The sequence below is a fragment of the Haliotis asinina genome, chromosome 1, assembly GCF_037392515.1.
Source record: "Haliotis asinina isolate JCU_RB_2024 chromosome 1, JCU_Hal_asi_v2, whole genome shotgun sequence".
NCBI lineage: Eukaryota > Metazoa > Mollusca > Gastropoda > Lepetellida > Haliotidae > Haliotis > Haliotis asinina.
The window spans coordinates 6,274,653-6,391,133 of record NC_090280.1 but is presented as its reverse complement, the minus strand read 5'-3'; the positions used below and the strand labels follow the sequence as shown (position 1 = coordinate 6,391,133).

The 116,481-nt window shown below is 41.3% G+C and overlaps 5 protein-coding genes, 1 long non-coding RNA gene and 1 pseudogene across 6 annotated transcripts; all 7 read right to left on the bottom strand.

Annotated features, from left to right (window-relative positions):
* Nucleotides 1–3,295: 3,295 nt before the first annotated feature.
* On the bottom strand, nt 3,296–4,930 carry LOC137280974 (iduronate 2-sulfatase-like). Its single transcript, XM_067812171.1, has one exon. It carries the CDS (start codon nt 4,915–4,917, stop codon nt 3,385–3,387), a length of 1,533 nt encoding a protein of 510 aa, XP_067668272.1. The 5' UTR covers nt 4,918–4,930; the 3' UTR covers nt 3,296–3,384.
* Nucleotides 4,931–9,299: 4,369 nt separating this feature from the next.
* On the bottom strand, nt 9,300–10,815 carry LOC137285749 (iduronate 2-sulfatase-like; annotated as a pseudogene).
* Nucleotides 10,816–14,834: 4,019 nt separating this feature from the next.
* Nucleotides 14,835–51,034, bottom strand: LOC137286596 (neural cell adhesion molecule 2-like). The gene is made up of 17 exons (XM_067818546.1): nt 50,900–51,034; nt 49,364–49,687; nt 37,483–37,755; nt 36,460–36,741; nt 35,171–35,446; nt 26,701–26,976; nt 26,218–26,505; nt 24,105–24,395; nt 23,442–23,729; nt 23,022–23,126; nt 22,837–22,864; nt 22,246–22,265; nt 21,874–21,990; nt 21,357–21,437; nt 21,101–21,169; nt 18,768–18,817; nt 14,835–17,538 (listed from the first exon to the last, which is right to left on the bottom strand). Exons 1-17 carry the CDS (start codon nt 50,961–50,963, stop codon nt 17,386–17,388), a joined length of 2,985 nt encoding a protein of 994 aa, XP_067674647.1. The 5' UTR covers nt 50,964–51,034; the 3' UTR covers nt 14,835–17,385.
* Nucleotides 51,035–56,961: 5,927 nt separating this feature from the next.
* LOC137280875 (uncharacterized) lies at nt 56,962–61,490 on the bottom strand. The gene is made up of 4 exons (XM_067812093.1): nt 61,382–61,490; nt 61,043–61,111; nt 60,515–60,592; nt 56,962–59,560 (listed from the first exon to the last, which is right to left on the bottom strand). Exons 1-4 carry the CDS (start codon nt 61,485–61,487, stop codon nt 59,496–59,498), a joined length of 318 nt encoding a protein of 105 aa, XP_067668194.1. The 5' UTR covers nt 61,488–61,490; the 3' UTR covers nt 56,962–59,495.
* Nucleotides 61,491–63,836: 2,346 nt separating this feature from the next.
* Nucleotides 63,837–84,404, bottom strand: LOC137285430 (neural cell adhesion molecule 1-like). The gene is made up of 10 exons (XM_067817738.1): nt 84,222–84,404; nt 76,513–76,836; nt 69,955–70,221; nt 68,171–68,452; nt 67,457–67,729; nt 66,584–66,874; nt 65,168–65,458; nt 64,651–64,761; nt 64,253–64,271; nt 63,837–63,870 (listed from the first exon to the last, which is right to left on the bottom strand). The coding sequence occupies exons 1-10, from the start codon at nt 84,391–84,393 to the stop codon at nt 63,837–63,839; spliced, it is 2,064 nt and encodes a 687-aa protein (XP_067673839.1). The 5' UTR covers nt 84,394–84,404.
* A 2,276-nt stretch (nt 84,405–86,680) lies between these two features.
* LOC137280707 (uncharacterized) lies at nt 86,681–88,695 on the bottom strand. Its single transcript, XR_010956712.1, has 3 exons — nt 88,606–88,695; nt 87,980–88,060; nt 86,681–87,483 (listed from the first exon to the last, which is right to left on the bottom strand). It is a non-coding gene; the product is annotated as an uncharacterized lncRNA (long non-coding RNA).
* A 963-nt stretch (nt 88,696–89,658) lies between these two features.
* On the bottom strand, nt 89,659–95,908 carry LOC137280777 (uncharacterized). The gene is made up of 6 exons (XM_067812013.1): nt 95,573–95,908; nt 94,286–94,354; nt 93,566–93,619; nt 93,142–93,237; nt 92,552–92,632; nt 89,659–92,055 (listed from the first exon to the last, which is right to left on the bottom strand). The coding sequence occupies exons 1-6, from the start codon at nt 95,793–95,795 to the stop codon at nt 91,886–91,888; spliced, it is 693 nt and encodes a 230-aa protein (XP_067668114.1). The 5' UTR covers nt 95,796–95,908; the 3' UTR covers nt 89,659–91,885.
* Nucleotides 95,909–116,481: the final 20,573 nt, after the last annotated feature.

Genomic DNA, 116,481 nt, shown 5'->3' with positions numbered 1-116,481 from the left:
ATTTTATGCTGGTGTTGACACCATTCCGGGTTGGACAGACGCCGGTTTTGACAGATTCTACTGTATTTCTAAGGAGGTTAGTGGCGATTTCGACACTTTGAGGCACGTCTGGACCAATGGGAGCATTGTGGATGGGTCTCACGTCATCTGAAAATACAACAGTTTTTTTGCCAGTGCAGACAGTATCTGTTGTAACACTTCTGCCCTCACTCTTCACGTCAGGAATGACGAATCTAATTACATTTGTGAAATATTTAGCCGGTGTTTTGACCATATCGTAAACACCAAGGAAAGAGATGTCATCTTGCAGTGTAATCTGGAGGAATCCATTATTGATGAAAGCAGCGTAAACCAAACTCACTCACTCACTGTCAAGGACTGGGGGTGGGGGTGGGGGGTGGGGTGGGGGTGGGGGATTGACAGAAGAGAGGTATCGTGACTTCTTGTCACTGAACCAGACTCGTGGCCGGTGTCTCACAGGCCATGCCTGTACTGTAGTGTTTCGCCAAATCGTTGTCGCCCACGCACACAATGTGACATGTCGGGCACATCAACTATTACCAGATATAGGGCAGTGTCAAATCTCGGGGAAGGACAGTGTCGATGACGGAGATGAAAAGGAAGTAGCGACGTTGTGACGAAGTTTTATTCTTGGATGGTGGGGTTCGCTGACTTGGTTGTCATTTTTCATGTCATCGTATCCTGAAGGCGAAGATGCTGCTGCTGTTGAACACTGGCCTGTTTAGTCAAGACTTGATAATTTACAGACCGCCGTCATATAGGAGGAATATTGCAGAGTACAGCGTTTTCAATAATAACAAAATCAAATCATTGTGTTCGGACGTTCTGGCCTTTTGGCATAGCACACGTATTTTAGTTAGAGTTTATCGTTTTCAGATTTATTGCTTCTTCTTCCGATTAAACGTTCACATGACAGGAAACCAAGGTATTCACAAATCGAAAAAAACTATAATGTTTAACGGAATTATTCGGGATGGAATTCAATATAACCTACATATTTCCAAACAAATATCTGGAAGGAATTTGATTCTTCTGTTTGAACCCAACCAAACTCCCGTACCAAATTCGATTGATTCCTTGTGGATTCTGTGAAGCCTTTTCAGAATCCTTTGAAGTCATGCCTTGATGTCGTGCTGTCGTGCTCTGATGCCGTGTGGTCATGCTTTATTGTCACGTTGGCATGCCCATATAGCCTGAAGTCGTGTCATCATGCACTATCATCATGTTACCACGCCGAAGCAACGTGTCATTGTGTCCTGATGGCGTGTAGTACTGTCGTGACGTATCGTCATGCCCTGACAACGTCACGGTATTAGATAGAGGCTGAATAACTGACCTGAATTTGACCTTTAAGAACATTCACATAACCACTCAGTTGATCGATCGGGACGTGAACGTTCTGCTGACTCGGTGACCTGCACCACTTTTTAGTGCTGACGGTATCTTTTTAAGGTGTTCGAGCATGCTGTATCCTTGTCACATGAACCTGTACAATCCCTCCAATTCGTTGAAAGGTATACCATTCCATGTCAGCTCCCATCGGTGAGTCATCATTACGTGCTGCTTGACCAATCCACTCTGTTCTGTTGATTGACAGTTATTCCATATTTTCTATCCTTTAATATATTACCCAGCAGTACTAGCTATGATGCTAAGACGAGCTAACAATGGATTTGAAGTATGTTTCTAGAATAACGGATGCTATTTTCACCTTATTACACTTGCTACACTTGAACAAACAATTTTCCTCAACTCCTTTAATTTGTAACCAGTGTGTGGTGCTCTCGCTGAACTCCCGGTGTCACCGTACTTACTGTTGCCACCGATTGAATATGCTGATGGGCTTGTTCGAACCTGACGGCTGTCTGACTGTTAAATTCCTGTTTTTATATCAGTTTCTTAAGACTTATCACACAGTGACGCAACGTCTTTATTCTACACGGTAATCTATCACGTGGATTTTTACAAAATGATTTTAGTTCTGATCAATTTAAAACCCTCGTGCTCGGACAAGCTGCCGCATCTTGAACAAGGCGCAAAAACGCATCCCATTTTAGAAATGTCAGTATCTTTATGACAGATTGAATCTCGCTCTGACATGACGCGAACCAATGGAACTTATTCAAATTTCAGGTTAAAGATTAGATCTACCGCAAATTAGGCTTACATTTTATCGAATATCTTACCTGAATCATTTCCGCCAAGTACCAGCTAACGTGGTGTGTCTCTAAACAAACCTGTAGAAACATTGACTCACTCCCACAAGAAATATCGTCAGTGTTTGTGGATAGAGGGTTCAGTTGACCGACACAGTGAGATTTCTTAGTGAAGTTGTCAATGAGATTTAAACGAAAGATTTTCTTTTATTTAGTTCAACAACTCTGTTCCTGATTAAGATGCCTGTGAGGTCGCCCTGACTCCGTTTCAAGCAATGACATTACCATGCATATTTTACCCCAGGGTGCTGGGGTAGTGTAGTGGTTAAAACGTTCGCTCCTCGCGCCTAAGGCTCGGGTTCCATTCCCTCAGGGGTACACTTTGTGAGGCCCGTTTCTGTCCCTCGCTATATTTCTGGAACATTGCTACCAGCGGCGTATAACCATCTCACTCACCCATTCCATACGTCAAGCCATGGTGATGCAAGGGGGATTCACTTTTATACATTGGTGGAATTGGAACTACAAGGAAGAATATAACAAAACAATAATTGAACCAGTCTCACTACACATACGCACAACGATTTGTTTATACTTTTCTCTCAGCGTCCTCAGAGGTGAAACCAGAGTACATTGCTATACTATAGCCTTGTATCTTACGCCCGTGAAGATCCGTGTTGGAAGTGGTCTTCGGTGACCAATAATTGCCCTTAGAGGTGACTAACGGATCGTGTAGTCAGGCTTGATGACTTGATTGACACGTGTCATCGCATCACAGTTCCCACGGATCATGCTCATGCTGTTGATCACTTGATTGTCTGGTCCAGACTCGATTACTTACTAGCCCCTGCCATATAGCTTGAATGTTGCTGAGTGCGGCAAACACCAACCCAAAGCGGATCTAACCTGGTGTCTTACTCTCACGCTAACGCCACCAATACCTCAGACAAGGTTAAAGGTTCCGACGCTATGTTCATGGACATATATAGCACTTTTCTGTATATTCTATACTCAATGTCCAATATTCTTACTACCTTTGGCTACTGCCTGTTAGTTCATTTATGGAAATGACACTTTTATGGAACCAGGAATCTAACAACATGGACAACAGGACAACATTCAACTAACGGACAAGTCATTCAGTGACACTGACCATCTTTATCACAAAACATCGCAAGAAAACAAGATACAGCTAATGCTGGCGATCTCAGAAGCGTTTGTCAGGCAAAGCTCCCCTCCAGCCAATCTTCAGTTTCCTGGACAGGTCGGTCCTAATGTCTTTGTAGGATGGATCATCGGCTCTGTTCCAATTCTCTTCTGGGTCTTTCACATGATCGTAGAGTTCAGCTGCCTTCAGCTCGTCCCACATGGGTTTATAGATAGGTCTGCCTTTGAAGTTGATCCACTCTGTGTAGCGATACTGGTCTGTCCTCATGGTGTAACCCATGATTACATCACCATGGAGACCGTTTCCTCCTCGAGGGTACTGGGAGAAGGCAGCAGTTTTCCAGTTTTCTATTGTTGGATTTGTCATAAGTGGGACCATGCTCGTACCTTCTGTGCACAGAGTGATGTTCTGTGAGTTTGGTGGACACGTTGGAAGCTTAGGAAGTTCTGCAGCATCAACGAGAGTCGGGTAGAGATCGACAAATTCCGTCAGGTGCTCTGTCACCACACCTTCATCTGTGACTCCAGGTACGTGTATCATCATGGGGGCATGGGTGGCGTCTTCAAAGTTTGTGTGCTTCTCCCACTCTGAATGTTCTCCCAGCTGCCACCCATGATCACCCCAGAAGGATATGATTGTATTGTTAGAAAGTCCTAAGTTGTCAAGCTCCTGAATAACTCTCCCCAGCTCGTAGTCAGTATAGCTGATACAGCTGTAGTAAGCCTGTCTAAGTTCAAGGGTCAGTGTAGGTGGAAATGTGAGGTTTATGTAGCCAATATTGTTTAAGTGAAAAGATTTAACATCTTTAAAGAGGCCAAAGTTCGTAAAATTATGCCAGGCAACAGCTGGCATTCCAACTGGAGCATAATAGTTTGGTGCAGGGCGAAGACTCTCCAGGGGATAGAAGGTATTGAAACGAGCAGGATAGTTCCATGGTATGTGCGGTTTATGGAACCCTACTGCTACAAAGAACGGCTGCTCACCTGACTTTGCTCTAGGTGCGACTTCCTGCAGAATCTTTATGGCATGGTCCGCAATCATCTCATCCTGAAGTGGTTGTGCTTTCTCTCTTTCCTCTGATACTGCGTCACATAAAAGGTCGTCATTTGCGCCATATTTGTCTTCTGCGTGAAAATATGGATCCATCCAGGATACGGGATCATCTCCTCCCGAGGAACTGCCAGGATGAAAGATCTTCCCCATTCCAATAGTTCGATAGCCATTACGTTTGAAGTATTCCGGCAGTGTAGTAAAGTTACCACCAACCTGTCTGAAGTAAGGTCCAATGTCCCATATGTGACTTGTGTCAGGCCGCCTGCTGGTAAGGAGGGCTGTTCTGCTAGGGCTGCACAAAGCCTGAGACACGTAGGTTCTCTTCAGCACAAGGGATCTGCTAGCTAAGGCATCGAGAGTCGGGGTGTGCATCTTGGGGTGGACAGGAGATGGCATGTCTGGACCCAAGTAGGCATTGAGGTTTGGCCTCATGTCATCTGAAACCAGAAACAAAACATTTTTCTTTGCCCCCGCTAATGCAATCAGCATCAGCTGTAACGCGGCTGCCTTCAACATCATGGTGCAATGCACGATTGACAAATTTAATGACGCTCGTGAAATATTTATACAAATGAGCATATCTATATAGAACACGCCTTTATCTATGTGTCCTTGACTTGTAATGTCAATGTGGTTCTCAGCCACTTGCAGTTGACAGATACGAAATATCGAGAGAACCTTAAACAATATTTAGTGTAATGTATTCTTATGTGCATACGTTATATTGAGGAACTGATGTTCCTGTTGACAGGAATGATTTGAGATTTTGTAGATTTTTAGAGTTTGCCAGTTTATTCGATTCTCTGTTTTCTGGTGAGAGTTTGTTACGCCATGTTGAATTGGTTTGTCACCATATGGTTTAGTATATGACGAAGAAATAGTGTCAGCTGCTGTAGACTTTTTATGTGGAGTGAGATTAGTCATTGAACATGGCCTGGTTGGCGTCATGACCATTTATCTGCAGGGCATGCCCGACACGTATGTAAACGTGACACATCTGTCGTTTTCAATAAGTATGGGCTGAAGAAAGGTGAGAGACATTAAGCTAACAAACCGATACTAAAGTTGAAAACGAGAGAGAAAAATGGCAAGAGAAAAGAGAGTTTCAGATTGAATGAAATGCATGTCCATCATGACCTGTTTCTCCTTCTGACTATGTTATGTTGGGAGGTATTTTTCACATCTGATTAAAATCAGTCTAGAGTGGCCTGAGGAATGCTGCACCATGTTGTTAAGCGGTGTAGTGTAGGGTACAATACATACAATTAACTCCGCCTTACTAGTTGACAAGAGTTCTCATTCCAAGGCTGTCTGGACGGTAGTCTTGAAACCTTATGCATTGTTCACGGAGCTTATGGGAAAAGCGTAGTGCTCTAAGAAACCGCTTCTACTGCATATTTTATCATGTACAGTGGAAGCTGTCTAAACCGGCACTCATCGGGACTGAAGAAATAATCAAGTTTAGACAACGTGCCGAACTGAACAGCTGATGATAAATGTTCAGGCCAGAGGTGGAGATTTTATGCTGGTGTTGACACCATTCCGGGTTGGACAGACGCCGGTTTTGACAGATTCTACTGTATTTCTAAGGAGGTTAGTGGCGATTTCGACACTTTGAGGCACGTCTGGACCAATGGGAGCATTGTGGATGGGTCTCACGTCATCTGAAAATACAACAGTTTTTTTGCCAGTGCAGACAGTATCTGTTGTAACACTTCTGCCCTCACTCTTCACGTCAGGAATGACGAATCTAATTACATTTGTGAAATATTTAGCCGGTGTTTTGACCATATCGTAAACACCAAGGAAAGAGATGTCATCTTGCAGTGTAATCTGGAGGAATCCATTATTGATGAAAGCAGCGTAAACCAAACTCACTCACTCACTGTCAAGGACTGGGGGTGGGGGTGGGGGGTGGGGTGGGGGTGGGGGATTGACAGAAGAGAGGTATCGTGACTTCTTGTCACTGAACCAGACTCGTGGCCGGTGTCTCACAGGCCATGCCTGTACTGTAGTGTTTCGCCAAATCGTTGTCGCCCACGCACACAATGTGACATGTCGGGCACATCAACTATTACCAGATATAGGGCAGTGTCAAATCTCGGGGAAGGACAGTGTCGATGACGGAGATGAAAAGGAAATAGCGACGTTGTGACGAAGTTTTATTCTTGGATGGTGGGGTTCGCTGACTTGGTTGTCATTTTTCATGTCATCGTATCCTGAAGGCGAAGATGCTGCTGCTGTTGAACACTGGCCTGTTTAGTCAAGACTTGATAATTTACAGACCGCCGTCATATAGGAGGAATATTGCAGAGTACAGCGTTTTCAATAATAACAAAATCAAATCATTGTGTTCGGACGTTCTGGCCTTTTGGCATAGCACACGTATTTTAGTTAGAGTTTATCGTTTTCAGATTTATTGCTTCTTCTTCCGATTAAACGTTCACATGGCAGGAAACCAAGGTATTCACAAATCGAAAAAAACTATAATGTTTAACGGAATTATTCGGGATGGAATTCAATATAACCTACATATTTCCAAACAAATATCTGGAAGGAATTTGATTCTTCTGTTTGAACCCAACCAAACTCCCGTACCAAATTCGATTGATTCCTTGTGGATTCTGTGAAGCCTTTTCAGAATCCTTTGAAGTCATGCCTTGATGTCGTGCTGTCGTGCTCTGATGCCGTGTGGTCATGCTTTATTGTCACGTTGGCATGCCCATATAGCCTGAAGTCGTGTCATCATGCACTATCATCATGTTACCACGCCGAAGCAACGTGTCATTGTGTCCTGATGACGTGTAGTACTGTCGTGACGTATCGTCATGCCCTGACAACGTCACGGTATTAGATAGAGGCTGAATAACTGACCTGAATTTGACCTTTAAGAACATTCACATAACCACTCAGTTGATCGATCGGGACGTGAACGTTCTGCTGACTCGGTGACCTGCACCACTTTTTAGTGCTGACGGTATCTTTTTAAGGTGTTCGAGCATGCTGTATCCTTGTCACATGAACCTGTACAATCCCTCCAATTCGTTGAAAGGTATACCATTCCATGTCAGCTCCCATCGGTGAGTCATCATTACGTGCTGCTTGACCAATCCACTCTGTTCTGTTGATTGACAGTTATTCCATATTTTCTATCCTTTAATATATTACCCAGCAGTACTAGCTATGATGCTAAGACGAGCTAACAATGGATTTGAAATATGTTTCTAGAATAACGGATGCTATTTTCACCTTATTACACTTGCTACACTTGAACAAACAATTTTCCTCAACTCCTTTAATTTGTAACCAGTGTGTGGTGCTCTCGCTGAACTCCCGGTGTCACCGTTCTCACTGTTGCCACCGATTGAATATGCTGATGGGCTTGTTCGAACCTGACGGCTGTCTGACTGTTAAATTCCTGTTTTTATATCAGTTTCTTAAGACTTATCACACAGTGACGCAACGTCTTTATTCTACACGGTAATCTATCACGTGGATTTTTACAAAATGATTTTAGTTCTGATCAATTTAAAACCCTCGTGCTCGGACAAGCTGCCGCATCTTGAACAAGGCGCAAAAACGCATCCCATTTTAGAAATGTCAGTATCTTTATGACAGATTGAATCTCGCTCTGACATGACACGAACCAATGGAACTTATTCAAATTTCAGGTTAAAGATTAGATCTACCGCAAATTAGGCTTACATTTTATCGAATATCTTACCTGAATCATTTCCGCCAAGTACCAGCTAACGGGGTGTGTCTCTAAACAAACCTGTAGAAACATTGACTCACTCCCACAAGAAATATCGTCAGTGTTTGTGGATAGAGGGTTCAGTTGACCGACACAGTGAGATTTCTTAGTGAAGTTGTCAATGAGATTTAAACGAAAGATTTTCTTTTATTTAGTTCAACAACTATGTTCCTGATTAAGATGCCTGTGAGGTCGCCCTGACTCCGTTTCAAGCAATGACATTACCATGCATATTTTACCCCAGGGTGCTGGGGTAGTGTAGTGGTTAAAACGTTCGCTCCTCGCGCCTAAGGCTCGGGTTCCATTCCCTCAAGGGTACACTTTGTGAGGCCCGTTTCTGTCCCTCGCTATATTTCTGGAACATTGCTACCAGCGGCGTATAACCATCTCACTCACCCATTCCATACGTCAAGCCATGGTGATGCAAGGGGGATTCACTTTTATACATTGGTGGAATTGGAACTACAAGGAAGAATATAACAAAACAATAATTGAACCAGTCTCACTACACATACGCACAACGATTTGTTTATACTTTTCTCTCAGCGTCCTCAGAGGTGAAACCAGAGTACATTGCTATACTATAGCCTTGTATCTTACGCCCGTGAAGATCCGTGTTGGAAGTGGTCTTCGGTGACCAATAATTGCCCTTAGAGGTGACTAACGGATCGTGTGGTCAGGCTTGATGACTTGATTGACACGTGTCATCGCATCACAGTTCCCACGGATCATGCTCATGCTGTTGATCACTTGATTGTCTGGTCCAGACTCGATTACTTACTAGCCCCTGCCATATAGCTTGAATGTTGCTGAGTGCGGCAAACACCAACCCAAAGCGGATCTAACCTGGTGTCTTACTCTCACGCTAACGCCACCAATACCTCAGACAAGGTTAAAGGTTCCGACGCTATGTTCATGGACATATATAGCACTTTTCTGTATATTCTATACTCAATGTCCAATATTCTTACTACCTTTGGCTACTGCCTGTTAGTTCATTTATGGAAATGACACTTTTATGGAACCAGGAATCTAACAACATGGACAACAGGACAACATTCAACTAACGGACAAGTCATTCAGTGACACTGACCATCTTTATCACAAAACATCGCAAGAAAACAAGATACAGCTAATGCTGGCGATCTCAGAAGCGTTTGTCAGGCAAAGCTCCCCTCCAGCCAATCTTCAGTTTCCTGGACAGGTCGGTCCTAATGTCTTTGTAGGATGGATCATCGGCTCTGTTCCAATTCTCTTCTGGGTCTTTCACATGATCGTAGAGTTCAGCTGCCTTCAGCTCGTCCCACATGGGTTTATAGATGGGTCTGCCTATGAAGTTGATCCACTCTGTGTAGCGATACTGGTCTGTCCTCATGGTGTAACCCATGATTACATCACCATGGAAACCGTTTCCTCCTCGAGGGTACTGGGAGAAGGCAGCAGGTTTCCAGTTTTCTATTGTTGGATTTGTCATAAGTGGGACCATGCTCGTACCTTCTGTGCACAGAGTGATGTTCTGTGAGTTTGGTGGACACGTTGGAAGCTTAGGAAGTTCTGCAGCATCAACGAGAGTCGGGTAGAGATCGACAAATTCTGTCAGGTGCTCTGTCACCACACCTTCATCTGTGACTCCAGGTACGTGTATCATCATGGGGGCATGGGTGGCGTCTTCAAAGTTTGTGTGCTTCTCCCACTCTGAATGTTCTCCCAGCCACCCATGATCACCCCAGAAGGATATGATTGTATTGTTAGAAAGTCCTAAGTTGTCAAGCTCCTGAATAACTCTCCCCAGCTCGTAGTCAGTATAGCTGATACAGCTGTAGTAAGCCTGTCTAAGTTCAAGGGTCAGTGTAGGTGGAAATGTGAGGTTTATGTAGCCGATATTGTTTAAGTGAAAAGATTTAACATCTTTAAAGAGGCCAAAGTTCGTAAAATTATGCCAGGCAACAGCTGGCATTCCAACTGGAGCATAATAGTTTGGTGCAGGGCGAAGACTCTCCAGGGGATAGAAGGTATTGAAACGAGCAGGATAGATCCATGGCATGTGCGGTTTATGGAACCCTACTGCCACAAAGAACGGCTGCTCACCTGACTTTGCTCTAGGTGCGACTTCCTGCAGAATCTTTATGGCATGGTCCGCAATCATCTCATCCTGAAGTGGTTGAGCTTTCTCTTTTTCCTCTGATACTGCGTCACATAAGAGGTCATTTCGTCTATATTTGTCTTCTGCGTGAAAATATGGATACGGGATCATCTCCTCCCGAGGAACTGCCAGGATGAAAGATCTTCCCCATTCCAATAGTTCGATAGCCATTACGTTTGAAGTATTCCGGCAGTGTAGTAAAGTTACCACCAACCTGTCTGAAGTAAGGTCTATTGTCCCATATGTGACTTGTGTCAGGCCGCCTGCTGGTAAGGAGGGCTGTTCTGCTAGGGCTGCACAGAGCCTGAGACACGTAGGCTCTCTTCAGCACAAGGGATCTGCTAGCTAAGGCATCGAGAGTCGGGGTGTGCATCTTGGGGTGGACAGGAGATGGCATGTCTGGACCCAAGTAGGCATTGAGGTTTGGCCTCATGTCATCTGAAACCAGAAACAAAACATTTTTCTTTGCCCCCGCTAATGCAATCAGCATCAGCTGTAACACGGCTGCCTTCAACATCATGGTGCAATGCATGATTGACAAATTTAATGACGCTCGTGAAATATTTATACAAATGAGCATATCTATATAGAACACGCCTTTATCTATGTGTCCTTGACTTGTAATGTCAATGTGGTTCTCAGGAATTTGCAGTTGGTAGATAAGAAATATCGAGAGAACCTTGAACATGTATTCTGATGTTCATATGTTATATTGAGGAACTGATGTTCCTGTTGACAGGAATGATTTGAGATTTTGTAGATTTTTAGAGTTTGCCAGTTTATTCAATTCTCTGTTTTCTGGTGAGAGTTTGTTACGCCATGTTGAATTGGTTTGTCACCATATGGTTTAGCATGTCAGCTGCTGTAGACTTTTTGGTTGGAGTGACCATTTATCTGCAAGGTATGCCCAACATGTATGTAAACGTGACACATCTGTCGTTTTCAATAAGTATGGACTGAAGAAAGGTGAGAGACATTAAGCTAACACACCGATACTTTAGTTGAAAACGAGAGAAAAAAATCGCAAGAGAAAAGAGATTGAATGAAACATATGCCCATCATGACCTGTTTCTCTTTCTGACTATGTTATGTTGGGAGGTATTTCTCACACCGCTTCTGCTGCTTATTTTATCATGTATTTCTAAGTAGGTTAGTAGCGAGTTCGACACTTTGAGGCATGACTGGACTAACATGAGCATTATGGTTTGGTCTCAAGTCATCTGAATCTACAATGGTTTACTTCGCCAGTGCAGGCAATAGCTGCTGTAACACTTCTGCCCTCACTCTTCACGTCAGGAATGACGAATCTAATTACGTTTGTGAAATATTTACCCGGTGTTTTGAACATATCGTAAACACCATGAAAAGAGATGTCATCTTGCAGTGTAATCTGGAGGAATCCACCACACGGTATGTCCACGCTCTAGAGGTGTTGGTGATCAAGATAGCCAACATGTCAGTAGATATAGGGAAGCCTTTGGCTCCATGTAAATGGGTTTTATCTACTGGACATTCATTTTGCATCTGTGATTGTACAACTGTAATTGTTTGCGCTTTCATTGTAAGAAGCCTTTACTATCTTAAGGAGGAATATTTATCTACGTTGTCTAAGCAATGAAACCAAAAGATTCTAACCGTCAAGGTGTAAATGGATCCATGTTGCATGGCTTGTAATAAAGTGCAGGTATAACAGATTCTATGCAATACCTGTATTCAGATAAGATAGTGCGGAGAAATACCTGCGCAGAGTTAAAATCCAGTATTCATAAGACAGATAAGAGTGGATTGCAAGTAACTGAAACATGAGTCTATGTATTAGAGGTTTTAAACGGATCATATAAGCGTCTACATTGTACTGATAGCTCGATATTCGTATTTGTGTAGGTATAACCTATGAGTATATTGTCGTCACTTGTCGTCAATAGCGTGTGAAATATGTCAGTGTTCCTCGAAAAGTGTTGATGATCACGCTGCATCTTTTCGTAGGGACGTAGGCCAAGATCAGCATTCCTTCGTTGAGGACTTTCATGAGGTAGCTATGTGTGATGTTGATGAACCAGTCGATTTGAAAGGGTAACAGCACCCATTTGTTGTCATCGTGATGGTGATGGCCATGCGCTTCACGTCGCCACTCGTCTTTATCGTTGCAGATGAGGTTATACTGTGTGTTGGTGGCCGCACCGTTGGTGTCGATAAATGCTTCCACCATTCCCGGACCTTCGGCTTGAGTTATGACGATGGTCTGACTTGCTGCATAATGCTCAGGTACCTGATACTGATGGGATGATGGTGAGTATCTAAAGCAGAAACGGTCCATACCGCAATGGTACCTCGCGTCAATGCCTTGTACTGTGGTGACGAAAACGTTTTGGTTCGACCATTGTTGCACTTTTGCGTTTTTACTGGTATGGCTGTAAGCAGGGTTGAAGGGCCTTGGCCATGAATGTTGTCGGTCATGCTCAGCTGATGGAGATGGACGAACACCTGATGATGGACGAGGATGGGAAAGTGTGAACCCAGTGTTCTTGCAAATATTTTACCGAGTCTGATGGCTTAATCCCCGGTCTACAACGTTTGAGGCTGGCTCTGATAGGCATGAAAATGTCGTCGTTCAGCATGGCACATGCTCTAGATGTCGCTGAGCGCGACTTCCAGCCAACCCATCGCGTTGCTGATCGCTTGTATCAGCACGGGTTTGCTGTATGTGATTCCAGACAGTGTGATGTACATGCTACACATATGCAAAAAGCTATCGAAACAAAAAAGGAGTGTTTTACTATAAAATCAATATCGATCTCACTCAGGCGAAGATCTTGGTGAATGCCGAGGATGGTTCCTTCTTCCTAGCTTGGTTTCTTGGCATCCTTGAAAAGTATAGGCTTTCAGTCACGAAGGTCGGGATGGTGCATGCTTGAGAATGAAGATTTTATGGATATCAACTTAGCTCTGTACCCCATTCTCAATCACCTGATGAAGGAGTAAGCATTAACTCCGAAACGTTGTGTTCTCATATAAAGAAGTTGATATCCATAAAATCTTCATTCTTATGCATTTCACTTCTAAATGCCCTTCAAAGACTTGGTGCATGCTTGGTTCTGCAGCCCGATGCAGTTTTGGCAGAATCAGCTCAATTTCACCATGTGGTGCGTGACCATCAGACATAACGGCATGACAATGACCGTTATGCGTCGTGGTGAGCTGAGTCGGTCCGTGTCTGTGTTTCATATGTACTACCAGGACAAAGCATGGACCGTGGTGAATAATCCGTACGACTCACGTGCGTATAAACGCATTGCCGAGAATTTAACCTCGATCTGAATGCAGTCGTTTTGGCATTTGCCTGATCCCAACCACGGTTTAGGAATTCTTATTGAAGATGCCATTGCAGCTCCGGTCAATCTGCCGCGTGCCATCAAGTGATACGGGGACGTGTTGGAAAATGCGAGGTTGAAAGTCGACCATGTATTCAGCGTGGGACTGTACATGACCCTAAGTGACAAATGTTTAGACTAAAACATGTTTAAGTATGTATGTATAAAGGTAATGGGACCATGAGCGCCTTTCAACTGCAAGTACCTGCTGCTCAGGAAAACCGAAACCTGCTGCAAGAAATGCAAAGCCGAATACTGCGGCGTGCACATGTCCATTTGAAAAGGTTTCATCAGATTTCACTTTGCTTCTGAACACAGTGAAACTCTATTAGAGATTTCTCTTTGCGTGCAAACATATCACACACTTGACCATATCAAAACCCTATTCGAGATTTGACTTGTGGAAACTCGAACCTGAGTAGTTATTTTGCACGAGAACATATCAACAATGCGACTGTCAAAGAACTGAGACCAACTGCCAAGCAGTGCAGAGTGATCTATTACTCCCACATGAAAAGTCCAACTGTTGGAGCTGCTCGGTATTCCTCGTGACAACGGGTCACCACAACCTACATGAAAGAACTCTGGCTCCGAGCAATTGAGCGTAGGATCAGGGGGTACTCGCACACGGTGAAAGCCGAGCTGCTTGAGCTGCTGGACGAAGCCCGACTGGTGGAAACCCCGAACAGCAAACAATCGCGGCTCAAGTCTTTCAGTTCCTACATTGACTACACACCCCAAGGACACTTCCCGCTGGAGCGTCCGGATGAAATCGGCTTTCCTGACTTCTTACTGAATATAGATTTCTTTATCAACAACACCATCCCGTTGCTCTTTCGGCATATGCTCCTCAGCAACGTACTGGCATGCATGCGCAGGCAGTTGTTCATGCATTACGATTGAGTTTCTTTTTCAAAGTTTAGCTGAAAAACATTGCCTTCAATTCATGACAAGCGAAATCTTCCTCCTCATTCGACCTCATGCTCACTTTCATGCAAATCTCTCATGCTACACACTAGCAATATTGCTGAAATGGACGTAAAACCATGCTCACTATCCAAAATGAATAAGCACGCAACACTGAACCGATATGTCGCCAAGATGTTTGTGCAAATACCATTCACATTATGGAGTCTCGTCGTAGATGCTTAAGCAAAACACCAATACATACATCAACGAGATTTATTTTTAGCCACTTTGGGCATTGCGGTTCATAAGCACAATGCCGTTTCATGACCTTGGACCTTGGATGAGTTAAGTTGAAGATGCTAGGAAAATACGTTAAACAACAGCTCTTTATAAAAGTCAGAAAACGTTCAACAATTGACACAGTACATGGTACATTTTGTATAAATGGTGTAGGATTAAATCAAAACATTAGCAGACACCAATTTTTAAACATGTACTAAATGTAACTGTTGTGTAAAATATATGAACAGTTGTGCACTACATACATTGTCACAGTGATTTAGAAATACTAAAGCTTCCAATTAAAGGGTAACATACTTATAAATGCGTATTTACATATTTCAGACATCAGACAGCTAGGTGGCAACAAGGCACCAATACGTTTACTTCAAAATGCATGGGAAAGAAGAGTTCCTAACGGGACCTGTGGCCCTTGCCCTTACACATACTGGTTAAGTCAAGACGTGAGTGGAAATCTTTTGAGCACATATACGCATTGTTTATACATATCTTAGAACAGACATGGACTAAGTGGAATGAGCACTTCAGAACCTTACATGAAGAGCAATGTGGTGTACGTTTGAAACGACGATGGATAGAATAATAATTTCAATGATTTGGCTTACAATTCTCATTTCAGACAGTTCATACAATAACATGAATATGTGGAAACTCTCATTTTCATTCGGTATTATATACACAAAAGAATAACAGTATGAAATTTATGAATCACACAAGTGAGTGAGTTCCACGATATGCTCCATAGCGTTAATATTGCAATGTTGAAAGGACATGCATGATTTCAACAAAACCGGAACAATGTAAGATTCACTTAACATAAAACATGACCATATGCTTCACAGTGACCATTGTACCCTTACATTAGAGAATATGTTAAAACGTATTATAATACGTCAGTATTAAACGTATATGAAAATCATATAAATACAGTAGCACAAGGAAACACCAATAAATGTATATATATGTATACTGAGTCAAAAAAGAAACTTTACAAAATGTAATTTTGAAAAATAATGAATAATCTCTCTCTGATGATACATCTATGTATCCGAAATGGGATCCCTATCTTTCGACTCTAGAAAAAACGCTAGCAAAACCCACTCAAACCCATGCATTCGTCGTGCAAATGACGTTCGTGCCAAATCAGGTTTTGCACGTTCACGTGATCTTCGCATCGAAGTTTTCTTCATTTGCACGTGTTAGCAGTGGCCTCAAGAATTGAAACAAAAAGTTAAACCACAGTTCTAACGGTACTTTAAATGGGACGATTGTCAAATGTGGAACGTGAACGTGTCGTTGACATGTTGCAAGCGGGAAGATCAGTTATTGACGTCACAAGGGCAATGGGATGCAGTCGGCCCACTGTGTATGACTTGCGAGATCGTCTACAACAAACTGGCACCATTTCTGATCGCCCAAGGTCGGATTGTCCACGTGTGACGTCACGAACAGAAACCCGTCAAATCGTCATACGTCACCTACGTGACAAATGTCTGCCGGCTACACGAACCGTGGCTGAGGTGTTTAGAGGTCGACTGTTCTCACAGATCTTCATTCTCGACGACCATATTGTGACTTGACATTCTGTGTACCCATGTTTTGGAACGGTGGTGTAGCCTAATGGAACTGATTGTGGCACTGTCAGTGTATCGAGTACATCACACAGATATCAGCAATGAAATAATAACAATTTAACCATAGTGCCCTGAAGAAAGAATGTAAAGTTTCTCTTTTGACACAGTATGTTATTAACACTCATTACACAATTAACAATTTGCACTATAGAGGGTTATATCAATTAAAACATGTCCTATTTATGAAACGACCACGGATAAAAGGATTAAAACCAATTTCGTATAACATGACTTACATTTCTCATTTCAAACCGTTCTTACAATAAAATAAATATAGTGAAACTTTCAGGTACGTTAGATATGCTGTACACAAATGGTGAACAGAGTAACAAGTGCCACATCTATGATCACTTACACAAGTGAGTGAGTTTACCGATAAGGTGTAATCCTTACTACATTCTTTATACTCTGATGCTGCATAGCCTTATTATTGTAACGTCGAGAGGACACGCCTGAATATATCAGAACAGTGTTGGATTCACTCAAAATGAAATAGAAAAGAACATGTTAACTCACAATAATCTCATATACATGAACTCATAAATCAGAATATAGGGAAATACTTAATATCAAAAAGTTTATGAAGAACATAAATATACTGTAGCACGAAAAATAATAAACAATAAACTGAAAACAATCGGACAAATCAATAAATATATATCTATTGAATATCAACAATCAGGCTGTCTTGCCATTGGCAATTTTTGCAAAGTAATAAAATGGAAATCGGGAGAAAAGATCTGTCATAAACCAATAAAAATAACAAAAGAACCGCATAATCTAATGGAAAAGCCTTAGCGCTGTAACAAACATTGAAACAGGTCTTGCAAAACACTACTAGCGAATGTTCCCCTATTCGCCTCTTTCAATGGGACGTTATTCTTCCTTGACTGCAGATGCTGTAAAGTCAATACCAACATATTGTGTTTCTTCTTCCGACCGTTTGATAGTATCGGATGCGGGAGGCAGCCCGCTGAAATCGACGCTGACGTACAGCAAACCATCCTCATCAATTCCGGTTTTCTGTCCCTGTACCAGATAAATAATTACACGAACATGTAATTTTCATTATACAAGTTTAGTTCTGTCATGTATTGGTGTGACGAGACTTTCAAATACCTCTGAACACTTAAAAGGATGCAGAGGTTCATTCATCCACTTCGACTTATGACCGTTCAAGTCTCTGTTCGTTACGGCTGAACTATGCACAAAGTAAGTAATTAAACAGTCCCAGTAGACGTTCAATGATAGGTTGGAACACGGTGAAAAAACATGAGTTTTTCTGACCCAAGTGATCCCGTGACTCATAAAAAGACTACATTATTGGAATCTTTGCTCATTTTACGATGATAGATGTTCATTAAAAAAACCGAAAACAAACAACAGCAACAGAAAAAAACACTGATTTTCATACAAACCAATGTCTGTACACGTATGACCCTGTAATTGTTTACATTGAATTTATTGCAGTACGTCAACATTCCAAATGTCATTTTGCGTGTCTTTCACGATTAAACCTCAATACCGAGTATATCCTCCATGTGACCGGATGACAGCCAGCACTGTCCTTCTCATACGCCCTGTGAATTTTCTGTTTCTCTGAAAGGGCATTCCTCGTGCATAACAGCTTCCAAATGGGCCAGTTTCTGCACAGGCAGATCCTTTTGTAGCACACGACGACCAAAAATGTCCCTGATATGCTCCAAAGGGTTACGGCCAGGGCTCATTCAGTCGTGAGATATGTCAGAGAGTGTTTAAATAACTTCTTTGAGTATATATGTTGGCGTAAACTCTCGGTTGCAACACACAGCTATAGCCTTATCTGTCTGCCTTGTAAACACAGAGAACCTGTCAACACCCGTATCTGCTATTGCACCCATGCTAATGTACCTGAACCCTTGAAGATCCGGGTCAGAAGTGACCCATGCTTGTCGTGAGAGGCGACACACAATATCGTGCTGTCAGACTCGCTGACGTGGTTGACATAATTATGTCGTTGTATGCCAGCTGCGTAGATCGATGCTCATGCTGTTAATCACTGGATTATCAGTTATAGACTCACATATTTAAAGACGCAGACATATAGCTGAAAACTCCCTCCTCATGTACAGCAATGTCCTAAATAGACTAGGACTAACAGTTAGGCTAGACCCTTGGACAGAACTCTATACAACCAGTAGAGGCCAGTTCATGAAGCGAGTGCAGCTTTCTTTCACAACATTACATGTACTTAGTTTGTGAAAAAGTTTCAATCGTACCTCTTTCCTTTCATCACCGACCCCTCCTCCAGAGTGCTCAGCACCAAGACCTGGGGACGAGACATCACGTAAAAGTAACACAGTGTATTGGTGAGCGATACACAGGCTTGTTGTGTCCGACAGTAGCAAGCATTAGACCAAACTATGCACTAAAGCCTTGTGTACATATCTAAACTAACAGGCAAAAGAAAGGTTTCACCCAATTCTCGAGTCAATAAAATAAAAAAACAAACACAAATATGAGAATTCTGACAATTGGTTTATAAACAGAATCATTTTCCAATATTCTGTTGAAATAACCATCAAAATATCGGCACTCTGATGGCCACAAAAGACAATTTAAGAGAGAGAGGGCAAAATAAAAAAAATGCACAAATATAGAGTCAACTGGCATGTCCACGGAAAGTCACAATAACCCCAGAAATGACAGAGTAGAGTCTTTAATAGCGCGTGTGACCACCCTGGGCATCAATGCACGCAAGAACACGCCTCCGTATTGATGTCGTCAGGCGCCGGATGACGTCAGCAGGGATCCCGTTCCAAATGTTGATCAGAGCTTGTTCAAGTTCCTGCTGGCTACCTGGAGGTGGCACCAGCTGTCTCAAATGGCGGTCAAGGTGATCCAAAGGTATCCAATGGGGTTCATGTCTGGAGAGTTGGCTGGCCATGGCAAAGACAGTGACGTTAGCGTTCTCGGGGTAGTCTCTTGTAAGTCTGGCAACATTGTCATGTTGCAATATCGATCCTCTTGGCTGTCGTTGGAGGAAAGGAACGACGACTGGTCTCAGTACCTCATCAATGTATCGCTGGGCAGTCAGATTACCTCGCAATACGATCTGCTGGGTCGTTGTTTGACCACAGATCCCGCCCCAAACCATGATACCTCCGCTTCCAAACGGATGAACCTCTCTAATGCAGTTTGGCGCGTTACGTTCGCCTCTTCGTCGATAAACTCGCACTCGGCCATCATTCCTGAAGAGACAAAACCTACTCTCGTCTGTGAACAGCACTCTCGACCAATCACGTCGCTGCCACCGACGTACTGTACGTGCCCATCGCACTCTGCGTTGACAGTGTAAAAGGGTCAGGGCCAATCCATGGAAGGGGCGGTAAGCTCGTAAACCAGCTGCACTGATGACATGGCCGAATGCCGTCGCCGCTGTTGACGTCGCCGTGACGAATCGGTTCCGGAGATGTATCTGCCGGATGTAGCGACCTTCAGGCGCAGTGGTAACCCTCGGTCTTCCTGATCTTGGTCTGTCTTTTGTCTGGCCTGTCTGCTGGTACCGTATCAGCAAGTTCTTGATGGTGGTTTGGCTGCAGTTGAAGGTTCTGGCAATTTGGTGTTGAGAAGCGCCCATAGTGGCCATACCGATGGCTTGGTCACGTTGCTCTTGTCTAAGTCTTGGCATACAGTTGATGTTTTTTTTTATCTACTGAATGTCGGCTCTTTCCAACAGGAGTATTTATGCATCCGTACTGCACGTGCATCACTAGCAATGCCTCAAAAGGTCGTTTTGCACGTGCTTGCATATGCATAATTCAATTTGCTGCGTTTGAGGCAATGTTTTCTGTTTACGAAAGCTGTGCTATAGTCCAATAATTCCTGCTAAGAATCAAACCCGGATCAGCCCTTATAACATTTTTTGTTCGGAAAAATTAGGTTGAAACCTTTCTTTTGCCCGACAGTTTATGTTTTCGCATCTTGGCCAAGAACACCGATACTATAGGAAGATCAATCCTCCCTGTTATCGACAAAAAACAGCAAACAATGTGTCAGGTCACAATAGTTGACGTCTCCCCCTCCCCATCCCCCTTTTACACACACAAACACCCACCACCCCATTTCCCCCTACCCTTACCTCCTTGTGAGACAACAACGGGGAACAACATCTGACAGCTCTGATCTGGCTATGAGGGGGGTTAATGATAAAAAGAAGCTGATATCTATTAAGCCATGTACACTTTGTGCATACAGAACTGATGAGGATTACATGAAACTTTATAACAACTCGATAAAAAAAGTCCTAATTAAGAAATCAATTAATTAAAAGTGTATTTACACAATGACCCTACTAACAGCGGAGCTGCCCTCCAACCCCTTCTCTCACCCTCCTCCCGCCTGCCCCTCTCTAGTAAAAGGATATCATTATGTTTTGTCGCTCGAAATGTTCATTGTGATTCAATTCCGTCAATGCTATTGTACTCCCTTCATATCAAAAACTTTACACTACAATAGGGTAAACGATCGGTGGCAATTTATTTTGAAAAGGCATCAACTACTACAAGAAGGTAGCTTTATCTCTCAAGTCAAAGACAATATTATACCATACCCTTTTTCGTCTTCTTCCCCTTCTTATTTCCCTTCTTTTCGGGTTGAGCATAGATATCCTCAGTTTGACCTGAGCAGAGGAAACGAAAATATACATCACTTCTACTTGGACCATTGCAGATACAATGGAATATAACTATAAAGAGCACACCATGCTAATATTACCAATTTAACATGAAATCATGATACCGAATTAACCGAAGTGCTAAGAGTCTACATAAATGCATATAATATTATTCTGTAATTTGGAAAGGTACCTTCCAACTTCTTCCTCGTTTTTCCTCTATTCTTCTTCTTTTTCTCCTTCTGAGGCATCGCATACAGGTCTTCTACTGTATCTGTCGCGATCATTTATCAAAATGACAGCTGTATATGATAATGTCGTTTATATACATGCATAAAACTCTCTGATATGTAGCATTTTACACCAGTCACGTGATACCATAAGTAATATTTGTCCCAACACGATCCTAACACGACTTAATGACGCAGTCTCTCATACTGAAGTGTAACGTTCTGTGTAGCACGAGAAATGCGAATATATTCTGTTTTGGTACTAATATTCAAGTTACGAGAGAAGATATTTTCATTTAACTGTTTCTGTTAACTGATATTTTCACGTATCATCTTCTCGTCAACGCTCCACCACTATGCCGTGTCAATGCCAGTGTATTATCCAGTGTTAAAGGACATGCCATGGCAGTACTGTACGTGTTCGTTGCGTCACACTAGCAATGGAACCAATGGGGCGTTGTTGTTGATCATGCAGCTTACCGCTTTTCTTAACTGGCTTGTTCACAACAGCGTACACGTCGTTGTTGCCAACTCCACCCCCTGAAGGGGTTACATTCACGTCAGCCGATGTCTCATACATGTCGTTTTCTGCCACCACTGCACCAAAGACAAGGACAACATTTTTAAGAAATATTCTCACATAATGGAAGTCATCGTGGCTACCCTGTATTGTAAGCAGTTCTAAGTACTTTCTCATGTTCAACTGTATCATTGGTGATGGAATCTAATTATGCAGATAAGTAAAACATGCAATAAGAAAAAAAAACTTTATACCATTCACATGATTTTAAGATGCGACAAAAATAAGAAAAATTAACACTCTATCTCTGAAGATGTGAATATTAGTTATACCTCGGTCTTCCTCCCCTTCCCTGAAATGACATTTGGGGAGAATCGTTATCCTGGGAAAATATTTCCAGCAGAGACAAAACATTAATTAAATAAGATGTTAAGCAATTCACAAATTTAGCATCAGAAGGAATATTACTGTTAATGATTACTCAGCGTATGTGTCAAAGACAGACCTTTACCTATAATGATTACTCAGCGTATGTGTCAAAGACAGATCTTTACCTATAATGATTACTCAGCGTATGTGTCAAAGACAGATCTTTACTGATAATGATTACTCAGCGTATGTGTCAAAGACAGATCTTTACTATTAATGATTAATCAGTGTATGTGTCAAAGATAGATCTTTACTGATAATGATTACTCAGCGTATGTGTCAAAGACAGATCTTAACTATTAATGATTACCCAGCGTATGCGTCAAAGACAGATCTTTACTATTAATGATTAATCAGCGTATGTGTCAGAGACAGATGCATCCATCTCAGCTCAAACAACAACCACTAAAAGTCTTTTTTCCAGTGATGATGTAAACAAAACATCTTCAGAGAAGTTGTGGAATAGAGATTCCATAACATAGCCAGATACAAACCCACGATGCGCCATCGAGGAGCCTTGACCTGAAGAAAACATTTGGCATGAGGTAGAATATTGTATACATGTTCCGGAAATTAACGACAGTGAGCGATGCCCTTATTAGGCATAGTTCATGCTGAAAATTAGCAAGTTTTCTTTAAGTATAGCGGCTGCCAGGTGACAATGTAGGCACTGTCTTACCTTTCTCTTTTTTCCTCCACTTCATCAAGACGACGACAGTGAGGACTATTACACCAACTAAAACTACACTCACTGCACATGCGATTATTCTGAGGTTGGTAGGGTCTGCACAAAACGAAAAGAAACAAACACACTTTACCAATGTAAACATTTTATGGACAACAAAACATCATGTCTTATTTTGAAATCTGAAAACACATGGGCGATTTCTCTATACATGCAAATATATCATTACTGAGGTATTGCATTTCAAACAATTCTATTACGACATCAGTACTTCATTTGTAAGTGTTTTCATCGTTTAGCTAACATCTAATGTTTGAAAAACAGTCTGTAGAACGGATGTCTATGTTACTTGAGATCTCAGCGAGACATTTTAATGAAAGACACAGTGAGACCTATTGTTTCTGTATGTCATACCTGTGTCTGTGGTTACACTGGTGGAGGTATAGTTGCTCTCGCCGTGTTCATTCTGTGCATTGATCCGAAATTCGTAGACTGTTCCAGGCTCCAGGCCATCAATGTCCAGTTGGAGGGTGTCGTCCTCTGTTGGCCGTGCTGGATGTGTGGTCCACTGTCCGCCAGATTGCCTGTATTGTATGGTGAAGCTCTGTGTGGCGCCACCGTTGAAACCCTTCTCCCATCTCAGGGTGACTAAGCGTGGACGGATGTTCACTGCCGTCAGGTTGCTTGGTAGGTGCGGCCTGGCTGTGAAACAAAGTTTATGTCTAAACAGTGTCATCACTCTCGATTAGATACTGATATATCCTCTGCTCAGTATGATAACAAATATAACTCTCATACACCCTTGGGGGTGATACAGCATTATCGAAATTCCGACGTGGTGTGGTTGTCATTATCTCGTGGTTATAAAACTACCTATTACCACATTTGTTTAATCTCAACCTGCAGATTTCGTTTTGATATCAGACACTTTGTATGTTTAATCAAATATCTGCTAAAATGTAAAACTTACTAATTTTCCCACAAGCTGTGTGACAGTTCATGTTCAATTCTGATGCTAAAATGATAGACATACATTTCTCTGTCGAAAATAGTGCAGTTCTGAGAAAGGTAACTAACATTTAGAAAGCAGTGGTATCTCCAGATCCAGTGTGCCTTCTGCATTGTTAACACGGACAGTGTAATTAATATAGTCCTCTTGTTTGACATCAACTATGGTCACACTTCCTGTAACACGGACACCGTCAGTGATGGCCTCAGTAGTACTGATTGGTCTTCCATTTGGCTTTTTTCTCCACGTGAAGGTTGGCTGCGGGAAAGCTATGACAGTCAAACTAAGAGTCACATTTTCGTGTAGATTCGACGTGAACACCAGTTCGTCAGATGAAGATAAATCTCGCCTTGGAACACCTGAATAAACAATATAAGCGGACATAAAATGTATGCATAAATATATACACAAAATACATGCATAAAACATACACAGAACATATTCACATGTAACAGTGAACCTAATGCAACAATGCTTTCCACATGTGTGAAATCAAACAGATCTTATGATAGAATACATCTCTGAAGACCAGTATTCACGAAAACATAACTAAGGTATATTAGTCCCGAGACAGTTGTTACTGTTATCTTCTTCCCAACTCATGAGGAACTCAGCGCCTGAGAACAGCCAATCTCGACCATTCCTCGAAATAGACTCCAGGAGGTGTATAAGGCAAAATAGTGGAGAAAAATAATATGGATGAATCAGAGTCAGTGTTGGCCTATAAATGGTGTCGCTGCTCACAACAGTATCAATGAATATGGCCTACACATAGTATCGCCACTCAGCACAGTATCATTGATGCTGGCCTACAGATAGTGTCGCCGCTCACAATAGTATCACTGAAGCTGGCCTACAGATAGTGTCGCCGCTCACAATAGTATCACTGAAGCTGGCCTACAGATAATGTCGCCACTCAGAACCGAAGCTGGCCTATAGATGGTGTCGTTACAACAGTATTAATGAATATGGCCTACACATACTATCGCCACTCAGCACAGTATCATTGATGCTGCCCTACAGATAGTGTCGCCGCTCACAATAGTATCACTGAAGCTGGCCTACAGATAGTGTCGCCGCTCACAATAGTGTCACTGATGCTGGCCTACAGATAGTGTCGCCGCTCACAATAGTATCACTGTAGCTGCCCTACAGATAGTATCGCCACTCAGCACAGTATCATTGATGCTGGCCTACAGATAGTGTCGCCGCTCACAATAGTATCACTGAAGCTGGCCTACAGATAGTGTCGCCGCTCACAATAGTATCACTGAAGCTGGCCTACAGATAATGTCGCCACTCAGAACCGAAGCTGGCCTATAGATGGTGTCGTTACAACAGTATTAATGAATATGGCCTACACATACTATCGCCACTCAGCACAGTATCATTGATGCTGCCCTACAGATAGTGTCGCCGCTCACAATAGTATCACTGAAGCTGGCCTACAGATAGTGTCGCCGCTCACAATAGTGTCACTGATGCTGGCCTACAGATAGTGTCGCCGCTCACAATAGTATCACTGTAGCTGCCCTACAGATAGTGTCGCCGCTCACAATAGTATCACTGATGCTGGCCTCCAGATAGTCACGCCGCTCACAATAGTATCACTGCAGCTGCCCTACAGATAGTGTCGCCGCTCACCATAGTATCACTGATGCTGGCCTACAGATAGTGTCGCCGCTCACAATAGTATCACTGCAGCTGGCCTATAGATAGTGTCGCCGCTCACAATTGTATCACTGATGCTGCCCTACAGATAGTGTCGCTATTCAGAACATTATTATATAAGCTCACCAACAGATGATTTCGCAGATGAGAAGGTCATGGAAAATATGAGGGAAACATCAGACTTGCAAAAATTGCAAACCTTTAAAACTAGTGAGTTGTTGTAAGGGGTACTGAGTCCTAGCAGGGTACACTCAGGGTACTTTATTTATAAACTGTGGATTATCACGAGTCCCCACACATTGAACAAGATCACACCCATCACGGATTGTGTTGGTCACGGGGTATTCGGATGTTAGTTTTAGCAATTATAAATTAGGGGGGGGGGTGTAGTTGTAGTTTTTCTATACAAACACATTCAATTTTACTATACCGTGTTCAGTACATCCATGTGTTTTGATGTACAATACAAGTGAACATTGAGGGTAGAAGACCTTCATGAATGGTACTTACAACTAACTTGTAACTGAAGAGTCTGTGAAGCACCTCCGAGCAAGTTCTCAGCAGCGCAGAAGTAATTTCCCCCTTCCAGGCAGGACACATTTAGCAGCATCGTGGTGAGAGTCTGTCGGCCAGGGTTGATGCCTTTGCTACTTCCTATACTGTGCGTCTTGTTCCTGATCTCAATGGATGAGGCGGGTTTACTTCTCACGTCACACTGTAGAGTGACGTTGTCGTGTTCCCTTACCGTCGTGGTTCTGGTCCCAGACGTGACACCAAAATATTCCACTTGAGGCGCATCTAAAATAATTTCGGATAATTTCGTCAATAAAGCAGACTATCGGCGATATACAATACTCTAATAGACAGACTCAAGCAATGATGCGTCAGACTTACAGTTGTGTAAGGGGGGCATTGTGTAATTACAACCTCATAGCTGTTATCACTGCACATAGTATCACTGTGTTCTACCTTCACATACACATTGTAACTTACATTGCACCTCCAGTGTTACATATAAAGATGAGCTTTCTCTCTGTGTTCCTCCCGAGCAGGATGTAACCTCGTTGTTGGCTGTACACAGATATTCTCCTGCAGCATCATGCTGTATGTTGCTCAGATAAAGAGTCCCAGTGTCAGAGACCCTTGCACCTTTCTTCGTCCAGACTACTGACGTCACCTCCGGGTTTGCTTCCGGCTGACAACTGATACTCACGTCTTCTGTTTCGTTCACCACTATCTTAGCATTATTACCGGGCAGGATTGGTGGAACTGAAATGTGCCCATTATTTTAGAAATCTATACAAAAAAAAAATCACTACTTTTTTGATAAATGACAAATACTCATTCAACCATATTAAACGATTTTCAGGCTTAAAGGAGGAACTTCATTAAAATGTATTGCCAGATCTATTTTAGCTCCTGCTAAAAGATTGGAAAACATCGATCATATAAATGAAGGAAAATAAATTATTGTTGTATCTTAGATGTTCCCCTTAGACTTCTCCCCGCTACATATGTTTGAGATATAACCCTCAGAACCACCACCATGACGCCTTTATGTTTGACATAACCTTTAGAACCAACACCATGAACGCATCCATGTTTTAAATATATTATTTTATGACCGTTAGAACCACCACCATTACACTCTCTATGTCTTAAAGTATGCTGGATATAACTGTTAGAAGCACCAGCATGGCACCATCTATGCCTTAAAATATGGTCGATATAACCGTTAGAACCACCACCATCACACCCTCTATGTCTTAAAGTATGCTGGATAAAACCGTTAGAAACACCAAAACAACACCCTCTATGCCTTAAAGTATGCTGGATATAACTGTTAGAACCGCCACCATCACACCCTCTATGACATAAAGTATGCTGGATATAGCCGTTAGAACAACCACCATGGAGCCCTTATGTCTTAAAGTATGCTGGATATAACCGTTAGAACCACGACCACAACACCATCTATGCCTTAAGGAATGCTAGATACAACCGGTAGGACCACCACCACAACACCTTCTATGAATTAAAGTATGGTAGATATAACCGTTGGAACCACCAACATAACACCACCTATGACTTAAAGAATGCTGGATATAACTGTTAGAACCACCAAGATAACACACTCTATGCCTTAAAGTATGCTGGATATAACCGGTAGAAACACCACCATCACACCCTGTATGCCTTAAAGTATGCTGGATATAAATGTTAGAACCACCAGCATGGAGCCTCGATGTCTTAAAGTATGCTGGATATAACCGATAGAACCACCACCACAACGCCTTCCAAGTCTTAACGTATGCTGAATATGACCGTTAGAACCACCACCATGGAGCCTTTATGCCTTCATGTATGCTGGACATAACCGTTAGGACCAAGACCACCATACCATCTATGCATTAGAGTATGCTAGATATAACCGATAGGACCACCGCCACAACACCATGTATGTCTTAAAGTATGCTGGATATAACCGTTAGAACCACCACCATAACACTCTGTATGTCTTAAAGGATGCTGGATATAACCGTTAGAACCACCACCATAACACTCTGTATGTCTTAAAGGATGCTAGATATAACCGTTAGAACCACCACCATAACACTCTGTATGTCTTAAAGGATGCTAGATATAAGCGTTAGAACCACCACCATAACACTCTGTATGTCTTAAAGGATGCTAGATATAAGCGTTAGAACCACCACCATAACACTCTGTATGTCTTAAAGGATGCTAGATATAACCGTTAGAACCACCACCATAACACTCTGTATGTCTTAAAGGATGCTAGATATAACCGTTAGAATCACCACCATAACACTCTGTATGTCTTAAAGGATGCTAGATATAACCGTTAGAATCACCACCATAACACTCTGTATGTCTTAAAGGATGCTAGATATAACCGTTAGAATCACCACCATAACACTCTGTATGTCTTAAAGGATGCTAGATATAACCGTTAGAATCACCACCATAACACTCTGTATGTCTTAAAGGATGCTAGATATAACCGTTAGAATCACCACCATAACACTCTGTATGTCTTAAAGGATGCTAGATATAACCGTTAGAATCACCACCATAACACTCTGTATGTCTTAAAGGATGCTAGATATAACCGTTAGAACCACCACCACAACACCCTGTATGTCTTAAAGGATGCTAGATATAACCGTTAGAATCACCACCATAACACTCTGTATGTCTTAAAGGATGCTAGATATAAGCGTTAGAACCACCACCATAACACTCTGTATGTCTTAAAGGATGCTAGATATAACCGTTAGAATCACCACCATAACACTCTGTATGTCTTAAAGGATGCTAGATATAACCGTTAGAACCACCACCATAACACTCTGTATGTCTTAAAGGATGCTAGATATAAGCGTTAGAACCACCACCATAACACTCTGTATGTCTTAAAGGATGCTAGATATAACCGTTAGAATCACCACCATAACACTCTGTATGTCTTAAAGGATGCTAGATATAACCGTTAGAATCACCACCATAACACTCTGTATGTCTTAAAGGATGCTAGATATAACCGTTAGAATCACCACCATAACACTCTGTATGTCTTAAAGGATGCTAGATATAACCGTTAGAACCACCACCATAACACCCTGTATGTCTTAAAGGATGCTAGATATAACCGTTAGAATCACCACCATAACACTCTGTATGTCTTAAAGGATGCTAGATATAAGCGTTAGAACCACCACCATAACACTCTGTATGTCTTAAAGGATGCTAGATATAAGCGTTAGAACCACCACCATAACACTCTGTATGTCTTAAAGGATGCTGGATATAACCGTTAGAACCACCACCATAACACTCTGTATGTCTTAAAGGATGCTGGATATAACCGTTAGAACCACCACCATAACACTCTGTATGTCTTAAAGGATGCTAGATATAAGCGTTAGAACCACCACCATAACACTCTGTATGTCTTAAAGGATGCTAGATATAAGCGTTAGAATCACCACCATAACACCCTGTATGTCTTAAAGGATGCTAGATATAACCGTTAGAATCACCACCATAACACTCTGTATGTCTTAAAGGATGCTAGATATAACCGTTAGAATCACCACCATAACACTCTGTATGTCTTAAAGGATGCTAGATATAACCGTTAGAACCACCACCATAACACCCTGTATGTCTTAAAGGATGCTAGATATAACCGTTAGAATCACCACCATAACACTCTGTATGTCTTAAAGGATGCTAGATATAAGCGTTAGAACCACCACCATAACACTCTGTATGTCTTAAAGGATGCTAGATATAAGCGTTAGAACCACCACCATAACACCCTGTATGTCTTAAAGGATGCTAGATATAACCGTTAGAACCACCACCATAACACTCTGTATGTCTTAAAGGATGCTAGATATAAGCGTTAGAATCACCACCATAACACTCTGTATGTCTTAAAGGATGCTAGATATAACCGTTAGAATCACCACCATAACACCCTGTATGTCTTAAAGGATGCTAGATATAACCGTTAGAATCACCACCATAACACCCTGTATGTCTTAAAGGATGCTAGATATAACCGTTAGAATCACCACCATAACGCCTCTATGCCTTAATGCATGCTGGATATAAACGTTGGAACCACCACCATAACACCCTCTATGCCTTAAAGTATGCTCAATATAACCTTTAGAACCAGCAACATAAAACCCTCTGTGTCTTAATGTATGCTGGATATAACCGTTAGAACTACCACCATAACCCTATCTCTGTCTTAACATATGCTAGGTACAACCGTTAGAACCACCACCATGACACTGCTATGTCTTAAAGGATGCTAGATATAACCATTAGATCTACCACCACCACACCATCTATACCTTAAAGCATGCTGGATATAACCGTTAGAACCAGCAACATACCACCATCTGTGTCTTAAAGTATGCTAGATATAGCCGTTAGAACCACCACCACCATGACACGTCTATGTCTTAAAGTATGATAGATATAACCATTAGAACTACCACCATAACAACCTGTATGCCTTAAAGTATGCTAGATATATCCGTTGGAACCACCACCATAACATTCCTTATGACATAAAGTACGCTACATACATAAAGTGTTACCAATTAATTAAAACGATTACTACGTACAATGAATTTTATTGACTTGACTAAAATATTTTCATTTATAGTTTGTTGCAGACTAATATAGAAAGGAGTTTATATCTAAGTTTTAGGAATGTATAAAAAAAAGCTGACATACTTTGGACATTTTAGAAAGGAAGCGTCTTCCACAAAAGCAACATATGGGCAAATGCAATACACTGACACCAAAAAGACCAGCATTTTAGGATCTACACGAATGTCTTAACTTAGAGTGTGGAATATTCATCTTCGTTTCACCACACAGGAATTCTTTAGGAATAACACCCTGTATGTCTTAGGAATTTTGTCATATTTAAGATAATTTTCATTTGAATAATGGAAATCAAATTGGTATATTGGTAATTTTTTTGGTATGTAGGAATCACTATTCCATAAAATTCCCAATTATATGTAAAAGCAGAACTGTGGATCTTTGGAATAGCCAAATTAGACTTGTTGTCAAATTGTATGGAGAAATGAGTCGATGGTGGAAATAAGTCCATAAGATAATCAGAAGTTTGCATATTACCAATTTTGTAAATTGTCCAAAGTTTATAAAGGTAACCAACCAGTTTTATTGCACAAACTAGATCTTGAAGGGAATAATGGAAGACAAGTTACAATGATTCCTGCTTTAAAGCTGGACAATTTACAGTTTATCACAAATATCCATATCCCAGATTTCCGAAGTATATTCTGTGATAGGTCTTGCATACATTTCATGCATGCTTGACAGAATATTTCTGGGTAGGACGTTTTAATAATGTTCCATTAACAGACACATTGTCGTCTATCAGAGATAGTTACTTCACTCACTGAGTACGTTTCCACGAATTCCATAGTTTTCTAATTTGTGCAATAAACTGTTGTGTCAAGCCCTACAAAAAATATCACAAAATAGCATACAGCACAGGTGGCGATTATGCAGGAACTGAGCACATATTGTGATACATTTCTTTGCTGGGATGTAGTAGAATGACTAGCAGTAACACCCCACTGGAATATATCTAAAAGGGCATGTTCATGGGAATGGTCGTGCGAATGCTTCACCGTTATTCTTTCAAGGATTTTCCTAAGGATGGATTATAAACTAACAGGTCTGTAACTAGCTAGGAGGAAATTAATTGTATCTCGTTCTTTCAAAATAGGAGTGACATTGACCCGCTTTCATTATGGTAAGAAATACAGTCACACAGTGATGTATTATACAACAAACCACCCGTGAAGGTCCCGGAGTAAAAAAGGCCTTCCGCAGCCCATGCTTGCCATAAAAGGCGACTGTGATTGTCGTAAGAGGCGACTAACGGGATCGGGTGGTCAGGCTCGCTGACTTGGTTGACACATGTCATCGGTTCCCAATTGCGCAGATCGATGCTCATGCTGTTGACCATTGGATTGTCTGGTCCAGAATCGATTATTTACAGACCACCGCCATATAGATGGAATATTGCTGAGTGCGGCGTAAAACTAAACTCACTCACTATACAACAAAGAAGGAGGTTCAGCTATAGATGTATAAAGTCGTTTTAACAAGTTCATGTTGATACTATATGGTCTATTAGATTTGTCTGCTGGTGGAGGGCTTGATCATATCAGATACTTCTTTTATGGTTAAAATGACATTTGGTTAACACAGCGATGGCTAACAGATGGCAAAGACTTGGCCCCATTATAAACGTTTGAAGCAGATACAAAATATTCATTCAATGTTTGTGCTTTTTCCAAACCTGTAACACTGAAGGTGTCCCTGAATCAGCAAAGACAAGAGGGGGATGTGTCCTGATTAAATAGTAACCCACTGAGTAGACTGAGTTGATCAAAATTAGATTAAGAGTTTTCCTTGGCTATTGTTTTCAGACTATTTACTATATTTCTTTGCCTTTTAGGTTTAAATAGCTCAGAAGTATTCATAGATCGAAATGCATTTATCCTTAGGCGTTGTTCACATGTCTTGTAAATATGCTACGAGAGGTGTTGAAATAGTCTTTAGACTAACTATACTCTCGATGTCCAGTGTTTGGACAGCTTCCACTGTATTCTCACGGAATCATTAGCAAATTGACATCCAACATTCTGTGTGGGTAATGTGGTTAACGAGGTTTGTGGTCATCACAACATAAGGGTGCAGCGTTTCTTGTAAATTCGCAGAAAATGGAAACCGATCTTCCATTTGGTACCTAATGATAGATTACTTATCTGGCGCCTATGTCCAGGTACATTGCCTGCTGACGGAGCTAGGTACACTAATATTCCCGACCATAGGACACTATATATCGTACTTTCCGATAGTTTTTCAACTCCCCGGGGAACACACAGTCATACTGTATGTGGGGGCCAGTGAACTAAACACTCACAATGCCAGCGTTTCCTCGCGGGTTTGATTTTACAGCTTGGTGAACTGACACAATGTCGATCTAAGTAGCTTGTCCAAGGATACTACTTAAATGTGCCCATGTCGGGACTCGAACCTAGGTGCCTCCTCGGACCCAGGCCTCCATCGTGATAGGCAGACTCATTACCGCTGCACTATGACACTACCTCCTGGATAATGGTCCTCAGATAATACCATAAAAAATATGTTCAACATAGTACTGGATGACTTCCCGCCATCACCAACATTCTAATTTTTCCAAGACATTGTGTTCAGATATACAGTATATTGATACAGGTGCTACATTCAGTAATTAGGTTGAACCCTTAACATCATGTCTTTGTGATAGCATTAGCATAAGTTATGTCCCTATGATGATAATGGGGTGGATAGTGTCCCCAAAACTAGTTCTTTCAGTAAACATGAAGGGGGAGTCACCTTAACAAGCAGTAATTATCGGTAGTTTCAAATTGCTTTTTTGTGCAGTTTAATGTCTAAGTTTGATCCTAAGGGACTTCTATCGATCTCAAACATACAAACTGTTGCTTGCATACTTTGTTTCCTGGCGTTTGTGATGCATTTTATTGCAGAGTTTATGTTTTGCATGAGTGACAAGCCAAGATACAAAACAGGGATCGTGAGGCTGGAACATAGCAAAAACAATTTGCCTGAGGCTGACAGATAACATGTGGTAAAATAAAGCATAAAAACAACTGCATGTTGAATGTTCCTCGTAGATATACCTTTTAGAACACCCATACACCCCTCCGACTCCACATTCAGGTGTGTTAGGTATACCCGTTAGAAACCCACCAAACCTCATCCCACCCCACCCCTACTTAATATGTATGCATATTGAAACATCAACAGATATTTGCGAAAAGACAAGATAAAGAGGATAGTTACGGATTTTTTATGGATTATATATCAGGACGAATATATTTTTCGTCATTTAGCTGAGATTTGTCAAATCTTTCTTGGGATATGGCGCTAACAATCTCTATATGGACAAAACCCTCAGCTTCTTGCTGTGACCTTTCTTTCTACATTCAGAGCCCTAACGAGCTTATTTCGTATGTGAACTGCAACGAAAATCAAACATACGTGTAGTTCACACACGAGTGATTACAACTGTTTTTACAATTTACGTCAATATTTTACCGCAACTAAAATTATTACAATTTCCATTAGTTTTATTACAATTTACCTCAAGTTAATTACAATTTGCGTTTCTTATTAAAGTGTACATCGTAACAGGCTCATTAAGCGTCCATGGTTTACACCAGGTTTAAATATCGTAACAAAGATCTGGCCAAAGTGATAGCAGAATATGGGAGGTTGATAAACCGTGACTGCACATGAGCACCGGCGGTGTTAGTCTTCAGTTTGCCCCTTCAGTCAAAATGACAAGCTAACAAGAAAGTTATCATGTTACACATATTATCAAAGGGACAAAGGCGAAGACAAAGATTAGGTTAATTTAGTTCAGTTTTCAATCCAACACCATCACTAGATAAATGAACTTACATAACCCGCATTACACCAGTTTCCGTCTTTGTTCAGCTGTTTCCAGTGAGTGAGTGAGTGAGTGAGTGAGTGAGTCAGTGAGTCAGTGAGTCAGTCAGTCAGTCAGTCAGTCAGTCAGTCAGTCAGTCAGTCAGTAAATATTTAACATCACATTGGCAATGCCACAGCCATGTCGTAACGAGAATAAGTTTAACGTTGCTAATTTTCCAAATAGCCAAGGAGAATCTTTTGAAGCCTGTTCAATTGTGAGTATCAAGTGGCCGAAGATGGAACCATTGATTCTGGCTCAAATTTGTGAAGAAAATGTTTGTCATTCACTAAACAAGTTTTCTCCTGTTAGTAGTGTGTAACCCTGTTTGATTGACACACAGTGGCAGCTGATGAATCTACACCCAGTACTTACAGTGGACGTCGACTTGTACGCCATCCTCTCCTGGTGGATGAATGCCATTATTTGCCGTACATCTGTACCAGCCCCTACTGGATCTATTCACACGACTGATGGTGTAGATCGGACTGGGCCCGTTCTGCAGGGTGACATCTTCATGGTACCAAGTGAAGGAGGTTGGTGCAGGGTTAGCTCCCTTGACTGAACAGTTGAGAGTCACATTTGACTCGTTGACCAGGAACGTAAACCCGGAACATGGCGTCACGGCGTGTATTTCAACTGTTGGAGAATCTGTAATAACATATACTTCTATATTAATGAGAAACAAGTTGTGATATGCAAGTATGCGATTGCGCTGGGGAAGTACATCCAGGGCATGGTGTGTGTAGCATTTTAATGCATTGTTACTAAGTAAATAGATGCATGTATGTTTATATGTACGTGAGGAAAGCAGGAAAGTATGTGAAGAGAATGTCTATGTATAAATCTGTTTGAATTACGGAAAAAATATTATGATATTTTGTGTCCATTTTTGTGTATCATTTGAGGAGTAAATACATTGTTTGCACAGACGTGAAAAAAAATGATTCAAGGATGAATTTAATAATTGTTTTAGGATATTCAGAGGTAATTGTCACTTTAGGAATGCAACCTGTTTATAAATGAAACCAATATTTGAGTTTCTATATAAAACATGATGTGATTACCAAGTTATGATTCGATTCCTTGTTTTTGCCTTTATGTATCTAAATGCTATTAATTGTGCATACAATGCATGATGATACTTATTTGTATCTAGCACGTGGATATAAACTGGTTTCGGTCTATTAGCAGGACTGATGAGAAGGAAGTACTGGTCAGGTTCTGTATCTTACACAAATTATGTATTACAGATTATTTTAGAGGTGGTGGTATGTGGTCCTGTGTAACGTTGAGACCGTGGGTGACCGTGTTTGGCGGACAGACTCCTGGGATTTTCTAGAATTTCAGCCCTGCCTCACGACGAAGCAAACGTAGCACATGTGGTCTCACCTTAGGCACCATGTTCATCAACTGCCTTTATTCACCCATTTGTGAATGGGTACCCGGTGGATAAGTCACATGACTGTTAACCTTCCGGCGCCTCAAGGCAGTTTGGGCTATCCCAGGTAATAATGTTAATAATGCGCTGTGCCATTCAACCGATGCTTTATAAATAGCCATTATTACATTAATATAATTAAATATTGTCACTGAACATACCACCGCCTTTAATTAGGTACAACATAACAGGCACATAACTTCACAAACACACGTTTACTCACATTGCACCTCCAGGGTTACAGACGCACGTGAGTGTTTCGTCTGTGGTCTTCCCGGGCAGGAGGTGACCATGTTGGTGGCTGTACAGACATATATTCCAGCGTCATCCTTATGTATGACTCTCAGACGAAGAGTCCCATTGTCAGAGACCCTTCTATCTTCATCTCCCTTTGTCCAAACCACTGACGTCACTTCCGGCCTTGCGTCTGCTGTGCATTGGAGTGTCAAGTCTTCGGATTCAGTGACGACTCTCTTAGTATCGCCAACATGCACAGTTGGTGGATCTGAAAAATGAATATGATGTGCAGAATATGTGTCACATTGCTCGCATGTGTGCCATATGTGCTGTATGTGTTGGTGAGTCTGGCTTATGGCGGGAATTGTGTTCATATTGCACACTGGACAGAATATGTCGTGAAAAGGAGTTAAAATCAGAAGTTAAGAGCCAGTAGAACAATCGGATACACCATTATATACGAAAATGCTTCACATAGCCATATGTCATGGCCTGGAAATCATGGAGATCTGGAGTTAAACGTGTTTTACAACATGGATGTCCAGTGGAGTCATTTGGAATGATACTCACAGCAGCTGTGCGACTACTTTTGTGTAACTACTACTACTTCCACTACTAGTACTACTACTACACATTGTGGGGGGTGGGTGGGAGGGTGTTGGTGGTGTTGGGTGTGTGTACTTGCTGTTGCTATATCTATACAACCACTGAAAACAATTTGTCAGATTAATTGTTGTATATGTCTGTATACCTGTTTGTGTGTTTATCTGTCTGTAGGCCTCTGTATGTCTGTTTATCGATGTGCCTGTGTGTTTGTTTGTCTGTATACCCGTGTGTGTGCTTGTCGATATGTCCGTAAGTGTGTTTAACATGACAATGTTAGGGTAATAGTACAGACCCACTGACATGTCTTGCCTCAGTGGATACACATTTTGCAGTGCATAGTTTGGAACAAGAGGTACACGGTTGTCTTGTTGAGTCAGTTACTGAATATACACCCAATACTTACAGTGGACGTCGACTATCACATCATCCTCTCCTGGTGGATGTATGCCATTATCTGCCGTACATCTGTACTGACCCCCAGTGGACCTAGTCACACTGATGGTGTAGATCGGACTGGGCCCGTTCTGCAGGGTGACGTCTTCATGGTACCAAGTGAAGGAGGATGGAGCAGGGTTAGCTCCCTTGACTGAACAGTTGAGAGCCACATTGGGCTCGTTGACCAGGAAAGTAAACCCGGAACATGGCGTCACTGTGTGTATTTCAACTGTTGGGGGATCTGGAATAATATTTCAATCAATATGAATCAGAAAACAAAATGTGATATGTCTGAGCACACTGGGAAAATAGTACAGGACATGGGGTGTACAATAAACGTCGGAGAATCTGCACGTATGTGTCACATTAGATAAAATATTTATATATTCCTGTAAGCTGTTTGAAAGTGTATTTTTATAAATGTATAGATAATTTCAAAATTTGCCCCTTTACACCCTCCGTGCAAAGTCCTCGTTATGTGAGGACCCAGACATCGAATGTATCGAGGAGTTTGATTTTAAGTGGCAATATTTTTTTCAGTCACACAGCTGTTCGATCAAGGATGAAAAAATATGTATGCCAGTAGCATATCTACATTTACCTGATAAATCTAAATCTAAACTATGAGGCATTGATGTAAATAGGTATGGAGTAGCTGTATTGGAAGCATGCATGTTGTAGGGAATACTCATTGTAAATGGTCGAGGAGGACATCACATGACACGCCTGGTTCAATCACATGTCAGTCACGTGAATCATAAGCAATGAATCTGGTTTAGTTGACTATATACTAGTAACAGCTAATTGTTTGCATTCTATAATAGATATCTCTCACTCAAAACGTGACTCTGATGGTCTTCCAGTTTCCTTTCATTTTACATGTTAATTAAATATAATCAAGACCAATGCTCTAAGGATTGATAGCGGTGTGACGTCGGATGGTGTGTTGAAGTACAAATGGGACGCAATGTAAATCAGGAAGTTGAACTGTCTGTATGCAGTACGATCCGGAATGAGTTTCTTCAATCAGTACATTTCAGTGTTAATGTGTGTAATGAATGCAAGTGGGACTCCGGCAACACATGAGGAATTTACCTTAGCAGTACTAGGAGACAGAGTTTTAAGCATGAACACCCTGCATGGTTTGATGACGACGGTGAGACAGCCTGAGGAAGGAATTCTTTTTGTTTTGATGCATTACTTAGATGGGGCAAAAGATGATATAACCAGATTACTCCCGTCCTTTGTATAAAGAGAAATGTGCAAATGACATCTGTTCAACAATGCTATTGCAGATAACATGCATTTGTTGTGAAAGGTAACTGTAAGGATGGGAATAAAATAGAAGCACTACTGCAGAACCTTTGCGCGAAAAAGCATATCTCACCGAAACAATGCTGTATCTTTGTTTAAAGATTCACCAAACTGAACCTGTAATAGTAGTCAAGGGCTTGATAATAGTGTCAGATAGTTTACTAGAGGTCGGAATCCGATCAAATTGTTTTAACTGGGAAACTGCTTGACTAGTGATGGTTTACCGCCTGGTATTTAAACATGATGTCTGTCTCTGTAAATGCCTATTCAACACGATTGATAATTTACATGATGTATTTGTCTTTTAATCTGAACATATTTGATAAAACGAAGCACACAGATTGTTTACAGCTTTCATAAATTTCAAACCTTGTCAATAATGTGGTATTTTGTTGACAGTTATGAATCATGTACGTGTTTAGCAAGGGTGGCAAGGTGGCAGCTTGTGTTGTGTTAAAACAGAAAAGGTTTGAAAACTAAAATATTCATATTATTTGGAGTATATAGAGCTGTTTGCAACAATGTTACCGTACTTGTACATCTTTTCAGATCAATATACCTTTATATCTTTTCACATTCATACATTTTTGCATCGCTACCCCTCTATTTTCACATCTGTGCATTTGTATATCTTTTCACATCTATATGTTTTTGTGCGTCTATACATGCATTCAGAGACAGTTGTCCCAAAGGAAAAGGACGCAATATCGCATCTCCCAAACACACCATGACCGGTGGTGTCACGCTGCACTAGAAAATGGTAGAACACGTGCAAAGGCTGCAGAGGGAGATGCACGTGCCGAATTGGCGTATGAATAAGGTGAAACCATGGGTTGACAACACAGTTGACAAAAGCACACAATCGATGTGCCTAGACTGACAAGAGAGGAGCGAGAGAAGGCGATTGGTATGCACCAGATGGGAGCAACACATGTTCAGATTGCACGAAGGTGCGGATGCACGCCTTAAACGGTATCCAGACTGCTGCAACGTTACCGACAGACGGGAAGGACTGCATACAGAACCAGAACGGGAAGTCCAGGTGTCACAACACCCCAGGAGGATAGCCGAATTCGAACAATTCATTTACGCAACAGGTTCGTCACGGCGACAGCGATGACGACGACGGCGACGGGTGCAACAGCGCTGGGACATCGCATCAGCCAACGCACAGTACTCCGACGACTTTGTGCGGCAGGAATCAAACTCTCCGTCCCTTCAAAGGAATGTTCCTGACAGCACAACATCGACGCCGAAGGTTACAATGGGTGAGGCAAGTTCGAAACTGGCAAGTGCGCCGAGTACTGAATTCTGCATGAACCCCATAGGGCATATGTGGGACCAACTGAGCAGGCGGTTAAGGAATCGTAAATAACCTCGAGTGACGAGAGATCGGATAGAACGTACCCTGAGATAAGAGTGGCAGAGAATCCCACCACCCGTCATCAGACGCCTGTCGTCATCAATGAGACGACCCGTCATGACATGTATTAATGCACGTGGGGTCATACACGATACTGAGACATGTTCTGTTTGTTGTGTAAACTTGAACAATGATTGACAAAAATGAGTTGTTGGACCCCATCATTGTTCAACTATCGCTCACATGTTATGTGTTGTCTGTATTCCAATCATTTTGTGGCCAAATAATGACCATTGACCCTTCTTTCACGATATACACACGCTTCGCCAAGTTTATGTGTTTTGTTTGCCACTCATCAAACTCCACCTACACTTTCTTTTGCCGTCTACTTTATTTTTCAGAGCTATATATCTCTACATGTGATTACATGTTTTAATCCTGTTTGAAATAGTCATTTGTGCTTCAGTAACTGAATGTGTTAAGTATTTGCCATAAACTTACTCAAATAAAACGAAAAGCAAGATAACCTTGTCCTCCCAGTAATCTCTGTTCAACAATCAGGGGCAAATAATCGTTTCTAGGGTTTTATAACTGACTATTCAACAAGATTATTAATTTACATGTGTTTGTTTATTAATGTAAATGTATTTGATAAAGCCAAACTCACAAACTAGTCTGCAGTTTTAAACCTTGTCATTAATAAGCTAATTTATGGCCCTGTTATGAAACATGTACACGAGGAAATGTTTTGCAAAGGTGACAAAGTGTCAGCTTGTGTTAAAATAGTAAGTTTGAAAACTGAAATATTCACCTGATTTGGAGTATGATACGCTGAATACTATTTACATATCTAACAAGCCCGAGCCAATAAAACATGAAAAGAAATGTGCTATGAGAGGACGGTTTTGTCAGAGATGTTATAAAGATCATCATCTTGCTCGTACATCTCAGATGACGTTCCATTTACTTGATGGCTGTGATTTACCTATAGGCCAGGATCATTAGACGCAAACTGTAGGTAACATTGGAAAAAAATAGTAGAAAGCTGATTTTTTTCAGGAAAGCATCATTGCCATGTGCAAAGTACAAAGTCCTCAAATTCTACCTTGTGGCATTTTCAAGATGGCCGCCAATTTCAAGATGCCTCCCCAAATCAAAATCAAAAATGATTACACACAGAGATCCGTAATTTGTCAATAATTATGCCATGTGATCAAAGGAATGCTCATCTCACAAGGAATCAGGATAGTTATCACTGTCATACACTGTGGATCGTATATCAACACATATAAGAGCAGCTGCCATGTCTATGATTGAATCCTTGGACAAACTGCTAATCAAATAATGACTTCTTATGATGCAATTTCTTTCATCCAAGAAAGTGTAAATTCTGGGCTTTCCATGCTCACACGAGCTGATAATATCCTTCCCCAAAAAGTTCATAAACTTACGATGAAGAGTTTTGGGGTCATATCCATTGGCTCCACCTAGATAGCATTCACGTCAGGATCTCACATCTTTTATGAATAGCTGACATTCACCATTTTCACGAATATACATGCAGGGTTCCTTAAAGTCTTCGTGTTTTGCTGTATCGACCTCTTCTATCTGTATTGTAATCAGTTGGAAGTGGCTTACACCTCTGCCGCTATATAATCAAAGGTATTTCAGATCCGGAGTTTGACAGCGTCCTCCCACTCGTCAGCTCCAGCATCTACTTTCTTGAGTATGCTTTGAATAGAACCCTTCGTCATAGTCTCGTGTGACTTGACTCTACGACGATTGGGAATTTTTAAATCAGAATTTTCCTTCGTTATTTCCTTAGTACAGTTGAGACAATGTGCTTTGACGTTGACAACAGGAGTATTTGAGCGCAATTTAGAAGCTGGACTTTCAGTGTCGGGAGAGAGGAGTAAGAGTTGCAAACTGACAGAACAACATACAAAGATGCTGAATGCCAACCTGTGAAAAAGGTCCTCATGGTTTTGTCCGAGCAAGTATATTGTGAGGAGTTGATTAGCAGTCACATTTTGAAGAAATATAAGTTACCATTTGTTGTCCATGGCAAATGGAGAAAACACTACATCAGAAAGAGCAGCATCAATTCTTTCAAATTTTCAGAATTGATGCTGCTCTTTCTGATGTAGTGTTTTCTCCATTTGCCATGGACAACAAATGGTAACTTATATTTCTTCAAAATGTGACTGCTAATCAACTCCTCACAATATACTTGCTCGGACAAAACCATGAGGACCTTTTTCACAGGTTGGCATTCAGCATCTTTGTATGTTGTTCTGTCAGTTTGCAACTCTTACTTCAATAAAATTCACCCAAATATCACATCTTATCTATTATATTTGTTCCATGAAGTCACTGAATTGTTTCAAAATTACTTTGTTTCAAACATTTACTTAAATGTTTAGGAAAATCATGATGAAATCCATAATTCCAAGTGACGTTTTTCTCAGAGAAATGCACTTCTTGTACTGCTTACCAGACAACATATCATATATGCTTATCACCTTTACATGGATTCCATGGTATTTTTTTCAAGAAAAAAGATAAAAGCATCTATCTTGAGAGGATAGTAATTCTGTTCATCAATAACAGCTGAAAATGTATTAAGTCAACCATAGTAGACATTCTAATAAATTTGACCAAAAGCACAAGCATCAAATGCATGGTTATCATTTTGCCTTATTTACGTTTGGTGTTAAAAGTAATATATTTAGATTCCTTGTGAGATGAGCTTTCATTTGATATGTCACATGGCATAATTATTGACAAGAGATATGTGTGTATAATCAGTTTAAAGGTTTTGGCGGCCATCTTGAAATTTGCGGCCATTTTGAAAATGCTAAAATGCCTGATATCAATATAGTTAAGATTCCTTGTGAGATGAGCTTTCATTTGATATATCACATGGCATAATTATTGACAAAATATCTCTTTGTGTATAATCATTTTAATTATTTTCCCTTCCGTCAGCCCAACAGCACGTGCAGTTCGTAAACGTTACTAAGCCAAAGCATATTGAGACCTCTACCCCTTTCACCTTCCTTTTTTAAAAAGTTAAATACTTTGCAAATAATCGACTTAGAGTCGTGTGATAATCTCATTGTTTCAGGTACTGCAATCACGAATGTCTGGTTTGCCGAGCAAATCACACGTGTCAATTTCACACGTGCACCTTTCACACCAGGCTGTTCTACCAGCAAGAGGCCCCCTCGTACAAAATAGCGAAAGGTGACAAGAAAATGATGATCGTATGTTAAACAGCTTTGTCAGCATTACGAGAATAGGCCGGGATCCAGAGGATTTAGACGGAACACATTTCATACGTTCAATATCGACTGAGTCAGTTATATGCCTTGTATTTTCTAGAACATCGGTTACCTTTCTTGTTGTTTCACTATGGGTCTCCTTGGCTGATTCATCAATGTTATAAAATGTAAGGTTGTTCTGTCGTGAGGTATTTTCCGACATATCCACCTTCGTGATTAGATTATCAACTGTATTACGTAGTTCAGCATTCTCCATAGTAAGTTCGTTTGTAGCATGTTCAATGTCGTTGATTCGGTTCGTAAGTTTGGTGACGTTTTCGTTTATCTCGGTCCGCATCTCTCGTAATTCTTTTATTACCACCTCTGAAACGCAGATATCACCCTCTAATGTGGTTTGTTTCTTTGGTGGGTCAGGATTCTGTTCATCGTCATTACAAAGCAGTAACAACAACGAGAGGAACAAGCAACTTTTCAAGAAAACACTCGCACTTCCTGGCACGTGCAGCACGCGGACCCGCATGGCTGACCTACGTCGTGTTTTCTTCATCACCAGTGTGATAAAACTCGGATGAAAACAACCCATTTTGGCATCGAAAAGTCACAATATCGCAACCCTGTTGTTGAGACACAATACCTTGTGGTTTTCGTGTCTTCCAAGTATTTAAAGTTGTTGTCTACTTTGTAACTTTCAACGTTCCGTCGGAGCTCTACAACACACGTCCTGACTCACCGACCGGTAGGTGGCGCTCTATCCATAGGTTGTACGGCATCGATCCACCCCAAACACAGTTTGATCAATTTCCAATAACAATGTGAAGCTTGAGTTAATGATTTAAATGTAAAACAAAACCAAAACGAATAACGAACTGCGTATTGTGTATAAAGACAGCACAACACGTCTTTGTGCAGAAGAATAATCCCATACTGTGAACTCCTAGTCATGTGGCATCGGATACAGAAAACACTTCTTGAGTGGATTTTTCCACTCCTATATAAGTTTAATTCCCATCTCTGCATCTTTTCATATCCTTATATTGCTTTTTACAAAGTATGTGTATAGGTCGTTCCACATCTATATATCATTTCACATCTATAGGTTTTTCACATCTGTGAGCATTTTCTTTTCACATTTGTATATCTTTGCACATCTATATGTCTTTCCATACCTATCCTTCTTTTCACATCTGTATATCTTTACACATCTACATGCTCCTACATCATTAATCTCTCTTTACACATTTGTGCATTTGTATATTTGTTTTCATACGTTTTTTCATATCTGTACACCTTTTCACATAAATATATCTTCGTATCTTTTCACATCTACACATCTTCACACCTCTATTTTCACATTTGTGCATTTGTATATTTTTTCTCTCTCTCTCTCTCTCACACAGAGAGAGAGAGAGAGAGAGAGAGAGAGAGGCACGTACGCACCAGCAGTGTTTTTGTTTTGTTCTTTTGTGGGTTTTATGATTGTTTTTTGTTTTGTTATTCATATGTCATCCATATACAGTTATCCTATTTACTTCCAACTTCTAAATATGCCTCTCAAGCAAGTTGATTGATTTGACATCTATTCCCTTCGGTCTCCTATCCATAAGGGTGGAATTAACCATAACTATCCATGGCAACTCTATCTCAGTATCTGTCCCCATAGACTTATATCATATCGACGTAATAATTGTTGCTGCACAATTACGAGATGAACATCATGTATTGGCCAATTTCCGGGTGCTATTGAGTATTTGAAGCACGGGAATGCATTTCGAATCGATAGCGTTACCCGGAGGTTACACATGAAATATTCCCGTACTTCAAATAATCAACATATGTCATATTTGGGATTTCACTTCCTCAGTAAAGTGCAAATTCTAGTACTTTTTTGGGTTGAGTCCCATTCGGGATTCGAACCCACACCCTCAGAGTCACATTTCCTGTCTACAGTTGTCTGCAAGTGCGCATAGCATGCTGCGCAAGTAAAACGTGGAACTGGTAACTGTATACACAACTGACATACCTTCCTTAATCGCACCTTGCAGAATTTTCTTGGAAACAAAACAGAAGCTAAAAACAAACAGACAAAAAAAAACCAACCCTAAAAAACAAAAAAAAAAAAAACAAAACAAAAAAATCCCATAAATCTTTGTAATGATAAAGTGGAAGATAGCATAATTATATGATAATATATATATCGTACTTCGTGGTTGTTCTCTAATTTATCTACATTCTAATATGATTTGTGAACTAAGAATGTGAGACTGCAACCACAGAAATATCACGTTTTATGAAAATATTGAAATACAAACAAATACATTAACAAATTTGGAGTTTGAGTTACAGACCTAATAATCATGAAAATTAAAAGATAACATAAATCATACACAAAATTTCCTTATGATATAACACCTAACGGTACTATGATTTGTGAATGGCTGTCAGTGAATCAGAGTTTGGCATCTCGTCAGTGTTATTTGGAGTTATATCCCAAATATACCCCACAAGCATTAGATTTTTAAAGATATGAAAGGGAGACATGACTGAGAGTGTTGTGGAAGGGACATATGACAGGGAAATATGAAAACGATATTATTCCGTGTGTCTTGTATGTGTTGTTAAATACTAATCCACAGTATGTTAACTGCTTTACACAATTTTGTTGATAATTATTTTTTCTTTTGGTAAAAGAAGCCTTTTACGCAAATTTCACATGCCTCAGCAAGTGTATTTTCTTGTTTGAAGAATACTTGTGTTATATTTAAAATGCAGAAATTAAAACTCTTGTCTCTCGTCTGATTAATTTTAGATTTTTTAATTAGAAAGAAACATAATGTTGTACGTTATCCAACGATAGATTATTGTAATGATAAACCATGACAAAGTAATTGACACGACTATGACCGAAAAGAAATATATGTGTGGAGATCTGCGCTGTCACACCATACAAACATTGTATTTGGGCATGGCAGGTTTTACGGCAACGGCATAATATGCAAAGGGAAACCACTCGTATCTTGCGTAAAAACTAAGATTAGCTGCCCTTGAGTTATTGAAAAGCAGCGAAACGTCTTGCAGTTTTCAGTTGATCATGTTTTTAACCAATCAGATGACAGAACTCAGAGACCTTTGGTTTACAATGCCATGTACGTGTCTGAAGTGCTTTCCTTACAAACAATAACATACAGAGATTGTAATCGCACAAAACTGCCTGTCTGAAGTGCCTTCGTTACAGACCATAACATACAGAGATTGTACTCACACAAATGTGCCTGTCTGAAGTGCCTTCCTTACAGGCAACAGCATACAGAGATTGTACTCACACAAATGTGCCTGTCTGAAGTGCCTTCCTTACAGGCAACAGCGTGCAGAGGTTATAATCACACAAATGTGCCTGTCTGAAGTGCCTTCCTTACAGGCAACAGCGTCCAGAGATTGTAATCACACAAATGTGCCTGTCTGAAGTGCCTTCCTTACAGGCAACAGCGTGCAGAGATTGTAATCACACAAAAGTGCCCTCCTAAGAGACCATAACATACTGACAATGTAATCACAGAAAATGCCTGTCTGAACTGCTCTCCTATCACACCATAATATACACGGACTAAAATCAGTCCGAGAATGAATTAGATTAAGGTTTCTTTTCACCGGGTTAGAAAACTTCCCTCACGTATTGAAATATACACTGGCCCAAAAAGGAAACGCATAGGTGAAAATCCAATGTTATGAGAGATGATTTATTAACTTAAATTGCACAAAAAGTAATGGAACTTGAGCAATGATAATTCACACGGGTATTAACAAATGTGTGTCAAGACATATACAATCATTCACAGTGGTATTAAGCGTCTCTATTTTCCATGGCATAGTGAGAAAGTCAGTATCTGGTGTGACCACCACGGGCATCAATCACTGCTCTGCATCGTCTGGGCATTGACTGTATAAGACGTCGTATCCGCCTTTGTGGGATTCTTCTCCACTCATCTCGCAACGCATTCACCAACTGTAGACGTGTCTGTGGCTGCGGCTGTCGACGTCGTAACCGTTTACCCAATTGGTCCCATAAATGTTCAATTGGGTTCAAATCCGGCGATTTTGAGGGCCATGGAAGAACTGTAATGTTGTTGTTGGCAAGGAAATCCGTGGTAATGCGTGCTGTGTGCGGTCTTGCATTGTCGTGCTGGAAAATTTCCCTTCTAGCGTCAATTGTAGGAACAACATGACGGTTCAGAATTTCATCCCGGTAGCGTACAGCATTGAGATTCCCTTGCACATGCACCAACTGTGTCCTGCCGTTCATAGATATGCCCCCCCACATCATTACACCTCCACCACCGTGTCTGTTGACCTCACGAACGCACTGTCGAGCATATCTCTCATTTCGACGTCTGTAAACACGCATCCTTCCATCATGTCTGTACAGCAGAAAACGTGACTCATCGCTGAACCAGATCCTCCTCCAATTCAAGAGGTTCCATGCCCGAACGTTCCTGCACCACTGAAGACGTGCACGACGGTGATGGGGATGCAGAACAGGTCCTGCATGAGGTCGCAGAGGTCGAATTCCATGCTCTCTTAGGCGATTCCTGATGGTTTGTGGAGAGACTCTACGCAGCCCAGGAACGTGATCAGCGGTATACGTAGCAGTGACGACCCGATTACGCAGATGAAGCACCCGGATGTAGCGGTCTTGTGCTGGAGTTGTCACCCTTGATCTCCCACTCCTTGGACGGTCTCTGGTCGAGTTGTGTTGCGTGTATCGTTGCCAGAGACGGGAAATCGTGCTCTGCCTCACATTCAGACGTCTGGCAACTGATGACTGACTTTCCCCAGCTTCCAGACGTCCAATGGCTCTATTTCTGTTTTCTTCATTTAACCTGGCATTTTTCGCGTCGCATAGAAAGAAATTCGAAGAATGAATCGCAACAGGACCTGTCCCCTTTTATAGCCATCATAATCAAGATTGAGATCCTGCATTTACACGTGCATAATGCTTTCAGATTTTCCCACGTGCAGATTATACAAAGAGTTTTCAAGGTGCTGTGGTGTGGCGAATAATCACCAGAGGTTGTGTTTGTTTGTCTGTTTTGGTTGTATTGACTATAAAAACACTTAATATTTACATTAATTGTCATTCCATTCCATATTTTCCGAAAAAATCTACTTTCAAAATGAGATTTCAGCTATGCGTTTCTTTTTTTGGGTCAGTGTATATAAATATTTTGCATGAAACCTCAGTCATTATGTTGAGCCTTAGTTAGGTTGGGGCGAAATATCCCACCAGAGTTAAGGTTTACCAAGGGTAGCTCTGTACGACGGACTCTCTTAGTTAGGTTCAACCACAGTAAAGGTTGTTTCGTACAACGGGACCCTGATATGTGTAGTGTTTTCAAACAGACTTGATATGGGTTGTGTTTTCAAACAGACTTGATATGTGTAGTGTTTTCAAACAGACTTGATATGTGTAGTGTTTTCAAACAGACTTGATATGTGTAGTGTTTTCAAACAGACTTGATATGGTTAGTGTTTTCAAACAGACTTGATATGTGTAGTGTTTTCAAACAAACTTGATATGGTTAGTGTTTTCAAACAGACTTGATATGTGTAGTGTTTTCAAACAAACTTGATATGGTTAGTGTTTTCAAACGGACTTGCTATGTGTAGTGTTTTCAAACAGACTTGATATGTGTAGTGTTTTTCAAACAGACTTGATATGGTTAGTGTTTTCAAACAAGCTTGATATGTGTAGTGTTTTCAAACAGACTTGATATGTGTAGTGTTTTCAAACAGACTTGATATGTGTAGTGTTTTTTAAACAGACTTGATATGTGCTGTGACGAAAGATGAACTAATGCAGATTATATTGGCAGTGGTTGTTAAGTTACACTTACATTGAACATCCAAGGTAACATTGTTGCTTTTCATTCCTCCAGCCTGACACATCCAAACAGTGGAATCATTCCGAGAAACATTCCTGATGGTCAGCGAGTATGTATTTGTTTGTCTTTCCACTGCTGAACATGGGGACTCCTCTGTCCCCAGTACCTGCTTCCCGGTGCTCGCTTCTACTGTGCAGACGGTTTGAAATGACTGGTTAATACCCCGCATGAAAAGTATCAACCCGGTGACAGTGGTATCGACAACTGTGCAGGTAAAACTGACCTCAGTCCCCAAGACGGCATACTGTCCAGGACGGGTCAATCTGACAGTTTCACCTGTAAATGTACAGCAAATAATTTGTGCTATATATGCGTTATACAGTAAAAACATGCGGAAGCTTTAGGTTCACTTGTCTAATACCATGTTGTTATATGATGAGTCTACCTGAGTCAAGTGGCAGACATAGCTATCTAGACACTGTGGTTTCAGGATGATGACGTCAGGACTTGTATCATGCCAGGCAACTAAACTAACAGAAAACTAGCGTAACGGTGTCATGACACTGATCAATGAATCGAGCACTTCATTGTTTCTGTGCAGAATGTTGATACCAGCCAAACAAACAGGCCGCAGTCATTTAGCTTGAATATTGCTGGATGTTGCATTGAAACAATGGTGTTACAAACAGCTTTCATATACTAGTAGCAGGAATACTGCTAGATGTAGTATTGAGCAAACAGTGGTATCACAAACTGCAGTCATATGGTTGGGATATTGCTAGATGTGACTTTGAGCAAGCAGTGGTACACCACACCACAATCAAGTTTGTAAACAATGACCATAGATGATTGTGATCGCACCTTTTCAATGGTTTTAAGTTTATTCAAACTGTGAAAGTCAACTCCTATCACTTTCCTACAAGAGCCTATAGTAACGTACAATAGCTTAATGGTTATTTTAGAACATTCGCTCGTCATCGGTTCGAATCCCTACATGGGCACACTGAGTAGTGACCTCCATCGTGATATTGCTGGGATACTGTCAAAAAAGCGCGCGCACAATTGACCCCGACCACAACACTGTAAGTTGAAATCGGTTGGCCGGTAATCCTAACTTTCCGGATAGCCACAGATACAATGTGAGACTCACCAAGAATGCCAAACACGTACTTACACTCACCAAGAATGTCAGACACGTGGGTATACTCACCAAGAATGTCATACACGTACTTACACTCACCAAGAGTGTCAGACACGTGGTTACACTCACCAAGAATGTCAGACACGTAATTATCTTCACCAAGAATGTCGGACACGTAATTATACTCACCAAGAAGGCCAACCCCGTAATTATAGAATAATTACCCCCAAGAATACCAGATACGTCAATGTGGTCACCAAGAATGTCAGATGCATAAATAAACTCACCAAGAATGTCAGATACATAGATAAACTCACCAAGAATGTCAGATACATAGGTAAACTCACCAAGAATGTCAGATACATAAATATACTCACCAAGAATGTGAGAGACGTAAATATACGCACCTGTAAAAACTTGAACAGAAAACAGGAGAAACACTAGATGTTTCAAAAGCTTCATATCTGTCATTGCGATACCCGATGCAAGCAAGTGACTGTCACTGATACCTGGTGACTGCCATCCCTCTCAGAGAATGTAATGCATGTAGCTTGAGAGCTACAACAATACAGTTACTCTTAACCAACACGGATACAAAACTTCCTTTTCAATATACTTCCTAGAACGTATTCCAGCTTGCTGGCTGCTCCGGATATATCCCACTTAAAGCGACCAGTTGCTGCACCGATGTTGAGTAAATGGAGCTAAGTAAATGTCGGTTAGACCCGCCTTTATTGTTAATTTCTGATTACAATATTTTCGTATTGCTCGAGTGACACAAGGATTTCTTGATCAGGTAACAAGCTGCCATACGGCTGTCATCCGTTCGTTGACAACACAGCTTCGGAAGCGAGGTACAGCACCATATTATGCATGTACATTACTGTGTGCAACCTAGTCGGTATCAGTTCACCATGTTACTGACGGATATGGAGATGAAAACAACATCCGACACGTGAACGGTTCTGATGAGTTATTTATAAGATGATTATTGTGTGACCATAATGAGTTATCGGTAAGCTGATTAATGTGTTATCATAATGTTTCCTTTGTAAGTTGATCAGTGTGTTATCATAAGGATAATTCACGTATAACCTGATTAATGTTTTGTAATAATGAGTTATGTATAAACAGAAGTCAGTAAGGGACACAAGGAGAACAAACACAAAAAGCTGTTAAAGGTGAATTAAATGTCCAAGAAGCAGGAAGGAACCACGAAAGTAAGTTTCGACACGTTTTCCGCGAACTAAACCCTGCATGTAATACAGTTACCTAATATGTAGATGCTTAGTTCATAATATATATTGTAATAACGAATGAAAATGGCGTCGCACATGCTGTGAGTAGCTCCTTTGCTACAAGTAGGTCTCCCATGGCTCATCTGCTGTCCGTCCGGGAATAACTGGTTTAGGATTGATCTCCCGTAATAGTACCCATGCTTGACGACTAACGGGACCGGGTGGAAGGCTCACTGACGTTGTTGACACATGTCATCGTATCCAGATTGCATTGATCGATGCTCATGCTGTTCATCATTGGGTTGTCGGACTAAAACTACTAAACTTACTCACTCACTCATGTGGTGTTCAACCACGTCATCAGTGGGGGATTCCCTGTTGGATAACGTCGTACCTTACCATAGTAATGCCGAAGCTCGGTGACCTAGGTGAACGCTTGTCACCGCACCCCGACCAGACAGGTCGCTGCCTACAATATCTATCACTATTTCACGCGTCCAGATCCGACTACAGTCAATTCCCGTTAAACCGACCACCATATCCGACAATCGGCCTTATCCGACACTTTTGTTGGAAACAAATTTGAGACGCCCTCGTTAATCCGACTGTGCAGCAATGTGATGCATGTGTCGGATTAACGAGAGTTGGCTGGATGTATTTGGATGGCGGGGTCATTGCTAGCCCTGGCGCGGAACACCAAATAACACTGTGAGCACGTTTCTGTGTCGCTTGACTTTGATAAGAATGCATATATACCTCCTGCACTAAACAACACAAACATTCCTCCTAAATGTATATCGTTAATCGCTGACAGTGTATATTTCTAACTACAAAAAAATAGTAGACATAACCGCAATAATCTAAAACTTGTTTCGCTCGTATGTGTTCGAAAGTGTTTCTTTGTGTATATGTGAAGTATGTTGATACCAGCTGACATGAGACATATCCTGGTTGTGGTGGTCGCTTGATGAGGATGGTGGTGGTATCCTGTTGCCAGGGACGACCGACAAGGAGGAGGGAAGCATGTGTAACGTGTAACTAGACTCGTCAGTTATCACTGCGTTTCCGAACCTAAACTTTAGAGATGTCATTCACTTGCACTTGTAATAGTAATCACCGAGTTATATTACATACATCATGTACTTATAGTATCTGGGAGAGTGAGTGAGTTTAGTTTTACGCCGCATTCAGCAATAGTCCAGCTCTAACTGTGTGAACATACAACAATTTTGTATAACAGACCGAGGACGTGTTGGAATTGTTACAACAGACAAGGTAATTGTGGGCCTACGTAGGGCCATTACACCACTGCTCAATGTATTGACCCATACAACACTGGAGGCCGGTAAACCGACTGAGTGGGGTGTGTCACTCTAGAAAAACACATATATATATAAAGTATACCCTATTACTACACTGAACCGCAAAAAAGTCACTCCCTTTTTTTGTTAATGGTAATCAGTTTAATTCAAACTGATGTAAATAACATCAAAATTGTCGCAAAACATTTCATAATTAACATGTTTTATCATCAGTACTTAAAGAAGAATTTCAGACAACTGCAAATCAAAATGACGACAGGTTGTGCGTCAGTGCGATCCGAAAGCCAATAACGTGTACGGCCTCCGTGGGGGCCATATAACAACGTTGCAGCACCGTTGCACCTTCTGTGCATGGAGTGGATGAGACGGTTCATGTATGCAAGACTCGGGTGATACGCCTGAGAAAGTTCAGCTGCACATTGCTGAGCTTCCTCTAAATCTTCTCCCGGAAGTGTTCTATCGGGTTCAAGCCTGGAATGAGGGCAGGCCACGGAGAAAGTGTCCAGCGGTTCTGGCGGTATGGACACTCGCGCTGTCCTGTTGAAAGACGTGGTTTCCATGACGACCAAAATATGGCAAGACAAAGTGTCTCAGCGCTTGATCAGTGTGACGGGCAGATGTTACCCCATTTCCTCTACTAAGGCCAATATTCTGGTACACCATAGGGCAGAGTTTGTGACTGAGAGCAACTGCACCCCACATGATTACGCTCGGACCTCCCTACGACTCTCTTTCCAGGACACAATCATCTCAAAACGCTCCCCACGTCTTCGCCACACTCTCAGTCTGCCATCAGCCGATTTTCGTCGTAGAAGACTACTATTCGATAATCCCGGTGACGTCAATTCCGATGATGAAAGGCCCACTGGAGACGAGTACGACGATATCGAACTGTGAGGACCTCGGCAAGGCCTACCGCATCTGACGTTTCTCTGCCTCAAACGCCTCCGCACTGTGTCGCCACAGGTGACTCAACGGTTGTTCGTTCAATTTTTTGCGAAACAATTTTTCAGGTGCTAACGGACAACCTGAAGATGTTGCTTCAGCATTGTCAAACGTGGTCTTTCACTGCGAGAGTGATCGGCATGTGCTCTGAGTGGCTTGGTCTCGTTGTTGTTGTTTTTTTATTATTTATTTATGTATTTATTTATTCTATTAAGTATCAAATATAGAATCTGAAACCGAATAATCTTGAACACTTGTCTACGAAGCAAGTTCAGCTAATATATGAAAAAGTGAAGAAAATAAAATTAAGGTGAAATATATCTGGTAAAAAAGTTGGTAGGTTGACGCTTTTTTTGCCGTTCAGTGTATATAAAAGGAAACGGATGTAAAGACGAAACCACCCCATCGTCAATCAAAGTTAATTTTCACCATCTAAATTATTTTAAGGTCCTGCCGAGGCCTACGGATCGAAAGCTAGATGGTGTCCCTACAAAATGAGCTGTAAATTGTCACAACTGGATCGTTATTGCAAAGGTTATATCCTACTTCTCATCGAGAACAGCTACCTCCACTATTCAATGCCAAAATCACGAATCAGCCAAGATAGCGCATACTCACCTTTTAAATTCTTCAAATCATACTCACTTATCAGTCAAAGATGACCCTGACATTCCTAACATCCACAACTATAGGTTCTATAATTTACGCACACGTGGTGATCTTTTTACTTACCATGAGAATAGCTTGATTGTATTCAAATGGCAAGTTTTCTTTAACGAGGGTATCCATTGGTGCAGTATGATTAGTTGACTCAGGTCATGAATTTGACCAATCACGATCATTTGAGAAGACGGTTAACCAATATTTATTCAATAAAATCGCTTCTTGCAACTGAGAAAATACTCTTCCTGGCAAATGATATTAATGATGTTCAGAGATTTCGAACAACATTCGTCATTTGAAGAATCACCTCACGTGTTATTAATTACGAACTTCCAAAACGAAAGTATTTCCCGCTCTCGTGTCATGTTACACAGAGGAACACAGAGGAACACAACTGTTATCGGGGAGTAGCCGACCACTGATACTAACTAAGAAATTTCCTTATAGTAATTGTTCAGTTACCTATCAGAAAAATGTAAAGGGATATTGTGGCATGCTACAGATGATAAATTGTCGGAGTGGCTGCATCCTTTATGGGTTATCTGCACATCATACACGTCACAGCTTGCATTGTAATTAAAATAACTTATTTAAGTTGAGGTTGTATTATTGGAATAATATGATACGAAATTAACTTTTATGTCTATAAACAGTAGGATTGGGCCTTTCAAATGATGTATGACATGGTAGTGGCAGGTATGTTTTACCAGCTGATATTTTCCTTCATAAACATAGGCTTCATCTATGACCTCTGTGTCTGGGAGCTGAGTCAGTAAAAGCCTCCTGTTGACTGGTATTGAAAGAGTTATTGGGAACTGTCCAACTACTGCAGTATTTATGTCAAGCTGTCGTTGTGTGTGCATTGCGTTGAGGCTAGAATGAAGTATCGGTGGGTACGTCAGGATTGTGATTAGTCATGGCTTAGTGTTTAATGTCCCATTGAACGCGCGTATTAAGTGATAAAAGCGTTCACGTTCACTCTTTCGAATAAACTGTTTCTCTGTCAGGATTTGGAAATCAATCATGGAAAACGGTATACGAAGCTGAATGTGATTGTCAATATTAAAGACGAGACGATACAGAAAATTCACGATACGATATGATACGAATCGCGATATCTTGGAACGATACGATGTGATACGAATCGATGCACATCAAGATATGCTATCTCTATTTATTTTCTGTTGAAACGTATATTTTGATATCAAGTAACAGTGTCAATTTTGATATAACAGTCAATTTCTAGTGACAGTTAATATTTATCATCCGCTGAAGTATCGCGATTATCGATACTACGTACTGACTGCGGCCCGAGCCGTCCTTGTCAAACCCTTGAATGGAAACGTGACGGTATCAACAACAACCAAAGCGCTATCCACGGATCCTGAATGAAGATAAAACATACACGATCGAGGAGGAAGTAACCATTATCTTAGACTATCCAGTCAGACACATCATCTACTTGATACTGGATCCTTGAGGAAGGTAAAAATGCACGATCGGGGAGGAAGCAACCACGATACAAGCTGTTACAGATGATAAGAGTGCCATATTGCGAATCGACTCACGTCATCTTTCTGCATGAAACAAATAAAGTATAATATTGTAACAAGATTTATTTCACAAGCATGACCCTAAGTTATAAATATCAAATTACACCGATACGACAAATCGTATTATGGAAATATGTGTTGTTTTTACCTATGATTTGATCATTATTTCCGTTATGTGACAAAGTGTCAGTTACATGCTGAACAAGTTAGTTGAATGGGTTCAACACCCAACAGTACCTCATATCAGATTAATGTGGGATCCAAACAGATCCATCTAAAATTCTCAAATTTGGCGAAGCGGCCATGAAGTATGGGGATGGTGTTGTGAACCAGGAAAGAAACTCAGCTCGATGACAGAATCGTGTTATCTTTTTACACGTGGCATCCAGCTCTACCGCCGATCGCCTGATACTCAGACAGTGAATGAGTTTAGTTTTACGCTACACTCCACAATACGCCAGCTATATGGTGGCGGTCTGCAAATAATCGAGTCTGCACCAGGCAGCCCAGTGATCAACATCATCTATCTACACAACTGGGGTACGATGACATGCGTCAACCGATTGCAAATCAGCGACCCTGACCACCTGATCCCCTAGTCGCCTAATACGACAAGCATGGGTGATAAAGACCAATTCTAACCGGGACCTTCACGGGTTTTGATACTGATGCACATCGCACCGAATGTATCCTGGGCAGCTCAACGGCATCTGGTAGCATTGTTCATATACATAATATAATACACACATGTTTTGTTCAATTTATGACAACATCAACATAACCAGCAAAAGGGCAATGTGACGTCACAATGTCAATAACGAGAACAATCAGACAGGATATACGAACGGGAGACAGCCAAACGAGAGCACACTGAGAAGTGTTCAAATCCGGAGTTTACCAACAAAGTTTTTTAGATCATACAAAATCTTGATGTTAAGCAAATATAATCCGGTAAATCAGGATGAACCTAATTTGCTTGTTTGCACTCTGAAATATTATGTCTAAATGTCTAAAGCACTGCGGCACGTAAATGATCGACCCTAGACAAGACAGTTCTACTTGTACTCACATAGGAATGAGCCAAATAACTGATTCTCTGTGGAACGTATTTACAGGATTTCGACAAGATTGAGCATGTATATATGTATATATATCCCATGCTGTGTACATAAACGACCTGCTCAATGCAAATCTGAAAACATATACGCTGAACAAAGATCAGAACTCTCCTCGTGAAATATTCAAACACGTATTCTGACACAAACACCATGACATATAAATATACAGATATAACAGATACAACACAATACAGCACAAGACACAAGTTTGAAGATGTGGGTAGGGTGGCTTTAACGCCACAAAAGTACCCCGGGACATCGCGTATCAGATGAATGTGGATCCAGACAGATCCTTTCAAAATTATCAATTTTGGGGAGGCCAGAAGGCACGGGATTGGTTCTGAAAACCAAGGTCAAAGAGAGAGGGTGAGAAGGAGAGAACGAGAGAAACGGTATTGGAGAGAAAGAGCGAGTGGAAGAGAGAAAGGGAGATATCAAGCAGACACATACACGTATATATCTATACTCATCACATGGAAGATTCCCCTGACCTTTGGTCACCATGATCTATGTGCATTGATTGAAATCTCTACCCCCTCCCCCACCCCTCTTTCTTTCTCTCTCTCTCTCTCTCACACACACACACCTCCGCAACACCGCAAGCCTGTGACCATTTAATTCGACATCTATGAATGTGTTAGATTGTCTAGGTATGATGTTTCGGACGAGGGAGAAACCGTTCAATTACTTAGCAAGACACCGGCAGTCTATACAGGAAATAGATGACGGGTTTAACAGTGGACGCAACAAGGTCAAGGTCAAGGGCAAGGTCAAGCAGAGATCATATGCTAGCATTTTTCTCCACTGAAGCTTCCACAGACAAAATTTAAAATTCATACGTTTGGTGTACTAACAAAGAAATAGAAAGTTGGTTAAACAAGCGTAATGACCTCATTCTGTACAGAAAAAAACGTACCTCCCCAGCAGGCACCATATCAACTCATGGTCCGAGTTTCAGTGATTCTCACTAATCCTAGCTGACTGTCAGTGCGGCAGCTGTAAACATGACAATCTATTTCTCACAGTCCGTCAGTTTCTCTGTACATGAACAGCACGTTGTTACTTTTCTACCCACGTCCCTGTTTGTTATCATGCAAACAAACAAGTGACAAGTGACCGTTGTAAATTAACTTAAGACCGCCGCAGGTAAATAGGGAGATCATCAAGTCAAGTGACCAGAGCTGTAGCCTCGAAAAGTAACATATGCAGTTAACCACGATATAAGTACTTGATGCAGTTAACCACGATAAGTAATATAGATGCAGTCATAACCACGATAAGTAACTGATACAGTTATATCCACGATAAGTAACATATGCAGTTAACCTCGATATAAGTACTTGATGCAGTTAACCACGATAAGTAATAGATGCAGTTAACCAGTGAGGCAGGTGTCCACAAGAGGCAAGTGAGCTAGTTAACCATGGAAGGTATTATAAATCATAAATATTGTATTAGGAACCGACTTTCTACGAGTTAACTCAGTGTTTGGAATGAAGACACGAACGGCGAAAATTACTGTTACATATTGTTGGTCTCATACACGTTACAAATGTTATATTTTGGATTACAGATTCATGGTACTTCTTCTGTAATCTAGTAGTACACATTTTAGTTGAATGGAGTCCCATCCGGGATTCGAGCCCACATCCTCGGAAGCAGGCACCTAACCACGAGCACACAAAGTCAGCCGCCTAACCCGCTCAGCCACCGTGACTTCCACAAAATGAAAGCTGACAACTGGTAGTCAAGACAGCTGACTTTTGTGTACTATCTTTTCTGTACCATCTTGTGAACACCTAGTGCATATCAAGGATCCATTTAAATGATTTTCGTTGCATGTTAATGCTGGTGACGTATAAACCTCTATATCACATATAGGCACTCTTACATTATATGGACACTTTACCCATTTCCTAGTTCTCATCGCCTTGTTTCGTCAAATGTACAAGTAATTTTGATTAACAACAAAAACATATGTCTTTGACATGGTTGAGAGCCAGGAGTTGGATTCGAGATCTTCTTTAGTCTACAGCTGCACCCTGGCCGCCAGTCGTCCTTTACATGATCCTGTCTGTGGTTCCTTTCAAAGCTGTGCCGCAGAAGGTGCCACCCACAGAAGCAGCGCTGGTGGGGTAAGGGAAGGGAGACAACTCATCCCTTCTTATTGCTCACAGGCTCCGGTGTTTGCATAAACATCGTCAGAATCGTGGTTACGGGGCGTGGCGTCTGTTGGGAAATTTAGAATGTATACCCTAAACGCTATATAAAGGGTTCTAAAATTTGAAATATTCCACGAAACGATACACAAAGTACACTGAAATATGACGTAAGCATTCTGGGCATATTTCGATCAGGGGTTAGACAGGTCAACTACTCTGAGTTTTACCGGCCACATACTGACACGCAAATCTTCGTAAACAAGATGCATACATGTCAAACATCACTGTTCTGACTGAGAACAGTGACATTGCTGTTGATTAGGTTACAAGAATATTATATTACAAAGTTTTTAATAAATTAACGCAGCGTTGTATTAAATCGACTCTCGTGTCATCGAGCTACCGATACTCATTTCAAGCGAACCCCATAGAGTTATATCCCTTATTATGCTCTTTACGGATATCCCATAACACAACTTGTGACTGAAGTCAGTTTGACCAAAAACAAAAACGCCCCACTATCCACCTCTCCAAAAAATGATATAAAACAAACAACAAAAAGTAAACAAACTAACAAACATATAAAACAAAAACAAAAACAATCCCGCGTGCGAGAGTTCAGTGCACTGAACAATCGTTTATATTTCCTGTATCTCAAGTGTTGTTTTTTTGGTAGCTGTTAGCCTCGAAGTTTCAGTTATCTGTTTCAGGCAAGTCGCAAGGTACAATAACTCGTTTATTGCCTCAGTTGGAAGCTGAAGTAGGTGAATATGCGATCAATATATAAACAATAGGCCAAAATATTGCCGAATATGAGTGACATTGGGTCTTTAACACCACGCGCAACAGTATTACAGTTACATGGCAGTAACGTGTAGGTAATCGTGTCGAGGAAGTGATCAGTAGCATGAGCTACACAAATGGGACGAGTCAACTGAGTGAGCGAGGGTCAATTGTCTCACTTCATTACTTTAATGTAAGATGACTGTAAGGTGAAGTCTTGATCTGTTGGTGCATTTACCTTTCTTCCCAGTCACAAGAACGTTCAGATTCCTCTTTTCCTTCTTCTGGGGTTTGGCGTACAGGTCATCTGCAGTATCTGTTTGCGGTATCGGTAGTTTGAAAAGAGAAAGAATGTTTACAGAATGTCATTATCACAAGCTATACATGAACTGAAAGATAAAAACTCAGCTTCTCAGGTAGTTTAAGTTGCATATCCTAATACATCCACTTATATATCCTGCCACTGACATATCCTAGCATATCATCTGACATCTCCTAACCTACCCTGACAAACATAGCCTAGCACATTTACTGAAATATCCTAGCATATCCACTCACAATTTCCCAGCATATCCACTCAAATATCTTGACAAATCCGCTGTTGCAAATGAGTACATGTTTGCATAAGTCTCACGAAAAGTCTTTAGTATTTTACCCAATGGGATTGTTATAATTCCTGCATGTTTCTCCTAAAAGTCGCCCGAATCCAGTCAAACTGGCCATTCCACCAAAGACAGTAACAATGGAAATCAGAGAGGAAACTCACCATTCTGGACTTTGATCCTTTCAGGACTGCTCTCTTTCTGGGGTTTGGCATATACATCCTCTACTGGATCTGTGTATTAGAACAATCAAAACATTGTCTTGCTCCCTGCATTAGCTGAAAACCGATCTCATGAATGTTTGTGTTATTAGTTAGGATTATGTGGGAAATCTTTGTGTTCGCGTGCGGTGGTACATTGTGCATGGAAACTGGAGAGAAAACATTAGTGTTTTGGAGCGGACACGGAATAGCTGAATACACAATGACAGCCGATGAATGTGACTTTCAATGATGTTTCTATTTCGCAATAACAAGGAGATTTGGAACATCAGGTGTACTTACTGTTCGTTCTACTGCTTGTGTTGATTTCGGTGTACAGATCACTGTGGTCCACCACCAGAGGACGCTGCATGTCTCCAGACGATTCATACAGCAGATTGTCCTCCATAACTACAAAAAACCGGAAATCATTTTATTCTGCATGTCACTGTTGTTAAGATGCTCAACTGAGAGATGTATCAGACTTCAGCAGTCTTATACTTCAAGATGCGATACTTTGATCATATTTACATCTCGCCGTCTGAACCTGCGTCAGCAGAATTGTCAAAGAAAACCACAGACAGCTACCAAAGTTGGAAATATGGGAGCTCTTCAAGCAGCTTTAGTACATTCATCTGCATGAGTTACGTGACTAATACGCTTATCAGATGCTTGAGGATAAGGACTATATATTGTTACACAACGTCTTTATTCTGTATAGGCGACGTTTCGACATAATGTCGTTGTCATGGAACTGATCACAAAATACATAAGAATCTATGTGGAAACGTCGCCCATAGGGAATAAAGTTGTGTATCCATAAAACAGTCCTCTTCCTTCATCAATCCAACTTCAAGAAGGACAGTTAGAAAAGACAATGCTCATTCATTCATCTTTAAGAAAGAGATATTTTAATACTCGTTAATATACCGTTATCGGATATTCCATTTTACGAGAACACCATCTCTCTCTCTCTCTCTCTCTCTCTCTCTCTCTCAGTATATATATATATATATATATATATATATATATATATATATATATATATATATATATGTGTGTGTGTGTGTGCGTATCTCTCTCTCTATATATATATAGTCTGGTTCATAATTATTGAGAATTTTTCTTCTTACTTTGAGCTATCCTAACACCTCAACTGATTCACTGATACTTAAAACTAAGTAATGGTATAAGGGAGGTAACTCATCTTGGCCTACTGAGTATAGTACAATTAGAGTTACCTCCCCTGAATTTGTAGCAGACGTCATTTTCCTCAGCACTGTCAACAATGTCTGCTGAAGATAAAAGAGGGTTGATTTTTGAGTTGTGTAATCAAGGAATTGATGATGTAAATACATTGGCAGAGAGAACAGGAACTCCTCTTTCTACTGTGTATAGGATTAGGAAGAATTTTAAAGAGGGAAAGGATTTGGGACACCAGAAAGGAGCAGGGAGACCCAGAAAATTGGACTTCTCAGATCGCGTCCGGCTGGGAATTTTAGCGTCTAAAAAGTAAAGGGCAAGCATCTCCAACATCAGGTATGAAATGATAGAAAGGTGATCAACAGTTGTATCAAAATCTACAGTTAGAATAAATTTGATTGATCTTGGATGGGATAAAAAGACTGGAAATCCTTCTCCTCTCATGAAACAAGAACATAAAGACAGGCGTGTTGAGTGGTGTTTGGCACATGAAAGCTTTGACTGGGAAAATGTGATTTTTACTGATGAAAGCTCAATATGGGTATATCCCAATAATGTGAAAATATGGACAAAGTCTGCATCAGCACCGTTGTATCAACGACCTAAATACAGCCCAAAGTTTCATGTATGGGGAGGGATATCCTTATTAGGAACGACCCCGCTGTGTGTGTTTGAGGGAAATCTGACAAGTCCACGCTACACTAACATATTAGATAATTTTCTCCTTCCAAGTGCACATGTGTTTTATGGAAATGACTGGATTTTGCAGCAAGATAATGATCCTAAACACATCGCAAAACATGCCAAGCAGTGGTTTCAGGAGAAAAATGTGACTGCATTACCATTTCCTGCATATAGTCCTGACTTAATCCCATTGAGAACATTTGGGGGATGATGAAGGAATGTGTGAATCAAAAGGGGTTGACAGAAATTGAAGACATGAAGAGAGAAGTGGTCCGATACTGTGACAGCATAACTCACGAAACACTAACCTCTCTGATAGGAAGTATGCCTACCCGTCTTAGACTGTGCCGTGAAGCTCAAGGAGACTTGATAAAATATTAAATTGTTACCTACACAACATGAAAAGGTCAGTTCACTTTCACAATACATGCAATTTTATCTGATTTGTTCTCGTTTAATAATATGAAATGCTTTAGCTATTCTCAATAATTTTGAACCATACTGTATATGTGTGTGTGTATGTATATATATGTGTGTGTGAGAGAGAGAGAGAGAGAGAGAGAAAGAGAGAGAAAGAGAGAGAAAGAGTATTAAAAAGGCATCAGTCGGCTGAGCAAGTAAACAAATACATCGATTTCATCTGTTAGAATGTTGATGACATAATGCAGTGGATAGATTGATTTCACGTAACACCAGGTTTAAATCATGTTCCACTTTTGAATGTCTAAGAGACTGTGTGTAAGTGGGGTTTTACCCCGCCTTTAGCAATATTCAAACAATATCGGGCTGCACACGAAGATGATTTCACACTTTTCACCGATGTGTATAATCGAACACCTGTTCCCGATGAGCGAAAGCTTTCACGACCATGCTAAAACATCTTACCTATTTCCTCGACTTCCTCTCTGGAAATGAAACAACATGGTATTTGGTAATATTTGGGAATAAAAATTAGATTAACTTATATGATAAAAAATCTGTCAGGTGAACTTTGCCTGGATTGTTTATGAGTGAGAGGTTTTCGTAATGCCCAAATGCAAATTTATTTCGACAGATTAGGAGGGCGTTTCAGAAACGATTATTGAATATGATTGTGGCAAAATATGAACATTTTACGTACATATACTTAATAAATGTCATGTGTATATGTAGCGTATACTGATGACATAATACACTAATCATTCCATCGTTCCACGCTCCTTCCGTTTAAAGAATGTTTCGTAACTATCTACAAAAGTACTGTAAATTGAGGATAAATATCGTCATCAGTATTTGTTATATACGAACCGTATACTGCCAGGATCATCTGAAATTTGGAACAAGCGTATTAATATTGTAACAGTGCATACGTATGTATATTTTTACAGTCTAAAATAAATGGTTATGGATGTCGCGGTTCGTTGGCTACTGCCTCTGACATTATCTCAGTCTAAATGAATGAGAAATGACATTTTTGTTGGAACTAACCCATCGAACGTATCTGCAAAGAGGCTCATCGTAAATAATCTGCTTCCACATAAACGGAGCATGGCTTTATGTCCCCTGCATGAAATGCTTTTCAGAGATACCCTCAAAGTTGGCCACGAAAGTTTCCACCACACAGGTGACAGTGCCATAGAATGCAGTCTTGTTTCAGTAAGCTCATACGAGAGGACAAGGTAATACTCAAAACGTGCTATATTTACCTGCCTTGACTCTCTCCCGATTCCTCTTAACCAGGACGACTGTAATGATGATGCCGACAAGTACAACCACTATCACTGCCGTCACTGTAGCCGCTATCAGACCGGGGTTGACTGGTACATAAACATAAGTGTCAATGTAAACTAACAAAGGAGCTGATACAAATAATACAAATCTGTATTGAGTCACAGGACGCATAAGATACTACTACAGCCATCGCCACCCCCAACACTACTACTACTGCTACTTGGCCGCTGTTACTACTGCTCCTGTTGCCACTGCTTCCGCTGGTGGTGCTGCTGGTGGTGCTGCTGCTTCCACTACTACTCCTGTAACTGCTGCTACCACTGTTGCTGTCAGTACCACTACTACGACGGCGACTGATAATACTACGAATGATGGCAATAATATCATCTGGCCAGCTCCCAAGTGAAGACAAATTGTAAACATTGGTAAGTCTGCCCCACGGTAGGCTGTTACCTGGCATTGTTGTACCACTCTGCATTGTGGTGTTCTCACCTGACTCTGTCTCCACGGCGATGGTATTTGTGTAGTTACTAGTGCCGTGTTCATTCTGTGAATTAATCCGAATTTCGTAGACTGTTCCGGGGTCGAGGCCGTCAATGTCTAGTTGGAGTGTCTCGTCCTCGGTTGGACTTGTTGGGTGCGTAGTCCACTGTCCGCCAGGTTGCCTGTATTGTATGTTGAACCTTTGTGTGGCGCCACCGTTGAAACCCTTCTCCCATCTCAGGGTGACTGATTGAGTGCTGACGGACAATGCTTGCAGATCCGTCGGCGTGTCTGGCATAGCTGCAGATGATCGAACACAAATAGGGACTTCTCATATGAGTTTGTCAACATCTACTAACTCAGCTAAACGTCAGACCAAATATTACAGTGAGTGATAGAATACGGTCACGCACATTCAGCCCTGTCGTTGTAACTTTCTTTGTGAGATCCTGATCCTGATCGTGATCGTGAGGAATATCGTTGAATGTCATCCTATTTCAATACAACCCACAATCGAAATTTAGGGTAGTCTGGAAGTTTGCACTGGGTTTTTAGTGTACATATGCAGTCTGTTTTTTCAAAACATGACGTTGCAGTAGTGAAGGAATGTTTTCTCAAATCATGTGCGATGCCTTGCATTCGCAGGTGGCAGAGGCATCTATATAGGGAGCATATATATTGTTGTTTGTCCTGCATTTGAATAGAGATCACCAAAAGTCTCTACTGTTCTCTTTAATAGTTACAAAAAAGCATTAGACAATGTTCACAGGTTGGTTTGGTCCCCTTTGGGTTCCGGTTGTTTCTTTCGTGGTGGTTTCATGTTAAGTTTCGTGTGGTTTCATGCCGGTTTCGTGTGATTTCGTGTTGGTTTTGTATAGTTTTTTGTAGCTTGAATGTGATTTCCTGTGGTTTCGTGTTAGTTTCCTGTTGATTTCGTGAGCTTTCCTTTTTTGCTTTTTGTTTTTGTTTTTATTGTTTTGGGGTTTTTGTGGTTTCGTGAAGGTTTCATGCAGTTTTGTGTTGGTTTCGTGTTGCGTTCGCTAGAGCTGACTGGAGATGTGTAGGACGCTAAAGCTGACTGGGGATGTGTATAGTACGCTAGAGCTGACTGGGGATCTGTATAGTACGCTAGAGCTGACAAGGGATCTGCATGGGTCGCTAATACTGAGGGGGATGTGTATAGGTGCTAGATCTGAAGTGCAGCGTGTATGGGTGTAGAGCAAGAGCTGAATGTGTGTGTGTAAAGGGGGCTAAGGTTAAAGGTGTGTGTGTATGTGCGTGTGAAGGGGGTTGAGTATAAGGTGCTAAAGTTCAAATGACGTGCTTTATCAAATGGGGTGTGCTACAGGTGATGGGGTTGATTGTATAGGGTTCTGTGGCTAACGAGGGACATTTCGTACACACAAAAGGACAAAACAAACTCACATGCAGAAATCAGCACAATGTTCTCCGAAAGTGTTCCTTCTGAGTTGGACACTTCCACCGTGTAATTTTGAAAGTCCTCTTTCTTGACATCAGTGATGGATACACTTCCTGTCACTCGAGCACCATCTGTGTTGACCTTACTGTTGTTGAGTGGCCTTGCATTCCGAGTTCTTCTCCACGTGAAGGTTGGCTCAGGGAAACCAATAACAATCAGCTGCAGTGTAACGTTTCCACCTAGCACAGATCTGAACACATATCTGTCCGTTGTGGATCCATATGGCCTTGGAGCACCTGAATTGTGACAGAAATGTATAACACCGAATCCTTGTCTTCAGTCAGATAACTATTTTCAGGAATGTGGTGGGTAATCTAACACTGGACGCTTGGATTTAGTTCCACTCCTGGTTCATGTGACGCTAAGAACATTTGATTTTAGTATTAGTTGTCCTAAATGTGAACACTAGTATGGATGTTGCAAGACGTGGATGTTTTTGAAGTCAATTGAATTCGTTGTGGTGAATATAAGGTGGAAAGCACATGCTTATATCACACTGTATCAAACCAGTGGGTGTGTGACCATAAGGTTTTAATATCACTAACATTAGTGATATTGCCACCACCTTTGAATTTATATTGCAAGTTTTACTATGCTACCACAGAGTATCGTAATGCAGCTCTGTTCTGTACTACCTGTGTAATTACATCGTTGTCATTTGTTTGCATTAATTAACCAAGCATATTTATAATGCAATTAATAATTGCATCACATTTGCTCGTTGTTTGCTGGATTCATACGAATTGTATTTGCCTACAGCCTTTTAGGATGACCTCATACCTGATGTTTCAGAAATCAGACTAAAGTTTTATACTTGCATTTCACTTGCAATGATATGTTTTGTTTCGCAGATTGTCCCAGCATATTCCTTGCAGAACATGTGTATGGTCCTGTTTGAAGACATCCAACATCATCAATGCTCGCTTCCAGTAACTCGCCACTTGTCCCACGTCGTAGGATGGAGGTGATGTTCCTGATCTCTATGACTGAAGCAGGATTACTGCTGATGTGACACTGTAATGTCACGTTGTCGTGTTCCGTCACCCTTCTTCCTCCAGGCGTGACATCAAAAGACATGATCTCTGGTGCATCTAAAACATTACAGCATGTGGATTCAGGGGGTTATGTTTACAACATGTGGATTCTGTGGATTTTCTTCATTCTGCGGACTAGTAATACCTTTCATCTTTAAACAATCTGCCATGTAACTCGTTACGTGACAGAATCATTATTTCATATTGCCCCAGAAGAGTATGGGTATGTTTTTGAAAAGTGCATAACAGTAACATGTTCTATACAAGTTTCTATATTTTGAGTAGGTCGCAGACACTACATATTACACTAACTAGCAGAAAGCAAACAGCGTTCTCAGTGGGTTGAAGTTGGTGTATAATGCTCACAACAAAATAATCCCATGTTACACAATGTCTTGTGTGTTTCAGAACGCATCAGTCACCAGTTGTATCTCAGCACTCAATACAGGTTGGGCGTGAGTATTGTGTCAGTATCAATAGATTGAAAACCTCACTTACGCCGAACCTCTAGTGTTAAATGTTCAGATGACATTTTGCTCAGTTGTACTCCCGAGCAGGATGTGACCTTGTTGGTGGCTGTACAGACATATATTCCAGCGTCATCCTTCTGTATGTCTCTCAGACGAAGAGTCCCATTCTCAGAGATCCTTCCACCTACATCTATCTTTGTCCAAACCACTGACGTCACTTCTGGATAGGCGTCTGCCTTGCAGTGAATAGTCAAATCTCCCGATACATTTACGATGCTCTGAGTCTCGGCAATGTGAACTACGGGCGGGCCTAAGAACAAAATGACATTCGTAATGAGACATCGCGTAATGACCTGAACGTGTCGTAACCACACTAAACGGGTTATGCAGTGGACGTGCAACCTGTCCCAAAACATCTAGGTCTGCCATGATGATTTTTATGGAGGCCGCAAAAATTGAACGATTGATGGTTTTGGCCACTTTTACCAATATTCCAGCAATACCAAGACACGGGAATTGGGAAGGAAATCGAACCTGAGCCTTTCGGCGTAACAAGCAAATGCACTAGCCAAGAGGTTACCCCACCCAAACGTCTGAAACAGCGGCATACACACCTTTATTAGCCACGTGATCGGCGTATGTGTACGTGCACACTAATCTGGTACGTCACACGTTTGTCCTATCGTAACGACTTGAACTGAGATTCTAACGATTTGATTGGGTAGCCGATGACCTCTCAGCTGCGTAATGTAAACATTGCGAACGTTGCCGTGTCGCTGTTTGATGATTAGGTATTATATCCATCGAAAAACATAAAAGCAATCTTTCCACCAGGGATGTTAGCTGAATGATGCAACAGCAAACCAAAGAACAGGGTATTGCGGACTAGTTTACTGTGGAAGGCTGTTCGAGGCGACGACAACGGACATGCATCGTGACGTCGTTTACCGGGGGTGGGGGGGATGGGGGGGGCAGACGTAGTGACGTCATTACAATGTGACGTCATGCTAAAGTGTTCTACAGAATATAATTCTTCCGCAATTTCTTTATGAAACCGGTTTCGATTTAAAACCATAAAAATAACAAAAATACGTTATTTTGTCAATTTAATGCGTGTTAGACGAGGGTGATGAATAAAAATACCACACTCGGTCACATTACATACGAAGTATACAAAACTCGTGAAGTGTCCCACACTCGTTTCGTATACTTCGTATGTAATGAGACGTTGTGTAGTATTCTTTATCTATTGCTCACTGCAACTTGAATGAAACATAGCAGTGACTTTTTATTAACGCCGCACGTACAAAGTATACAACGCAGCTCCTATATTCTAACACTATACCTAACCCGCACTGAGCATTCGTTCTTATCAACACATAGGCTGCCTACAACACTGGTATGTACAATCATCAGTGCCCTGGCATTTACGTTGCCGCTGAATCTCAGCTTCAGAAGTCACATGAAAACTCATCTCTTCTGTGAAGCTTTTGTTAACTCAACTGACATTATGTGCGCCTTGGGCTGGATATTTAGCTTGGAAAGGTGCTATATAGATGCTCTACGATCATTATTGTTATCGACAATGCACGCAGAACTCATACATTGCTGATGCTAAGTCTTAGTACTAACATTGCACCTTGAATGTATACATCATTGGTTACCTAGTATTTGCATTGTATCTTGAATGCATACACTATTGGTAATAATTCTGTTTACATTTAACCGTGAAAGTTTGAAACATCCATTGAAAAGGGTGTTATGGTGAGACAGAAAGTTCCACAAGAATAAAACAAGATACTTTGTACTTACTATGAATGTCGACTGTTACATTATCCTCTCCAGGTGGCAATATCCCATTGTGTGCGACACATCTGTACAACCCGGAACTTGACTTGTATACCTTGTGCATAGTGTAGATCTGATCTCTGCCAACAACCTTCCTTCCATGGTACCAGGTAAAGTTATACGGGAACGGGTTTGCTGCTGTGACTGAACAGTTCAAAGATGCATTCTGATTCAGGAAGAAAGTGTATCCAGTGCATGGATGCACAGAGCGTATGTCCAGGGAAGGTGGATCTGAAAGGATACTGAGAGCTATCAGCATACGTATGCAACACATCTCTGTGTCATTCTCCCAAATTGTCCTTAAAACGTACCTGGAATATGGAACATGCATGGCTTATTGTCCTTGCCCCTTACTCAACGTACCCAAGTTACCTTCTCTACATCACCTTCGCAGCCTTGCCATTCATGGAACGATTGGCGTCGACTGGGCAGAATTGATAGGCTTGATGGACAAATACACAAGGTTGACACACTCGCTCTTCACTGTGACTGTGGCTCCGAATCCTTCTTGTGACAAGCCTCATTTGCACGTCACGTTACCGTAGTTTCGAATATTGTTCGTTTCCTATATTTTATTTGGTCATTTCCGTTCTCGTGTGCACTTTTAAAAAACTGTTGCAATTACTTGGGCACAGATTTGCTAGATATTACCGTCCATTTCAGACATGTGCCTGCTTGCACGGAGCAATCTTAGTTACAATCAATCTGGTCTCATACTTACTTTACTATGACGTGTGTGACACCATCAGTAGAATGTAATTGTTTTGAGAAGCTTTAGTAGTAGCCTTGATGAACGAATGTTGAGCATTCGTATTGTCAAACAATGCATGCCCTAGGTACACTTGACAACCTTCAGTATTTGACCTGTGATGTACACTCCTCAAACACTGCCATAACGTCCTTTCCATGGCTAAAGGAGCAATGCATGCCCTAGGTACACTTGACAACCTTTAGTATTTGACCTGTGATGTACACTCCTCAAACACTGCCATAACGTCCTCTCCATGGCTAAAGGAGAAATGCATGCCCTAGGTACACTTGACAACCTTTAGTTTTTGACCTGTGATGTACACTCCTCAAACACTGCCATAACGTCCTCTCCGTGGCTAAAGGAGCAATGCATGCCCTAGGTACACTTGACAACCTTCAGTATTTGACCTGTGATGTACACTCCTCAAACACTGCCATAACGCCCTCTCCATGGCTAAAGGAGCAATGCATGCCCTAGGTACACTTGACAACCTTCAGTATTTGACCTGTGATGTACACTCCTCAAACACTGCCATAACGCCCTCTCCGTGGCTAAAGGAGCAATGCATGCCCTAGGTACACTTGACAACCTTTAGTATTTGACCTGTGATGTACACTCCTCGAAAACTGCCATAACGTCCTCTCCATGGCTAAAGGAGCAACGCGTCTCACGATGCGTCCTTCAACAGTACCATCACTTGTTGTAGATGTAGCATCACAATAGCAAACTGAATGCTCGTAGTGCGATGTAGACGCTACAGCGACGTGTAACGGTAGTTGTTAGGGGGTCTCTAATAGACAAGCATATAGGTGCACGGTTTTTCTGCAACTTCCAAATTTGTGTGGAATTATGGACAACAATTTAATTTTTTTGGCATGAGAAATGATACTATTTTTGTTTCTGTGTAATACCAAATCAAACCTTTATTCCGTACTGAAGAGACCACAGGCCTATAGTACACAAAACATCCCGAGTGATAATGTTTACATTATCAGATATTATTCTGTTTCCTTCTTTGCAATGATGCATGGTACATAAACATTGATAAGTTCTGAAATATTATACTGTTTGTACATGACAGTAATGAAATAAATGTAATAGCGTTTGGATATCTGTAAAAATGATTTGGTAAATATTTCCTTCTGAGATCGGAGTACAGCGGACAAACAAGAAGGAAGTGGTGACTTCCGTGACTTCATAAACTTTGGGTAGCAGTTAACGTTTTGATCATACTATTAACATGGTGCAAATGCACAATATTTTATAAAGATTCTATGACAGAATATTTTATTGAAATATTGAAATGCTACACGTTCCACATCTTCAGTCTGCCAAGGGTCACAATGATAACGAAGGTCCAAGACCAGTATCTTGTAAGTGTTAACAGATAGAGATAGGCTAATCCAATTTATCGTGTACTTCACTCGTGGTCACACTGATATCGAATGTCCAAGACCAATATCTTGTATGTGTCAGCAGATGCATCATGTCTTTCGCTTGTCAACGCCGTTGTGGTCAAATACGTTATGAAAATCTTTATGTAATTCTGACAGATAGAGTAACTTAACTTCGCAGTAGGTACGTTATCGGTAGTCGAATTAGGCAATAGGATTTAGATACAACAACTTATCAGCAATATTATCAGTAAACCCGATTAGCTATGACAACTGGGAAAGGGTATAAAACAGGGACGACCACAGTCACAAATCATCCTGTGACTGTGGCGTAATAAACTCCTTGTTTATTTACTCAGGTAAGACCCTTTACTTTCTTCTACCTTGGCAAATCGTTACCATTACTGTTCAATGTTTTCTGTAAAACATTTTTTGCTATCGTGACCACATGTTAAGATCCTTGGCAAGGTCGTTATGTTTAGGTGGAACGTGGTCGTTAATATATTTTAGACTGTTTTACTCTCTATTGCTCTGTTCAGGAGCGGCTAGGTACCCTAGTGGTTAATGCGTTTGTTCGTCAAGCTGAAAGCCCAGGTTCGATTCCTCACGTGGGCACAATGTGTTAAGCCCATTGCTGGTGTCCTAAACTATTGCTGAAATATTGTTAAAAGCGCTGTAAAACCCAAATCGCTCCCTGTATTGCTGTTCATGTTTTGTCTGTTTGATAATAGTGGTTTCGTGGCTGTCGTAGAGCTTGTCGTGTATTGTTTAAATTATTGTATTATGAGTAAATACTTTCCCGTGTTGAATGATCCTGGTATAATGTATAGAGTGTGTTCGACACTGTGTATTTCATTATGTACTGCGTAATGTTGTTTTGGATATGCTAGTATTATAAGATGTATGAACGAAAATGTGTTGATGTTATGTGTTAGAAATGTATCTTGATTTATGTAGTATGTGTCGTGTACATCGACGTATGATGATTATGTACTTTGTATATCGGCCTATAATGATAATGTATTTTGACACCTGATTACCGTGTCAATATGTTCTAATAATTATTTGTACCTAATCATGTAAAAATCATCCTGTGACTGTGGCGCAATAAACTCCTTGTTTATTCACTCAGGTTCTCGTGTTGTGTGTGGGTTGGTATAGTTACACCTCCTAGCTGCCAAGCGAGCTGATTCCCCAAACTCGCGAGTTAACAATACCATGCGTTACCAAACCCCGTTTTAAACATCAATGTTTTAATATTCGTTACCAATTAGTATTTCCATTATTGTCTTAAAATATCATCATTTTGTGACACTGTTTGGGAAATCTATGTGCAGGCATGTTTAGCAATCGTAACCAGTATTTGACAGCCTTAACTTGAGAAAATATGTGCATTGGGAATCTACCACATTCACCGTAAACCATAACACCAGATGTACTTGTCTTAACGCCACGAATTTGTTTACAGACATACAAATTAACTTTTTCTATTACATCGAAATATTGTAAGGCCCAGACTTCAGATCGAAGCAGTAATATTGGGCTTATTTTAACATCAAATATTTTAAAAAGCGACTCGAATACAAGATTTCCTAGAACATTTAACTGCTTGTAGATCGAAACAAAAACCTTCTGGGCTTGTGTGACTGCCTGTTTAGTGTCTATTCCATGACTGGGTTTTGGTGAAGTAAACACCTAAATATTTATAGAACGGTGTTAACGGTCTCCTTAAAAAAAACATGTTTCTTTACCCGATATTTTTCCACTATTTTTAAAAACTACCACTTTCGTCTTATCCATGTTTACACTTAGTTTCCAATCATCGCCATAATTCTCTAATTCATCATTTTCTCTCTGTAGGCCATTAATTGTACTGGAAAATAATATAATATCATCTTCAAATAGAAGCAAAAACAGCTGCGTAATATCGGGGTGTAGTTGGATGCCATTATTACAGTGTTCGTGAATTTGAGTAGCTAATTCATTTATAAAGAAACTAAACAGAAAAGGACTTAGGATACAGACCTGCCTTACTCCCAAATGGCTTGTAAGCGTTTTCGGGATCTCGTTATTATGTCTTACACATACCTTTATATTTTCATAGATACTGCATAAGAGTTTATTCATTTTCCTGCTCACTCCGTGAATTCGTAAGAGATTCCATAGCTTATTTATATTTACCGAGTCAAATACTGTCGAGAAATCTACAAAAAAGCATGGAATTTGCCACCTTATTTTCTAAAATATTTTTGTACAATTGTTTGGAGAATAAATATATTGTCAACTACCGAGTATCCTTCTTTGAATCCCACTTGCTCTTCATTTATTTTATCCAGAGTAACTGTCCAGAGAACGAGTCTTTTATTAACGATGCAAGTAAATATTTTGCTAAATATACTAAGGAGGGTAATCCCTCTATAATTATTCATACTATTTATATCACCTTGTATGTGAATGGGGACTATTACACCAACTGACCAAGATTGAGGGAAAATACTGCTCTCGAGCATAACATTAAATATTAGTTTCAAGTATGGTATTAATATATCCGCTGAGTTCTCAAAAAATTCAGAAATAGTATATCTATACTAGGGGATATATTGCATTTCAGGTGTTGAATGCTTTCAAATATCTCATCCCTAGTTATGGGTGCATCTAAAATCTGATTTACAAATGGCATAGAATTACTTTCTGGTGCTCTGTGGTAATCGTAGGAGTCGGAGTCCTTATCTGGGGAGGCAAACCGATTTTCAAAATACATATACGATTCCTCAATATGTATACAGTTTCCAGTCTTTTTCGGATTAAAACTTTTTAACTCCAACAAGAACTCACTGATGCTGTCTTCCAAACGTTTTTGCTTAGATTCAAAATATTTTTGTGTGCACGTTGATGAATATTTATACCTAGTTTTGTGGTATTCGTCTGGAGATCTCCTATCCTTATTTTTTCGAAAGTTATTTAATGATTTTTGTGTCAATAACTCCAAAGTACTCAGCAAAATACCAAAATAGTGATCTGGACGTTATAAATGTGATTTCAAAGTATTTTAATGCATTCTTTGTGAATATGCGGATCATGAAATCATTCACCTCGGATACTTTTAATACCAGGATGACCGATTATTTAGACTACATACCAAATGATTCTCCGGACCATATCACGGAGGATTCGGATAATAATGTTGTTTTCAATCTGCAAAGATCTACTAGAGATAACAAAACCTATTATAAATATGAAAAATAGCTGATTTATGCTGCATCCGTGATATTCACACACTTAATGGGAGCTTGTATAAAGCTAATGAGGGATATTTCACACATCTTACTCACAATGGAGGCATCTAAATGTTCAAACACTTGGTGATGTTGAAAGATATTGATATAGCTCAATTAAGACCACGCCTTTTCGCGTAGGTTTTTGTACAGTGTGGACCCAACAAAACATTGATGATGTAGAATTATTTCTTCGAGAATTTTAGATAAGACTATCGTACAACCTCTATCAAGACTGGCACGCCTCCCTGGAATCTTCGTCCAAATGTGAATTGTATCATCAGTATTGTTATGTCTCTACTCAATGTTGAATCAGATGTAACAAATGACATTCCACTGCATTAAATACTAACATATAATGTACGACAAAATAAGAGATCACATAAAAGCACACGTTCCCTTATTTCTTCCGTGGTCTCTTCACACATTATGCCAAACAAAGCTTGAGAAGACATCTGGGAAAAAAGGAACGCCTGGTCTTCCATGTGATCCTTATTATTTTCAAAATTCAGATGTAACAGTTTTAGACTAAAAGCTGAAACTAGAAGACACATCAATGTAACTCATGAAGACAGAATCTGTAGTTACTGTTCAGAGAAAAATAAGACGACTGTGGAAAATGAATACCATGTATTTATGAAGTGTGGAAAATTCTCTCATCTGAGAAAAAATAGTATCTGTCAGCTTGCTTTACAGACTAAGGGGCAACTACTAAATTCATACACTTGATGGGATCTGCAGATGAAGAGGCATTATGCAAACTTGGACTGTGTCTATCTGAAGTAGTCACCATTAAATCATCCTCACAAACTGAAACTTAATGCATGTAGGATGATATGATTGTACTTTAGCATGCATTATGGGTGTAAATCTTCGTACAGAATATATTTATCTGTCTACCTGTATGTCCGTCTACATTCAATTAGTGTTGCTGTTATGACGTCATAAGCTTTTCTAGACGTTCTGCTTACAATGTACGTCCAGATAAAATGTTGCTTTCATGACAGTTGTATCTGAATGTTCTACTTACACTTTGCATTTACTTACACTTACTTACACTGTTGTTTTCACGCTTTGAGGTTTGTCTGAATGTCCTACTTACACAGTACGTCCAGATCGATGGTATTGCTTTGCATCTCTCCCGACTGACACATCCATCTAGATCGGTCTCTCGTCGATACCTTTCTGATGATCAAAGAGTACGTGTGAGAGTGAAACTCATCACGTGAGCACAAAAAGCTGTTGTTGTTGGTGAGCTGAACCCCGGTATCCACATCAACACGGCAGACAGTAGCATAAGTGTCATTTTTCTTGATTTGAAACAAAATCAATCCTGTCTTCCCGCCACCAGTGACATTACAGGAAAACGTAAATGGATGACCGAGAATTGCAGGTGTAGAAGACTCTTCCAAAGTGATGTCACCACCTTCAATAAAATGAATGAGTTAGCCTTATTGCGGATATTGGTGTATCGTATTAGGTGGTCTATGTGATTTCCATGTCACAGAGGTTTGTGAAAGAATCAAAGTCAGCTTACAATGAACACATTGTCATCTATCGCCATCATGATTAGTATCTCATTGTTGTATACATGTTTTATACATGTGCTATACATGTTGTATACATGTTGTATACATGTGCTATACATGTATACATGTTAAATACATGTTGTATACATGTATTAAATCGCGAGTTTGGGGAATTGGCTCGCTTGGCAAGAGGTATGACTATACCAACTCCCACACAACACAACACAACACAACACAACACCTGAGTGAAGCAAAAGTTAGTTTAATACCCGCAGTCACGGGATCATCTGTTACATAGTCATCCGATAATTGTATAGGTACAATTATTATGGAGATCAATCAGCTTTCAAAGAACATAAACATCATACGTAGATTCGTTATACAGACTACAGTAATTACGACACACATTCAAAAGTATACAACGCTATGTCATTGTTTAAAGCTCTACGCATCAAGCATCAGAGGGCGTTTATACAATCTATGTTGTACACAGTTACAAAACTTCAAGTATTCACAACGTAATGCAATAGATAAAATATACAAGACAGCCACCCCCGCTTTGTGACTGTCATCCGTATTATATACCTATTCCAGGTATCATAGATAATCACGTTTCAGATAAACTCACGATAATGTTGTTATTGTGAACTTCATATCATGTCATATAGATGGACCAAGGCATCGATGGCTAGTCGTGAGTATGCCACGAGGGTATACGTGGCACGCACGTGATTTGACCAGCGTGGAATACAAACAGTCGTAGATACAGATACATGCATTGCGCCTTGGCTCTGTTAGCTTTAGAGATGCTGGACACGGACTAAGTCCGATGCTCGTTATCACCGTGACCCCTTGACAGGTTGAATATTAAGGAACGTCTTCAGTTGATCTGTAAATTTCCAATTTTCAATAACACATATCGTTATAAAACATTGGTAAAATTTTGTCCAATTTTCCCATGTTAATATATGTGCTATACATGTTGCATACATGTCGCATACATGTTGTATACATGCTATATACATGTGTTATGCATGTAGTTGGGATTAACCTTATCTTTAACAGGTCATCAACACCACAGATTCAGACCATCCGCCTGTGAGAGCTGTGACAATTTACACTTATCAGAGCGTTGCACAACGTCCGTGGTTAAAAGACTACCGGTGGAAATATCTTGTGGAGGCAGCGGTGACTGTCGTTTATGTGGTTGACACTTTGTACTGGCCATTAGATTCCTGATATTTAGGATTTTCCCCGACTTTGTACTTCACTTCGAAAGTGTAATCAAATCAAAGTAAAAGGAATATCCTTAACGGCTGCTCCTATTATCAGTTCAGATTAGGGTTCCGTGCATGTCTTCGCTCTAATTTGTAAAGAGAATAGCGAGTGTAACTGGGGGTGTACTCGAGGGAATAGTGTGTGGTGTATCCAAAAGAATAGCTACTGTAGCTGGGGTTATATCGGGTGTAGCTGGAGAACAGCGGGTGTAGCTGGGGGTATATCGGGTGTAGTGAGTGGAGCCGGGAGAATAGTGAGTGTACCCGAGAGAATAGTGAGTGGAGCCGAGAGAATAGTGAGTGTACCCGAGAGAATAGTGAGTGGAGCCGGGAGAATAGTGAGTGTACCCGAGAGAATAGTGAGTGGAGCCGAGAGAATAGTGAGTGTACCCGAGAGAATAGTGAGTGGAGCCGGGAGAATAGTGAGTGGAGCCGGGAGAATAGAGAGTGTACCCGAGAGAATAGTGAGTGGAGCCGGGAGAATAGTGAGTGGAGCCGGGAGAATACAGAGTGTAGCCGAGAGAATAGTGAGTGTACCCGAGAAAATAGTGAGTGGAGCCGGGAGAATAGAGAGTGTACCCGAGAGAATAGTGAGTGGAGCCGGGAGAATAGTGAGTGGAGCCGGGAGAATAGTGAGTGTACCCGAGAGAATAGTGAGTGGAGCCGGGAGAATAGTGAGTGTACCCGAGAAAATAGTGAGTGGAGCCGAGAGAATAGTGAGTGGAGCCGAGAGAATAGTGAGTGGAGCCGGGAGAATAGTGAGTGGAGCCGAGAGAATAGAGAGTGTAGCCGAGAGAATAGTGAGTGGAGCCGGGAGAATAGTGAGTGGAGCCGGGAGAATACAGAGTGTAGCCGAGAGAATAGTGAGTGTACCCGAGAGAATAGTGAGTGGAGCCGGGAGAATAGAGAGTGTACCCGAGAGAATAGTGAGTGGAGCCGGGAGAATAGTGAGTGGAGCCGGGAGAATAGTGAGTGTACCCGAGAGAATAGTGAGTGGAGCCGGGAGAATAGTGAGTGGAGCCGGGAGAATAAAGAGTGTAGTCGAGAGAATAGTGAGTGTACCCGAGAGAATAGTGAGTGGAGCCGGGAGAATAGTGAGTGGAGCCGGGAGAATAGTGAGTGGAGCCGGGAGAATAGTGAGTGGAGCTGGGCATTATCAACACATCTGAAAACATAAAATATGTGTGTAATTTTGCATACTAATCAAACCATAGACTATCTCAGCATTGTGTCTGGTTGTTGTTACTACTTAACCCCACTCGTCATTGGCTTCATCATTAGTGCTCTGTACTGGCCTCTTCCAATTATGTACCACTTGTTCACTCTATCACATTTGTTGTTAATGCTATCACTGTTGTTAATGTTAATCAGCTGTTTGTCACAACAAACCATGTATATAAGCTTCTTTCTGTTTGGTTGTATTCACATTTTGCTTGAAAACGTTGTAAGAATCTGCATCGAAACGTCGCTCAACGTAATATACACGAAGTTGTAATCCATAAAGCTGTAGGTTTCATTTTTGACTCACCAACTTCTAGAATGCCCATTAAACAAGCAACATGGAGATAGTCGATATCTAAACGCTTGTAAATTACAATTTACACGTCATGTCACATGAAATTGATGACCTCATTCCATCCAACGTAAACTTTTCACAGAGGCACATACAATCTAAGGATCACCTCTAGGTATCAACAGCCCCTGCATACCACCAGATTTTCTCTGCCCTCTCAAGAGAGAGAGCGCCAGATCTTTCACAATGTTTCCATAACTCATTTACTCAGACTAAACATATTTCACAATGTTCTAGCTGTGTATCCGCGTCCTTTTAATGCAATTCGTATACTTTGTGATAGACTAAGTGCAATTTTAATGATTTGCTTGATTATCTCCCCTGGTAAAAACAAAGTGCTACATGACCTTGCGATTCGGTGACCACATGGCCTTTAAGTGACTGGTCGTCGAAGATCTGACCATACAAAACAGGAATATTCCAGGTAACAGAATTTCAGGAACTGGGCTCTTGGTTTTGTCGCTTGATTGTTAGTAATGTTCTTTGACCGTTGGCTTTACTCATAGCTGTTACCAATGTAACATTCGTTTCATCGTTCTATGGATTTCGATATTACGATTCGATTATTTATTGTAAGTGATGTCATGAATCTACTAAACTGTAGTGGTTCTTGCACATCGATGTAGTCACTGGATTGAAAGAAATTATCACAATTATTTCATTCTCTACTTACCGCTAACAGTACAGTATTTTCTACCTACATGATTTACACCCTCAGTGTAAACAGTAGCCATGAGTGAGGGAATTAATACTTAAGGCCACACCTGAACTCTCTGTCATCAGGCGGTGTAGAGGGGAGAATAACGGATATAGCCAGGACAAACCACGCGATAAGGTGAAACACCTATATGCTTGATTATTCTCACGAACGGCATGTGCGTGTTTCCTATGGAAGCCTCTTACAGACCATTCTTATTGAGGCCTCATGAATATTTATATCTCTACCAAAACGAGGCTAAATTGCCCACTAGTCCAGGAAAATCGCGGAGAAATGGGAAAAGGCTACAGATACTTTTCTGAAGCATATCCAGGGATTGAAGGGCGAGTAATTACTGCCCTTCACAACACATCGCGATGAGTCATATGGCCTAGATTAATGTTTACGATGTTGCGCAGCAAATATGAGGGGAAACTGCTCTAAAGTCACATTACTACCAAGGGAACTCATTCTGTGAACAAAGCAAACGACTCAACGTACTTCGTGACCTAGATTCGAATAATCCACTTCCACATGGGAGTGGTGTTGCTATTTCTTGAGCTGGGTAATCGAGACCAAACAAAGTTGTATTATTCATGCGATAAAATTATTTGTTTGGTCTTTTTTCTGTTTAAGATGTTTTGTCCTATCGAATCTGTTTTATCGATACGGGGTATTTATTCATACATGTATTTTCAATTGTACCCACAGGTGATGACGATGTGGGCATATCATAACACGTATAACGGCATGCATGTTACACTAGAAGGGGACAAACCGATCGCCACATCATCCCAATATCTATACAGTGCGGTGACTACATTCTAGGGGCGGACGCAGGCTTTTGGAAAAGGCATGGGTAGGTAGGGGGTTGCACACTAATATAGCAGTCAACGACATTATCAAAAAATGCATGCTAACGCTAAACTCACAAGCAGTGTCTCACTCAGTCATGTCCCTGTTATATACAATGACTCTCAGCCTTCTCACGTGGAACATACATGGTGCTATAAATAATGCAACTCCTAATTCCGAGGACATATCTGACGTTCAGGAACATCGGCTTACGTAAGATTGTGAGTATGAATTTAATTATAAATTTAATAAATACCTTGTCAGAGTTTTCTGCTGTTACCTATTAGCGTATTTCACAATCACTTTCTACAAAATGTTGTGGTGGTACTGCAATTCCATGTAATGTTAACTCCACGTCGAGTACAAAGGCGCGATACACCAACTGACAATTCTCTGCAGGTGCTGCTAGACAGGGTTATCACCAACGTTTTACACTCAGCGTATATGCCACTATAGGTGATACTATCATATCAGGCCACTTACATTCTTACATCCATCGATTTAAGATGATGAATTACTCCAAACTGTAATGTGTCATAGACACAGGATTTATGTAATACAAGTTCTGAAGCAAAGATAACGTTAATACCTCTCTCATTGACTATACTCTCGTACGACCGCCCACTGTAGCTTACACGACCAATGCCACTACAATATAGGCCTTGTGTACCCAGTGTATGCATCAGACACCACCCAATATACATACACGACAAGCGGCAAAGTGTCACTCAGCAGTCGAAGTACCCTTGGTAATGTATACGTAAGAGACCGAGACACCTGCCTCATCCATCTCTCACACCTCATTGAGCCCAACCTGTTAAAAAGACTTTAACGCACAGGTAAGTGAAGGTCATATGAATGCTAGCTCCCGATGCATCCCTCTAAGTGTATATAGATTACACGTGAAGCCCTATTGGAAAAACGATGAATCACCTGGATCCCACCATAACAAGTGGCAAGCTGACAACAGGCTCAGGAACATAACTCGAAACTATTCAAATCCTGTAAAAATGCTACACCCAAAATCAAAAGGAAAACAGTGTGAAGAATTATGTCCAGAAGAAGAACAAATATACGACGCCAATAGTAGCTGAGGCATAAAGGTCCAGTCACTGAAAAACAGTTCACATTGTATGAACAGGGTGAGAGTGATATTCACGTGCTTTAACTTTGCTTTAAATAGTGCTTCCTTTTGTTTAATGTTAGTGATACGTTGTAAATAAAGTATTTGTCTTTATATGATCTTTGGATGCAACTCTGGCGTACATTCATTCATTCATTCATTCATTTATTCATTCATTCATTCATTCATTCATTCGGGGCGTTGTGGTAGCCCAGTGGTTAAAGCGTTCGCTCGTCACACCGAAGACCCGGGTTTGATTCCCCACATGGGTACAGTATGTGACGCCCATGTTCTGGTGTCTCCCGCCGTGATATTGCTGGAATATTGCTAAAAGCGACATATACTCATTCATTCACTCACTCACTCACTCATCCATTCATGCATTCATTCATTCTTCGGTGGAAAGGTTGGCCAGTTTGGAGAAAGCAGTATTTATACAAACCCCTCCTTAATCCCACCATGAGGTCTGCAGTACCGTGTTACGGTAGTGTTGTTTTACATATAAATAAAGAATGTAGGTCATGTGTTACGTTAGGGGTTCATGTTGTCTATCACTCGATGACTAAATTTAGTAAGGAGATACCATACTACTGAGTTAATGTTTGTTCTTAAAGTTACTGCGCTGCATGTTAAAGTTAAAGCGTAATGTGTTACTCTCTACAGCTATGATCTGTCTTGTACCTGTGGGACCATGTGGTCTGGGTGTCGCACAAGCACTGGCTGTGCTGCAAGGTGTGGCTACTGCAGTCCTGGTTTATATCTACCTCGTTTCTACATCAAGACAGACATATTGATAGACTTGTCATCTGTCATGGAAGGAAAGAATCAAGAAGAATAGTTATTTCCATTTGTGTGTGTATGCTCTATTTGTCGGTTACATGGGCGCGCGTGTTGCTATTGGTTCCCAGATAAAGCTGTAACAATTGTAGTAGCATATCTACAACTGCCTACATCTATATGAGAGCAACTGACGGCAACACAACAATTCGGCATGTCTTTGGTGACGTCGAGAAATCAGCAAAATGACGAGCTTCCTACACATTTTCCGTACACCAAACTGAAAATCGTTCCTTCTATGACGTCAGTGCAGGGCGCTGGCGACAGGGTTACGTAACCTGTCTGTGGTTTCGTTTGCGGGCGAGAGAGAAGCAGACGGCTTTTTAGCAACTTTTAAGCTCTTGGTATTAATTAACCACAAGTTCTTTTTAAAAAGGAATGGTGTTCCGTTTATGACTAACCAGAAATCGTTCATATGTAGTGGTAAAAAGAGCACCTAAAATTGAGTTCAGTTGGAATATGGCATGTGTGTCACTGTGATTATTTAATGAGGGAATCTGAACGGAAGATAGAATGTCGGTGGTTAACACAAGACGTCAAAAGATGAAACACGCTGTGCCCCTCAAAGTCATTTACATATATTACGGTTGAAGGGTGAACGGTTTTGTTAGATGGTCACAAATAAACGCTTCCGATCCAGTCACGAGCAAGTTGTGCAGAAACTGACATGTCTCAAGATGAGACGCAGTCGAGAAATCTTTGCGTCATCTGATTTGTCCTTTAACAGTACACACAAATGTAAAAATGTAAAATGTAAATGTAAAACCCCACGTCAAACCAAACATCAAACAATACCACATAAATAATAAACAGCACATGAAGAAGAATGACGACCGAATCAATCATAATCAGTTAACTGATATTGTAACAAAGTTGTACACACTTAACTTGTGGCTGCTGGTTACTTCAAATATACTCACATAGAACAAGATGGCCCCTAAACGTCATCAACACAAGCACCTGCAACATTTCCCTCGTCGGCATGATCCGATAGCAGTGGAACAGAATGAACCAGAATGGAAATTCATACTCGTATGCGTCAACTGTATTCAAATCCCAGTGAAACAACTGTAACAGGAGAGCACATTGCATTCCAAGCTGGGATCGTCAGGCACTCACGATGGCCTGACATCATATGCTTGTTTCCGTACTTGCAGCCAAGTCACACAACATCCGTGTATGATCCATATCTGTTCCACTGCAATAAGCAGATTCACAAGCAGTGCGTTGTGGCAAGTCAGTGAATGTAATTAAGTGTTTATCGTCCAGTATGGGGTCAGTTAATTTGGCATGTAAATTACTTAGAGATAGGAAAATCTACTTCTTGACAATTTGACAAGTCATGTTATGTGGTCCTGATGTGGATTATATAAATGTATCTAGAGTCAGCTGGGTTAAACACAACATACCAGGAAACTGTAATAATGAGTTCGAGTGACGATTCGCTCGATTATGTTGCTTGATGTGTCAACACAACACACGATTTTCACGTGGCAGATGACTCGAATGCCAAAGTTTAACACTGGTACCCAACTGGGCTTACCAACGTTATATCCCAGGCGGGGTCACAACACGTAACCAACTACTACAGTATTTCAAAATGACGCGAGTATGACTCGAACCGTCATCCGGGCATGACGTGTAGTCAATGAATTAGTTCAACGCCCTATAGCATACGTAGACTGATATAATACCAAAACAACCGTAGAAACAATTGTAGTCAAACACCGCAGATTATAATATAGAACGCCATTACAACGCCAAAGGCAAGAAATGAGACAGCGATTTCAGTATTTTGTTTTATTCGTTGAAACAAAGACGTGTGCACACAAGGGGAAGATTGTTCCGCGTAGATCGACGCTGACGGTCACTGGCGGATTTGAAGGCGCCGTTGATCTTGATTCGTGAAAACTGACTGCCATTGGCGAGAATTCGCTTGAGCCATTCGGGTTTCGTGTCAGCCGATGGTGACAGACATTTCCGGAGTTACGTGTCAGTCGACGTTGATGGCCTCTGACGGGGACTAGTATTACCCGACGTTGACGCCCGTCGACATTGGCTACTAATGATTTGTACCCGTGCTTCAAACAATTCAAAACTAACATTCCTTCAAGTGTGTGTGCATGTACATTTCATAAAATTTATACATCATTTTCATTGGTATATATAAGTTTTTTTTATGAGTGTGTTACTCATAAGGTTGAATTAAATCGTTGTTTATTAACATGTTCATATGAAAGATTCCACTAGTAATCCCAGTATTGAATATGGTACATCACAGGAACTAAAGCACATGTTGCAGTAATGGCTACATGTGATCTTCTAACACATATGTAAAGGCTAAACGTAGACACTTAAAATAGTTCAATGAAATAATATCTGAATGGTACGCAAAATATTCATCATAGTAGTGAACGTGTACTCGGAAAGATAGGGCGATGGTGTTTAATCTTTTCCGACCGACTTTCACCGCAAAGAAAATACCTAATATGTACAACAATGTCTGGCAGGACTACCGATGACTGATTTCTTGTACAAAATGGTCGCCGACAATGTTACACAGGATTTTGAGAGGACTCTTCCCTTAATTGATTCAGGGATCGTGTGTATATAAATATGCCATGTAAGTAATGATAATGATTCTGACTATCTGTGTATTCTATTGCATTGTTGTGTATTGTGGTTTTTGATCGTTTTCATTGTAAATAAGAGAAGAAGTCAGACATGCTGATAACTTTTCATTTTGCGTCAGTCCTGGCGTCACGCTGCACGGAAACGTCTAATTATCAAATCATGGCATGGTATTAGTTTACTATTTGTGGGCTACCCGTCAGTCCTGGCGTCACGCTGCACGGAAACGTCTAATTATCAAATCATGGCATGGTATTAGTTTACTATTTGTGGGCTACCCGTCAGTCCTGGCGTCACGCTGCACGGAAACGTCTAATTATCAAATCATGGCATGGTATTAGTTTACTATTTGTGGGCTACCCGTCAGTCCTGGCGTCACGCTGCACGGAAACTTCTAATTATCAAATCATGGCATGGTATTAGTTTACTATTTGTGGGCTACCCGTCAGTCCTGGCGTCACGCTGCACGGAAACGTCTAATTATCAAATCATGGCATGGTATTAGTTTACTATTTGTGGGCTACCATACTCTTCCCCTGCATATTGTAAACGTATTGAACCATAGTAAGCAATTACTAGATGGCTGGATGTCGGAAAAGTTCCGAAAATGTTAGGTAGTGTTAAATTGGATTTTTTCTTTGTTATTACTTTAAATTTCAAACAAGGCAATCTTTCGAGCACAGCGTTCGTTTGCACACCCAATACCTTTCGTTCCGTTTTATCAAGATAGTTGGTATTGTTGCCAAAGATCATTTGTAATCTGATTCCAAAATGTATGGGGAATTCAGGGATGCATTTGTGACAGCTGACTGTGAAAATTGCGTGATGTAACTGGCGTCTCAATACCGGCCTTCGCGAAACGTGACTTTTTGAGCACTACCCAATTAAATTATGGCGGAAATCGCAATTGAGCGTTCGTGTGAGTGTATTTTCGAAAACATCCTAACTGATTATGAGTTCATCGGCGACGTTTCAGAACGGTAGAGTGATATTAGTGATGGCTATTTCACGTAGCACCCCACCCCTAGGCCCTCGTCACCAGTGACCAATGTCGTCCTTTCACCGCCAACATGTTTAGCTCATTATCTTTACAATGCTTCGTATACATAACATTATCTCTCGACATTTCTTTGTACATTGGCATGCATCAGTTCGTGTGCTACTTTAAGATCACTAGCACTGTTTGAGATGAGACCGTCCTTCATGACATAGGATGAACGGCTTTGATTTCCTGGAGATTTAAACGGTCCTCCACGAGTAAGCCACTGGTAGCCTACATAGCACAACTCAACCAATGACGTCACGACCAGCTGATGACCAAACACTGTCCTCTTCGTACGTAACAATATTACCCGGGATGTCAAACACCTGTATGGGTGTATTAAACAGTACTATCTTCCACGACTGAATAATAACTGTTAGCATTTGACGAAGGTGACGCTGGTGATGTTACCGATGTTGATGATGTTGTTTGGTTGTTGATATTGATGTTCAAGTATGCGGTCTGGACAGGGGTCAGAGAGCAGTATGCATTCTCCTCCACGGTTACTTCTGAAATTGAAGAAGTCATTTAATCTTGAGGCTATTTAATATCCAGTCAGCGATATTAAACTTACGTTGTACTTCTCTGAAGTGCACTATGCAATATTCAGGCATTATGGCCGCAGTCTGTAAATGTCTGAACCAGACAGTCAAGTGATCAACAGCATGAGCATCGATCTATTCAACTGGGATACGATAACATGTGTCACCTGCTGCCACCCAGCGAGCCATTAGACGCCTCTAACGACAAGCATGGGTAATTGAAGTCCAGTTCTAACCCAGATCTTCACGGCAAACGACGGTAGAGGTTACTAGCGTCCTCTGCCAACTCGTTGTCTGTCTCAAACTGTTTGACGAACGTAGTAATATTCTCTAAATGTGAACTTAGATATTCTAAGTTTTTTTGGGGTGTGTGATCTTTCATATGCAAAATGATATATTTCGTATACATCAAACTGGGTTCCACGCATCCCTTGTTGTCCCAACATAGTGGAGCACTCGTTACCTCTGGTGGTAGTTTCGTAGTGGCCCTCAGGTTCATTTTCGGTCAAGGTCAAGGTCTGGGTCTGACTTTTACACTTTGTCCCTGAAATGTACAAACGTGCTTTAGCCCAGGTCCACGTTTCATAAAGCTGTCGTAGTGTTACGCAGGATCTATGTTAGCTTATAGGAGTTACGATGATCTTAGCTTTACGTATAGGAGTTACGATGATCTTAGCTTTACGTATAGGAGTTACGATGATCTTAGCTTTACGTATAGGAGTTACGATGATCTTAGCTTTACGATCGTTTAGTGGATCAGAACTCGACTTGCTCAGTCGTGCCTGTCTTGCTTACTTTATTGGGGATTGTAGCCACTACTACTACTACTACTACTACTACTACTACTACTACTACTACTACTACTACTACTACTACTACTACTATAACTACTACTACTGCTGCTACTGCTACAACTACTACTAACTCTTTCTACTAGATACTACTACTACTACTACTACTACTACTACTACTACAAGTTACTACTACTGCTGCTATTACTACCAGTCCGACTAGTACTGTTATTACGGCTACGTATAATCCTGCTACTGACACCACTTCAGCTACTACTGTTTGTCGTGAAACACTTACATGCAACCACCACTGCCGTGTACAATGTCGCTGTCAGAAGTGCTGACGTCACACACGCAATGACCACAACATAGACATGCACGCCTGAAGGATTCTCTGTGAACATAGTCAGTATGAGAGTTGTCAACACACTGCCACGACACAGGCTATATATTCATATTTGGGAAAGCAGTGGTTAAGCCATCTACTATATCACATGTTCTATTTGTTGATGAAACAGGTAGAGGCCAGGTGTTACAACCAATGCAGATGACTTTCTTTTATCCAGTGCTGAATGGGTACCCGGTAGGATTTGATCGTTATGTGACTGTTAACCCACAGTGCAACAGGTGTCCATTAAACAGGATGTGTTGCAATTTTAACATGTAGATTTGACACGTGATAGCAATGTTAATACAGTAAAGGAGAGGATATTGCTACTTGCGTGCAGCTGGCAAGTCATCTGGTGGCGGGCGAGACGTAGACACAGCAATAAGCAGATTCACAAGCAGTGCGTTGTGGCAAGTCAGTGAATGTAATTAAGTGTTTATCGTCCAGTATGGGGTCAGTTAATTTGGCATGTAAATTACTTAGAGATAGGAAAATCTACTTCTTGACAATTTGACAAGTCATGTTATGTGGTCCTGATGTGGATTATATAAATGTATCTAGAGTCAGCTGGGTTAAACACAACATACCAGGAAACTGTAATAATGAGTTCGAGTGACGATTCGCTCGATTATGTTGCTTGATGTGTCAACACAACACACGATTTTCACGTGGCAGATGACTCGAATGCCAAAGTTTAACACTGGTACCCAACTGGGCTTACCAACGTTATATCCCAGGCGGGGTCACAACACGTAACCAACTACTACAGTATTTCAAAATGACGCGAGTATGACTCGAACCGTCATCCGGGCATGACGTGTAGTCAATGAATTAGTTCAACGCCCTATAGCATACGTAGACTGATATAATACCAAAACAACCGTAGAAACAATTGTAGTCAAACACCGCAGATTATAATATAGAACGCCATTACAACGCCAAAGGCAAGAAATGAGACAGCGATTTCAGTATTTTGTTTTATTCGTTGAAACAGAGACGTGTGCACACAAGGGGAAGATTGTTCCGCGTAGATCGACGCTGACGGTCACTGGCGGATTTGAAGGCGCCGTTGATCTTGATTCGTGAAAACTGACTGCCATTGGCGAGAATTCGCTTGAGCCATTCGGGTTTCGTGTCAGCCGATGGTGACAGACATTTCCGGAGTTACGTGTCAGTCGACGTTGATGGCCTCTGACGGGGACTAGTATTACCCGACGTTGACGCCCGTCGACATTGGCTACTAATGATTTGTACCCGTGCTTCAAACAATTCAAAACTAACATTCCTTCAAGTGTGTGTGCATGTACATTTCATAAAATTTATACATCATTTTCATTGGTATATATAAGTTTTTTTTATGAGTGTGTTACTCATAAGGTTGAATTAAATCGTTGTTTATTAACATGTTCATATGAAAGATTCCACTAGTAATCCCAGTATTGAATATGGTACATCACAGGAACTAAAGCACATGTTGCAGTAATGGCTACATGTGATCTTCTAACACATATGTAAAGGCTAAACGTAGACACTTAAAATAGTTCAATGAAATAATATCTGAATGGTACGCAAAATATTCATCATAGTAGTGAACGTGTACTCGGAAAGATAGGGCGATGGTGTTTAATCTTTTCCGACCGACTTTCACCGCAAAGAAAATACCTAATATGTACAACAATGTCTGGCAGGACTACCGATGACTGATTTCTTGTACAAAATGGTCGCCGACAATGTTACACAGGATTTTGAGAGGACTCTTCCCTTAATTGATTCAGGGATCGTGTGTATATAAATATGCCATGTAAGTAATGATAATGATTCTGACTATCTGTGTATTCTATTGCATTGTTGTGTATTGTGGTTTTTGATCGTTTTCATTGTAAATAAGAGAAGAAGTCAGACATGCTGATAACTTTTCATTTTGCGTCAGTCCTGGCGTCACGCTGCACGGAAACGTCTAATTATCAAATCATGGCATGGTATTAGTTTACTATTTGTGGGCTACCCGTCAGTCCTGGCGTCACGCTGCACGGAAACGTCTAATTATCAAATCATGGCATGGTATTAGTTTACTATTTGTGGGCTACCCGTCAGTCCTGGCGTCACGCTGCACGGAAACTTCTAATTATCAAATCATGGCATGGTATTAGTTTACTATTTGTGGGCTACCCGTCAGTCCTGGCGTCACGCTGCACGGAAACTTCTAATTATCAAATCATGGCATGGTATTAGTTTACTATTTGTGGGCTACCCGTCAGTCCTGGCGTCACGCTGCACGGAAACGTCTAATTATCAAATCATGGCATGGTATTAGTTTACTATTTGTGGGCTACCATACTCTTCCCCTGCATATTGTAAACGTATTGAACCATAGTAAGCAATGACTAGATGGCTGGATGTCGGAAAAGTTCCGAAAATGTTAGGTAGTGTTAAATTGGATTTTTTCTTTGTTATTACTTTAAATTTCAAACAAGGCAATCTTTCGAGCACAGCGTTCGTTTGCACACCCAATACCTTTCGTTCCGTTTTATCAAGATAGTTGGTATTGTTGCCAAAGATCATTTGTAATCTGATTCCAAAATGTATGGGGAATTCAGGGATGCATTTGTGACAGCTGACTGTGAAAATTGCGTGATGTAACTGGCGTCTCAATACCGGCCTTCGCGAAACGTGACTTTTTGAGCACTACCCAATTAAATTATGGCGGAAATCGCAATTGAGCGTTCGTGTGAGTGTATTTTCGAAAACATCCTAACTGATTATGAGTTCATCGGCGACGTTTCAGAACGGTAGAGTGATATTAGTGATGGCTATTTCACGTAGCACCCCACCCCTAGGCCCTCGTCACCAGTGACCAATGTCGTCCTTTCACCGCCAACATGTTTAGCTCATTATCTTTACAATGCTTCGTATACATAACATTATCTCTCGACATTTCTTTGTACATTGGCATGCATCAGTTCGTGTGCTACTTTAAGATCACTAGCACTGTTTGAGATGAGACCGTCCTTCATGACATAGGATGAACGGCTTTGATTTCCTGGAGATTTAAACGGTCCTCCACGAGTAAGCCACTGGTAGCCTACATAGCACAACTCAACCAATGACGTCACGACCAGCTGATGACCAAACACTGTCCTCTTCGTACGTAACAATATTACCCGGGATGTCAAACACCTGTATGGGTGTATTAAACAGTACTATCTTCCACGACTGAATAATAACTGTTAGCATTTGACGAAGGTGACGCTGGTGATGTTACCGATGTTGATGATGTTGTTTGGTTGTTGATATTGATGTTCAAGTATGCGGTCTGGACAGGGGTCAGAGAGCAGTATGCATTCTCCTCCACGGTTACTTCTGAAATTGAAGAAGTCATTTAATCTTGAGGCTATTTAATATCCAGTCAGCGATATTAAACTTACGTTGTACTTCTCTGAAGTGCACTATGCAATATTCAGGCATTATGGCCGCAGTCTGTAAATGTCTGAACCAGACAGTCAAGTGATCAACAGCATGAGCATCGATCTATTCAACTGGGATACGATAACATGTGTCACCTGCTGCCACCCAGCGAGCCATTAGACGCCTCTAACGACAAGCATGGGTAATTGAAGTCCAGTTCTAACCCAGATCTTCACGGCAAACGACGGTAGAGGTTACTAGCGTCCTCTGCCAACTCGTTGTCTGTCTCAAACTGTTTGACGAACGTAGTAATATTCTCTAAATGTGAACTTAGATATTCTAAGTTTTTTTGGGGTGTGTGATCTTTCATATGCAAAATGATATATTTCGTATACATCAAACTGGGTTCCACGCATCCCTTGTTGTCCCAACATAGTGGAGCACTCGTTACCTCTGGTGGTAGTTTCGTAGTGGCCCTCAGGTTCATTTTCGGTCAAGGTCAAGGTCTGGGTCTGACTTTTACACTTTGTCCCTGAAATGTACAAACGTGCTTTAGCCCAGGTCCACGTTTCATAAAGCTGTCGTAGTGTTACGCAGGATCTATGTTAGCTTATAGGAGTTACGATGATCTTAGCTTTACGTATAGGAGTTACGATGATCTTAGCTTTACGTATAGGAGTTACGATGATCTTAGCTTTACGTATAGGAGTTACGATGATCTTAGCTTTACGATCGTTTAGTGGATCAGAACTCGACTTGCTCAGTCGTGCCTGTCTTGCTTACTTTATTGGGGATTGTAGCCACTACTACTACTACTACTACTACTACTACTACTACTACTATAACTACTACTACTGCTGCTACTGCTACAACTACTACTAACTCTTTCTACTAGATACTACTACTACTACTACTACTACTACTACAAGTTACTACTACTGCTGCTATTACTACCAGTCCGACTAGTACTGTTATTACGGCTACGTATAATCCTGCTACTGACACCACTTCAGCTACTACTGTTTGTCGTGAAACACTTACATGCAACCACCACTGCCGTGTACAATGTCGCTGTCAGAAGTGCTGACGTCACACACGCAATGACCACAACATAGACATGCACGCCTGAAGGATTCTCTGTGAACATAGTCAGTATGAGAGTTGTCAACACACTGCCACGACACAGGCTATATATTCATATTTGGGAAAGCAGTGGTTAAGCCATCTACTATATCACATGTTCTATTTGTTGATGAAACAGGTAGAGGCCAGGTGTTACAACCAATGCAGATGACTTTCTTTTATCCAGTGCTGAATGGGTACCCGGTAGGATTTGATCGTTATGTGACTGTTAACCCACAGTGCAACAGGTGTCCATTAAACAGGATGTGTTGCAATTTTAACATGTAGATTTGACACGTGATAGCAATGTTAATACAGTAAAGGAGAGGATATTGCTACTTGCGTGCAGCTGGCAAGTCATCTGGTGGCGGGCGAGACGTAGACACAGCAGATGAACCTGGAACACACATATCCACACATAACATCAAGTAAATGACTAGGTTCACGTTTTAATCATTTCTAATATTGTAATCTGAGAAATAATTCATATACGTGGCAAAGCAATCCCTGTCTTATTGTCTGTCTCACTGAAAGTCGTCATGTCCCCCACCCACGCCTTCACAAATGTCTCTCCGCTTCTCCGTCTGTCAGCCGTCATGTCTCTCAGCATCTAGTTCACAATGTCTCTCAGTCTCGCTGTTAGTCGTCCTGTCTCCTACTAAAATTCTACTTCACCGTGTCTGCCCGTCTCAATGCCAAATGTCATGTTTCCCAGTCTCTTCTTCACAGTGCTTTTCGGCCTCTTTGCCTCGCTGGCAGTCGTCTTCTTTCCCAAACTCCAATTCACAATGTCTCTCTGCCTCTCTGTCTCTCTGTCGGACGTCATACCCCTTCCTCTCCTTCGGTGTCTCTTCGTCTCACAGCCACCCACCATGTCTGTCCGCCAGTCGACATGTCCGTTTTTCTCCTTCACAGTGTCTCTCACTGCCAGCCGCTATGTAATGTGCCTGTCGTCATGAACACCTTCAAAAGTGACTGTTCACACCGGGTTCACACAAAGCACCTGTTCACACCGGATTAACACAAAGTACCTGTTCACCCCGGGTCAACACATCGTACTTACCGGAACTCTGTACATCCTTGTCGTCATCTTCGTCTGGAAGGATGTCAACAGTTTTAGATCCACAATCCTCTGCAATATTCCAGCACCAATCACATCATTTCCTCTCAAACAGGCACCGTGTCCAAGTAAAGACAATTAGCAGATTTATCATGAAAGTAATTCATCTAACAGTATTCCTGCTGTTCAGTTACGAGTAACAACATAAACGTCTTTGTGCCAATCATGTGCTTTACTGCAAAGTGCAATGGCTGTTTGTTGTTGTTGTTTTTTTTAAAAAATCAGCTGTAGTTTCCTTTACTGTTTTGTGTTCTTCGTTTTACTTTCTTTTGGATCTTGACATTATAATTTCACGTATATACCAAGCCGTGGTGTAAAAGGTCAAGGCTGAAGTAGGTGTGAAATGTTTATCAGTGTTCAGTCTATCATGACCTTGAAGTATCCTATCCTGAACGGCAAAAGAAACACAACTCTGTTTTTCGTCAAGTTTTTAAATAGAAAAACTATGTATCACTATTGCTTATACACACTTGTCAGCGACATTTCTGGATACTTGTCAGCGATATGTCTCGATACTTGTCAGTGATGTGTCACCCACACCGCTAATCTAAACATGGCCACCTGGGCAGATCATGCCAGTGGAGACTGTTGGCTTACCATGCCAGTGAAAACTGCTGACCTGTCAGAAATGTAGCAGGCTAGGCAAATTATTGTTATTCATGTGCATATGAAAGCAAGGAAGTGAGTCGAGTAGAGGCAGAGACGGCAGACAGCCGTGTACAGACCAGCAGCAGAAGGAAACGAGGGACTTACAGGGTCTGACTGACCAGCCATTACAGCCATCTGGTGCCCAAGTGTCAACCTTACCTCGTCTCCTTCCCTTGTAGCCTATGCCGGACTCTACAAACTGTATAGTAAGTGCTCGCCCTATCTCACAACTGTACCTAAGAAATAAACCTGTCATTCTTTGTACGACGCTTCGCCTCGTGTTGTCGCAAGTCCCGTTAATTTTTTTCGAAACTTGCGTTTCTTTTGCTGTTCAGTATATGTTACTGCCAAGAGAAACAAAGAAACTGGCAGTATCACGTCCAACGATGGTTGGACCAGACATAGTGCAGATGAATGACTTTGTGTGCTGGCGATTAGGTGCCTGCCTCCGAGATCATGACTTCGAATCCTGGATGGGACTCAATCCAACAGTTCTTGAAAAATGGCTTATGGTAAGTAAGATTCAATGACAGTGAGACATATACTGTCGTGTGGCAGGGACATGGGGTAACTCATACTCACCCATTTTCACCTGGATCTGCTTCCCTTGACAATATGAATGACTCGTGTTGATATTGCACACATACGTTGTGAAGTCATCACAAGTCGGACTCGGAATGATCACTTCCATTTTGATGGGGTACACTCCAAAAACGAACACCTTGCTGTTTACAGACACAGACTTGCGGCGTCTCACGGTCGCTATGGTAATCGGTCCAGATGGCGTCCTCTTCTGAATGTACATGACGCCACTGTCGTACCGGTGCCGCAGCGACCAAGTTGTTAGTCCTTGACACTGTAAGACGAGCTGGCGATATTGTCCAGGAACGCCCACAGTGTGGAAGGATATTCCTTTGATGCAATCTGCAGGTATATGGACGGATGGTTGATGGATGGTGGATAGATGGACAGATGGGAAGAGGACGGGTGGCTGGCAGGATGGAAAGACTGATGGATGGAGTGTTTGGGGTGTTTTGATGGAGAGTGATTGATTGAGAGATAGGATTTGTAACAGTGCGTGCAGAAATATAATGATAGATATGTAGGTTCTTGAGAGGCATTTAGAAGTCGGTATTCTAATATACGACAAAATGTTAATATGAATTTCAACTTCTTCTTTATTGTTTTCACGACGTTTCTGTGCTATTCCTTGCCCCTTCGTCAGCTGGATGCTAACTAACAGTTAAACAGGATATGATGCTGTAACAGTGGATTAGGGGGTGATTGGTGAAGTCTTGCATCTAACTGATTTCCCAGCAACCACTCTGCTGGTACAGAAAGTTGGATGACAACTGTGCATCAAGTTCACGATGGAAATAGAAAATCAGAAACTACCGTTCCTAGATGTGTCCTCGCACTCCCCCAACAACTTTACCTTCTCCGTCTACAGAAAACCCACCCACACCGACTAGTATATTCATTACCTCGCCAACCATCACCCCCAAACGTGCATTTGTCTCCACCCTAACCAGACGAGCCGAATCCATCTGCGATTCTGATCATCTCCAAACTGTCATAGACCATCTGAGAATTACATTCATCAACCTCAACGGCTATCCGAAACAACTTGTAGACAGGACCATATCATCAACCCTGCAACAGCAAGAAGAACGCCAACCAAAAGTTGAACTAGTCTCCAGTTAGAATGACAATTCCCAACTAAGGTCAGATTAGTCACCACATCAGTCGACTGCTCAAGAAAACTGCCGGTATAGATGTGACCTTCAAGTCTGACAAAACACTGAAGGCCATTCTGAAGGCCAGTGGCAGATGTACACCAACCAAGACCACTCACAAGCCCAGGGGCTGCATCTACAAGCTTATGTGTGACTGTGGCAGTAGCTATGTAGGAGAGATATCTCGCCCCATTGATATTAGGCTGAAAGAGCACAGCACCTCAGTAGAGAAATTAGATCTATAGTCAGCCCATTCTGAACATATTGTGAACACTCCATCACATTCCATTGACTGGCAAGCAACAACCATCATAGCAACGAGCATCCATGATTGGCGACGACGCAAAATTTCAGAAGCTGTCAACATCAAGAGATTAGCCCCACAGATGAACAGAGACCAAGGGGTTTACCTACCCAATCCCTGGGAAATTAATTAGACGCTTGGGAAATCAAATAGTTGCAAGGCTTCACCAATCACCCCCTAATCCACTGTTACCCACCCTTAGAAGAAGAAGCTGACATCCGAAACATTTTGTCGTATATGATAGATATGTAGTCCAGATCTGAAATTTTCATTACATGCCTGAATCAATTCAACTTTTCCATGTCAAATCTGATCTATTATTGCGGGGTTTTCTTATTTTGGGGTGTGTGAAAAACGCAGGTTTCTGGGTTAACGCAATCACTGGAATAACGGATGTATTACGTCTATAAGTCGTCACAATAATTTCGACAAAGACAGAAATCATGCGCTTGAAATGTAAGATGTTCTTGGAAAGAAATGACAGTGAAGAGAACAAGATGGCTCAACCACTGCTTTCCCAAATATGAATATATAGCCTGTGTCGTGGCAGTGTGTTGACAACTCTCATACTGACTCGAATCGACAATCATAGCGTTACTGGAATACATGGATGCCACTGTACACAGACCTGGATGGGTGCAATGGTTCCAGGCACGTGTACACCAACAATTCGCATGCGTGGGAATCCAGTCTACAACTGTGAAGAGAAAGACGTTACCAAACCAAAATGCTGCGCTATTTGTTTCATCTCAAGTGGCCTGGATTAAATTGACGCTGCCCTCAGTTGTGACCCACACTGCACAATACACAAGTGGAATCACCCCACATGTGTCATGTCCAGAGTAATTCACCATTAACCATACCAAACGAACTACTATTTTCATAAAAGCTGGACGTGACGTCCATTAAAACTATCCTTGTGCTTAGAGGATTGTCAGCGAAATGCCCATTCAGATTTTGTTTGATTATTACAGGCATGTGAGAGGCATTCACTCGAACATAATCAATGAAACCCCCTCAAACGGTACCTGCTCACAAACATTCCCAAACATGCGGACAAACATAACAAACAAACATAATTGTGCTGCTAGAAATGTATATGTGTCAGGTATATCATTATACTTCATTAACACCACGACTAAATATATGCTTAAGCACCGCTAATCAGCGAATCCAGATAAAACTAACAGACGCAACTCTGAACGCATCTTAGACCAATGAACGCCCTGTGTAAGTCGGTCTTCCAGGTGACCTGTCCCGAGGAAATATGAACATGTCCACAACCTTCATGCCTGTCGTATGCCTGGATAGTGACCTGGTTCAATGCTTATCAGCGCACCTGACGTCTTTCATCTTTGTTCATTATATCAATCACTGGTTTGTCTGGTCGGTCAGGTTATTTTGGTTCAGGAGTATTGTTGTATATGGCAGTAATTACCAAAACAAAGAAACGTACTTACTCCTGAAGTATCCGGACGCAGGCCAAACCAAAATTGAACTTGAGAGAAAGAGCAGCACGCCGTTGTCCCTCATCGTGTCGACTGTAGGCTTGACTATCAGTGCACTACACTGACTAATGTCCATCTGATCTGCTGATACATTCACCTCACATCCGATCATCTTTCAAGGGGATTTCCGCTGATGTCTCAGCCGTGTCGTGCAGTCTAACAATGACAGTCGCAGCGTGCTCCCCCAGATAACATTGTCATCAAAGGTCAATAGAGTGAACGTTGTTTGATGCCGCTGGTACAAATATTCAGTTTAAGTCAACTTTGGGTCAGTTAAACTCAGGGTATGAAAACTTATGTTAAACTCAGGGTATGAGTGTGTGGGTGCGGGTGCGTGTATGTGTGTGAGTGTGTGTGTTTAGTGGGGAATTGGTTGATGCACGTCTTCGTATCATTCGTCATGTCAGTCAACGGATTGTCTGGTCCGACATATAGCTGGAATATCAGACTAACCAAACTTTACAACTGAAAAGTGTAATGGTGGTTCCAATTTGCGTATTTCGCGTTTACTGAGTACCTTAACATAAAGAAACATAATATGAGAACGTACATGATGTGAATACACTGAATTCAATTTCGTCCAGAAGGTACATTAATTTGCTTGGTTGTCGAAATTTGAACAATTCACTGTACAACCTTGTGTTCCTGAAAGGCGTGTCAGAATCGGGGATCATGGGTTTGAATCCCAGCATAATGATCTTTCTTGGTTTGTCTGAACCAAACCAGTCCTAGTGTGTTTCACGTGAATGTGTAAAATCACGTAGGGTCTCTTTACCACATCAAGTTGACTCGTGGTTATACACCTGGAGTTCAGATAAATGAGGCGTTTTATCCCTGATAACATCGCCATGCAATATCAGATGAAATAGGGACATGTGGGATAGCCTGGTGGTTAGGCATTGGCTCGTCACACTGTAGATCCTGTGTCGATTCCCCACATGGACAGAACGTATAAAACCAATCTCTGGTGCCCCACGCAATGATATTGCTGGCATATTGGAAAAACTAAACTCACTCATTCACATGAAATATCTATAAAGGGCTCGTAAGTAGGTCACAGTATAGTTGGCAGAAAATGTTTCAGGACTGTGTTTGGTAACTTTACTTTAAAAGTGCTATACGTTTCCAGTTTGGTATGAGGCATTATAATTCTTCGACCATTGAGGATCTTAATTGTCATAATTTATCACTCGATAATAAGAAAGTTGCCTATGAGAGCAATGCCCACATCCAATTTGTCGGCTGACGCAAAAGATATTATTAGAAAAATCTATAATTATTTCAAACGAGACAGTGAAAGGGGCGGGTTCATTTGTAGCTCCTGAAAAGTATTTCAAACGAACCCAACATGCCTTGGATCTCTCAAAGCCCATGTTGAGAGGAATTATCTATGCCTCGTGTACGGACATTCCCGGGACCATCTCAAGAGTTGGTAGGAAATTAAGAAAAGGGATAGTTTTGATCAAAGGCTTGTCAGGGACAGAATTAGAAAACAAACACGTGAAAATGAGCATGTGTCGGTACGGCGATGGAAACAAATCCTTGCTCAAGACCACCAGCTGGATGTCTTTCGTTATACTACATGTATTTGCAAATTGTTGCTGAAATTTGGTTACAAACATAAAAGTGTTCAGGAGATATAAACGCCACGTGTGAAAGGCATGACATCGTAAAAACAAGAATAAATTACTTGAGAACAATTCGAAAACAAACGCGCTGATGGTTACGAAGCGGTGTATCTGGACGAGACATGGGTAAATGCCTCCCATACAGCATCTTACCAATGGCAGCATCCTGACAGACAGGAGTGGAAGCGGAAGCTACCAGCTGGTAGAAGACAGAGACTTATAATTCTGCATGCTGGCTCACACAAAGGATTTCTGCTTGGGTGTAATTTGGTATTTAAATCTAAATCCACCGGCGGGAGAGACTACCATATGGAAATGAACGGGGCCGTGTACACAGTATGTAGAACAACATCTGATCACAGCCCTTCCAGAAAAAGGGGCATATCTAGGGGAAGGTATCACGCTACAACACGACATTCCAGTTATCTGACGTTGAAACAACTGTTCACACGGCAATAGGGAAGATTTATATCAGTCGGTGGGAAGCCTGTGGGAACCAGTTGAAAATTAGTACTGGAAGCTAGATGGTATTAGAGAACAAACCATCCCACTAATCGTAACATCTTGGAGAAGAGTCAGATACTGTCCTGTCCGAAGAAGAGACGCTTTGTGATTGAAAAATCTTGAAGAATTCGAGGAAAACAAGTAAGTGATCAACCCCCAAATTACAAATCAAAGACCCACTTCAGTAATGTGTACATGCATAGTATCACAGAAATATGATTAGTGGACTATGAATAATGCCTAGAAAATTAAACTGTCCCCAAACTACTTCCAAGCTCAAAATATTTTCATGGAAACTAAACAATCACAATTCTCCAATATCCACATGTGCATGAAAAGACATCGCAATAGCATTCTAAACATCATAAAATTATGTGCCATATTTGATTTTGAGATGACCCCTTCTGCCCTACACCGGTATTGGCACCGTTAACTAATGCAAAATGCACGTGCTTGAAATCACGTGACATGATCTGACGAGCAAAATGTAAGTATGTGACAGCCTATTTGCATGACCGGGTCGCTGTTCCGATAAATAGCTCAACACCCTTTTCATGTTGAGATGTTGGTTGTTGTGACTTGAAATAATGACAGCTCTTATAGACAACTTTCTTATTGTCGCGTGATAAACTATGACAATTAAGATCTTCAATGGTAGAAGAATTATAACGCCTCATACCAAATTGGAAACGGAGAGCACTTGTAGGTTTAAAGTAAAGTTACCAAACACAGTCCTAAAACATTTTCTGCCAGACTATACTTTGTGAGAACCTCACACTTGGCCCGAGGCAACAAACAAACCACAATTGGTCCGGGTAACAAACAACGCACATTTGGTCCTGGCAATAAACAACGCACACTATGTCTTGGTCGGGGCAACAAACAAACCACACTTGGTCCGGGCAAGAAACGACGTACACTTGGTGAGGTCTAGTAAAGTCATATTTGACGGTCGCGCAATCTGAAACCAGAACTAGATCCCGAATATACGCACGCTTGATACCGGAAATCTGGTACCGGAAGTAAGGAGGGCCTTGTCGCGAACGTCGCAGTCTACTACCAGAAGTAGAGCCTTGCGAGGGGCTATTCAACCAATGAGAGAGTGAGCTTTAGAAGTTATATAGTAACAAGACTTCAACTACATCATGGGGACTTTTTCTAAAATTGAATGAAACCTTCGTAAAATCTACTAAAAATGCCACCCATCAAAAGATTTGCTGCACGTTGACTATTCAGGATGCAGTCAGTTGGTTATAACCTGCTCCCAGAAGCAACATGAACTTAGAAACGGATTCGGGATTCGAATCTGAATATTTGTTTTCAGATTCGGAATTCGAATCCATGTATGTATGTATGTATGTATGTATGTATGTATGTATGTATGTATGTATGTATGTATGTATGTATGTATGTATGTATGTATGTATGTATGTATGTATGTATGTATGTATGTATGGTTGTATGTATGGTTGTATGGTTGTATGGTTGTATGTATGGTTGCATGTATGGTTGTATGGTTTTATGGTTGTATGTATGGTTGTATGTATGTATGGTTGTATGTATCTCTGTATGCATGTCTGTATATCTGTATGTATCTACGCATGTATCTGTGTATCTATGCATCTATGCATGTATCTATGTATGTATTAGTGTATCTATATATTGATGGGTATATTTTTTTAAGAAGAATGCAATGCTGAATCTAGGATAGAAAAATCTGGAATGTGAACAGAAATTCAAATTCAAATTCAGGATTTGAGTCCAGAATGTGAAGAAATAATTCAGATTCGGGATTCGAATCCCTAATCTGAAAAAAAATATTCAGATGCGGGATTCGGGATTCGAATCCGGAATCCCGCATCCGTTTCTAACTTCATGTTGCTGCTTTCAGACGTATCCCAACGGGAATTGGTTGTCCTCAGCAACATAATGACCGTACATGCAACCATCTGATTCAGCTAAATAGGTATGAATAGTGAAAATCTTTAGGATATGTTGTAGTGAACAGACATTGTTTTACGCCATTGTTTCACAGAGGTAAGGATGTATGCTAGCTGTTGTTTGGCCAGATGTTGGATTGAATATTGTGTTATAATCCAGTGGTCTGACAGTGACCGTTAAGTGGTGGACAAACCCGCTCGAGTCCGAGCCCCTACTGAATGTAATGTATGAAGCCGATTTCCAATGCCCTCTGTCCTAGCATTACTAGCGCGTTGATCACAGCGACGGAAGACACGTTCACTCATGGTGTGAGATGCATTTTATGTACTAAATCTGTTTCTTGTTGACAACTGTTTTTAACGATAAATATTCTCATTATCATTGACCAGGTATTAGCAGCAGTATGTATTGTGTGTATCAGCGTCTGTCCGACCATTTTATCAACGTAAGTCCATCTTGCCACCGTATGACCATTTTATCAACGTAAGTCCATCTTGTCACCGTATGACCATTTCATCAACGTAAGTCCATCTTGTCACCGTATGACCATTTTATGAACGTATGTAATCTTTTCACCGTGTGTTAATTTTGTCAACGTATGCTCATCTGGTCACAGTATGTCCATCTTGCCAACGCATGTGCATCTTGTCAACACATGTCTATCTTGTCAACGCATGTCCGTCTTGTCAACGTATCTTTTCACCGTATGACCATTTATCATTGAATGTACATCTTGTCAACATGTGTTAATCTTGTCAACATATGTCCATTTTGTCAACGTATGTGCATCTTGTCAACAGATGTCCATCTTTTAATGTATGTCCATCTTGTCCACGTATGTCTGTCTTGGCATAGATCGACTTGCAACAAGCACTGAACAAAAACAAGAATATACCACATCCTCGAGACATATTCAACAGTGATCAGGCCTGTGTGGATTGTCGGCTAAATGGCACCCACAATGTACAACGATTTGTCAAAGACGATTGAATTCATAAACAAAACACAGAGTCTGTGTGTATCCGTTATTTCCTGAATGAGTCTATTCACTCTTTGTCGGTATGCTGTCTGTCTGCTGTCTGTCTACTTTCCGCAAATTTCTATAAGGGTCAGAGTGTCTGTCTGCACGTGCGATAAAAACAACCTGTCTTCGTTTGTTCGTCAGTACAAATACTCCATCACTTCAGATGTCACACTGTCAATGTTTTCTTGACAAAAATCTTTCGTTCAAATCCAAACACGTGTTGATTGACACTTAACCAGTGTAACATACCCGAGGGGATTTAGCAAATAAAATAACAGTAATATCACTTAGAATGCAGATGAACCAAGGAAAAAATACCCCAAGAAAAAAATGAGAATGCACCCATGACTCTTCCAAGCTTTATCGCTTGCTCCTATGTGCACGTGTGAATATATGAATATGTTAACTGACTTTGTCGTTAGATCATATATTACATGGGACATGCAAAAACGCTATTACGGTCTATGGGCCTTTGTGCGAAAGACTGTACACGCACCTGTCGGCTGCTACTTGGCTGGGGTAAAAGCGAAAGATTAATGGTTCATCGACTGAGATAATATGTCATGTGTTGACTCAGTGGCCAGTGTTAATAAGTGTATATGACACCTGTGGGAGTAAGTACACTGAAACAAATAACAAGTGAGAGTCATTTTGAGCCGCAGCGAGACTTTTTCAAGGCACGTAAACGCGGAACTTCAGGGCTAGAATGTCACAGTATGTCACGCTGTGTCAGTGCATCCTATAACTCGTGTCTAAATCAAACCGCAGATTTATAGTAATGAGACCACCAGGATGCTCACACTCAGTCATCCAGAGTGAATGAGTGAGTGGGTGAGTGGGTGAGTGAGTGAGTGAGTTTAGTTTAGTTTACGCCGTACTCAGCAATATTCCAGCAATATGGCAGCGGTCTGTAAGTAATCGAGTGTGGACCAGACAATCCAGTGAGTTGCTTTTAATTGCTTGGTCAAATCTGTCGTTATACACATGAAACATTCCTGAAGTGAGGCGTTCCACAACAAAAGGGGGCGGTGAGGTAGCCAGTTGGATCAAGCGTCTGGTCGCCTATGATCAGTTCTAGTCCTTTTTTTCACGAAAGCAGCATTGTGCAGAATTAAAACCTATTAGTGTACAGATGGTTTATGTAACATCGATGAGTACAGGATTTCAGCTACACAACAATTGGCAGATACATGTGAGCAAATCTGTAAGATACATGTAAATATATAGTTGATATAATTGGTATGTGTGTCAAGTTGAGAAACAAATCATTGTGGAACATGTTTAATGCATGACACACGAAGGAAGTGTGTGACACGCCCCGCAAGCGTTACACACACATACGATATCACTCACGTCGTGTGCTGTTTCCGACTACAATCTGCAAGTGAATGAAAGGAGAGGCGATCATCGACCACTAATATTTTCAGGAACCTTTTGCAAAAGGATACACTGGGTAAACTCGTCCAGATTCAGAAGGTGCCCACGTTCCGCTCGGGCGACAAACGCGTCACTCACACGTGTGTATGTGATTCACACTTGGCTAGCCTGTGGCTTTATGCGTGAGTTCCTCGTCTGCTTTCGTAGCGTCGAAGTATGATTATGTGAATGTTCTTTGATAATAATATCTCTCTTTTATGCTTGTGACTAAATTGGATGAAATAGACAAGCTTAAGGACTTGGGCCGCTGCTTATCGTACCGTCCATTGGTTTGGCAAGCTCATATAAGCGATCGAGTTACCCATGACATTGTTGAAAGGATATGCGATTGGAGATACAAAACGTACATCAGACACAGATATTCAAAGTCATATGTGAGGTCATGTATTGGATTACAACAGACACATATCGATCTCGGCGTGGTCTGATCAGAACTGATGGAATCAAATTAGAAATGGCCAGAAAATTATGGCACTAGAACACAGACGCTCATGTAACGAACAAACGAACAGAAGTGTGACACAATTCGGAATCGACAGAGAATCAAACACAAACAAATTAGAAAGACACATAATGAAAAAACGCAGAAAGATATCAGAACAGACACACTTTAATCAGCCAAAGAGCTCAGTCACAAACAGACCCAGCAAACCATGTCCGCTTCAAGACGTCGCTGAAATTGACATTTATTCATAATATAGACAAGCGTACATTCCGGTAAATCAAAGGTGTCAAAACGTAAATATCGGCCATTAAAAACGTCAAATGATCTTCTGTGATGATTAATGGTTCAAAAACGATGTCAGTCCATGAGGTAATTCTGCACTCAACGAACAGCCATGAGAACCTGTTTGTGTAGGCAAAAGCAAGAGCAGTACACATCCAGCTCCGCTCATTGTTCCGGGTGCGAGGCGTATTATATATTACAGTTCGACCGTCGTGAAGTCTGCTTGGTTAGGGCTTAACTGAGGAAACACTACGCCCTGGTCGAGTCATGTTAGAAGGTTTTTGACAGTTGATGGGAGTACATTGCCAGTTGGAAAGTCGGGTAGATCGTATCTGGAAAGCAATGACCTGCAAGAGGTTACTGAGGACGCAGGGAAAGGATTCACGGAAAGGCAATTAGTGGAGTCGCCTTTCAATGAAAGCGTTATTTGAAACAAAAAACAAAGCATGGGTAAGGTAGTACGGATATCACGAATCCGACGTCCGGGTGAAATTAAAGACGGTTACATATGACTATATAACCGATTAGTAGCATTTGGAACTAACACCCGTGTAGGAGATATTTTGCCGTTTGCAACTTCTATAATATAAATCACATGTCGTAACAGTGTATATAGTCTTCCTCAGTCATCACGAGTCTCTGGAAGTCTCACCCTGGAAGAGGGTGGTGGTGGTGTTGGCCCACTTTGAAGCTGCTCAATAAGTGATCGTCTTCGCTTCCTGTAATCCTGTTCTCGACTACAGTCCTTAAACACAACAGCAGAACGCGGTATGGACAAGTCCAAGACGCTAGGATCTTAATCAAAGCGATTTAGAAATCCAAACTCAAGATCACCTATACCTGAGACTAAGGTGGCTAAAGATTGCAGTCTATAGACATGATATGTTTGGATGGAAGACTAACGTTTGTAAATAATACCTGGTGGCAATTGTTTTGTTTGTACGATATTTATTTTTCGTATAATGTGAACTTCAGTTTTTGTTAATTATTATCTATGACTTATCTTGTCGATCAGCCTCCTGCAACCCAACCCTAACAATGGGTTAAGTCAATATGGCCCCTCCTCGGGACTGAACATTATCCCCATTTGACATCTTCTTAACCCGCACCCATTAAATGTGCTGTTGTGATATTAATGGCTACGTGGCTATCTTCATGTCGACGTGGATATCTTCATGTTGTGTGGCATTCCGAGTGCTTCTATACGAGCATGACGTATCTTTCGTAGGATTAAAGGTGAAATAAAGGGTTTTTTTTACATTCAATCCAGGATTATAGTCTCAGGTGTTTAGACTGGCGCTCTTCGAATTCAAATCTCGTGTATGCCTGAACTGGAAACTCTCCACACCATGTGTATGTCTTAATTGTAAACTCTTCACACCATGTGTATGTCTTAATTGTAAACTCTTCACACCATGTGTATGTCTAAACCAGAGACTCTTAACTCTTCGTGTATGTCTGAACTGGAAACTCTTTACACCTCGTGTATGTCTGAACTGGAAACTCTTCACATCTCGTGTATGTCTGAACGGGAAACTCTTCACACCTTGTGTATGTCTGAACGGGAAACTCTTGACACCTCGTGTATGTCTGAACTGGAAACTCTTGACACCTCGTGTATGTCTGAACTGGAAACTCTTTACACCTCGTGTATGTCTGAACCGGAAACTCTTAACTCTTCGTGTATGTCTGAACGGGAAACTCTTAACTCTTCGTGTATGTCTGAACTGGAAACTCTTCACACCTCGTGTATGTCTGAACGGGAAACTCTTCACACCTCGTGTATGTCTGAACTGGAAACTCTTAACTCTTCGTATATGTCTGAACTGGAAACTCACGAAAGTACGATACCATTAGACAGTGGAAAGACACTATTGGTCAGTGGTGCCGTACTTTTGAACAGGTGAACGAAACTACAGGATTGTTTATGTGTTGGAGACACTGCTCGCTCAGCAATATTCCAGTAAATAAGTAGTCTATTGACATCGTGGACCTCGTGTGATGGACCGGGAATACGATGACAACGCGATCTTGAAAGGAAACAACAGTATAGCACTGTGAAACGACCTTACAGGATAACGAAACAACAGTTTAGGACAACAGAAAGACAATATTGGACAACGAGTAGCAAGCAACGAAGAAACGACAGTACTGGACAACGACTGACAACGAGAAACGATTGTTTAGGACTACGACATGACATCATAGGACGACAAATGCTGAACATTGAAAAGACAGAACAGGACAACGAAACGACAGCATAGGACAACGAATGGCAAAGAACCGACAGCATGGGACTAGGAAACGACAGCATAGAACAACGAAAAGACTGGACACGACAGCAAAGTGACAATATAGGACAACGAATACAGGACAGTGTATACGACTGTATAAGACAGAGAAACGATAGTATGAGACAACGAATACAGGACAATGTATACGACAGTATAGGACAGAGAAACAATAGTATAAGACAACGTATACAGGTCAACAAAACGATAGGGCGAAACAATGCTACGTACAGGACCAGGAAACAACAGTATAGGACAATGAAAGTGTATACGTCAAGAATACGTTAGGCCGGTTGGATCTTCCAGCGTTTTCACGGAAGTTTTATATTAATTCATTTATTCAGCCTTTACAATAAAACAGTCGAAACTTCAATAACTCAACCACCATTTTCGTCTTCTTGCTATAAAGACAACAGACCTAATCTTTCGAATGACCATGCATTCGCATCTCTACTTTCGACGGGGATATATACACAGGTAACACCTGTGCACGTGAATTTCGTGACCCGAAGATCACGGCCAGATAGATGAACAGGTGTTCAAGTGCAAACTCCACAGTCTCGGTTGACCTTGGTTCCAAGTACACACACAGACACCAGACGGTTGATACACACAGACAGAAGCAGATCGTTTAATAAGCAAATTTGGCTTAATTAAATAGCCGTTGGGATAAAGGCGGTTAACGGAATAACACCAAGTAACAGATTTTAGTGCAAACAGGAACAGAATCATTCCGCTCCCCATACATGATAAGACACATTATTCAGAGAAACGTTATCTGAAGGGCTGCAAACAACCTTAGTCACAATTTCAGACGTTTCTGGAGAATGAGAACTCAAGTTTTGAAATCTACTGCAGTTTTTAATTCATGCAACAACAGCAACTCACTTGAACATAGGATTTTCGCCTAAATGTAACCTAAAATGACGAAAATGATTATTTTGTATGCGCGGTAGAAAGCAAAATTACCCAGGTTTATTTTGATCTATAATACGGCAATAATGCCACCTGTTTAGTCAAAAGCACGACTTAAAGCATACCAAGTGATTACACCATTCATTGCCAATAACAGGTTTTAGTACTTTTACCACCTCAGAGTTCATGAATTGTTTAACTACTGTGCGTGCATCGTTATGCTCAGCACATGCATTTGTTAGCTTGGACTGCAACCCTCCACCTCACAGTGAGGCGATTTCAATTCTACAAACGTCTGTGATAGGAAACCGTACAGAAAACCGGCCTGTAGAAACTCTATTCTTCAGTCAGTTACGCGTGTCTAGCAAGCAGAAAGCATGTCCGTGTTTCAAACGACAATATTTGTTGACGAGCAAAATATTTGCTAACCAAACAAAGGCGAGTAGCTGGTTACAGCGGCGGACTTGCCAAATGTCTAGGTAGCGGACCACAGGTGTCTTTTGCGAGTGACACACGTGTTTACATGTCGATATACACCTGACCTACTTATTCGCTTAAGGCGTGATTGAGTGCGTCTCATCAGGTGACATGTCAGTAAATGCATAAGTTGCTCGCGACTGGATCGGAAGCGTTCAGCATCAGAATATCGTTTGTCAAGGTGACCATCGAAACCGTTAACCGTTCTACCGAAAATATAAACGTAGCCACCCTGCCCCCCCCCTCTCTCTCTCTTTCTCTCTGTCTTTCTCTCTGTCTTTCTCTCTCTCTCTCTCTCTCTCTCTCTCTCTCTCTCTCTCTCTCTCTCTCGTATCCTAGCTTAGATCGAAGCTCATGACTCGAATAGTTACAGGCTGGTCAGACTCGCTGACTTGGTTGACGCTTGTCATCGTATCCCAGTTACGTGGATCACTTGATAGTCTAGTCCTGACTTGATGATTATTTACAGACTGTATTTCACCTAGCTGTAATATTGCTGGGTAAGACTCTAAACAAAGCACACGAGCTCCTGGTACCAATGTTGGGATGGGTTCCAGTAATAGTAGTATGGTGGTCAGGTTCGACAACAATCGTTGTTTCCTGATAACGTGAACTGTTGTTCATGATATCAATCACTGGCCCAGGCTAAAGTATTTACATCTGGAACATTGCTGACCGTCGCGTTTTGATCATGGGTGTCATCAGTTATACAGGGAGAAATCAGTGTCCGCTCATGGAGCGGAAAGTCGAGGGTTTGTTCCCCGGCCGAGGTGATACCAAAAGACGCTGAAATGTGGTACTTGTTGGTCCCTGCCTGGCGCTCGCCATTAATGATTACAACAAAGCCTGGGCGGATCGGAGTCAGTTTAATGAGTCAGAGAGGGTTATTCGTGGTTAAATGTGGCATGGTATCTCAGCGAGCAGGCAAGCACTAAATAAAACCAGCTTAAATTTGGACTAGCACAAGCAACACGCAAGCACGCCGTCATAATTATGAGCACAATATATTTACGTACGACAAGAAACCCCATTTCATATCACCTCTCATGACAAGAAAGCGTTGTTTTGCCTCATGGTCAAATTTAATTGTAAGTTTCCGTTGTTGCGGAAACTCAATGTAAACGAACGGAAACTCACTGGATTCTAAGTGGAAACTTAAGTTTCAGTCCAGTTTCCATCAGGTTTCCGCGTTGCGGAAACCAAGTTAATTTTGCTGTGTTTCCAGTTAAGAAAACATGATTTCAGTAAATGCGTTAATACATCGGTTAAATCACCACCTGAAGTTTCAATTTTAAAATGATATTTCTGTTTATAGGTTATCTGAGAGGGTGACTCCTATTTCAAACACAGAAAGATTTCGTTCACCCGCCAGTGCCGCACCTTAACTGTGGACACGTGATTAGCCGTCGTCCAATCAAATCGGACCTGGAATAAAAAATCCCACCAATTATGTTTAGATATGCAACTGAAGAGGCGCGCTGCACGTGCCCGGCGTGCTATGTCGTAGAACAACATTCACACCAGCCAGTAGGAATAATAAATCATATATATCGGACAATAAATGAAATGGACATATCGTGAGTTCGCTTTGTATCTCTTAGGAAGGAATTCCGTTTATTTGAAGTGGCGCGATATAATAATGTTATAAAAGATCACTGAATGATTGTGAATGAGGAATACACTTATGGAAATTCATATCCACTGTGTACTGCACGATCGTATTCAGAATCTTGAATTTGTAATATGTCTTTTGACAGAATTCAACAATAGAAGCAAGTAGGACATTTGATTTCTGACACAGACACCATCAGAATGTGAAATATGCCTGTAAATAAAGGATCATGTTTGGCTAGCTCAAAGATCGAATAGAAATACCAGGGTTAATCGCTTCAGATTTCAGTTGTAATCTCTTTAGGAAGCATATAGGAACACGAATGGAATCTCATATTGATCGGGACTTCAACTGGTTTCTTAAAAGGCATTATTGATAACATGAAGTCTATCGTATTAAAATGTTTATGGTATGCTAGCCACAAAACCCATTCAGTACATATTATATGAGTCTGGTCACCTTTGTGTGGATACAAATACTTGGACACAAGGCTATAAAGGGAACGGAAATACTCGGATCCTCTCCATAAATTGGCGCATTCATTGTTGAGTCTTTTTTTTTCAGCAGCATAATGGCCAATTTGGAACGTCGCTGTACACAGGAATACAAATTTGTTTGTGTAACAACAAACATAGATTCACCAAAAGACACATTGTCTGATATCGGAAGAACTGAATATTTCGAATCGTTCACATGATCAATGTGACTGGACCATGCATTGCACAATGCAAATGTAAATCAGATATAGAGAACAGTTAACAATAAAATGCCTTGTTCATTCAAACTTATTGCCAGTACTGTTTACAGAACGACGTGACATTGGTTGTTTGTGCTGTTTTTGTGGAGTGGTTTAGGGTTTGCAGTCTGGGCTTGCTCGGATTTCGAACGACCAGCTTTGGCATCATTTGAAAACTGTTTCTGCGGGGTTGATAAATACGATACTTGTCGCGACCATACTTGCGGTAAGGGTTGACCAAGCTTGTCGTAAAGGGTTGTCCAGACTCGTCGCGAGGGTTGACCAGGCTTGTGGCAAAGGGTGAGCAGGTTTGTCGTGAAGGGTGACGAGGCTTGTTGTAAAGGATGACCTGGCTTGTAAGGGTTGACCAGGCTTGTCATTAGGGCTGACCAGGCTTGAGATTAGAGGTGACCTGGCTTATCATCATGGTTGAACAGGGTTGTCGTTCCGGCTGACCAGGCTTGTCACTAGGTTTGACCAAGCTTGTCGTAAAGGATGAACACGCTTGTCGCTCGGGCTGACCAGGCTTGTCTTATCGTAAAGATTGATCAGGCTTGTCGTAAAGGGCTACCAAATTTCACACAAAGGGTGACCAGGCTTGTCAGAAGAGTTAACCTGGCTTGTCATAAGGAGTGACCGGACATCTTGTTAGTGTGACCACACTTGTCATAAATGGGTGATCAGACTTGCCGCAAGGGTTGACCAGGCTTGTTGTAATGGCTGACCAGGCGTGTCGTTAAGGGTGATCTGGCTTGTCGTAATGAGTGACCAGGCTTCTTCTGGTATAACTGATCTACGAGAACATAAGGTGATGAAACGTACGTATGAGACGACTGAATGGGTAGTGTGTTCATGCTTAGTGACATGCTTGTAACAAACATCACAATGCATATACAGCCGACGCATTGACTTGTCTATTCGTCGCACACATTCGTTGACTCACTCTCACTCTCTCTCTCAATCTCCCTCCCCGCCCACCCCCTCTCACTCTCTCTCACACACACACACACATGTACACACATTCGTTGTCTAACCCTCTGTCACACACATGCGTGGTTATTAACGTGCAATAAACAACTATTGTTAACGCTCATTTCATTATTTTAAGAAGACGATACAGAGGTGTCTCGCTTTCTACAGTTGATGGCGGGGTGGGTGTGCGTAGACTTTATCACATTATTTACCTACATTGTCACACCGAACTACCTACTACTGAGGAGGTGTGTATCTATGTCTGTTTACGACATCCGCTATACATGACTCAAACATCCACGGAAACTATCTAGTATCTGGTATCGGTTACGAACGTGCTGGTTGCTGTGTACTGCTATTTACATAAGTGAATCTCCCCCGCAAAAATGCCATCAAAACATGGACGGGAGTGAAAATTACGACCTGGCTCTCTTCGTCGACTTCAGAGGCCCAATATAGTGAGCGTAAACACTTGCCTTATATGGCAGAAAACGTGACGTCATTTATGAATGAAACATGCGCGGGAACAGGTGATCAGATTACAAAATCCCTATAGCAGTTGTCTCCCTTGTATTGTTTGGAAAACTGCCTCGTTTTTGTGACTACATGTCATGTTAAGCAGGTTGGTGTTTATGACACGGGTTTATGAAATATGATACGACTTTCAGTCTAGCGCGATCTGTTTTCCACCCAGCTGTAAATACCATTAGAGCGACGTTGTGCCTGTTGAATGTTGTCATATTGTTTATGGGTATATACAGGGTGATGTCATGAGACGCTGGTGTCACTTATGGAAATCTACCTGTGAAATAGCTTCACCAGTTATGCGGTACACGGCCAGATAACGTTGGTTGAGAAACTGGACACATGTTTGTGAAAGTTAATCTTCATACCAGTGATATTTTACATGCCTGCTCATTGGAATTGTTGAGTCAGTTCCATGAAAGTAGCTAGTATGCATACATAGCGACAGTACTATGTACCGTAAGTGCTATTTTCACGTGAATAACATGTTTCGTCAGCAGTCTCGAGAAAACTTAAATTACAGCCGAACCGGCCGGGTGGTGCACTGAACACTGTGTTCGTCTCGAGGGAACAAAATCAGTGTTTATAGATCTGGTGTCTGCGTCACACCAAATGACGGTAAGATGGGGCGAACTGGCTCTAGAACACACGCGCGCGCACACGCACAGACACACGCGCACGCACTCAGTATTAAAGTGCAATCCAAAAGTAGGCAAATCTCCATCTGTAACTAAAACCCCCACCAGTGGAGAAGTTGAATGAGGACAAAATATCAGGTTTCAGCTTTATTAACTATGAAAATTGACGGTGGTATATCTTACATAAACGTTCGCTCGTCATGCCGAAAACCCGGGTTCATTTCCCCGTAAATGTGTGAAGCGCATTTCTGACATGCCTCGCTGTGATATGGCTCGCATATTGCTAAAAGCAGTGTAAAACTAAACTCACTCACTCTCTTTCTCTCTCTCACACACAGGCACATCCCATCTTCTCTCCACGCAATCCTCCTTGTCTACCAGTCTATCAAAGCTTACACGACGGAACAATGCCGCCTTGATTGTAGTTGAGTTTCCCAAGCACACGTGCATCTGTGACTCACCCCAGAGACGAGGGACCCGAGACTTGTCTCTATTACTGTTACTGTCGCTGTTGTGTCGCATTATGATATACACCGCACAGCTCGTCACCCTCACAATAAGGCCTTTATTGGGGGTCAAGCCCCCGAGGCCCCCTGGAGCGAGGTCACAGGTCTCATTACAAAGGGCTCTGTGTTTCTTTCATCTGGAGGTATGACATCATTCGATAGATTTTTATGCGTAGTGTCAAGATGTTACCTGTAAAAAGATGTAGAACACATTCGACAGATAATAATTTACTGGGCCGCAATGGCAGGTGCTTTATCAAGACAGACGGCATCAAGGCCACAGGTAAAGTGATGTCATGTGTATAAATAGATTTGACGCATCGAAGAGGTTACTGACCTTGGGCTCTGTGTCACCATGCACGGTGGTGTTAAAACGCGGCTGCTTAAAGCCAATGGTCGCCTTGAAATCCGCGCAAATGAATGACATGTAAGCAAGAATAGGTTCACAAGTAGCAAGTCTTAGATATGTGAACATAGAAGATACGTGCAGCAGGAACGATATCGTGTGAATGAGTGGTTAGTTTAGTTGTAGGCCGCTTTAGCAATGTTTCAGGAAAACATTAATGGGTTTCACACTGTGTACCCATGTGGGGAATCAAACTCGGGCTCCGGCGTGATGAGCGAATGCTCTAATCACGACGCTAACCCACCGGCCCCAGAGCACTGGCAAATGTAGACGAATATAAATACATGAATGAATTAGTACTTGACAAGAGTGTGAAGGTTTGAGGGGAATGAGGATGGTATAAGATGATGCTTGGAAGAGTAAACATATATCATAATAATTGGCCACATCGACCACGACGATGACGATGATGACGACGATGCCGGGAACATGCAACCTTTATAACAGTCTGATCAATACAGAAGACTGCAATGATGAAGCGTCTTTATAGTGTCCTTGGTTGGTTGGAGAAGAATTCTTGACAAGCCTGACTGTACCAGAATCAACTGAACCGCATTTGAACCGCCTCACTTGGAGTTACCGGTCTGAACACAGGCGGTCCTGAATGTCATTGGTTTGGTGATGTTTTCTGGCCAATCGGTTGATGGTCAATAGATGACAACCAACATATCTGCAATCGCCTTGAATATGATGCAAGCAATGCAAGCATTCTCATACCAATAATTTTCCAGATGTTAGTCGTATGTTCTTATCAATAACGAAACATAAATACAGAGGATTGTGATAACTAAAGTTATATACCGCCATACATTGAATAGTCTAGACACATTCCACAGAACGTCCTTTCCCAGGTACCTACTGGTAACCCTCAAGAGAAAGTACCTGAATTAGATGTATGCATTGTTGTTGTAAGGATGTGTGACTGAGCGTATGCTAAATGACTTGAGTACAACAGTCTATTCTATTTGCTGTGATAGCTATAAAAGAATTCGTTTCAGTTGACATTCTACCTTAAATTCCTGTTGTCGGTGATTCATTGCAGAGACGCGTACGGCTCTCTACTACCGGATTTCTAAGATAAGATCGAGCGACGTGTTACCCAAAATATGCTACTCAAAAGGAGTAGCCCATCTATTTTTCTTATTATTTCATGATACAACATACGGCATACAACATAAAACTGCAGGTGGCCCTTAAGTTGAAAACCCTTTCATGACATATGGCAGTTGAATTAGTTATACACCCTGACAGCATATTTCTGCAGTGACATATATCTCCACCAGAAACTCCATCAGCCATCTTGTTGCGTTGACCTGTTACCTTGATGTCATCACATCTCTTCACCAGGAACACCATCAGTCATCCTTGTTGTGGTGACGGGTTACCGTGATGTCATCACACCTCTCCACCAGAAACTCCATCAGTCATCCTTGTTGTGGTGACGGGTTACCGTGATGTCATCACATTTCTCCACCAGAAACTCCATCAGTCATCCTTATTGTGTTGACTGATGTCATCACATCTCTCCACCAGAAACTCCATCAGCCATCCTTGTTCTGTTGACTGATGTCATCACATCTCTCCACCAGAAACTCCATCAGTCA

What these genes read in the sequence shown, in the direction of transcription:
- LOC137280875 (XM_067812093.1), bottom strand. Translation starts at nt 61,487, where the DNA reads ATGGAGGACAATCTGCTGTATGAATCGTCTGGAGACATGCAGCGTCCT. An exon ending in CACAAGCAGTAGAACGAACA is followed by an intron (nt 61,112 to 61,381) that starts GTAAGTACACCT and finishes TCTAATACACAG; the next exon opens with ATCCAGTAGAGGATGTATAT. An exon ending in AAGGATCAAAGTCCAGAATG is followed by an intron (nt 60,593 to 61,042) that starts GTGAGTTTCCTC and finishes TACCGCAAACAG; the next exon opens with ATACTGCAGATGACCTGTAC.
- LOC137280777 (XM_067812013.1), bottom strand. Translation starts at nt 95,795, where the DNA reads ATGTACATTCAGAAGAGGACGCCATCTGGACCGATTACCATAGCGACC. An exon ending in AGATGACTTGCCAGCTGCAC is followed by an intron (nt 93,238 to 93,565) that starts GCAAGTAGCAAT and finishes CTATGTTCACAG; the next exon opens with AGAATCCTTCAGGCGTGCAT. An exon ending in CACGGCAGTGGTGGTTGCAT is followed by an intron (nt 92,633 to 93,141) that starts GTAAGTGTTTCA and finishes TGTACATTTCAG; the next exon opens with GGACAAAGTGTAAAAGTCAG.
- LOC137280974 (XM_067812171.1), bottom strand. Translation starts at nt 4,917, where the DNA reads ATGATGTTGAAGGCAGCCGCGTTACAGCTGATGCTGATTGCATTAGCG.
- LOC137286596 (XM_067818546.1), bottom strand. Translation starts at nt 50,963, where the DNA reads ATGACAGATATGAAGCTTTTGAAACATCTAGTGTTTCTCCTGTTTTCT. An exon ending in CAAGCCAGTTAAGAAAAGCG is followed by an intron (nt 21,438 to 21,873) that starts GTAAGCTGCATG and finishes TGATCGCGACAG; the next exon opens with ATACAGTAGAAGACCTGTAT. An exon ending in GGGGAAGAAGACGAAAAAGG is followed by an intron (nt 18,818 to 21,100) that starts GTATGGTATAAT and finishes TCTCGTCCCCAG; the next exon opens with GTCTTGGTGCTGAGCACTCT.
- LOC137285430 (XM_067817738.1), bottom strand. Translation starts at nt 84,393, where the DNA reads ATGCAATGTGCTCTCCTGTTACAGTTGTTTCACTGGGATTTGAATACA. An exon ending in TTTAACACTAGAGGTTCGGC is followed by an intron (nt 67,730 to 68,170) that starts GTAAGTGAGGTT and finishes GTAATGTTTTAG; the next exon opens with ATGCACCAGAGATCATGTCT. An exon ending in CGCCGTGGAGACAGAGTCAG is followed by an intron (nt 64,762 to 65,167) that starts GTGAGAACACCA and finishes TTTATGTACCAG; the next exon opens with TCAACCCCGGTCTGATAGCG.